We start from the raw sequence: 144179 nt of genomic DNA, 5'->3' as shown, positions 1-144179 counted from the left end.
TCACCATCAAATGATCTATCGCGATGTATCAAGCAAATCTCTTACAGCAGCAGCATGATTCTCAAAATGGTTTTCAATGAAGAAGAAGAGTAGGTTTACTGGCACAACTTTGTCAATCAGCAAATTACCTGTTGCATTTGGAGACATTTTCACAAAGCAGAGCCTCCTCTTTCTCTTTTGCCTCATGGATGGGCGTTCAGTTAAGCAGGGCTGCTAGAACAAGTTCTGTCGACATTGCAAGCAATTTACGATGAGGTGATAGCTCTACGAGTTAATCGTTCCGACGGACAAAATGTTGGTAACATCGCATGTCGTTTCTCTATAGTTAATCCAAATCAATGCCTGAGGCTCTTGCAGACAGTGACTCAGAACCAAATGTTGCAACTAATATTTTTGATGACTAAATATGGATTGACTAAGTGACAGGATGTGAAACAACATGTTTCTTCACATCACGGACTCATCAGATACAGTTAAAAACATTTTCGATAGTGTTACTTAGAACAATGACTTGAGCACATAAAATATATGGATCTCAATTATATCAGAGCAGTATGATCAATGTATTTTTTTGAGGTACCTGTCTCAAATTATTGTCGCAAAGAAGATTTTACAGGTGTCAATTTTACGACGTCATTTCCGGCCAACGCCTATCGAAATTAAAAATGTACTCATTTTGTAGAGCGTACTTTCAAATATCAAAAGCAACTTTCAAAACAAGGTCTACTAAAAGTTGTCACAGTACCACGGATTTCGACCCAACTAATATTGATTCAGTCAATGTGGTGTTTTCCAGGAGCCCAGAACAAAGCAAGAAACAAAATGGATTTTTTAATCGTTTTGACAAAATTCCATTTACAAACACGCAGAAACTCACTTCTAACTTTCTCGTTTTGTTTACATTTTTCATGCAAACGATGTTGCCTCTTTGAAAGAAAGCTTGAATTGATGGTTAACAGAAGGTGTTTTTTCTTTGATCATCTCAACATTAATAATATACGGAGCAATATTTGATAATTTAAAGATTGATAACTCCGGGTCCTCTTGATAACCACACTTCCCAGATGGAAATTCTAGGCTATTGAACATTATACTGTGAAGATAAAAAATCCCATTTTGGTGGTTTGCTTGTTAATGGAAAATTTACATCAAAAGAATAAACACTTTAGAAGAAAGGCAAATAGAAAATATTTGCTTGGAGATGAACATAAAGCAACAAAGATGGCTTATTATTGCTACTTATAACCCACCAAAACTCAAACAATGAATGTTTTTGAAACTCACTTATCCAAAGCAATTCATCGCACCTAAATCTCGCACCACACAACCACATTTGAAACAATTTTTAGAACTTAAGGCCTTTCAAGTCTAATAAAATAATGCACCTGATTGATTTTAATTGTAATCCATCATCAATTGATGCTATCGCCACTAACCACAAATATCGATAAAAAGATCTTAAAGTAATTGAGACCAGCATATGTGGTTGCTAAAAACTGATTCTAACAGTCTAGAGACTACGTTTTCTAAAACGCATGCTAAATAGTATACGTTATAAAATTTAAAGACTTCCAGCACCGATTATTTTCTGCAGAATCTGCAGCAAACACCCTTCCAGCTTTATGCAGCAAACCCCCTTCCATCTCAAATAGTGGTGTAAAATCTTCTAGGGCTTTTGAGAAAATCTTCTGCTTTGTCGTACACATACATATATCTCTGGAAAAAATTAGTCAGGGCAAACAACAAACCTCTAATACTTAAATAAGGGCTCCTTATGTAATTTTGCATGCTCGTCTGTAGTAAAGAAAAGCAAATAACTGGTAATTCATTCATACTTCGTCACTTCAATTACTGCCCTAATTCTTACTTACTTACTTACTTTTTTACTCGAAACTCTGCAGTTATAATCCTGGAGCCCACAATTAAACCTTTCACCCCATGTTCACAGAAAGGTTAACCCCATTTCATTGTTTGAGCATGTGGCGTCTTGCTGCCACAGCCTCTCTCAGAGAACATTAATGTCTAAAAATCTCAAAAGTTTAATGTCTAAATATGTACCACCATGTAACAGAAACACCTACCAAAAATTAACAAAACCTACCAAAAAGTTTGGAGGTAACACGAAGTCAGACCCTTGATAAACCTTACTCACAGATGAGATTCTAGAGGTGTTACTGAACAGATACTTAGTGTATATCCTAATGACATGAACTGGATTTCTTTCCTCTGACTTAGCTAAAAATTTGTAACCCTTTTCACTGAGAACATTCAAGCTTAAGGGAGTATTTTTTAAAACTAATTTATGTAAGAGCCATTCTTTTTCTTAAACTTATGACGAAAGGCTTATTAAAGAGCATTCACTAAATTTGATTTTAACAATGATCCCTTATGGTTCTTGATATAAATAAACAAAATAAGACAACTGTAAAACTATAAATGCAACATATTGCTTACTTAACAACACTGTGTTCAATGATTTTCATGAAGAAATAGAAAGTTGTGTCAAATTCAAAATAATACCCTGCAATGAGTACAAACTAGCAAAGACTTAAATTTCATATCTAGGATTCGAAAAATAGACAAAACTAGATGCTACGGTAAAACTCGTGGTACTTCAATAGCCATTGATTTACCAAAACAGTTAACTGTAAAATCATATCAGCAAATTCTTAGTCTTTTTGTGGTTCATCTTACTGAGAAAAAAAGCAGCCCTATTTCCAAGATTCTATGTCCCAGAATACTAGCTTTCAGACCACACTCTCTCAGAGTTATTCGAAACTCACATCATATACGTTTGACCAACTGACTGAGCCCACCGGGCTGGGAACTCCTTTCAAGTAACCCCGTCAACAAAACCTTGAAGCAAACCAGAAGGGCAGCCAGAATAGTCTATAAGCTACCAAAATTATTGCAAGATCATGAAATGCTAGAAACAGTGAACGGGAAATCTGTTGAAAACACGTACAAGCGAAGAGTTGCGTTGATAGCACACAAACTGTATTACGAGAAAGAAATGTATGTATGCATGTATGTATGTATGTATGTGTGTATGTATGTGTGTATGTATGTATGTATGCATGTAACTACTGGGGAAAATTCCCCAGTAGGTCCAATGCCTTTCCCAGTAATGAGAGCCACAATCACAGAATTTCCCAAGTCGTTTGGGCCCTGGCGATTTCCACTGACCTCTTTTATTTTTTTACAATCGACTTTTAAATGACATTTTCTGTATTTCTCGAATTTGTACTTGTAAATCTGCAAGCTAGCAAAGATTTAACCTACCTAAGTAAAAGTGGTCCCTATTCTGTTTAATGATTAAATGATGTCTTTTTCATTACTCAGAAAAGTCTAGAGCGTTGAGAATGTAGAAAAGGGTAGAAAAAAGGTTCTCAATATATGCCTTTTGTCTTTTCAGGGACATTTTATCAAAAAGGGAGTCCCTCACAAGAATTATTAATCCCACTCTAAGTAGCTGCTCTTGCTTGTTTGTTAAATTCATATCTTGTCATAATCTTAATGTTTGTGCGCCTTTCTGTAACTGGGAGTACATGTTTTATATCCGATTGCCTAGTCCCCCTGTCGGAAGGTCAAGGCCCTCCGTCGGAGAATTTCTAGGGCCATCACTGCCTCCGCGACTGCCTCCGCTCAACAAGAATTGCCAGAAATTCGGGAACTTGTTTATGGGTAGATACTTGGTGTTGGCAATTAGGGTAAAAATTGGACTTGTGCATTATAACGAAGGAATTGACCAGAATAGTGAGAGATTCTGAAAATGACGAATTTGGTGTTTCAAGACACCAAATTCAAGCTCGATTCAGTCTTTTTTATAGATCAGTGCTATAACCACACAAATCTTGAACTTCCTGCCAGGACTTCAAGTGATAATGCGCATGTGTAATGACCCTGAAATGGAGACTTGTGCATGTCTGGAAGACGGGCATGATTCATCTCCCGAACAAGTAGAGAGAAGACAGGTTGCTGCACACTTTCTAAGCTCCGTTGGGGTTTTTGGCGATCGTCAACTATAGAATAACACACCAGAATGCGTCACTCTCCCCAGGCTTTTTTCAAAAAACCTCCTCTGATTCAAACCCCTTAAAAATGAACTTATGCCCCTTAATTGGAAAAAAAATTCGCATGTCAAATCGGTTCAAACTTTGTAGATTTGCTAAAATTAATGTACATTTTTAGACCTTTCTTGTTCCTCAGATTGGTAATTTGCACAGATTGGAAAAAATTGTGAAAAGTGCCTTTTTTGAAAAAAAAATTGCGTGTACTCTTTTCACATCCAAATATATTGCCTTTAGACGCCAAGTAAAACAACTTAAATCAAGACGTTGCTCCTGCGGTTAGACTTTCTCTTTTACGAGAAAAAATTTCCTAAGTTTGTTGCCAGTTGTCTCTCAGCCTGTCACACACCGTATTCTCTCTAATGAGTGTGGGGGCGCTCATTCTATTTTTTGGCTTCAGAACGCTCATTGGAGAAGGGCGCTCACTGGAGAGCGGCGCTCATTGGGGAGAGGACTCATTGAAAATAGACGAAAGTCAACCACTAAAAAACTGAGCTTTGAAATTCAAACGATCATTGTTTATATAAAAATCCATCTTGCATTTGCATGGCACTTGTTAAAGGCAAACAATTTGCAAGATGTCAATTTCTTCCGAGTCAGAACCCTCGTCGATTTACATAAATACTGACATTGCATCTTGAATATCTTAATTTTCCATAACATCGAATGAACTTTTATCTGGTTCTGTCAGTATTTGAAGAAAATCTTTTCCGTTTGAAACAGCATCGGTTTTCTTAAATATATTTAGTTGATGACTGACTGCTGTGACGATTTGCTTTTGTCCATCTGTTTCATAATATTTTGGGAGGGCACTCATTGGAGAGGGGCGGTCATTCGAATTCTTGCTCAAAAATGGAGCGCTCATTAGAGAAAGGGCGCCCATTGGGAAGACCAGTATACTACTACGCAGTGTATGTAATCGCGGAAATTCAATTTGGTCTAAAGATAACAATTTAACTGTTTACTTTGTGTCTTGGTAAATTTTAGAAAGAAAGAGACTGAAAACTTTGAAATAGATAGACTGAAAATTTCCTTTGAAGTAGATAGAGCCTGAAAGTTTGATAACTTCTTTTATTTTTTAACAGTATATTTTAGGTTTGACTAGTTTTTATTACTTTTATATGAATGATTGCATTAATGTGGATTTATTTTTTCTTTGGTATGTTGTAAGTAATCTGAATATTCATAAAAAATAATACACCTGCCACAAATATAGGGTAAGGATGTGAGCCTGCCGCTTTACCAGGGCCACTTCCACGAAAAATTAAAAACAGAAACAAGTAAATCGAATTAGAAAACAATATGAATCATACATTGACGAAAGATTTTCACAAGCGAAGAACTTCAGCGTCCACGAGGAATTATACAAATAAGTATGCCAAAGAGAGCGTAACCCCTGAATGGAGCACATAGCCATTTACGATGTGTTACTTTTTTCCTAAATTGTTTGAATTATAATGAAAGCTGTCCACTTTTGGCAACAACCGATGTTGTTAAAAAAAGGTTGGTTTCTTTATATTACCTCCCCCCCCCACCCTCCTCAAACCTGCGTCCGGCGGCCCTGTGAAAAGGTGCTAAAATTAACGTACGTTATATATCGTTACATCTTCCTTGGTTTTTCTAGTTTTGTGAGAATATCTGGAACGCCCCTCACTAAAGCCTTATAAAAGCGATTGTGAGTTTCCCGTTAACTTACTTCTTGAAGACTTTCGTTCACATCTTTTGAAAAAAAACTGCGATTAGTTTCTGGGAATGTGACTGCACCAGTTTGATGCACCAGCAGAACAATATTAGCTGCCTTGGTCGTCTTTTTCTATGCCCGTTGTCTCCCATCCTTTCGAACAAAAACTGACGAAAACCAATACTTTGGAGCTTGAAATAATTGTGTTAACGAAAAGATATACAGGAAATAATAACAGCATTCGATTCAGCACTGCCAACTCTATAATTAAATGTATAATTCAATTTATGGATCTTATGAAATTTTTTATTTTTAATGTCAGTTGCACTTTAAATGAAACTTTTTGTGGTTGGCCACAATTGACTTGCTTCAAAATTCATCTCAGGTTTTATATTCTAAATCATAAAGGATAAGAAAGCTCAATATGTACAGAGCCGTCATTAATTATCTAAAGAATAAAAGATCGTTATCTAAAGTTTCAACATTGGTCCATTCTCCTTGGAAATCTGTGAAATCCTTGAAAAGCATTTCGCTTTCTATATAACTTTGAATCCAAAATTGAATTGTGGGTAGAAAGAAAGAGCGTTTTTCATCATCATTTGATAAAGGACTTGCTCGAAACATTGCTAATATTATTTGCTCTTTCCTCCGACGCACAATTTTAATTTAAATTTCAATTTAAATTTAAGTTCAAAGTTATATTGTTACCTGATCTCTGGCTTCTCGGCTGTTCGAAAATGTCACAAGCAGTAGTAAGAAACATAAAAGGTTTTTCATAGGCAGCCCGAGCATTCAACAAATGTCATTATAAATTTCAGCCAATATGGTTCTTAGTTTGAAGGTTCTCCTTACGGGAGATTGAGCAAGTTGAAATTAAACAAGAGTCATGTATTCCATAACATTGGCATTTACCAAAAGAGATTGAAACAAAAAAATCATTAAATTCCCAGAATCATTCATATTGTCTGTACTTTGGGTAAAGGATGTAGCCTTATCCGACATTTGATGCCGCTCCTTCAAACGAGCAGGAAGCCTTAAAATATGAATTGTTAGATAAAAACGGGTTCCAGTTCCGGTTTTCCTTGGAGGTTTTTGTTTAGAAGGTTTAAACATCAAGGTAATTTCAAACTCAAGGTTCTTTAAAAAATCTAGGTCCATGAAAAATTGAAGACAGAGGCTGAAACAGAAAAGCAGTGCCTTAAAACAACTCAAGTGATCTTGAAACTTACCAAGTTAATCACTATGATATGCGGTATGCCTTACTGCAAACAAAGGCCTTTACTTTTGACAATACGTAGTTTCTTTATGCAGCTACATTGCTACGCTGTTATTAACTTTATATCAACTTAGAAACGAGAGCTTCTATGGTCTTCAGTCAGAGACTTTCCTCTTTTGCTATCTAAGTGCATCTATTAGAGATTTGCTGATCGAAAATTTGAATATGAACTAACCTAAGGGCCCCGTCTCCTTCACCACAGTAATTTATGAAAAGACGGGCAGTCTTCATGAAATCGGTTAATGGTAGTTTTAATTTTTCTAACAAATGGTTTGCTCTTTCTGGAACGGCCTAATTTCTGAATGAAAACATTTGTTAATGATTTATCAAGAAACGGTATATTGTTATGGATTGTTGAGCAATAAAACATTTTTGGCTATAAGTGTGGGGGCCGGTCAAAAATAACACGTAGCATGGTTCAATAACAAAGTAGGGTAGCAAGTTTCTATTAGCGAGGCGTTGACTCAGTTTAAGAATAAAATTAGTAAAAAAACTAGTAGAAAAACTGAGTGAAACAAATCACTTATTTCACAAATAAATAGATGCACCTCATCTTATGGATAAACAAAAAAATAGTTTCGTTTTGTTAGTTACACAACTGCTAACCAGATAGAATTGTCACAAAAAACGTGACAACCAACCCCGGCAAAGATAAAACTGATCATGCTCTTTTTCTGCAGACGATTCTAGATCTTTTGCAGCGAGCTTGCTTCAATTGTATTACCTGACCAAAATGCCATCATTCAAACAGAACAAGGTATTCGTCATAAAATGAAAGTGCCGAACTTTCATTTTCATCTCGGTGAAACAAACTCAAAAAGCAAACTTGCTTGCAAAAGGGCAGTGGCAAATCCAGCAAACGATACTTATTCAAACACTTGTTTCGTTTCGCGAAGGGATAGGCTTTTCCTGCTGTGGCATCAATGGGACATATACAAGACACTTTTCCACTGGCAAGTCTTCAAATCTAGTCTTACTCTTGACCCTGCGCCTACGATTAGAAGACCTGGTTCTCTTTGTTTTTTCAGTTTTTATACTTGAAGCCTGAATATCACTTTCAATTTTTGTTTCAGTCTCGCTTTGAAGCTTTGATACCGTTTGTTCCTCTTCTGTACGGCTTCCGTTGCTAAGTGGTTTGTTAGAGCTGGCTGCTCCGATCACTTCAGACCTTTGAGGGATAGTAAAAGCGCCAATAGTTGGTAGCGGGTCTCCTTGACCGGTCGCCTGTAAAACATTCGTCTGTGCAGAGGATACAGACGTGAGCACAGAGTTGAGAGAATTTGGTCCAGGAGACTGTAAAGCTTTGAAGCCTGGATCTACATAGGGATAGAAAACTGCCGAGCTTCCGCCATGCCGCACTGGTTTCCAGTTTGGAGCAACAATGCCTCGAAGGGGAAGAATAGCTGGATTATTTGACCTGGAAGCAGGATCTACATTTGAGCTTTGTTCAGATGGAAAGTTTTCGCGCGGTGTCTCCTGCTGTTTGGCAACAGGTCTTGCATCCGAGTGCAGATTACTGGTATCAGAGAACGTTCTTTCAGACACAGTAGTAATGGTGAAGTCCGGGGTATAAGCATTATGCATTGTGCTGTTTACTGGTCTTTCATTGAATTGGGTGACAGTTTCTGGCAATGTTGAAGGTGGATAAGCTGCAAAACCCGTTAAAGGAAGCGGTGGAGCAGAAGGGACTGCAGGGTTTTGTGCGGACTCAGACCCTGACGCGCGCTGCACAGGCTTTGTGTTTTCATAACTTGGCAACGTTAGTTTTCCAATGCCGTGTCGGTTGTGCAACTTTGGGTCACCTGCACTTGGACCAAAAATAGAAGAAGGCCTTGAAGATGGAACATCATGAGTGAAGTGAGACTGTGCTAAAGACAATGCTGAAATGACATCAGAATGGTCGTTATTGCGTTCGGATATCATGGCAGAAACTCCTGATTCATTCCTAACCTGTGAAGATTTAATGGCATCATTGGCTGACTCCAACAAAATCTCGTTTTCAGCTGCAATTGGAACATCTTTCAGTGCCCGCTTGCCGTGAAATAAGGACTTCCAACAAACATGAACGTCTTCCCGGCGTACACAGTGAAAGATGAACATTGAAAGGCCTAAAATCATGTTTGATATGGCAAAACCGTAGCTGAAAAGGTGGTACAGATATCGTGAAGAGCCATCCCTGTTGACAAAAATCATGACAACAAAACCACAGTCAATGCACAAAATTAACATGACAAGGAGGCTGCCTTTAACAAAGTCAAGCAATTCACCTCGATCAGGGAAATGGAAGTCCGACTTTCGCATGTTACTTGCCCTTGAATTACGATCCGACAACAAATTATTATCTGGTTCATCTCTTGATAAATGTTCTGGGTACTTGCGATTTACAAGGGCATGTAGACGCAGGAAGATGATAATGTTTATGATTAGCACAAGGCCTCCAGGTATAATGAAAGCGCCGATCGATGCCTGGGAGGTCAGCCAACAGCTGCGGAAAAAAGAATTAGAAATCCTTCAAAGCGTCAGTGTTAATAAAAAGTTGAATCGATAAAAACTGAGATTTAATTAGAATGCTCGACATTTGTATCTAGAGCCAATTTCTTTAACACAGAGATTTGAAAAATCATTAACATAGTCAATTTATTTTATATCTATTCCTTTTATATCTATTCCTTTTATATCTAGCATCAGGAATGAACAAATCACTTGCAGCAAAATCAAACCAGTCTCAGATGTTGCTAAACTATCTTTTCTGACATTATATTCAGCTACTCACTCATTCAATTTTCTAAGATTTCTGTTCAATATATAGTTTCACATGAATATTGAATTGTTAAACCATAGCTAAACAAGAACTGGCTGAAAATAGACAGACATTGTATGAATCATGGTGTAACACTCGCCTAAAGCAGCAAGTACTTACTAGGTTGTGGCATTATAATTTTTGACATTACCAGCCAATGTGATTCCACAGACTATCATCGGTAACCCTAAAATGCAAATTGTGAGTTTATTATGATGGCAGCCATCGAGTAGAACCTTTTTGCAATTTACAGAAAGCTTAAACTTATGGCCAAAAATAATCAAAAGAAGTATATATTTGACTGCAGTTTCGCTGCCTTTGTTGTAGGCGATGTTGATTATTATGATTTCAATGATAATTTGGAAAGGTAAATTATAACTGATGGCGATAATGATTATGTACATTAATGCCCAAGAGAGATGCAGAGAAATACCTCTTTATAAAGCAAAGCTTTAGCATGTAACATGTTGACATAAATTTACCATTAGTGGAATTGGCATATTAAGCCAGTTATGTAGCCCCTTAACTTGACCAAACTATAACTTCCTCATAATCCCCGAGCTCTTCAATGAATATTCGTAAGACATGCAATATTTTGGTGTCAATGTAGCAAGCTTTGGATTGATTTGACTGATAATACCTTAACAATTATATATAAAAGTTATACCATAACTCACACGGACAAAAAACTTACCCCAAGATATCAAATAGTACTTCAGTACTGGGTTGTATTCTTCCTTATCCGGACCCTTTTTTACAAGGACCGTCATGCACGCACCTCCACAGCCAACCCAAAGCAGGCAACATAAAATGAAGTAATGAAGAAGAACAGCGAAGGCCTTGCAAAGCAACTGGTTTTCTATTCTGTTTATACCGGTGACAAATAGCAAAACAGCGACAATCAAAGCAAGGCACAAATTCATAAGTGTAGCTGCGTCATTTCTGTTGTATCGAAGTTCCCTGAAAGGAAATGAGCATACAAGATATAAATATGCACAGCAATGCAAGAGCGCAGAAAAATAAAGAACGAGGGAACGGCTTGGAAAATCAACAATCTTTCAAGAAAGATGACCTTTCAACTGTCCTAAATTGCAATCCTTCTCTTTCCCATATTATTAATCTTCACCACTGACACAGAACAAGATCCAAATATTCAACTAGCAGAACCATCGAGCTTTTAAAAATATGCTTTTAAAAAGCTAATGGACCTTTGCATATGAATAAAATGTTGCAGGACTGAAGACTGCCTTACCTGAAGGCTGCGTAGGTAAAAAAGGTCAAAAGCAAAAAGAATGCACAAATGCCAGCACCAACGTGAGTGACAAACTCAAGCTCAAATGTGGCAAGCAGTTGGGCCTCTTTCTTGATTTCCTGCAAAAATAACCATTAAAAAGTAACAAAAGTCGTGGCCAAAGAAATAAGGGGACAAGAACTGTTAATCCATTTGTTCTAAAAATAAGGATAAATATTGAGTGGATGAGTGAGGAATGGAGAATTGGCAGCTACGTAGTATTAAGGATTTAACTAATTTTCTTTGAGACAATTCTTAAATCGAGATTTTGAAATTTCGCATTCAAAGTAAAAATTCTTCCATTTGGTTTAGTTAGCATTAGGCCAGTAACAGCGAAATAAACGTAGAAGAACTATAGACTGCATGCTAAGATAAAATTGCTGCTAGCTTCTGATATTTGACAGGATGGTATTAAATAAGATGTTATTAAACAGAAAGGTATTTGATAGGATGATAATTAATAATATGATATTAAATAGGATGATACTGCACTTACCATAATGACTGTGAAATATGTCATATGACTAAGCAACTCCGAGCACATGAACTTTGAAAACGTTTTCGCTTCGGTAACCAATTTGCACTTGTTGTTAATTTTCCATCTTTTCCTAACACCTGAAAACCAAGTAAAAAGCACAAAATAAGAATCACGCCAGCTCCTCTTTTTCCCATACACAAGCATGGCTAGGTTAAAACCATATATTAGCTTATCCTTATTTTATTACTATTATCATTTCTGATTCTAACAAGGCATTTTAAGACCGGCTTACTGTAAACATCGTCAGTCTACAACAAAGCTACATCTAAAAGGCGTCGAAGCCTCTACAGAACACTTCGTGATAGAGACAAGAATCTAACAAACCCAATTATGAAGCGAATATTTGGCGTTCGTGGTCCTCCTGTAATTAGTATGGTTTTCACGGAGAAACTCTGTGCATCAACTTGAAAAAACGATGTGTGTCACCTTGCTATGACCCATCAATGGATAAGAGCAGCAAAACTAGAAATAACTCCACAATTTACTGAGGGAGGGGAGGGGCAACTCTGTACGTAGATAAAAGAAATTAAATGTTTTAGATTCATATTATGTTAGTCATGGTGAAAATTAAGACAAACCCCTAAATTGCATATACTATTAAAGGCATTTTAACTGGCTTTAAAAAATCTATAAAAATATGACGAAGACCGGTGTTTCAGCAAATTAATTAAACACAAAGTATTGGTATAATGGGAATGAGGACGAACCTGCACTTTCACCTGACCAATAAACAAGTCTCGGGTTGTGTCCCATCTAAGATGATAGAAAAAATTATGATTAAAAAGCGTTTGTTTCTGAAACTTTTCATTAAAAAATGTTTATAATTTGAAACGCCAAACATTCTCAAAGAACAATTGATACAATTTCCATGTGGTGTGACAAAGCATTATTGTACTTGATTAAGAAACAATAGAAACAGCATGTGAAAAGGTAGCCTACCTAAACAGTCCTTTCGCATGCAAAATTATGTTTCAAGTGTTCGGGCTTACATATCTTGAAGGCTCGCTTGCAAGTAAAATGCATCAAAACAGCAACAACTACAGGTCAGTGGGGCCACATTCCTGTTAATGAATCACATTTTCCCAGTCTTTGAAATATGAAAATAGGCCACGTGCGGCGTTTTGCACGTCTTGACTACTTTGCGCGTTCGATGGCGTGCGATTGCGTGCGATGTGGACAGCTTCCTTATCGGTCGTTTCTCATTCCTGTTGTCAAGAACTATAGGATGCTACTTTCAAGGAGACCATTTGTGTTACAAACTGAGCAGAAACCAAGGAAATAGACGGAGAAACAATTGTTCTTGTTTAAAGGGCCTCAAAGATTAAATTTAATTAGTTATTAAAGTTAAATTCAACTAGTTATTAAATTTTTTAGGAAGTAATTATAGAATCTCTCAGAGCTTTCCTCAGTTTTCTCCTCTTTCTGTACAATCCCGGACAAAGATGTTCAGAAAAAAATCAATTTTTGTAATTTTCTACTTTACCTTGCCCCTGTAAATACGAATCCCCCTCCCCCTCCCGAAGCAGTGTTGGATTTGTAGTTCTATCATTTTTGCTTCAAAATCATGCATCAATCTTGAATTGGGGGAAGGGGGAAAGCTATTTTTCAAAGGAAAGAGAAAACATAAAGTTTTCTTGAAAAGTCTCAACTATTTTTGTCTGGGATTGTAGCTTAGGTTTCTTCCGATACCATTAAAAAAGCTTTTGCTTTCTGCTCTTCAAAAGATAGAGCACCGTTGCCCTTTTCAAGATATTTCTCCGTCAGTCCACATATTATCATTGATTGCAATACAAAGTCGCATCTCTTGGATCGAAACTTTAAATCGCCGAGTTTTGAAATTAATAAAGCACCAGGTGTTGATTGCAGATTACTTCCTCTTGGCACCCCCTTTGTTAAGTAATCTGTTATGTTAAGCAATCTTGTCGTAGCTAATTTGTAACGCCGTTGTTTAAGCTCGTATGGGAATTTGGCGGCTTTGATTTACCGCTGCTTTAGAAATCTTTGAAACATAAGCAATTTTTAATAAGTTTTATGGCAAATTCTTTGTTTTGCGCGTGCGATGATTTGCACGCCTCATATTACAAAGACTAATTTTCTTATCACCTGGAATACATCTGCTACACTAAACATAGGATAACAGTGATCCATAGTCAGCTTGGGAGGGCACATACCTTGAAATGTTTAAACATCAATAGAAGACTTTCACTTGTCACGATGTCAGCATTGTTCATTCCTGGTACTAAATGAAAATAGCAAAGAATAACCAGTCTGAAGACAGAGGGAAGAAATACAATGGGAATACATTAGATGGAAAAATCGAGGAAAAATTTCATACAAATCCAGACTTTCTAAATCCAGCCTTTTTCTTAACTTACAATAGAGTGAGGTTGACAGACATGTAGCAAAATTGATAATTACGTTTGCACTGGTTTTTAAAAGAAAAAAGAGTTGTTAGAACCTTGTTGATCAAGAACACATTTTACAGTAGCAATTTTACTTTTATTTGCTCTGACTGCTAAAAATTCATAATGGATTGCAAATTGGACAGCTGAACGCTAAGCTTTAATGATTGGTCCACAAATGGAATCCTGTTCTCTAAACTAAAAAAAGACATTTCCTGGTAAGATTTGAACACACGGCCAACTTAAAAAACTGTATTTCTTTCTAGGCATCACAGGTTGATTCAACATTTCATATTGTTTAAGCTGTTTGATTTGCCACAGAAATGGAAAATTGTCAAAATTAAAAAAAGCTGTTGCTTGGGTTTGACTTAGAATATTCCTAGAGACGATAAAACATCAAAATAAACAAAAACAGGTACAAGCGTTTAGTGGACTAGAGCCATGTCTTCTAACTAGCCTGTCTTCTAAACAGTTCGATTTGACGCTCATTAATAATTTCAACCCACCTAGGTGGCAGTCACAACGTATGCTTATGCAAAATACCTTCTCCACAGAAACATTCTACACTGCTATTAGGCTTTAAGTTAGCTATCCAGAAAAAAGAGATTTTCAATCTTTGTAACGGCAGTATAATAAATACTTACCTTGAACACGTACTCCAATGACAGCACTATTTATGGTGGTGTTTACAGTTCTCGATTCGATGCCTTGCAAATTCGAGTCGGCAAAAAGCCTTGCAGTTTTGTAGGCGATAAAGGTAACGTTTGTAAGTTGACTGGAGCTATTGAATTTATGTCCCATCGACAACGAGAAAACGACGCTTGGTATTACTAACTGAACATCGATACCCTGTGAAATTAAAGACACTTTTATTAGAATTCAACGACAAAGGGGATGCATTAAATCATTTTATCAACAGATAAGCAACAAAAAAAACTAGTTTTGAGTCGCAGCGAAATGAGGTTCATTGAATTATACGTGCTGCGAAATAATAGGGTTTATGACTTGAAGATGAACAGCGTCGTACATAAGCATACAGAGTTGACAGAATGGTGCCCCTAGGCATTACTGCGTAAAATATACATGCAACTACTTCAAAATAAGTAGAAACACTATTTAAACAAGAATTTATACCTCAATACGGCTTGTTTTATTTGTATACTCTGAGCACTCTCCAAGAACACCGGTGTCAGGATATGTAGCGTTCTTGAACAGGGCATTGCAGACGAGGCTTTGAGGGTGACCAGGCCTGTAACTACGTGAAAACGCAGCAACACTGCTTGTGACTGGCAGCACAACCGGTGTATCCTCGGCGCTATCACGAATCTCACGATCGAGAGAATCCATCATAAACTTTTCGAGGACAGCCAGCAGCCTGTTACGTGAAAATTTCAAGAAATATGAAGAATACCAGTTCAAAGGATACCAAATAGAGTTTGTTAACCCCCTAGAGGTGCAAAACGATTTATTTACAAGGTGAGGCTGACTCAGACAAAAACAAATACAAAAAATGGAAACAACTTTATTGCTATTCTGAGCTTATTTGGACAGACTACTTTATCTCACTGTTGATTAAATGTTTTGTAGCAACGATTCTGGCAGGAATTACAACTGCAGGTCCAGTTGGGTGAAGAGCTTAAGTACCATTCCGAAAAAAGAGCGAATACATGATTTTTCTGCACTGAAATGATTTCACATAAGGATAACAATTACCGATTTGTCATATCCCCGTCTTCTTGCTCATTCTTTCCCAAAGTTTTGCTGTCTCTGGACATAAAATCGGTAATCATACTTGCAATGCTTGCCCTCACCTGAAATAAATTTGCGATGAAATATCATCTGTGATAGACATTTTAACCTTAGATTCTTTACGGGCGTATGTATGGGCAAAAAGGGGATCTGAATGCTATTAACCATAGTAGCGGATGGGCAGCAACATTGATATGCAACAAAACTCTATTTTACCCTCTCGAGTCTGCTTCTTGATAGCACTTTCATGGTTCCCATTTCTGCAAACAAGTTTGCGATCAGCTCTATCTGTACATTTTCTGTAATATTCCTTTTATACGTTTCAATGATGTTGCCTAGATCCAACAATATTTGATTCAAGGAAGTCTCATTTACATCTCTCTGTAGAAAAAGAAATAAAGAAAACATAAAACATATGCTTTTGCCATCTTAGCTCCTGTTATTGTTATTGTTGCAAATGTGATTCAATTGGAAATCAACACAATACATTCAATATGAAAGAAATTGTCTGCGGGGAAAACGAAAATATCAACAACTGTAAAACTGTAAAAGCATGTTTTCAATACTCAGCACGGATACATTAACTGAATGCGATTTGACCCAACCTATTCAATATGGCAATTCACTATTCACTATTCACCATGGCAATTTCAAGTCAGTTTATACAAAACCATTCCACAAAAATAAATTTCAGCCGAAATATAACGAATAACAAAAAAGAGGGTATTATAAAAGCTACAGTACAAAGAGAGCATGCAATCCAATGTGCCTAGAAATCAATCGCTTTTTACCTTGAATAATGCTTCCAGCTCTCTTGTTAAAACATTTTTGAACAAACAGTTTGAGGTATCGGCAGACTCCCATTCACCATCATTTGCACACCGTCTGTGTGCCAATTTCTTGTCACCAAAAGGACACGAGCTTGTTGCAACAGCACCAGCAACAGTGCTTCGCCAAAAAAATGTTCCTAAAAGGTCGGTCAAAGGTCCAAATTAAAAATGAAAATGCGTAATGTAAATGCTCGCAAACGAAATCAAGTTCCGCAGGAAATCAGTAACTAAAATGGATAGAAAACAAAGAGCGTAGCGACATTGGAATCAAAACAGCAACAGAAGAGCACAATGGCAATGTTGACAAAAGTAAAGTAGACACCTGCAGTAGTGATTTAAAAATTGTACAAGAATCAACGTAAATGCGATAGCAGGGGAATATGATAGGGTAGGGAGGCTTTGTGTGCGAGATGGAAAAATTGACTTTTCTGAACTCAAAATCTGGATATGCCAGGGGTTGGATACTTGGCAGCTGACGAGGCAAATGAGCTTCTTGAAGAATTAGTGTTGTTGAAACGCTAGCTACAGAAGCAAAATCAGTTCTCCCAAATGACGTCCCCATTGGATTTGATTTTATAGAATGTGCATAGAATTACATTTTTCTGCAATTCGCAATCTAAGACTTCTCCCTGTGAGGTCTACATTTATCCATTTATAGGCAATTTTTTTAATAAAACTAAACTTTGTTATAGGGGCGAAAATTTTAGATTTCTTAAAATTCAAAATTTTAGGGTGGCATAGCAAAAGCAGCTTGGCCCACACGCCAATAAAGATATTTCTGCACGCTCAAAATCCACCATAACAGAAAGTAAGAGAGAAGGTCAAAGTTGAAACCTTTATCACTTGATGTTCGTTGAAGTACACAAAATTTGGTTTGCCAGCCAATAACGGTCAGTGATATTGGTTTTGCCATTTCACCAGCATTTGATATGACTGCACGACAGAGGTAATCACCGCTATGATGAAGGTCCGATCTGCAAAATGTAAACACGTGTTAAAGTGGTACCCAGGGAATATAAAATCTTGCATTCCTCCTGTTTTGAACGCAGGAAGACTTCTTGTAAGCCGGCAAACTTGAGATAAAGAAACACCACATGAAGATGTCTACTGGTGATTCTCCTTAAGATAATGCCCCTGGACAACTAGGAGTTGTTCTGTGTCCCTTAAAGGAGCATAATTCTTAAACAATGTTGAAAAAGCTCGCGAGCACATCATCTGTAAAAAGATCGATAAATAACCAAAAGAAGATGCATTTAATTCCATATATACCATACAAAGTACGCTTGTAAGAGAGCTGCATGTAACTGTTACCTTTTAATTAAAAGAACACTTTTATTTTCACGCGTGTTCATGTCACCATAGGCTGTGACAGATGTTTGAAGCAATGAATGGCGTTTGACAACCCATTCCAAGCGTCCTCTGGGTTGCCACATACTCGAACAGGTAAGCTGAATCGAATCGTTCTGGAAAACAACCTGACTATGAACTGGCAAGATATTGAATCCCGGCATCTCAAAATCAACATCCTCTGCAAAAAAGAAATAACAAATATCAACAGCAATATAGCAGGAGTGAAAGTCACGGTTGTGCTTTGTTGAGGACCATCGCTGGTCTCCTTCCTCAGCGAAAATATCTAATAAACTTCCATTCACAAAATTCTCTGCATGCAGCTTGTCGCCTGATCGATATGTAATTGGGCAGAAAAGTTTTTAAAACCTCTTTCCGGAAGTCAGAATAGAGGCTGACGACGCTTGGCCATTTAACAAAATTGTGTTTTAACAAATTATTCGATCTTTTGATCACAATTTCATTTGAAATAACTTTTTCCTAAATAAAATCAAGTTTTGCTTGAAAAACTTATTTTTCAAATCACATCATACTAGGCAGGCATTTACGCTGCGCATTTTTAAAAATTCCGCAAAGAAACTTGACAATAACCGATTTGTGACAAAATCCTAAGGTAAAAATGATAAGCAACGAAATGAGAGGCAGATGGATTAATTTCAAAAATACCCCTTTCTACATTTAACTAGACTCAAATCTATCTTTCCTGGACGCAAAATCCCTGTGGTCATTTTGGATAACAATTAATAAAACGACCTACAGGGTATCATCTTGAACAGCTATGGAGTCTGTTTACACAAAGGACATCACTATTTTGTGTAGATTTCATTTTCCACTTTGACTTACGTCAACAAGAAAGGTAATGGGTTTTGCTTCATATTGTTTTATGTTATTTTAAAGAATTCCAAGAGAACCAACAAGCACGTGTAGCTTAAAAAAGACACGCAGCCGAGAATGGCTAAATGCTTAACTTTACCTGACAACCGTCAGTTATTGACATGACAATGCTGAAAATGACAACCATTAGTAATTGAAAGGTGAAGTTCTTGTTGTAAGCAAAAACCCTAGTTTTCATAAGCAAAATCTTTCACAATTAAGATCTAGAACATGCCTAGAGGGTACCTGGTTTAAGTTTTTGCAAACACTTACTGCAGTTCCATGACCGTCCGCCAAGACTTTTCAGCCTTGTTCCAGCGAGCTGCTTGGGATATTTACATTTACTGCCTAAACTAGGACCTCTTTTTCTATTTCTTGATCTCATCACAAGCCATCTGATATCACAGTCACATATTATATCGTTTCCATCGAGCTCACTGCAGCAAAAAAAGTAAAATTATGATCTGATCTGACAAAGTTCTAAATTGCGAATGAAGTTCATATTGTAAAAGATGCATTTTAAAAGATAAGAGAAAATTATCTTTAAATTGAATGGCTCAGTTGTTAGAGGCGCTGACTATAGACCCAAGGGTCCGTGGTTCGAGTCCCTAGCATGACCAAACTTTCACCCAGAATTAGGAGAGTCGCCAGCTCTCTGTACTTCCAGGCATAGGAATCATGAGGTGTGGTCACATCGAGAGGAAGAACCAGGACACTGCTCGATAAGCATAAGCTTCTCAGTGTCCTAAAAACTACCTTCGGATGCTAGGTAGAAACAAATACAAACAAATACAAATACAAATTTTCGTACCACTACACAACACAGTCCAGACTGTATTGAATATGAAGGCTAAAATCCAAAGCTAACACCGACTCCAGGGTCTCGAACGTAATTGGACACTCAAGCAGGATACGAATAGTTGCTTATTACTCACTATTACTTCATAAAAGCATATCTATCATATATAAAAAAAGTATCTTCTGGTAACCACTATAGGCTGAAAAAACCATCAACATTATCCCGTTAGTTATAACATATAAGTGGGCTTGACGCTTAAGAACACATGATCCATAAAAACCAGTTGCGTTTAAAACGCTTTAATATAATTTGAAAGTTGCAGGTTGAAAATTAGTGAAAAACTTCATGAGTGAAACATCGTATCATTAGGAAGATATGTAACAATAAAAGAATATTTCTCGAAAATCGCTGAGAAACACAGCAGTTTTTTTTATTTGAGTATGCGGAACAATGTGCTGTGTGCTGTAAGGGGAAAACGCACCTTGAGGGTCATGACAACCATACAATTCATCAAAATCATAAAAATCCCTATGTGAAGTTGTCATTTCTCCATCCATAGGCAAGAAAGCACACTTGTATTGGGAGCGCAAAAACGCACTCATAAAAAGGCACAAAAATCTTTAGTTGGAAGAAGCTTTTAAACGTGTTTCAGACATTAATGAGGCAAAAACTTACACTTTTGAACTGTTTGGGAATGTAAACTTTCGAAATGTAGTCAGTTGATTTTGCTTCAGGGATCTACAAAATACGAAACTTATTGTTTAATCATTCTATCATTGAATTAATAAACGTCAAAGAAAAAGAGAGCTAAATAACAGCAGATCGTCTCTTGTGTTACAAAAAACCGTGAACACAATTATGAAGTGTGCGTTACTTCTCGATCCAAATTACAGTGGAACCCCGCCTTACGGCCACTTCGTTTATACCGCCACCTCGTTATTACGGCCACCTTTGTTTGGCCCGGAAAAACGGCCATACATATACCATAAAAATCCCGTTAATACGGCCAGCGGCCACATTTTGCGATCCCAAACAGCCGGATTCTTTATAATTCCACCCCGTTAATAAGGCCATTTTTATCGTGAGGCAACATCTTGCCTTGAAGGTGTATTATGTTTCCTTGAGTCAAAGGGAAACAATGACACAGCAGACGTACTTTCAGGTGTGTTTTCCCACAATCAAAGTGACTGGCTGGAACGCAGAACGAATCAGTCAAAAGTCACAGATTTTTTGCAAAATCATGAACATGACTTGGTGATTAAGGCCCAAGAACCCAGGACTTCCGTTTCATTTTGTTTGCGGACTAGCTATTCAACATATTTTTTTATAACTTTATCTACATTTCCAGATGTCTATTTAAACAGTTCCTTAAGATGTTATTATTAATCTTTACCCCTTAAACTCCAAAATTTGACCCTTTCTCGTTAATACGGCCACCCCGTTAATACGGCCGAATTTTGGTGGCCTGTTGGCGGCCGTATTAACGGGGATCCATTTTAGAGGTGAAATACGGGCACTTAAAGTATTCAAAATTAAATAGGAAATATTCAAAATCTAAAATAAAGCTAGTTTTTTCAAAGTCGCTGAACAAAAAAGCTCTTTAACAATGCAGCCTTAACCATTAATGTCATCTGGCCACTCTTGGTGTTCCAAAGAGACTTTTTTTCTTTTATAAAACCAAAATTTTTGTTAATCTCTCTTTAATTATAGGCTGCAGTGACAACGTGCTAGGGGACTATTTCATTACAATGTCTAAGATGGAAACATCTCAAGGTTTTGATCTTACATTTTCCGGAGATTCCTTGCACCAGAGAATGCGTTTTGGTGAATGTATAGAAGTCTATTTTGTGAAATGTTCCTACGAATGAAAATTATAAATATACCTTTAAAAATATAAAAATTACGTTTAAAGATAAAAAAATTAATTTATAGTAACTGCAAAGACTGTTTCCAATTTTCATTAAACACAAATAGAGTCCTGAGATTATCTAAGCAAAAGCACATATCTGAAATATTTCTGTTCTGGGATGCAACTGCCTCCTTTATCGTTTAATTTCCTCCAAATTCCAAAAAAAATATCATCTAAGACCTAGATGGGAAAAATTTACTTTTCGCTCCTTAAAACTAAAACTACTTTCCAAAGGATATGTTTTCCAAACAAGGGCGGAGCCAAAAAAATTTTTTTTGGGGGGGGGGGGGGTTAAAGAAGTAATTTTTGCCGATAAAAAGGGCGTGTCGACGCCCCTGTTTCCAAATCAATTCAAAAGGAAATAAATTCTTCACAAAAAAGTCCAACGCCAAAAACAGTTTAACTTGAGTTTGCTCCTTTGACAAACACAAATAACAACAACAGACACAAATACTTACAACAGACACAAATAAAAAAAATTAAATGACATAAAATAACTATATGGCCACAAAAAACTGGCTGCCAAGAAACTGACGATTTCATCATAAGACTGTTTGCACCTTTTTCAAATTCACATAAAAAACAATTGTAAATGATAGTTAACTTACAAGTGCTTGATATTTCGCAACCCAGAGAAGGTATCTTTCTGGACTTCTCTCAATTGATTTACTTGTAAGTACCTGCATAAATAACACATCACTGATTAGTAAAATAAAGCACTCCATATATCACAATGCCTTCCTACCATTGCAAAGTTAAAAAAAACAAAAGCAATATTCATTTAGGAGTTTATATAAAAGACATTTTAGGAGACTGTGTACAGAAACTATTCATTCAGAATTCAAGACGCTGAAAAAGGGTTCAGCAAACTTAGAAGTAAAAAGCAAAGATAAATTTAATTTGAAGGCCTATCTTAATCACCCAAAATGCTTCTGCAATCTGAATTACTGAAAAAGTTTTTATATGTCTTGTTTTGATAATGCAAAGTTTTATGTCACCAATCAATGAATTTTAGTCCATGTAATACACACAAGAGTATATCAACAAAAAATAAGGTCTTCTGCATATAAATTATCCTTAAACACATGTTTATTGGTAACAGTTACTTTTGCTTGTGTTAACCAGGCACAAATATAACACAGCAAAACCCACAAAAGAAATTATATGCCAAATGAGGTGCAGTGTAAGTCCCCTGATTGAATGGACCTCAATAAAAATATCATAGGCACATGTGGACTCAGCTTAAAAACAAATTATATTCCTTTTAAATTTGTGGTTTCTATTGAAAATTACACATATTGTTTCTTATGAAAGAGAGGTCTTACTGTTTCAGTATGGCAAAAAAATAAGAACTTCGAATAATTATATTACTTCACTTGCTTACATTCTATTGGAAAATATATAACATAAAAAGTGCCCCAAAAAAAAATTTCCACAAATAAAAAATTCAAAATACATAGATCCTTTTAACAAAGAAACTGAAACTGACAAGACAGTGAAACTAACACTTTGATGTTCATTTACTTACAGTCGAACAAGTGATGGTAGATTAGCAAAAGATCCTGGCTCAATGTATTCTATATGATTTCCTCTAAGGTCCCTGTAAAAATGATGTCAATTAGAACCAAATTGAGAAAATGTCCACACTGATATAAATGTCCTATCTGATATAAATACTTAGAACTGTCATGAGTGAAAACCTTTATCTTAGTCAGTACACTAACAGAAAATTAGAGTGGATTAATGATCACCTTTCAAAAGGTACTTCACAAGTGGAAAATATAGAGGAGAAACATGCACAGAAAAATACTTTTAATCAAGCAGATCAAACAATTTAAAGTTATTCATGAACCTGTAATTATTTAAGACATGGCTTCTTGTAGCATTACTTCTTCAGTATTGATATCAGACTTCAGCATACTTTGCTTTCAATCTACTGGTAATTAGACATTCACAAAAGAAGATTAGGTCAAACCCATACTCATATGGATTTGATCTTATGCCATGGGCAGTCCTGGTAATATGAAATTTGTTGGCGTGCTGGTAATCGCAGGCCTTGAAAAGCTTAGGCATCCGGCAGAGTGCAATCCATAAAAAAGAAACCTTATGATTTTTAAGAAAACCGGATAGCCTTTTAAATGTAATATATGTGATTGAAGGTATGTGTCACTGTTTGAAAAAGTGTATTAAGTTTTTACAAAACCAAATAGTTTTTACGGAATTTGAGAAGAATTTTCTTGAAAAAAACAATAATTTACCAAAAAAGATACAAGTTTTTTAGGCACTGTTGCCATTACCCCATTTTTCATGAGAGAACGGATTTGAAGCAATCAGTTTTAAATTGTTAGCTCAGTTGAGATGCTCACCAATGGAATCATTTGATACCAAATCGGAGTCATTCAAAAATACGGTTCAAAGTTTAAAGTCAAAAATGGAATCATTTGAATGCGCTTCATTGGAAACAGCGAAGACAGTGGTATTTGAAAACGGAGTCAAAAAGAGCTCTCCAGTCTTTTTGTCCCAAGTGGTTTAGGTCTCCAGTCTTTTTGTCCCAAGAAGCTATATATGCTGATGATGCAAAACAGAGCAAAGATAAATTTTCCAAGGAGACAGAAACACAGCCCAATGGAGGATAGTCAAAAGGCTTGGTTCTCTTTTGGGGGACCCAGAAGATATACAAAGAAGAAAACAGGTGTTGACAGCATACATAAATAGATTAAATCACATCTGGATCAGAAAAGAATCACATCTGAATCACATCTAGATCTCGATCACTTGCTTTTGTATCAGCATTAGTGCAAACCCAACCATGTCAGCGTTTGATCGCTCGCGCAAAACAGTAAATTTTGAGGAATAAATGTCTTATCAATTAACACATTTTTAGTCATCTTTTGTGACTCAAGCAAGTGGCAAAGGCAATACAAAGCTGATATATCAAAGACAGGAAATATAAGTAAGCTGACTTAGCCACATTTCAACGAAAAATGCATTTGAAAATCAATTCCACCACAAATGTTTAGGAATACTTAGTTTTTGGACTACATTAGCACTTCAAACAGTTAAAGCATTTTAAAAAGGCTTGGAACAACCATATTTCATCAGCAGAGCCCTCAATATTGAGGTTGCTGATTAACCTATGTAAATGTAACGTCTATATGACCTTTGTGATGTACATAAAGCTTATGAATGAAGCACATTTGAATTGGGTATCTAATCTTTCTTTAGTGCATTGAAGCTCATCATAAAAGTTTGTTTTCATATATTGCCTTAAACAAAACGGTCATACAGTTTTTATAAACATTAAGGATGCTTTTAGCATTGTTCATTATTATCATTTTTAGAGCAATCATTCACGAAAGAGAAATCACGCAAGCGCTGGGCCACTTGCATGGGCTATTTCTTATGAAAAGGCCTGGTAATATATCTTAGATTGGCTTAGAAGTTGACAAAATTATAAAATTCAATGTAGTATTATTTTAATAATTTGTTGTTTAAGGCCCCTTCAGTCTCTCATGTAGATAAATCTCAGCAGAACCTGGAAATGAATGGAACTTCTAGTGGAACAATTTTTATTTAGTTTTTAGTTTAGGAGAGCGATTCAATGCTCCTGGTAGCTTCTGAGGGGGGCCTAGAGGGGAGCAACAGCCATTGCTAACCCCAAATGCCCAGCCCTGGACTGACACAAAAATATACAAAGGTCTAGATGCATTAAACAGACAGTAAATGATACACCTAACAGGGTAAATATCCTCATAGAAATCCAATCAGAACTTGGATAAAAGGTGTGAAGAATGACCAATGTCAATTGACATCCTTAAAGGTAGATGGTGACTGTTTGGTAAAATATTATGTTTATCTGATGAGACAGCAGCAAAGGCCATGAAATTCTACTTTAAAAGCAGTGGCGGCCACTTGGGGGCCCCAATACTTTGGAGGACAATGGTCTTTTGTTCTAAAACAATAGAAAATGTGACGTCATCTTACTGAAACAATAGGCTTGCCCCCTCAATATTTGATCAAGTGTCCGCCCCTGTTTAAAAGATCAGACAAAGATTCAGAGGCAGACCTCAAGAAACTATCCAAAGAACATCAAAGGGACTGGGTCACGTAATTGTAAACAAACATTCTGTGCGGGACAGTCTGTGTGTAAGGAAATTTTGTTAATACGAATCACTAAAGTGCAGTGTCTGAAAAAATGGCAGACTGTGAAAACTTTATGCTTGCAGCAATACTGCCAAGTCTGAAAAATGCTTAAACCGTTGGCTTTCAGTAATGCTTTACTGTTTGTGAGACTGGACTTTGACAGACAGGTGCCTCTGTGCTGTCCCCGTGGCCAAACAGCCAGTTCCCACTGCATTTACTTCTTGTGTTCCTGCTGCAGTACAAATGACTTTGTTTTTGTGGACTGATCACAGGAATGATGTTGAAATACACGTATGGAATAAATCTTTAAGGAACCACATGAAACCTTTTTGTTGCAACTGCAAAACTGCAAGTATTATGGCTTAGTGAAATGGTTGTGTCTTTCAATGCAGGAAACTGGAGTTCAATTGTGACCAGGTGCAATTGGGCAGCACCCTTGTGGAAATAGTTTCTTACTGTAAGCCTTGGCTTACTGAATAAATATACATAAAAACATAGGATGCTGCTTTTAAGGAGACCTTTTGCATTATAAACTGAACAGAAACCAAGGAAATTGACAGAGAAACTTTCCTTGTTGTCCTTGTTCTCATTTGGAATAAATCATAGAAATGTTTTGCACACCTTGGAAAATTTGGGCATGTGTAATTGCATGCCTCATAAGAAGGCTGAATCTTAAATAGGAAATAGATGTTGACCCATCTTTCTATTGAAATAATTTCTAATCAAAGTCTATTTGCCTTGTTGTTCTAAATCAGTTTCCGCAACCAAAACATTTCTAAAAGCTACATTAGGATACCACAAGATAAATTAAAACTGATTCCACTTTATCATCATAATCAATCCATCATATATGAATCAAGCAAGAAACATTATTAATGTTGTCACTGGTTCAAGCTTTCTATGTAGCTGCATAAGAAGGTATACAACAGAATGCAATTGCTGAATGCAAATGCTTGTCATTGCAATTTACTCATTTGTAGCCAATGACTCTCAGAAATTCAATAAAAGAAGTCACCCAGTAGCTTCCCCTAATTTGTTGAATAAAATCTAGTAAAAATGATTACATCAGTGGCAACCGACTAAAACAAGCTATTATCACAGAAAGAGCCTGTTAGAAATTGGATAAAACAGATCCCATGGTCCTTAAAATCCCCTTGGCTAACACATAATTAAAATCCATTTCAATGACTCAGGCACGATTCTATTGGACAATTCCAAAATTGGATAGAAAAGCTTTTGGGTTTATCAACAAAAATTTTCGTTAGTTGTGTTATGTCAGTCCTTAGATGAAATTCAAATCCCAATAAGAAGAATCTTTAATCAATTTTAAATCTTGACTGCCAAGCCAGTTATTATCATACTTCCTTGCAACTTCTGATAATGCGCACACAGAAAAATTTGCGTCCAAAAACAAAACTTTGACTGTGTCTTTCGCGAATCTTTTTTAGACTTGAGTAAATCCTTACAAACTAAACGGAAAGTTACTTTGTCAAAAAGATAATTCTTGAACAATATATATACTTACAATTTCGTTACCATTTTGTTTAGAGGAAATGAGTCTTTCGTGATGGCTTTTATCTGGTTGTCTGAAAGGTTTCTGTCAAGAGATATGTATCGGATAAGAGACAACAAGAACAAACTGAACAACGCTTGATAAAAACTAACGCTTGATAAAAACACCAAATCAAGACTTCGGTGTAAGAAGTATTCCAAAAGCTTTAAAACTTTCATTAAGACCTAAGCATATTAAACACTAGCGGGGAAGGAAAAGAGAATACTGAGCCTGAAACGATTTCATGGAAATAATGGAATTACAGAACCCCAAACAACTAACATAGCGATAAGAAACTGAAATTCACTTTTTCCAAAATAACAGGAAATGGTTCTCAATTTACCGCTAAGTTGTTTGACTGAACCAAGGACAACTTAGGCCATATTAGGGGGAAATCTCATACTCACATTTCAACGGTCCTCTTCGGTAACCTCTTGAAACGCACAACACGTATGCCTTTTGAAGAGCATAATACTGTCTGGCCGTTTGTTTTTGATGGACAACTACAGGTAGATGGACAGTCATCTGAAATTGCAACCATTGTTATGGCAAACACGAAAACCAAGCAGGTTGAACTGTAAGAGAACACTGGAGCCATGCTGGCAATGGTAAATGTACCGTGGAACCCATGCACACCAAGTGTGGTTACTTGTCGTTTTTGATTATATACCAATACAAACTTTACTACTTTGATTCATTATTTGAAAATCAATACGTCGCAGTGAAAAAGCGATACTGCTGATTTGGTACATTGCCTACTTATCGTCCATTCTGTTCTCGATCGCAATCTCTGCAGGCTACCTTCACATAAATCGCTGTTGATCAATAATCCTTTGCCCGCGAGCGACTCGCGTGTTCTCCTAAACTCATTTCCTGTACGCAGGTTTGTGCTTTTCTCTTCGTCAATAACACCCGGAGGCATATTTCTCAAAAAATATTTTGGGACGGGGATGGCTTATTGGAAATAAGCATGGCTGGTATACTATCGTCATAATGCATGCATATTTCTTAATTATAGAATAAGCAATTCTTTAGATTTAAAAATCTTAGGAAGTGAAAAAAGTTTAAATACTAAATTTGATCAAAACGGACATGCTGCACCAAATAGATTTTCACTATTCAAATAATTTGAATAACTTTACAGATAGCAATCAGAATGCAGCCTTTTAACGTCAATAAAAAACTAATTAAATTCGACCTTGGAAGAAGTTCGTTTAGACGAGGGGGTCCAAAAAATTGAAGACCAAGGGAAATCAGTCAAGTATATCTCATCTTGAAGTGAAAACCAGGTAAAGGCCTTTGGTAAAACTCAAGGTAATGTCGGCATTGTTATTATTGATAGCATTGCAGCAAAGATAATTAGGCGATTCGCGTCAATTGGCGAGATATGGGAGGAGTTCAGAATACTTTGATTATACACAAGGTTGAAAGAAGATGGCCTAGCAAAAAAGTGCAAAATTCTGCGCAGCAAAAAAAGGATGAGATATCTCCTAACATCACTGAGGAGTCACTTTTTCTAAAAAGCATCAAACAATACAGCTGTTGAACAAGATTAAGTCTTTGAATTCTCAACGCTTATTTCCCAATGTTTTCATTGCATTAAGGTTGTTTCTGACTTTGCCTGCTAGTGTTGCATCAGCTGAAATATCGTGTTGTAATTTGTGTACGTCACGTGACGTTATTTAATTTTTATGCAGTTTTGTTTTGTAGTTGTTGAACAGAGTTGAGGAGTTATGTTGCGAAAAAGAGTTATGTTACGTTGAAGAGTTATGGAGTTCAAAATATGAACTAAGTTTAATATACGAAAGTTATTATAAAATTTAGTTTGCGTTGTATATATTTTTTTTTTGTAAATAGCCTTTTTGAGTTGAGAAAATTATTGGAGTCAAGTTTGGAATTGGGTTGTATTCAGTTATGTATTATCTGCTAGGATTCCACGAACCAGGGTGAAGAAACACAGGTTTAAATAATAAAAATAACCCAGATTCATTTTCATAACATATCGATAAAATTTCCCAAAGGAACTGAAATTTCTGAAAAAATTTACTATAGCTCCATAATTGACATTTTTACAGATGCAAAAAGACTTGGAAATTGTTTTGTTAACTAGAAAATTACCTAAAGCTATTAGCTCTGTTTGACAAACATAATGGGATTTTAATACTGTTTCTGCTTCTACCTTATTTCCTTTAAAGGTTTTTCCTATTAATTTTTCTATTATTGACAAGTTTTGATAATGGAAACGCTGAATTGCTAGTAGTTAATGATTTATCTTACAAAATTTATGCTGTTATAGAAATATATAGAGATATGTTTGTGCTTACAAAGTTATTATCTATGGGCCCCTAAAGTCATGGGCCCCGGGTCAGTGATCCCCCTAACCCCCCTCTCATCAGCACTGCTCACTATTAAACTACCCTTTAGCCCCTGTTGTCAAACAAAGAAAACATGCTCCTTGAGTGGGTCTTATGCCGGGGGTAATGACAATAAGATCGTCTGCATTGAATATGACCGGCCCATGCAAAGATTTTGTCGTGCACCTTAGAAGTCACTCGAAAACTGTTTAGACGATGTCCCTAAGGGTGACTCTGATAAATATGAAAATTATGATTAATTAATTTTAAGAAACTTTTGAAGCAGTTAACTAAATATTTGAGAACATTACATTTTCATAAAAAATGCATAAGAGCATTTTTATAACAGCTTTTACATTAAATTATCTATAAGCCCCCTCTCTTTCAAGCCCTCCCTTTAGGACTAAAAAATATGTAAGCCACCCATCGGGGTTTAATAGAGGTTTTTCAGGATTTGAGGTTGGTCAGTATGCTTAAAAATGCCGATATATAGCAATAAACAGGGCCCACGCCACAGGAGGGCCGGAGGGGCCATACCCCTCCCCCTACATGTTTGCGAAGCAAGTAGTTTTACAGCTGCAGTGAAAGGGGGAAAAGCTAACTTTTGCTAGCTTCGCCCCTCCTCCCGTTTTTAAATTAATGGCGTTGGCCCTGATAAATCTATTGCTGTCGTGGCAATACCTTAGCCCATGGGGGCTTATTTCACAGAATTTAATCTAGGGTTTGGAGCTTATTCGAGAGAGGGGGCTCACTTGAAGGTAGGGGCTTATTCGAGGACTTACAGTAAGCTACAGATCAGTGGCGTACCCAAGGCTGTAGTAGTGGGGGGTCTGCAGAATTTTTTGGGGACCACGCCCTTCAAACACCCGCAAATGCGGGGAAACGCCCTTTTTCAATATTTTCCTCCATTGTTTGATTCATTTTAGCTACGGTAAATAGCAAGGTATTTTACAATCGTTATTGACACAAGCATACAGTATACTACCCCCCCCCCCCATGAGTTTTACACCGTTTTTGGACAAATCTCGAGAACCATACTTTAGAAAAGTGGGGGGTCCGGACCCCCTATTCCCCCCCCCCCTTGGGTAAGCCACTGCTACAGATTGCAAGTTGCAATGCAAAAACACGTCAAAAATTTCGTCCAACATTGGCTTTCTACATTTTGGGTGAAATATTGGATGCTAAGACCAGTGGCGGTCTGGCTTTTTTCGTCTGGGGCGGGGGGGGGGGGAGAGAACAGCAGCAAAAGGGCGCATTTCATAAATAATATTATTGTCTTTATCCTGACAACATTGGTAGTCGGGTAATGCTCTTATTTATTTCAACCTTGTCTGTCATGTCAAGGACAGACTGACCCCCAAGTGAGCACAGGGTCGCGAATTAAATTATTTTTTTATGGGGGTATCAGGACAAGTTGGACCGACTCACATACGAAATTGCCTGTCTATTCAAAGCAAATACAAGCAGATAAACTAAATAAAAATGTGGCAACAACATGTTTCGGGAAATTCCAAGATACCCTTCAATGCCATAAAATGAGGGTTTTGATCTTTTTGTAACTTTTGTGTTCATGTAACCTTGGAGAGGAATCCAAAGCTCCAGATAATATATTTACCTTTTTTGCTCAATATTTACTGTTAGGCAACTAAACAAGCTCAAAACATAGATATAACACAACTAAAGGAGTGTGGGGGTAGCAAATAATGGAAAGAGTCGGTCCTAGCCAATAAGTGGAGGATTCCAGTCTCATAAGGCTAGAAAATGCGTTTCTAAATTAGGCCCGAGCCAACTTTCATGTCAAAATCAATGTATGGCCCTTGAAAAAGAAACCTAAAATACCTACTCGTTAGAAACAAAAATCAGTGTTTGAGTTAAGTCAATGTTTAGTCATCTGTTTAATTTATACTTTGTGAAAAAAACATAATATGGGTTGGTTTCATTATGTTTCAACTCGCAATGCAGTTTAGCACCATTTCTTGTTATCTTGTGCACCTACGGGTAAGTGACTTGAGATAACAGACGGACTAATTTAGGATGTAGCTATTAAACAACCTAATTGTCTTTTAATTAGGTCTCTGAAGGCCAGCAGAGCCAAAGAGATTCATTGAAATTCAAAATTTTGTCTGGAAGGGGGAGGGGGCATGAGCTTGAACACCCTAAACACAGACTGTCCCCCGACACCCTAAACACAGTCTGTGTGCCCCATCAGTGCTGTGCCCTCCACACAAAAGAATTTAACTGTTAGTTTCCAGACACTCCTCTAAAAAATTAATTAATTTTTGCTCCCCTGCGAACAGTACAAATTTTTAGTCTAGAAAATACAGTACTGTAATAGTGCTAGTTTGGATTTCGTTTGTTTTGCAACTTGTAACCTTAGTTATTTAACACCTTTTGCACATTCGATTGTTATAATTCCTTTTGTTATCTGATTGCATTTTTAGGGTTCATTAATCATTAATTTTTAATTGTCTTTATTCAGTTTATCTAATTAATCTTGGGAGTATTATCATTTGTAATCACCATTATTTTGTAAATACCTAGCTATGTAGTATTTCAATTAGTTCTTGTTTAGGTTATATTTTGGGTGTGTTATTTTACAGCGTTAGTTAGATTCATGGTTAAGAGCGATAGGGTTAAGGTTTGATATCATGTATGTTTAGGTTCTCGGCGATTAATTAGTGTGACTGGCGAGATGCTTGTAAAAGATCTTGTCGACATGAAGTACGAGTTTATGGGGGCGTGCACACCAAAAAAGTTTTGAATTTCAAGACGTCTTTTTTGTCTCTGCTGGCCTCCTAGAGACCTAGTAACCAGACAAGTCGGTCGTATCAAACTTTTTTCGAGTTTTTGGCGCCTTATATAAGATAGATAGATAGATAAATAGATAGATAGATAGATAGATAGATAGATAGATAGATAGATAGATAGATAGATAGATAGATAGATAGATAGATAGATAGATAGATAGATAGATAGATAGATAGATAGATAGATAGATAGATAGATAGATAGATAGATAGATAGATAGATAGATAGATAGATAGATAGATAGATAGATAGATAGATAGATAGATAGATAGATAGATAGATAGATAGATAGATAGATAGATAGATAGATAGATAGATAGATAGATAGATAGATAGATAGATAGATAGATAGATAGATAGATAGATAGATAGATAGATAGATAGATAGATAGATAGATAGATAGATAGATAGATAGATAGATAGATAGATAGATAGATAGATAGATAGATAGATAGATAGATAGATAGATAGATAGATAGATAGATAGATAGATAGATAGATAGATAGATAGATAGATAGATAGATAGATAGATAGATAGATAGATAGATAGATAGATAGACAATTTACACTTTATAACAGCTTTGAAATCGATTTTGGTTGTATCTTCAACTGATGTCTCAATCTTCACCAGGAAATCGTATGGCGCTAAATTCATTAAGCATGCATCCCAAAGAGCAATTTATTTTTCTCCACAAGTTTCATTTTACCCTGATTGCAAAGAATTTTCTACACAAATGCGGGTTTCAAGTCGACCTGAAATTTCAGACCGACCTGAACAACCGAAACGAACTCAGGTCGACCTGAGTTTCATTTCGCCCTCTCCAATGTGAGCACCTCAAGGGCTCAGACCGCAGGCTGAAATGCATTTACTGGAAAACCTAGATTGTGCAACAAACTATAACGGCGACAAGTTTCGGATTATTGGTAAAGCCCGATCGTCGTTCCATCTTGGAATCTATCTACAGAAGCACGGAAAAACCGTTATTGTCTAGAAAATGGAGTTATTTTTCATATTAGGACTCCATTTGTAACATTCTCTATAGACAAGCGGCACTGATTGGGCAACCTCAACAGTCATGTGCTTGCGTTTCTGATTGGCTTTTTTCGATCCACAACTGGGTATATATATTTCCTAGCGTTAAGTTTTCGATCTTTGTTCTGACGTTTTAAACTCTTAAGAGTGTCAGACGAAAAGCTTTAGTTTACTCAAATGTTTGCTTTTTCCAAAGCCATTTTCAAGTTTTGTACCACCAAAAGATTGTCAGCAAAAGCTGCTTTAACTTTCTCCAAGCATTTATCTCTTGGTTTCTGGTTGTGTTTAATGGTTGTATTTTCATTGCAGTTTGGTCTGCTCTATCGTGCATTGTTTTCTAGCTTTGATATGATGATATCTTGCAATTATTATCAATGGCTATGAGAGTTCTCCAATGGTTGTCTTAACAGTTTGGTCTGCTTTATTGTGCATTGTTTTCTAGCTTTGATATGATGATATCTTGCAAATATTATCAATGGCTATGAGAGTTCTCCAATGGTTGTCTTAACAGTTTGGTCTGCTTTATTGTGCATTGTTTTCTAGCTTTGATATGATGATATCTTGCAAATATTATCAATGGCTATGAGAGTTCTCCAATGGTTGTCTTAACAGTTTGGTCTGCTTTTTTGTGTATCGTTTCATTTTCTAGCTTTGATATGATGATATCTTGCAATTATTATCAATGGCTATGAGAGTTCTCCAATGGTTGTCTTAACAGTTTGGTCTGCTTTTTTGTGTATCGTTTCATTTTCTAGCTTTGATATGATGATATCTTGCAATTATTATCAATGGCTATCAGAGTTCTCCAATGGTTGTCTTAACAGTTTGGTCTGCTTTATTGTGTATCGTTTTCTAGCTTTGATATGATGATATCTTGCAATTATTATCAATGGCTATCAGAGTTCTCCAATGGTTGTCTTAACAGTTTGGTCTGCTTTATTGTGCATTGTTTTCTAGCTTTGATATGATGATATCTTGCAAATATTATCAATGGCTATGAGAGTTCTCCAATGGTTGTCTTAACAGTTTGGTCTGCTTTATTGTGCATTATTTTCTAGCTTTGATATGATGATATCTTGCAAACATTATCAATGGTTATCGGTTAGTCTGTTTTATGGTGTATTGTTTTGTTTTATAGTTTTTATATGATGATAACTTGAATATATAGTTTGGTTTGTTTAAGTATTGGCTATCATATTAGGATCCAAGAAAATATGGGCGTGGTCATAAAAAACCACGCATTTCCTTATGCAATTGAGTATTGCAAGATATCATCATATGAGCCCCCTGTTAATTTGGTTAGAAATCACCCTTTGCCTTTTCGAAAGGTTGCAACATTAATTGTTTTGTAGTGTCGCATAAATGACAGTAGACAGAAACATTTCTTTGGACAGTAGGCAGAAACAACGATACTGAACAATTTAATAACTACATCGGGGTGTGTAAGGATCCTTATCTCTTGCCATTGAAGGAGGCCTAGGTACTAGTCGAAGCAGTAGCGGCGCCACGGAGGGACTGGGGGGACACGTCCCCCCAGTTCTCGGCAGGATCAACTTTGTATTTCGTCTGCATTTGATAAGAAAATTTCGGGCGAGGGGTAATATTTTGGCAACATACTGTTTGTGATGAAATCCTATGGTTTTCAAACTGCCTTTCCATAGCCAAAAGTTAGTTATAAGCCTTCCCTTAATGTAAAATTGGCGTTTTTTGTTGGTAAAAGAGCGCTTTCTGGTGCTAAAAAGGGCGTGGCCTGAATTGTTATGTTTTGTCCCCCCTCCAGAGTGTAGTGGCTGGCGCCGCCATTGAGTCGAAGTCAGTCGTCTTGATTCGCAGGATTAATTTAATTTCACGCTGAAGACCAACATGGAGGACGAGATGCTAGTGCTCTTGCATTGATGACGAGGGACTCCTTCTTCTTCACGAGGCCAACCTAGAGGCGTTAGAGGGAGATGAGAGCGAGGTGGAACCTGTCTATTCTGTTGTGACCGAGGCTGCCTACATTCACATGCCGGAGAAGAAAATGGCGACTTCTCGTATTTTGATTTACGGCGGCAAAGGTGCCCTTGGCGCCAACTGTGTCAGTTTTTTCAAAAGCAAGAATTGGGTATGGAGTGAATATGTTAATTTTTTTTCTTGTCCCAGCTTTGGTAATTGTAGAAGGGGGCAATGACCTTTTGATCCAAAAAGCCCATCAACATATCAAATAACCTTATTGATGGTTTCTATTGGTTATTGGGAAGAGGAGGGGGAGGCAAAAGATTTAACTAGTTAACTGGAACAAACGCCTCCCTTCCCATATTCATCAATGGCAGGGTATGCTTTCGTTCAGAAAACCTGGTTTGGTCACGTTGGCACACATTAGCCTATATTTCAGACCTGTCAAGTTTCAGTTTTGAAAATAAGTAAGACTTTTTAAAAGAAAAGGGAAAATGTTTGGTCCAGAACGAATTCCGACTGCCACATAACCAAAAGTAGGGTCAAGGGGCGTAGACCCAGAAACTTTTCTTTTACCACGTCCTCTTGTTCTTGGGAAAGGCCTTTTTTGAGCAGGCACCGCGCAGCAGCAGGTGGGGGATTGAGAGGACTTTGTTTTACGCCATTCTATTAAGTTTTTTTGAAAAAAAAATTTATAACAGTACATAACGATGAAATAATTTAATCTGGTGCATGTTCGCTGCACAAATGATTGCAAAAGTGCACATCATTGTTGACCAGGAATGCAGAGGAAGGAATGCAGGGGTACAAGCAAACGGACCATCATAGTGTAACTGCAACACCAAATATCATTCTCAAAAAAAATTACTCTCCTCTGACAGCCCTGATTGCAATTTGCTAAATTTAAACTCTAACGCTCTAACTTAAAGGGCCTCTCCAGCCAAAAAAAAATTCCAATTAGTATAGATTGTTTTTGCAAAATTCCAATTAGTTTAGAAGTTATAAGGCTTCAAAGTTGCACCTTTCCGAGAAAAAAATGACAAAAATTGAATAAGTTTTTTGACATTCTGACGTCACAATGTGCGGCTCTTGTTTGCCATGAATTTTGTATATCTTCTACCGAATTGTGAAGGAGTCATAGTCACACTTTGATAACGGCATCTAAATCTAGAGCAGGAGCTTTTTAGGATCGAAAAATATTAAATGTTTACAATCATTCTAAGTTTGCGGGTCAGAATGTGTCCATGCTGTGTCACGACTTTATTTTGATCACCTGTGTAGGCCGACAAAGCTACGACTTCCTGTTCCAGCTCTTCCCTCGCGTATAATTAATCAAAGTTGTTCTCCAGAAACGATGAACAACTAAAGGCTTCAAAATTGATATCTGAAATGGTCAAACTAAAAGCGGGTGGAACAGAACTGAGAGTACCATCACTTGCAGCATTCAATTTCAAATCGCTGTCGTTCGATTCAGTTTGAGGCGAGACTAACGAAATACACTGTGACATCAAAATTGCGTCACAGTGTCATTGTCTGTTAATTCAATTCAATTATCAAAATGCAAGAGCTTATATCTCACAAACTGTAAAAAGTATCGAAAAACAAATAACGAATTCTCGATCAGCAGGTTCAACTCCTTAAGATTAGCCAATAAAATGCGAGTGCAAAATTTGGCTGGAGAGGCTATTGAAGGGATATTATGCTCCTCGTTTACATTTCCAGTCAATTCACAATTGTCATAGTTGCGAAAAAGCTAACCTGCTATTTGTGTAGGCTTGCAAAAAAATGTAACATCACTTAACCTGTATGTTGGCAATTGCCCCCCTGCTGATCAAATATCAGAAGCACCAAAACAAACATTCACTTTATAAGAAGGCGCCCTTGCCAAATAGCTAGCAGGGTTCTTTTATATGAATCTTCCTCGCTTGCTACTAGCAATACTAAATGATAAGGCAAAAAGAACAAGAATCACCTTGTAACACACCACCTTTTCTTTCTTACTATTTTTGATGCACTTAACAATGATCATCAAACACCATCTCAAGATCGCATGCTAAATCTAAATGACTTTTGCACAAAGTAGACACCAGGGGCATACAGAGGTAGGAGGTGTTTTTGAGGAACCCACCGATAATGTTGGGCTTGGCAGTAACTGTTCAGATTAGGCTCCATTTCATGAAATTATTGGGAGGATGCAAGACATTTTGATTTACTGAAATAATAAGAAGTGCTAGGAATAAAAAGCTGAGATATTATGTCCCAATCTAAAGAAAATTGCATGCATAAGCTCAAAAATTTAACATTGACAGAAGAAAATAGATTGAAACCATCAAAAAGCTTTCAGCCTGATTGAGAAAGATTTTGAGATTTAAGAGAAAGCTTGCGTTATTAAAAATTGCTTCAAAAAGTGTGTTTTCCAGCAAACTAGAAGCATCTAAATTCAGAGGTTTTCTGTTCCTTCGGCACCAACCATTCTGGCATCTTAGACAGTTTAGTTATATCTTGGGTTTGTTCTGATATATAGATTTCAAGCAGAAGTGTAGAGCCAACAAATGTAGAATGTAGAAAGGGGACCATAGTGCTTTCACTATACAAAATGAATGTTTCAGTTGTTTTTGTGTGCATGGCTCCTCAATATCAACTTCTTCACCTTCCTACTTTTTCTAGGGTCAAATCATTTTCCAATGTCAACCTGTTACTTCTTAAAAAATCTTAAAAATAGCAAGATTTTAAAAAAACTTGAAGTAGTAAAATTTTGCCAATGTTTATTGAGATTTCAGTTATCAAGAGGGCTATTGAGGTCACACATGAATGAAAATGTAAAAAAGTAACATCGGTTCAATCAAAGATTTGATCCTGGCAGACATTAGCCCTGATATTTCACAATTATACAAATTTTTAAGTTTTAAGGTTGTCCTGTAAAAACATCTTTGAACAAAGTTCCTATCAACAATTTCAAGGTGCAGAATTTTTGCTAAAAATGGAGGGAATGGTGGATTTCTACCGCCTTTATGGCCCCCACTTTGGTAGCACTCGCATTCTAAAAAGGGTTCAGCTAAAAGGCCTTGAGGGAAATCCTTGAAAAGGCAGAGAGAAGATGTGAATTTAATAATAGTGACAACAATAGTAGTGACATTTGTTGCTAACTTTTCTCTTGCTCTACCCTTCTCTTTGCAGAGGAATAGCCAGCATCAGTAATTTGACAAAGGGGGATGGTGAGGGCTAGGGTGATCGCCAGCGTGAAACAAAAAGTCTGATGGTGTTGGACCTGCCTATGGTGTTGGGCCTATACAGAAAATTGTGTAACTCTGTGTTTAAATTAAGATGTTGGTGAAGTAATATGCATTTTTAAAATTTCTTTGATGCAGCCTGTCAGGTTAAGCTTTGTAATGTTTCGTGGTAAATCATGAAATTCTGAAATGTACTGCAGAATCTGGTAATCAATAAGAACATATGGTGCTGGATGTACATTTTCAAGTGTCAGACATACATTTTGTGAATTAAAGTACCTGAAATCCTTTACCCTTAAATGAATGAAAATTTGAACTGTCGGGAGTAAATTATAATACTGCTTCAATTTCTATTGCTCCAGTCTTTAATTTATCTGATTTTCCAGTCTTTAATTTGACACAGCTTAGAAAATTATGTGGTGCTCTTATTTTACAAAGAGTTTAAGGTGCACAAAAAATGCCTCTCACCCAAATAATGACATACTCATGTTCTTAGTTAAGAAGCCAGCAAATTAGAATTGAATGCTTGAGTCGGGACAACGATTTGTAGAATGTATAAGTTTTTGGGTATGCTCAGGATAAATGAAAAATTGGAACAAGCAATGTGTTGTTAAACAGCTTTCATTATAATCAAAGCTAATTTCACACAGTGATCTCCAGATGTGTTCTCTAGGTAAGCTTGAAAAAGATTAAATATATTTTTTTCTTTGATTGAGACTGCCCCAAACTATTCCATAAAACTCTGGCTGTCTTCTCAAAACAAAACACAAAACAAAAAAATTTAAGTCTTCATTGATGTAAGCTTGAGTAAATTTTACGTTTCATGACCCACAACTCTGTTGTCTAGAAGGTCCAGGTATGCCATTGATTTCTTGCTTTGATGTATTTATTGTTGCTTGATAAACCTTTCAATATATACTCCTCTGTGTATCATGCACATGTAAGTAACATCTTAATCATTTTCATGCTCTGTTTGTTTTCAGTGGGTTTTGTCAGTGGACCTGGCACCAAATGAGGATGCTGATGCTAATGTTGTAGTAACAGAGCTGGTTGACTGGGTCAAGCAGAGTGAAATGGTACACCAAAGGGTGGATGAGCTGATGGCTGGAAACAAATTAGATGCATTATTCTGTGTTGCTGGAGGATGGGCAGGTGGCAATGCAAAGAGCAAAAGTGAGCCATTAAAGCCATTTAACATTCTCCTCAATAATAGAATATTAATATTATAAACATTTTCCCAATACCAACATTAAATGTTTCCATGTCTAAAATTATGGTATTAAGTCCAGATAGCTTTATTTACAAGCTTGTATTGGTGGAGGATCCTAGAAATAATTTAAATAGGTTTAGCTTCTGCACCTGAATATGGAATTCAGCGAACAATTGAATGAAAAGGAATTTGTATTTTTTTCAGTTCTTAGTCTTGAAAATTGTTATAGTTTGAAAATAGTTTAAAATAACTAAAAAAGAGTATAGTCATCATCACTTTCTTCTTCGTCAGAGCTTTCTTCAGTTTCCTCCTCTTTCTAGAGCTTAGGTTTCTTTGATATACTGATGCCATTATCAAGCTTAAGCTTTCTGTTCTTCGAAAGATAGAGGTCTGTGACCTCGACTTGGACAATTTGTGCATGTGTGGAGGCGTGCGGGTGTGACCACACGCCTAATATTACAAAGACTGATATAACTTCTCTCATTCTTTGTTCTCATGTGCTCTTTTCTCGTGCTCTTTAAATATTCTGTTTAAAGTGAATGACTGACATAACTGCTATCAATGATTGGAAATTTGCAATGTTTGTTATGCTTTTTTAGAATTGTCATGGATGCTAAAATTAATCTGTCGACGAAAGTCATCAATTTCTATCAGCAAAGCAAACATCATAGCAAAAGCTACAAACACAAAAACTAACCAGTGCCTCAAATGACAACAACACAACACATGTTTGCCTCCATAACACGCATCAACACACTCTTTCTGGTACTGTCTAAAAATTTGGCCGGCCAAGATTGAAGAAGGATGCTTCCCTAGATGCATTCCCTAGAATATTTGCACGCCTGTCCAAATATCAAGGGTCAAGTGCCCAATCAAAGCTTTAAAAATTTAAGATAAAGATGCAAGATCACTGAAATTTCTGGGGCTCAAACGTAACCAATAACAACAAACTTTTATTTTTGTAGGTTTTCTTAAAAGTGCTGATTTGATGTGGAAGCAAAGTGTTTGGACCTCATCAATATCAGCAAGCATTGCAGCACATCACCTTAAAGAGTGAGCATAGTATATTTTGTATACACTTTAAAAAGAGCATATGATGTAACTGCCCAAATAAGTTAGCCCCTCCGTAATTATTGCATGTTTTTGGCAAATTTTATTTTAATTGTACAACAAATTCAGATTTTTTTAACAGAATTCAGGACCTGTACACATGAACTGTTTTTACTGATTCAGTTTCATCTTTCTTCTTTTGTCATGATGTAGAGGAGGAGTCTTAACGTTGCCTGGTGCTAAACCTGCTACTGGAGGAACATCAGGTAAGTTTTCCAAAAAATAAATCAATCTTTTGTAGTGACAATATTTTTGCCAAAGGCACAAACTCAACCCAACAACTCCTCTTTTCTCCCTAGATCTTGTAAACTTTGGAATGCTCTACTCCTTCCTGTTTCCCAGACTCTTACAACCTGTCTTTATTATAAACAAAAATAAATAAGCTTTATCTTTCCTGTCTCTTTTCCTAATTGCACCTCCCTTTACCTTGTTAGGGCTTAGCTATAGACAGCTGAGCCTTTCCTTGACATCAACAATAATAAAAAAGGCAATCTATTTTCAGTTAGATATTGTTATGTTTTGTTAAATATTGTACAAGTTAAATATTAAATGTTATATTTGCTTATTGTTTTGAAATTAAAGAAAATTTTCTTCAATCTCTCCCTGACAAAAAAGCATTCTTTTTTCAAGATACAATAACAAGGGTCCTTTTCATTTGTTTTGTAACTTCATTACAGGAATGATTGGATATGGAATGGCAAAAGCTGCTATTCACCAGTTAACAAAGAGCCTTGCAGATGAGAGCTCTGGCCTTCCTGCAGGCACAGTGGTGGCTACAATCTTACCGTAAGTAACACACGATCTGTTTACTAAAGTTAAAGTGCTTTCTTTATATCTGTAGCAGTGATCTTATTTGTTTGCCCTTTATCAATAAAATTACTATTGCTACGTACCTCCTAAAAAGGGCCAATGAGGGTATTTCTGGCATCAGTGACCATGGCTCAACAACCTTTCTATTCAGATCGATATCCAAATAAAAATTATAAAAAAAATACTATATATTTTTCCAACAAAAAGCCTAAAATCAATAATTTCTGGAATGTTGCCTTTCATAATTTCAGGAAAAAGAGTAAAACAATTAAGATCATTCAAAAAAGATTTCCTTTCCTGGAACTGAAATTAAGTGATGAAATTCAGATCAAAACAAAGTGAGAAGCAAGTGTCACATGCCACAGTTTATATGATATTTATTTACTTCTCTATCAAACACCAAATAGCAAGCAGAACAACACTGTAAAAACTGATAGTGCTACTTATCACAGTCCTTTTCGTGAGCAAAATTACGCGTGTGTGGCAAATCGCATATGTAAACAAATTTGCGCGTGCGATCGCACTTGTAAGAAAATTTGAAGTACAAGCCTGAAAAAATTGGTAAAAGGAGCAAGAAGGAAAAAGCCACTCGAATACGTGCAAGAGCAAAACTCGATTAATCAATACATAACAGATGTTGTTGCCCTTAGCAGCCATCTTTTAAAAGTCGTCGTCACTCTCCAAAGTTACAAGAGCAATTAAAAATTGTTTCCAACAGCTACTTGCTTTCAGGGCCTAATTACGTTTTGACAGGAAATCAGTCATTACACTTAACATGCTAATGGCGACTTAGCTGAAAGACGAGACGCTAAGTTGAATGGAGCACTCAGTCAAAAGCCAAGCATCACTTCCGAAAATTGGAAAAATCATATTGTGGTCAAAAGTGCGAATCAAGTAACAAGGGAAAGGATAAACAATCATGAGACCATGGGAAATTGATGTTAAAGGGCCTCTCCAGCAAAAAAAATTTTTTTTTAATGACTTCAAAGTTAGCATCTGGTGCGTGTATTATGACAAAGTCATTGTTTTTGAAAAATTCCAATTAGTTTAGAAGTTGTAAGGCTTTAAAGTTGCACCTTTCCGAGAAAAAAAACGACAAAAGCCGAATCAGTTTGGTGACATTCTGACGTCACAATGTGCGGCTCTCGTTCGCCATGAATTTCGTATATCTTCCACCGAAGCGTGAAGGACTCATGGTCACGCGTTGATAACTGCATCCAGTTCCAGATCCTGTTCCAGCTCTTCCCTCGTGTATAATTAATCGAAATTGTCACTTCAGTTGTTCTCCAGAAACGATTAACAACTAAAGGCTTCAGAATTGGTGTCTGAAATGCTCAAACGAAAAGCTGGTGGAACAGAACTGAGAGTACCATCACTTGCAGTGTTCAATTTGCGAACCGCCGTCGTTCGATTCGGTTTGAGGCGAGACTATCCGAAATACACTGTGACGTCAAAGTTGCGTCACAGTGTCACCAAACCAAAAATTTGTGTCGGTTAATTCAATTAAATTATCGAAATGCAAGAGCTTATATCTCACAAACTGTAAAAAAATATCGAAAACAAATAACGAATTCGTGATCAGCAGGCTGAACTTCTTTATAAAAATTGTAAATAAAATGCAAGTGCAAAATTTGGCTGGAGAGGCCCTTTAACAGAAAACTGCAAAAACACCTGTTTGCGCGTGTGGTCAAAAGCACGCGCAATTTAACTTGCGCGTGTGCAGGCGTGTGCGGGTGCGATCGCACGCGCTAAACGAAAAGGACTGTTATCAATAACACAGAGACAAAATGCGTGATGAATGGCATCAAGTTGAGGGTTTCCCATATCTTGAATAAATAGTAGAGTGGGAATGCATGGAAATCTTTGTTAAAAATCAAGAAGAAAAACATCAAGATAAAGCTCTCAAGAACAATAGCCAAAGCTGCCCTTCTGCATGTTGTAGAAGTGGCAGCAGCAGCAATGGCAGCAGCAATGGCAGCAGCAATGGCAGCAGCAATTGCAGCAACAACGGCAGCAGCAGCCATTTAATTTTACTGCAAAGAACCAACCTCAACTTTACATTGGTGTCTGTCAGCTTTTTAACTGGGCCCAAAATAACCAGTTTTTGACCTTCATTTAAGATCCTGTTTTCAGAGATCAAGTAAACAACTTGCAAAGGCTGAACAAAGGGCTTTTGTTTCATGGAATGTGCAAATTGAGAAAGACATGTTTTCTTTCAAATGGAATATGCTTGATTTTCTCGCTATTTATAATATGTGATTTATAATGGATACAGTAATTTAAAATATTATTTTGGTAGAGCTTTTGCCTAACTTTATCAGAATATCCATGTGAAGGAAACATTTTCTTGGTGACTGAAACTTTAGCTATGTTGAATTATTGTGATTTGCTTGTTATTACAGAATAACACTTGATACACCCATGAATAGAAAGGGCATGCCAAATGCAGACTTTTCCTCCTGGACACCACTGGAATACATATCAAAGTAAGCAACAGGCAATATTTTTGACATATCCACCTTGAAAGATTACTCTTGTATAATTGCAGAAAAATTCTTAGATTTTATTCCTAAATTGAAAATCAGTGCAAATTAGGCTGAAAAAGGACTCCACCTGGCAAACTAGTCCATTTGGATGGTATTGTCAAAAATATTTTAATTACTAAGTGCAAAGTAGAACTTTTCGAAGATTTTGCTCAATAGGCTCTCCATTTAAAACATGCTGCATTGATCTATAAATATTTGAATTTATTTAATTTATTTATGTCTAACCACTAAATAGTCAACTGGATTCAATAGCTATGGCGTTTTTGCTTCAGTGTTATGCTCAGTAAGTAGGTCCTGTAAATGTGCACTGAAGTTGCCATCAGAAAGTTTTGGATTTCAACATTAGATTGTCTATTCATGTAGGTGCTTTGAAATGTTGATGCACTCAGATACGATGTACAAAATGATTTCCCAAGAAAAAAGATTGTTTCTCACTTTTTCACTTCAATCACTTTAAAGGTTAGATCAGGACAGTGAGTTGTTGCAAAAACAAAATCAAGTGCTTCATTTTATCTATTGGTTTGTCTCAATATTCATCAGGGTAAAACTTAGCAACTTGTTGGCTATTCTGAAACAAGGGAAACCTGCCTCATTTTTCTTCATTAAAACAACCTGTCTGGCTGCACACTTGTATATTGTGAATATTTTCTTCTTTGTAGTTTGTTTTATAATTGGACTCAAGGAGTTGAAGTGCCAAAAAGTGGAAGTCTGGTTACCTTGGTTACCAAGGATGGAAATACAACCACATCATGCAGCTTGTAACTGGAAAATTGAATTATTTCATACCCTAGAACCCACCAGTAAAAATCAGATAGAAATAGTACTTTGAATGAATTTTCATTTTTCACATGAGAAGTTTTTAAAGAAGGCAGTCTTTTGCTTTACTTGATCTTTATGTGATATTGGCAAGCAGTTAAACTTAGAACAACATTAACAATTAAAATCCAGAATACTTATAAAACCTTAATGAAATTTTTAGCACTAATCTAATGTATGCTATCTAAAATGTTTATATTTTATTTAGATTAGATTTGTTCAGTTGTTTGTATATCTAATAAACAAAGAAACAGGACAAAGCAGCTATTTGAAATCAACCTAAGTACAGCAATGCTTTACAAAGAAATCAGAAAGCGCTGCTTTTTAAACTTTAGTCCTCACAAACCTTCTTAGGTAATGTAATGCTCGCCCTAAAAGGATCTCTTTATAAAATAACATATGATTCGTATTTGAAAATACTTAAACATCATAACATTGGTACTGTTATAAAATAATTCTTTCTAAAAACTCACAACTTTTTGAAGGTTGAGCCGTTAGTTAAGTTTTGTAGCCTTGCAGATGCACTTAATGTTCTTGTCCTATTGGGAGGATTTCTTTGTACAACAGGCTTCACGTCTGTAGGTATTGTGTGACCTGTGTTTCGACTTGAAGGGCACCATGCTCTGAAGAAGAAAGTTTGTAGCATGCTTTTAAACAAAGTAAAGACTGAGATTTTATAAAGCAAGAAAAGCAATAATTGTGCACAAGATGTTTCAGGGGTTGAAATGGACACCAATCAATTTAACAACAGAAAGCACAAAGCTCCAATTTTTTAAGATAGCTTTCAACCAATTAAGCAGGCACTTTCCATTGAGATTTTCATCAAACTGCCAACTTTTTGTATTACTTTCATGTAAGACAAAATCATCTCAGTTGACACAATGCAATATCACTTGCTTACCTTTATAATCCGCTGAGTTGACTAACAAATAGGTGTGAATGCCAAGTACAGTTTTTCATGATTGGTCAATACTAGCTGTTTCGTGAAAACTTCCAGAACAAGATCCATTGTGTAATCAGGTGCTAAACTATATTACACCTTTTGATAGCAAGACCAAGCATATACACTAGCTAAACAAGTTTTAAGACTTTTGATAAAACTCAGCAAAGTTGTTAATTTAATCACTCTCGAACTTGCTACACTACCACGACACCAGAATGAATAAAATCTTTGTGTGGGGCCTTTTATGTCATTGATGCAGGCATTTTATGCCATTGATGCAGGCCTTGTAGTTCATACAATTAAAAAATCGTTCATATGATTGGTTTCTCTCGCATTGCATTAGGCAACATCCTGCCTATTATAGAAAAGATTTGTTGAAACGTTTATGCAATGCACTTGGTACAATTTCTCTCATTACTCAAGATGTATCTTTGTATGTCTCTTAAATCTAAACGACAAAGGATAATTAAAAACTGTCATACCTTTGTATAAGTTTTGTTTCTTCCCTGGGGCTTTCGACTTTCTTTTCCTTCCATGTCTCAAACATTTTTTCCGCAGCTCTTTTCTTTTCTCTTTTCTCAATTGCTTTTAGTTTTTCTTCCTTCTCTTTTTCTTTCATCTCTTTTGCTTTTTCTTTTAGTGCTTCATCTTTTTTTGCTTTCCTTCGTAAACAAAATGGTAAAACAAATGTTAAAACATAAAAAAGTGGTAATTTTACCCAAAAGACATTACGCGCCAGAGAAATTCAGACAAAAACTCGTTTCTTCCTCAGTACGAATGCAACGGATATGCATGTAATATAATCGTGAAATGTAGCAACTGCACACTTCAGGAAATGAAATAATCGAATTAGGGACACATGGAACAAACTCTTCATGATTTAGCAAATGGGAGGTGGTTTTTTTACATGTGCCCCCTCCAACCCAACTGAAGACTGATCATTACCAGTTTTCGTAAACTTTTTTCGAGCTATCCCTTTTTTCATATTTTTCTTCTACTTCTTTCTTTCTTTTTTCTCTTACTTCTTCTTTTTTCTTTCGATGTTTTTCAATCAGTTCCTCATCCTTTTGCTTTTTCCAAGATTCAAAGTATTTTTTCGCGTCTAATTTCTTCTGCTGAGTTTCATCCGTCTTTTCCTTCTCTTTGATTTTCTGTTCTTTCAAAGACGACTGTTTCGTTTTTATTGTTTCTTCTTTGTTACTTTTCCAAGCTTCGAAAGCTTTTTGTGACTAAGAAAGAAAAGAAAAGAATTGCAATGCTGTCAAATGTTTTGAGTTCTAATTTGCGTTTCACAGCTATTAAAATGCAATAAATAAGTAAAAACCCTAGCAAAAATGTTTTGAAAGAAGGAGAGAACACAGACATCTTCTTTTATCTCTCCATAAAACTAAAGGATTTTTGATACAGGAAATTTTTTGAAATTGCATTTTCCACAAAAAGCAGCCACAAAGCTGAACATGTTCGGAAACAGAATTTTAAGGGGCTGGCAAAAATATTATAAGGTGAGACCATGGACATAAAATATTGTACCATTATTATTTCAAGACCTGGATAGCCATGCTGAGTCTTCAATATTTTGAATTAAGGTGGAGTGTGGTAAAAGGGGCTGTATCACAGTTTTGCAAATAAACCAAAATCACGAGATATTGTGCGTTTTCAACCTAATTTGCACACTGGGCTAATAGCGGGAGGTGTTCTGCTGCTTAGATAAACCTGATAAACTCAACAAGTTGTGTATTAACTGCAAAACTGAAAATCGAATGGATAATAACTATGATTTTGTTATGGTACTGAGATTCGATACGAAATGTGTACAGCAATTGGCCTAAGCCAGGAAATGAAACTGGAAATGAAGGGAAACAGTTTCCGTTTATCTTGGTTAGTTTCAATTGAATGGGGAATCTTGCATCATAATGATAACTCCAAACTGTCTTGCAAACGTGAGGGAATGCTTCTGCTCATAACAAAGATAGACGTTTTTTGACGTGACTTTTGCTAGACTTGTCCTGCAATTCGTGGTACCTTCATAAGTGGTCTGATAAATCATGATGATTCAATGGAATTTTAACAGAGTTTTTTCTAATTTCGAGGGTGTGTTTAGTTAATTCACTTGAGCTGTTATTGTTTGCTAAATACAATTGCCTTTTAGACGTGCTTAATCATATTTTGATGTTGTCGTTTCATATGCAATGCTGAGAGGTATTTTGGTCTCATTAGGGTTTGGTGATGAAGTATAGGGTTAGGTGTGTGGTTTCATAGCACTTGAGTTTCCTTGGTTGAACTTGGGGGAATTTTCGGATTCAGCATAACGTGGGTCTCACTTTTCTTGCGAAGTCTCATTACAAGTCTCTGTTCTACGGAAATCTACCATCACCCTCATTCTGTTTCTACCCTAACCCTACCCCTGAAATTGCGAGTTTCCTACATCGTGAAAGCTTCTTATAACTTTGGACATCTTTTAATCTTTTGAGGTTTGATGCATTTAATTTGGAAAAGTACATCGGCATATAGTGGACAATGGGATCTTTTTTCTTGTCCATTCCCGGCACAAAATTACAATTAAAGATGGGTTTTTGCGTTGCATCTTCCTAGAGGAGATGGATGTTAGCTTGAACGATTCGTGCCAATGCACCAACTGCCCAACACGCTCTCATGACTGACTCACTAAGGCCTGTGGCATGTTATTTTTATGGAGCAATTCTTGCTCTGCCATTTGTAACATATTTTGTTTTCTTCGGCCTCGCTATCCTTTATTCAAAAAATTGTAGCGATACAACTCTAAGAAATAGCCTTTATTATTTGTTTGCGTTTATAAAAGATACATCAATTGAAAAAAATTTGAGTTGACAACAATAACTTAAAATATTGTTTGTCTACAAAGTGATTTCCTTGTTAAACGCCTCTTCATATATCAAAAGAACTTCCATTCAGGCGTGTTTCCAGACGGAATGTCCCGTTTGATAGAAACCCTTTAACAAGGTCTTCTTGATAGAAATTTTTGCTAAGGTAAAATTATCTAATGACAAATGCTCAAAACGTTTTAGGCCCTGAAAACACTGCCGCGTTTCAAATAAATCTGCATTCTCTAAACCTGTCATCAACACAAACACCATTTCAGATCTGGTATGAATAATCATTATTGACCTGATTCTTTACACTGAAACAAGCGATGATACGACAATTAACGCATTCTCTTTGATAACCGTTTCGTAGAACGACGTCGATTGGAAAATCTGTACGTGTTATTGAAATTGAAAAAATTCTAGTGAGGTCGCACGACCAGGACGATAGAGAAGCTATTTTAAAACTTTGAAAGTAAAACTGATTTAAAGTAATTCATGGGAAAAATCATACCATAATCTCCTTGTCTTTCTTCTCTCGCCCGGCCTCTTCTTCTTTTTCTTTCTCTCTCTTTTTCAGTTCTGCTATCTCAGCCTTTGTCTTTGATGATTTCTGCTTGAGCCAATCATAATAAATCTGTTCCCTTAAACTGCTAGAGTCTACATACTGGACTTTTCGTGTAGCTTCGCCATCTTCAGTATCTCTGAAGGGTGACTTAGGGTTGATATTGCTTATGTTTGTAAAGGATAGCGATCTTTTTGACATGTTTCTATTGCCAGGGCTCTTCTTTGTTTCCCGTGGAGACAACGCGTTTCCTGCCTTCCGGCTCTTGTTAGGCGCAGAAGAAGCTCCTTCTACAGTTACAGTTGCTCTCATAGGGCTGGGCTTCACTCCATGGCCGTCTGACCGACCTACGACGAATTGCGGTTCAAATCAATGATGACTCATACAAAACCTAAATGCTTGCTTGGCCTTATTAATATTGCTTATAAATTCATTTTCTTAAAATTTAGCTCAATGTGCCCATAGATCATTTTGATGATGTACATAAGTTGGCGATCAGACGGCAAACGTTTGTTCAAGATAGTGTAGAAGCTGGGTACACTAATATGGTTAGGTTCTACCTCCAAAAAACCTTGTACAAGCTTTGTGGAATCCTACTTTTAACATTAATGAACACCATGGATCACAAAAGCCAATCTCAATTACAAGGGAACCCAGACAGATAAACTGTGAGCTTATTTGTTTAGATACTAAAAAAACACAACAAAAATGAGAAATTTCATTGCAGAAAAAAATAATAAGCCTAAAAACCATTTCTGTCGACAACAGATAAGAAAATTTTTTACCGAAATCCACATTATCCTTAGAGCTTTTACGACCTTGCTCAAAAAAATTTCATGCATTCCTCTGTGAATATTTGAAGGCATGTAGGTACTTTTCCTTTCCTCACTTCCACATTCAATGAAAAACACAATGTGCAATGTTACGGTAAAAGGTCAACAAACTAAAAACTAGGCGAGGCGAACTACGGGTTAGACGCAGTGCTTCCTTTCCATATCTTTCTTTCGCACTTTTGGTTATTTTTCATCTAAATACTTTATAAACTTCAGTTGCAAATCCATAAGGAGTAAAAGAAAAATTTATTTACAAAAAAGATATCGAGGAACAGAACATACCTTTGATCTTCAATTTAAAGGATTCTTTGTCGCTACTTGAAAACTGTTTTGATGACATCTTCACGCCGTTGGTTAACGCATTTCTATCCTCTCTGCTTCCTTCCACTCTCGACTCACGCTCTCGTTTTTCAGACAACGGTGTCTTTTTGGAAGCATCAGGAACAAGCGAGTGTCTAATGCCAGGAGTACTGGTCAGACCACCACTTGACTGCTCACTTTGATGATTTCTTTTTGCGCTGCCAGACCTTTTAATGCCAATAGAATCATCCTCTTCATCAGAGTCTATTAAAAGCTGCTTTTTATCAGGTAAAGACCGTAAAGATCCAATCCTTTTCAATCTGGATTCATCTCCATGAGCACCATAGCTAGAGTTTCTCGCTTCCGACTTTGAGCGGGGCCTGCCTTCGTTTGACAAACCATTATCGAAAGAGCTCGTTCTCTTATGACGTCTTATGTCTGTATCTATTCGGTCTTTACTTTGCTTTTCTGTTTGCTCTGAAGGACCTTGTTGATCAAACATGTGATTTTCTATCTTTTTTTCCTTGAATTCGCTCTTTCGAGATTTCGGATTCCTAGTTGCATTAATATTTTGTTTCCCCGCTGATTTTGGTCTTTCTTTACCACCATTTTGTATTATTTCTGAGTTTGAAATGGTCTCATTAGTCGGTGATGATTTCCCTGAACTGGTACGAGATCTAGAACTTTCAATGTCATAGGCTGTAGCAGTTTCTTGGTCTTCTTTCAAGGTCCTTCTGCTAGGACTTGAGAAAAGAGCATCAAGTGGCGATGCTCTACCGGATCGAGACTTTTCAAAACCCTGCTCCATCCTGCGCGGTACAGGCTTTTTTGTAGACTCTAATTCACTTGATGGTGTGGTTCTACCTGAACCACTGCGAGACCTTTGTTTCTCGGAACTTAGATGTGCAGTTTCTTGCCCCCTTTTAGATCCTGAACGAGATCTAAGCCCGCTTGTCTCCGTCTCAGAACAAACTTTTTCAACAGAAAAATCGTCTATTTTAGCGACAGTTTTCTTCTGGTAGTTCATTCGAGTGTTGCCTTCACTTTCCTGTGAAGAATCTGGTTTTCTAGTTGCTCCCCGGCCAAATATATCATCTATTTCATTCTTAGTTCTGGGGGAAGGCTCTACGTGACTATTAGTGCTTCTAAGATGCTGCGATTTACTTTCGAAGTTTGTTCCTTCTTCCAAAGCTCGTCTTTCATCACGGTTGGTACTTACTTCCCTTTCTTCAATGGAACCTCCTCCTTGCATCTTTGTGGACTTGCGTCTTTGAGATAGAGACTCTTCCTCTGTTAAATGAGCTTTCAGCAACCCTGCAAAAAAGATGTCACTATAATAAAAATATTCCGTCCTTTGCGCAATATCAACATACTTTGCAAAAAAATAGTTTTTGAATGAGATTGTATGACAAAAAGTTATTTGGCGAACTGGTGGACTATGTTAAACACGAAGAGTTTGAGGTAGCAATAGCCAATTTTCTGTGTTAGCAAAAACATTGAAACAAGAAATGTACATTATGATTTGCGAACTAAAAATAATCTTTGCATTCCAAAAGCCAGGACAACTTCTTATGGTATAGAAACTGTGAGATATCTAGGTCAAAAACTGTGGCAAACACTACCTCACAGTATAAGAGAGTCCCAATCATTGGCAACATTTAAAAAAGAATTAAGAGCACACCCTATAGAATGCGACTGTAGATTGTGTAAAAAATTTATTGCTGGGTTAGGTTTTATTTAGAACATTATACCTTAAACCTTTTTAATATTGTATCATATATTTTTATTTCATACTAACTCTTTATAGATAGTTGGCCTTAATTAGCTTCTTTATAGCTATCAGCCGTTCATTTAATACGCCAACTTTAAACAAATTATTTATTATTATTATTATTATTATTATTGACCTAAAAGATAAATATTTAAAAATGACTGTTATTCTATCGATTTTCCTGAAGCGTTTGATGGAAATTTTTAGTCAAACGGGATCGTTTACTGAAAGAAAGAATTTGTTTCAAGGAGTCTAAAACCATATGCACATCGAGTGAATCTCTAACCATAATACAAGGGGTTTTCTTGAGTCTTCAAAAAATCACCTTCTGAAGATTCTAATGTATCATATTGATGAATAGATAAATAAGTTTAATAACATTATGACTAAAGATAGGGAAGGTACTATTATCTGACTCATGGACAAATGCAAGCAGCTTTGACTCAAACAAACCATACAATTTGAGAATATCAAAATCTTAGAAAATGATGAAGAGATGTAAGAATCTGGAAAGCAATATTTCGAGAAAATTTGGTTTTGGTATATTTTTATAAACAAGACCCTATACAACGATTCTGTATTGAAAAGAAAAGGAGCAAACATTTTTGCAGTCGCTTACAAAGGGCAAAGGGAGACACTGAACAGTGATGCCGCCAATCAATCATGCAATACTTTGTTCACAATCCAGTCAATCACGAAAAACACGTTAGTCATCGACTGTGGTGGGATGAACTGGAAGCTTGATTCGCTAACTTTTTTATGCAAAATGTATGTAGTTATGTGAGTAAACTTCAAATAATGTCAGTGTTACAAAGAAATGATCCAATATTTTAAGTAATCATATCTAAAAAATGGCACTTATGCTGCATGCTGGTTTTTAATAATTGATCTTCATGACCTACAAAATAGGAGGGAATTGGCTGGTCCACCTAGAAATTTTGCATATTTTCATAATTAACTGCACGGCGTCAAAAAAACAATATCTCATTTAAATTGCCTTAAAGCAAAATATCTTCCAGTTTTGTTAAATTTTCAAAATAAGACATTGAGAATACAACTAAAGTTAGTTGCAAAATATGGCTTAATAACCCAGCAACAAAAAACATCCATGGTAATGGACAGAGCAGTATGGAGAAGATTTGCAGTTACAGGAACAAGATCAGGAGATGACATAATAAGAGCCCACAAGAATAGTCCTGCAAATGTCAGAAGTTTCATTGCTAAAGTGCATATTTTCTGGATAGGTATGGGCTTTAAATACTATAAACAGAAATGACTTGCTTCAAGGAATGCAAATCTTCCTTAAATGATGATGCAGAATTTCAAGCTTAATGCTCAGCCACAAAAGTTTCCAGAGAAGACATAAAAACAGGCCTTTTTGTGAAGAAATTTTCCCAAGGGCCGCAAACTGCTTTTGTGGATCAGCTTACAAAGGTGATTACCTGTCCAACCCTATCTGTTGAACAGAGTCCTTAAGGACCTGAGAGAGAATTAGGGTATCAACTACTCCTTATCTTGAAAAAATCGAATGTGGAATGTTCAAAGGTTGGAATGCAGGAATGTGTTTTCTAAAATCTTTATAACTACATGCTAACAAGTAAATTTGAGTTTGGGTTTTTCTTGGATAATTTTATCAAAAAGTTTGACCAGCTAAGTAAAAACATAGGACAAAACTTGAAATCAATAAAAAACACTGTCTAGAATTCTACACATTTGCTGAATGCATATTTTCTTGAAAATGACGCAAGGAATACAGAATTTTAACAAAGTTTAAGGATTTGTGGAATCCTTCACCTGCTATCTTGCAAAAACATCTTTGAATAAAGCTTTTTTCAACAATTCTAAGGTGAGAATTTTGGCTAAAAATGAACAGAGCGGTGGTTTTCTACCCCCATCAATGGCCCCAACTTTGATAGCACTGGTGTTTCAAGAATACAATCAGCTAAAAGGCCTCAATGGAAATCCTTGATGCCGCCGCAAGAAGCTGTTGCTAACTTTTCCCTAAGTGCTTGACTTTTCTCTTGCAGGCAATACATGTTTTTGCAAGGACGTTTAATAGCCTACATCAATAATTTGGGGACAGTGACGGCAATGGGGATCACCCACAAGAAATAAAAAAGCCTGCATAAAAATAATTTTGGGTCTCTCAGGTAATTTGATCAGCAGAACATACTTCAATATTTTTATGACCACTACATTTCTAACATCTTCATTAGACAAAGGGACAGAATAGAAATTATATGTACATAAGAAATTATTTTTGCCCATGAAGACTTTCCAACTGAAGATAACATAGTCAGATTTCATGAACAAATTTTGATGATTAAAAGAAAAGGTTAAAATCCAGAAAAAACTAAGGCTATACAAATGTGCAAAGGGAAACAAATCAGCCAACAAATGGAAATCTCTAGAAGCTAACAAATGGAGATTGTTGAGTAAGATGCCATGGAAAGACAAGAGTAGGGAGTAGAAAGAATTGCAATCATCCTTAAATCAAGAACAAAAGACACACTCCAGAAAGAACAAGAATGACCTTTGAAAACCAGCATAGGGAAAAAATGGTATAGTTTTATAGTACTGCTTACTTCTGTTAAGACAAATAAAAACATCAATATTATGAATTCCAAAGGAGGTAGAAGAAAAGTAGAAGTTAGTAACAAGTTTCCTGATGATCATGTTGAGCATGAAACTTGTTGTAGCAGCTTTCCTGTTCTACACACCAAAACACTAAAACACACAAACACTCTCCAAAGCTCTGCTGTCTATTGGGAACTGAGCACCTAACTATAGTGAGAAAGATAATGTAAATTGATAAATGTAGAATTACCAAGTTCATTCTCCTTTCCACTTGCTCTTCTGGTTTTTAGGCCAAGACTTTCTTTACTAGCATCGGTATTTTCAGGGGGTTGTGATGCACTAAGGCCCTGTGTATATTGTTTTATTGGTGAATTCCTGATATTCCCTATAACAACTCCATCATCGTCTTCGTCACTTTCGTTGTCGAGGTCATCTTCTTCATGCTCTTCATTATCAACAGAAATGGACGGACTCCATTTTGAATTATCTAAATGTGTTGTGCGTTTATTGTTTACGGTACTGGTGCCAAGAGACATTGTTCTAGAGACCTCTCCATCAAAAGGTGATTCCTCGATTTGATTGTGTTTTCTGTATGGTGATTGTCTATTTCCTAAATATTTCGACATTCTAATGTCAAGTTCTTTCGAGTGTCTTTGAGTGTTAGCCTCTCCATCTGCAAACCCTGTCTCCTTCTTCTGCCTGCGTTTTACTGCATCAAGTAGCTCAAGCTGAAACGGATCCCGGGTTTGTTGTTGAAGGTATTCTATGTTATCTAGTTCTTCTGTGGTGTCAAAGTGACTCATAACAATAAAATATATATTTTGCTTTGAAGTTAGTGCAATGTAATTTTAGGCCATTTCTTTGTTGACAATTCAACGGATTTAAAGTAGATAATATCTTGACAGTAATACAGAGGAATCCTGGTGCTAAGAATAACACATGTGGATTTCAGTCAAAAACAAAGGCCAGTCTCATCTCTCCTGAATTTTTAATGTTCTCATTACGACCACTGTGCTGGTTTGTTTTCCCGCTTGTTCAAAACTGTTGTCTGTTGCCAACGTTCTCTGGTTGAAAAAGAGATCTAGCCAGAGACGCCTCCGCAGAATACGAACATTTCTGTACTCACAGTGAGCACAATTTTTCGAAAATTTTCGCACCCTCTTGAGCTTATTTCAATAGTCAGGGCTGTTAGTCAAATAACTGTGCAAATTGTGATACCAGAATGAAATTTCATAAAAGGGGCAATTCGATACCCTAAAAAGATAGGATATGGACCCCAACCGAAAAATGCCCGCTTTGCCCGAAGCCCCTAACGGCGTTATTACAATATATCTTCTGTAAGTCGGTACAATAGCACGAAACTTTGCAGCAGGGGGCAGTTTGATACGGTACAAAAGATGGGATTTAGAGCTTAGCTGAAATTGCCCTCCTTTTCTATTTTTAGACTGGGTACTTTGTTCCAGACCTGTTTAGACGTTATCATCGTATCTCAGTCGTATTTTGGTACAACAGTATGAAACTTTGTAACAAAGGGCAGTTTGATGCGCTCGAGAGGATAGGATATGAATCTCAACTTGAAATTGCCCCCTTCGGCTTCGGCAATTTTATACTGGGTTTCTTTGCCCAAAGACTCCTGAAGCGACGTTGTTTCGATATCTCTGTTGCTAGTAAATACAATACCAGGAAACTTTGCAGTTGGATACGCTAAAAAATATAGGATAAAGACCTTAACTTTAGAAAGGCCCCTTGTTCTATTTTTAGACTGGGATACTTTGGGACCTTAATATACAGTAATATCGTATTTCAGTCGTACTTTGGTACAACAGTGTGAAACTTAGAGGCAAGAGACAGTTTTGTATGGAATCCAGCTAAAAGCTATCTGGTTGCACAATATTTAGAGACAAATTTTATAAAGCTACAAAGTAAACAGAATGAATGTTTTTTGGTAATAACACACATATATCACCATACCAAAACTAGACATCAAAACACTGGCATGAGCATTGGCAAATTTCAGTACACTGCAGAATAAACTGCTTGCATTTGAACCTTCTCTTGTGATTGTTCCTACAGTTGCGATTAACTAACTTCCGAAAAGCTTTCAGTGGTTCAGACAAGGTTATCCACGATGGCTACACAGCTCTGTTATCTTGAACCCGTTCGAGTTCATTTATACCGAGTATATTCTGCCATGCTACTAGCATCTGTCCCCGTCTCATTTTACAGAGCAGAGCGTAAAAATTCAACAGATCACAAAGAAAACTAACCTTACCCTATAAGATGCAAGCTGGAAGGCATGTCCTGTCGTTTGACTGTGACGTTGACATTAGCAGGCCGCTTTGACGCATTCCCATGAACAGGAATCCACCGTTAATTGTTTCTTGCTCCAAGCTCTATCAACAACTTTTGAACACTTAACCTTTGAAATAAAGATACAGCAAGAGCTACCATATGGGCATCTACAGTTCGAATCGTGATATCGCGATGTCCTGCACCTGTTGCATTGTTACGTGAAGAAACATGTCATTTCTGTATCTGCTTCTTCATGCTTCTTCATTCTCTTCATCGGCTAAACAACTAGCTGCGACTGCTTCCCCCGTCGTGGCAAATAAAGATTTTCCGGTCATATAATGCGCAAAAAGTCTTTTGGCAAGAAGTAGAAACAGATCGATTTATTTTCGCTTGCTTGTAGGATCGGTCAAAGGCTTTTGTTGAAGAAAGAAGGGTTGTAACAAGGGTTTTCAAAATCCAAAAGAAGGTAAATAAACTGTTTTAGGCTCTAGAAAAAAACAGTTTTATAGGATATCTTTTGTCGTGAAAAGCCTTTTTGGCAACCAGAGAGAGGTCTGGGTTAGGTCTTCCAGTCTTAAAATATAATAAGGGCGCATTTTCCATTTTGGGTCAATGTGCTATCTTCTTCAGCGCATAAAACTGCCCTTGATTGGAAAGTTTCATGCTGTTGTACCAAAATACGACTGAGATACGATAATACCGTCCATAAAGGTTTGGCGAAAGTACCTCAGTCTAAAAATAGAACAAGGAGGGAATTTTCAGATGGGGTCTATATCCTATCGTTTTCCGCGTATCAGATTGCCACTTAGCCATTGTGCCTACTTTCAGCAGAGATATCGAAATAACGTCATTAGCGTAGTCACGTGGTTAAGTACCCTGGTCTAAAAAGAGCCCAATGGGGCAATTTTCAGTTGGGATCTATATCCTATCATTTTTAGCGGATCAAATTGCCCCTTGCTGCAATGTTTCATGTTACTGTACTTACTTACAGCAGAGATATTGTAATATCGCCGCTAGAGTCTTGTGGCAAAGTACCCCAGTCTAAAAATAGCCGAAGGGGGCAATTTACTTTAGAGAGAAGCACCAGAAGACTAAGTTCGGTATGAAGCTCGTCTGTTCAATATCTTCTGTCTATTTATATGCTCCCTAGAAAAATTCCCTCGTTTAATTTTGCAATTGATAGAAAGTTGAAAGATGTGAAAACATACACAAGCAGTTGCGGTATTACATTCGTAAAATTAATTGTAAGATATGGGCCATCAAAAATAGTCTATAAAACCTTTTTCATTTTGTCAAAATATACCATCCACAACCCTTTTATCTTTGTCTTTCCAATTGACAAAAAAGACAGCCAAGAACCTCTGACCACAATTGTGGTTGTCCGGCACACGACCTCTTGCATTTTTCTGTTTAATTTTCAATATTTGATTAAAAACATAGATAAAAGACAAGCACAATTTGTCAAAAAACTAAGAAAATGTGCCAACCTCAGCCTAAGATCATTGGGTGTTGTCGCACAATATTTTACCATTGGGAGACCTGTGACCAAGTTTCGTGTATGAGTTGTGTACCCATTGGAAAGGGGCGGGTACCAATATAGGTATACTAATGTTTCATATCCATGCATGCATTTATACATATATCTATGCTGTGTTTGGAATTGAAGTCATTGCTAGCTCAACAACCAAAACTTTGCATCTCAGGGTCCGTAATCAGTAGGCTCTTCTACTCTGTATTTATCTTTAAAAAGTAATTGCTAAAAGCTAAATGACAAATCGTTATTGGCTATTCACAGTGCTCTTTCATGAATGTTTATTATTACTGCAATGAATCTACATGAAGAGATAGTAATTTGGAAAAATGGCATAGCAAAATTATTCATGAACAGTGTCCGTTTATCTGCATTAAAATAAGGTGCTTTTAAAGCTTAAGCAATATATTAACTTGCTAAATCTCTTTACCTACCATTTGCATATATCTAATGTTGTCGTCAAATTTTAATTTGTTGTCTATTGTTACTTACTACAATTTCACTTTTCTTCTTCTTTTATTATCTGTTTGTTTACAATCACACAAAAAATTTCAGCAATGTTTGGACTTGCTTCTATCACCGTTAGGTTGCATTTGCCTACACTGAAGTTGTCTTGAAACCACTGATATTTTTTACATTTATTTCCTGTTAAAGTTTAGCGGCCATGTTTTCCTTATCATGGCCTTCTATCAAATTGTATTAGTATCGTTACACGGCATCGTAACACAGTTGAATTTGATCAATGTTAACGATTTCATTTATGAAAATGTTTTATAAGGGGACTGACAGTTTCGTTTACCTCGTTAAAATTTACTTGCACATTTAAGTATCAGTCGATATCTTATTATATAGTTTCAACTAAGTTTCTTTCTTTTTACATGCAAAACAAAAACAATCATATTCTTATCAAGGCTGAGATAAACTGATCCTACGTATGCATTGCTACTTGTCATATTGTATGTCAGCAATAATGTGTAAAGTAGGTTCAACTCTTTACAAAATCGAGCGCAACTAATTTTCATTGAATACTAATAAACTGTATTCAATGATTGTATTTACAGAGCAGGTAACAATGGAACAACTGTGCTTAATTGTACACTGTCACTCAAGCTTATTGCCAGCCAAAGCGTGAACTACAGGATTGTCTTGCTGTTCGTCAACACGTTTCATCGCCAGTGTTGATTCATCATTATCAATCATCTCATTCTAGAAAACAGGTAACATCGAAAGACAAATCAAAGTGCGATAATCAGAAAGAGGCTAGAAAAGAATTTTTTCAACGCAGCCAAATTCTAAAATCAAATTTCCTACGAATCAAGAAAAAATGTCCGCCAGTGAAACAAAAGATGCTCTATTTCTTAGAAAAAATCTAAATGAAAGAAACTGCTAATCTGGAAATGTTGTCAGCAACAAAATTATAATATGGTCGGTAATAAATCACAAACCTCTCGAATAATGTCATGGGCAGTTGATAAAAATTCTTCCGATGTCATAAGATATACTGTTCTTTCGATAGCTGAACCTACTTTGCTGGCCCTACAAAAAATTCATTGAGAGCAAGCATAGTGAACAGTATTCATTACACAGATTCATTTACAGAATGTCAGGTAATCTTGCTTATCTTTGCTTTTGCCTTTCTTCTGTGTAAAAACTTTACAATAAACATCATATAACGTAGTAACTGTTGGAGCCAACCTTCTTAGCCAGCATTTGTCTGCGTTCCATACTTTCGAAAAGATTATTACTGAACAGGGCCGCCGTAGCCAGGGGGGGCACGGGGGCACAGGCCCCCCTGTTTGCAAAAAGTATAAATAAGTGCCCCTTTTTGAAATATATTGCGTGTATTTTTTCAATGCCAGATATTCTGCCTTTATAAACTAAGTAAAATAACATAACTCTGGACGTTATTGGAGGACCATTCATTGAAAATTCCTTAATTTTTTACTTGGTCTTGATGCAAAAAGCGCAAGCTCCTGTGATGAACAATATCAACTGCGAAGGAGACTACCAGATTCGCGAGAAAATTTCGTTAGTATGTCTTCAGCAACAAACGCATTAGTGAAAGGTCCGGTCAAGTCCCCGGCGGGCACAGTCAGTTGGTCCAATGTATATCGTGTGTGTTCTTGAAAGTAGAAACTGGAGCCCTATCTCTGATTCTGGGATGCGTAAAATGTACCCTATTCAGTGACTTTGCCAAAATTGTGTAACTCTTTTCACTGATAATATTCAAGCTTGAGCAGGAATTTCTGATACCAATTCATGCTAGAACCATTATTTTTCTTAAACTAATGAATAGGCAACTTAAAAAGCAGAGTTCACTAAATTTGATTTCAACAATAATCCCTTGTGGTTCTTGACATATATATTAACAAAATCATAACTATAACTGCAACATATTCCTTTCTTTACAACATTGTGTTCAATGTTTTTTATGAAGAAATGAAAAAGTTGTGTCCTTGCAATGAATACATGCTAACAAAGACTTAAATTTCTTATCTAGGATTAGAACAACATACAAGACTAGACGTATTGCAAAATTTGTTGTACTTCAATCTGCCATTGATTTATCTAAAAAATTATCTGTAACATCATATCTGTAAATCTCTTTTGTGTTTCCTCTGACTGATTAAAAAAGCAACCCTATTTTCAAGATTCTATGTCCCAGAATTCTAGTTTTTTTCGAGTTTCTCGCAACTCACGTGTAATACGTTTTACCAACAGACTGAGTCCCCCCTCCGCCCGGGATCAAGTCTAAGGAGAGTTTAAAACCTGTTTCATTCATAAGACTGACGAGATAAACCTTATCAATGTTGCAAATTAAATTTGCTATGAGAGTGAAGAATGTGCCCGTACCTTCAGCCGATTGTGTGAAGATGACTTAACCATGGAGGCGAACAAATTTGTGTTTAAGTGGGGATGGTGCGAATTCCAAGGTGGACGAAATTGTTTAAATATGAAAGTAAGAAAATTAATATCATTATTATGTCTAACGTGTGTCATAATTTTTATAATTGTCTAAATTACCGTGAAATCTGTACCATTTTTGGCACTTACTAATTTTTCGGAATAAAATATTTGTGCCCTTTTTATTCGTTTTGCCCCCCCCCCCCCTGTTCAAACCTGCGTCCGGCGGCCCTGCTGAAGTCGAATGACGCTTATCTCTATTTCCTGTATCCAAGAAATGCAGTTTTTTCGAACTGTCCAGAACGTGACAAATAATATCCACAACATTTGGCTACCTTCCTTTGAAATTGCTTCTTTCAGGATAATTGCCATTCTTTGACTTCACATTGGATGGAGAAGCATCAGCCTAGCGGAAGCAACATAAGTTGATTGTCAAAGAAAAGCAGCAATTTTGAAATATTTAAATTTGTCTACAACAACAGGTTACACGTTGCTAAGACAATCTAACTAACGTTGCTAAGGAGTATTTGATCACATTGATCGACTCTCTGAAAACAAGGGAGCACTTCACAGATAAATGTAGATGTACTTTAGTATTACCTAATTTCAATTTGCTGCACGAGTACATTTATGAATCTACAAATAATTGGGTTTATATAACAAATAAAACCTTTTAGAGAAAAATACACTGAGCTAGTTTTATAAAGTTTCACGAGTTTGTTCATTGATCTACGGTGCAGCCCTCTAGATACACACAGCTATACAAACCTACCACATTACCGTTGTTTCTACTGCACAGCATACCAGTGTTAGAGGAAAAAATGACTGTAGTGAGCAATCTCATTTGGCACCCAAGAAAATAATCTGTAAGTTTGTCAGCAGGTGAGGATCATTCATCAACTATTTTTCAGTCAATCTTAGCATTAAAAAATTTCCTAGATCTTTCGCACATCCACTCCTCAAAATATTCGTAAAAGAACTAGGAGAGCTCTAGATTTCAGCAAAAAAATGAACTGATCAGAATAAGTGTCACCTCACGCATCCACGAAGGAAGGGTCCGCTTTTTATTGCTTGCTTCCTGTTCCATATCGTTAGCGATGGATTCCTAAAGGCAAAAAAGCTTCTTCGATAACAACAAAAACGGTATTTGCAAAGGTGAATGATTTAAAGTGCCTATGAAACGAAATTCCACATATAGTTTTTTTTAAGAAACTGAAACTTCTACATGTCGTTGCAATATAAAACGAAAATTAACTCCAAAATTTGCACGGGAAAATTTGTTTTTGGGGTTTCAAAAACAATTAGTGCGAGTGATAAAGCATAAGAATCAGTGACGTCACAAGGTTTGCAGTTGATTCCGACTTCGCAGTAAACACACCATACCTCTTAGTCAGGGCTGTTAGTCAAACAATTGTGCAAATTGTGATACCAGCATGAAAATTTGCAAAAAGGGGTAGTTTGATACGCTGAAAAAGTTTAGATAAGTAACCCAACTGAAAATTTCCCCCTTTAGCTATTTTTAGACATGGGGCTCTTTGCCCCAAGTCCCTAACGCATTATGACAACATCTCTCCTGAAAGTAGCTATAGTAGAACGAAATTTTATTACATGGGGCAGTTTAATGCGGTACAAAAGATAGGATATAGAACATAACTGAAAATTGCCCTCTTTCTATTTTTAGACTGGGGTTCTTTGCTCCAGACTTATAAAAACGGTTTGATTGCATCTCGATCGTACTTTAATACTACAGCGCTAGCCTTTGCGAAAGAGGACAGTTTCATACGCTGAAAAAGATAGGATATAGACCCCGACAGAAAATTGCCCCCTTGGGCTATTTTTAGACAGGGGGATTTTTTCGCATGACTCCACAAACGACGTTATTTTGATATCTATGCCGAAAGTAGGTACAATAGCAGGAAACATTGAATAGACGGCAATCTGATACGCAGGAAATGATAGGATAAAGACTCCATCTGAAAACTGCTCCCTTGTTCTATTTTTAGACTGGGGTACACCGCCCAAGATCTTAATAAACGGTATTATCGTATTTCAGTCGTACTTTGGTACAAAAGTATGAAACTTTGCAAAAAAAGACAGTTTGATGCACTAAAAAAGATTGGGTATGTATCCTGACTTAAAATTGGCCACCTACGGCTATTTTTACTGTAGTTCAATTAACGACCTCTGTGTACTAAACGTCAACTGCTTCCGTGTTTGCAAACTTTGTGACGTCACAGATAACGGCGCTTTGTCACAGTCGAAAACCTGAAAATGGGATATTCAACCTAAATTTTTAGACGGTTCCGCAATATAAAAATCACCTCAACATATATCATTGAAATCAGCAAATTTTGCTTATGAAAAGTGTGCCTTTATCTAAACTTGTCAAATTTCATTTCATAAGCATTTTGAGTAAGTTACCAGCTAAGATAGCAAAAAGGTTTGCATATTTGAGGTTATTGCTTTCGTGAGTCATTCTTTAAAAATAGCGATTACCTTCACCTTATCGCGACTTTAAGGCTAGGGATTTCGCGAAAGTTATCATAATTGAATCCTATCGCTGTTACTTTTTTGTCAAAATTCTATTGTTTCAAACTTATTTCAGAAGTTTCAATTTCAGATTTAGGGCCTTGCGACAAAAGGGCAAAACGCTCCCCAAATCATTCCAAAGAATCCCAAAGGTTCTTATGGTGATTCTCTTCGGGCGTCAAATAAGAATATAAGCGGGGATTCAACTCTAAATACCTCCTGTTTAAATCTAAACTTTTGTACATATGTTGAAATATCGAATACATAGTAGCGACAATATTTACTTTAAACAAAGGAATCAAGAACAATAACGTACAGAATACTAAAGCGAATTTTTTCGGTGGATGTTGGTGAGAAATGATGGAGGCAAAGTTTACGTGGGAACAAATAAAGAGAGCAGTTGGACATTTTTAAAACAATATTTGGAAATATTACATAGAATACAAATAGAAAATAGGCAAAGGGCTCTCAAAGACTGTCAAACTATCAACTGAGTATAACAAAGCCAGTGATTTTCATTTTAAGACCATCCAAATTCCTTTTATTGTAAGGAATGTGGGAATTCACAATGCAGCCAATGTTGGCTGACCAACAAAAGAAAATAATAGAGGTAAAGAGCAGTATTGTTACTATATCATTTAACAAAATAATCTAAGATGAGCTCGAAGTCAGGTCAGGTTCCAAGTCTGCTATGAGTAAAATGTAACCTCGTACTACCTGCCTCATAGTCCTACACCCCTGAGAAATCTAGGGTGCAGGCAACTCACTAATCCGCACTGAACCAGCGTGGTGAGTCATGGTTCACACCCACAACATGAATACACCCAACACACAACGGCCCTCAGTCCCCGGCAGCCGAAAGGCAGAGGGTGCTAAGAATCCCCGGGTTTCAAGAGTACAATTAAATATTTGCACCTACAACGTGAGAACATTGAAAGATCCAGAGAAAGAGAAGGAGCTAGAGCAAGAGCTGATAGATTTCAAGTGGGACATCATTGGACTGTCAGAAACACGAAAGAAAGGAGAGCAACTGAAACAGTTGAAAGTGGGCATGTGCTGTACACAATAGGAGGGAATGAATCTGTTGGAGGAGGTGGTATTCTGGTCAACAAGAACATCAAGGACCGAGTTATAGAGTACGTAGGAGAGAGCAGCAGAGTGACGTCGCTTACACTGAAAGTGGACAGCAAATACCAACTACAAGTAATACAAGTGTATGCGCCAACATCGAGTCACAATGATGAAGAAGTTGAAGAGCTATATGAGGAGATTGGAAAATCAATGGAGAAGAATAAAAGTCAATACAAGATCGTAATGGGTGACTTTAATGCAAAGGTTGGACAACATCATCAAAGCGACGGAGCAATGGCAAAGAAAGATCTGAATGACCAAGAGAGAAGAGAGTACAACAAATTATGTCAAACCATCAGGAAGAGATTGAGAGAAGATCTAGAGAGCACAACACCATGCAAGTGAAGGAGGCAATTGAGAGTGGGAAAGGATTGAAAAGAGCAAAAGAAAAAGAAGGCTGCAGGGTTCTTATACCAGCATTGAAAGAGCAAGATGGAACCGCCATCACCAACAGAGAGAGAATTCTTGAGAGGTGCGCAGAATTCTATGAAACGCTATACAAAGATGCAGCCCAGAACATCAGAAAAGAAGAAGCAGAGGATGTACCACCAATCCTTGATAGTGAAATCGAGCATGCCATAAAAGGTATGAAGAATAACAAAGCACCTGGAGAAGATCAGATTGTGATTGAAATGCTCAAAGCCGGAGGTGAACACTCTTCAATAGAGTGATGACTGAAGAAAAGATACCCAACGAGTGGAAAAATGCCATTATAACACTCATATTTAAGAAGGGAGACAAGAAAGACCTTGCTAATTATAGACCAATCAGTTTACTCTCCCAAGTCTACAAACTCTTCATGAAGATCTTGAAGAACAGGTTGAATAACAATCTGAGTGACCACTAGCCGCCAGAACAAGCTGCCTACAAAAGAGGTCATTCAACCATCGACCATCTGCAGTCAGTCGTGCAAATACTCGAGAAAACCAATGAGTATAAAATACCCATTCATATGGCGTTTGTAGACTACGAAAAAGCCTTTGATTCTGTACTGCACAAGGCTGTTTTTGAAAGAGACATATGAAAGAGGCAAGTACATCAACATCCTGAAAGAGACATATGATGGAAGCACTGCTCAGGTTCGGAACGAATCACTTAGCCGAAAGATTAAGATCATGAAGGGAGTGCGGCAAGGAGACACCTTGTCACCAGTGATGTTCACAGCAGCGTTGGAAGAAATATTCAGGAGAATGGAAGTTGAAGTGGGAATTAACATCAACGGAGAGAGAATGAACAACCTGAGATTTGCAGATGATATCATCTTATTTGCAGAAAAGGAAGAGGATCTCAGCAAGCTGCTCAACGATCTGAACAAGGAAGGGAGAAAAGATGACATGAAAATGAACAGAAAGAAAACCAAAATCATGTGCAATGAAATAGCAAGGAAAAGGAGAAGGAAAGGAATAATTTTGGATGGAGAACAACTGGAGGAGGTGGATGAGTACAAGTACTTGGGAAGACTGCTAACACCAGGAAATGAGATGGCGAAAGAAATAGACGAGAGAGTAACAGCTGCTTGGAAGAGATTCGGACAGTACAGCACGTTTCTGAGAGATCAAAGAATGCCCATGTGTCTCAAAAGGAAGATCATGAACACTGTCATACTGCCATCAATGACGTATGGAGCTGAGACATGGTCACTTACCAACCGCCAAAGAGAGAAACTGGCAGTCACCCAGAGGAGCATGGAACGATCAATGCTGGGTATTACGAGGAGAGATAAGATCAAGAACGAAGACTTAAGATCAAGAACAGGGGTGAAGGATGTCATCGAGAAAGTGATTGAAGCCAAAGGCAAGTGGGCAGGACATGTATCACGAATGAAGAACCACGAATGGGCTAAGAAAACGACAGAATGGACTCCGTGGGACAGGAAGAGAGGAAAGGGAAGACCAAAGAAAAGATGGAGAGATGAGATCGAGCAGAAGGCAGGCAGCACGTGTACCCAGAGTGCCCAAAACCGTGATGAGTGGAGAAAGATGTGGAGGCCATCCGCCAGCAGTGGTGTGACAGGCTAATGATGATGATGATGAGCTGGAAAATTAAAAATTATTTTGACAAAGAAAGTAGAAGAAAATAATCAACAACTGATTTTGATAGTTTCTTCCTTAGAACTTAAAAACATTTTTCCAATATGAAAATTTCTAGATAAGCCTTTGATACTGCAAAATTTTAAAATTGCATTTTAAAATGATACTGCTCCTACTAACTACTTTTCCGTTCTTTTTTCCAGGGTCATAAATCTGTCATGTGAATTGGGGGGTCAGCACAGCAAATGAATATAATGTGTGCAGTGGGTCATGGCACCACAAGCAATTTATGGTATGTGTGCATGGAAAGAGTTGAGGGGCATATGACTTAAAAATCAAAAGTCAAAGTTTTTGGATTTCTTAAGACTTTCTGCTCTTTTAAGTAACATTTTAGTTACAATATACTCAAACTAATCAAAATGATAAATAAGTTGCCCATGACACTGGGAGAACCAGAAAGGTTTTCGAGCCCAGTGCCTTGATACTTAGATCAACTTAGGTTTTTGGTGCAGAGTACTTCTTGTGCCATTCAACAGGAATTTTGTTTGCTTTGAGGTGAAATTGATCTATAGATTCGGAAAATATTTAAGCATTTCTTTCCAAATGAGACTTAATATATACTTTAGGGACAATCCAGATGAAAGCCTCATGCGCATGTTAATAAGGAAGTAATTTGAATTTGCAACATCTACAGAACCAAACAGAATGGCAACAGCAAGCATAAATTTGTAAAATTGAAAAGTAAAGAACAGAGAAAGAAGAAAATAAAAAGGAACAATAGGGTCATATATATAGATTGTAAATTTTATTATCAGTTTTAGTGCTAGAATTTTATTGATTATATATTAAGTAATAGCCAATTTTTGAAATGTTTCCAAAACAGGATTTTGTTGGGTAGTTCTTTTATGTGAATCGGTATATCGGTATATTTTTAGGGATCAAATGATGTATTGCTTTCAGGTGATGGGTAGATTTTGAAAGCTGGACTAAAGCACAAAGCCCATTTTTCAGTTAGCGAGACACTATCTTCCAATATTTTACAAAGAAAACAACTTCTGCAGCCAAGGAGAAATAGAATAGCTTGTCACAGGACGCTTCGAAAGTATTGTCCTCTATCATATCTAGAGTAGTTTTTATTATTAAAAGATAGTTGTTGGTCCAAAAAGAACAGGACTATTGTTCAAGCTAGACAACACAGGGAATATGCATATATTATGCAATCAAAATGTATGCAAATTTTCAAAGATCCCCTTCCTGCTAAATTATCATTTAACGAATTTTTACAATTGGCCATAATGACAGTAAACATTTGTATAAATCCCCCTCCCCCATCTTTGTTTACGTAATATGTGCATGTTTGCATACCCAATAGCCACATATCGATAATTTTATCCAGTTACAAACAAAAAGAGTACAGGGTAGTGCTCAGTATAACTTTTCAAAAGTGCAAGCCCTCTCAGTTATTGGATATCAGGCACTAGAAATATTTTGCATTAGTGGTAAGTCAAAAAACAAACATGGTTTGTCATAAATCTTGGGTTTTACACAAGATTATTAGTCATTAATCAGTTGGCAAAACAGTCTACTTGTTAGCTAGTAAAGACCCCTATTACACCCTCAACAGATATGGAATTAATTAAAGTATTGCACACTTGCTTGAATAATATAGGTTTGTAGCGGAAGTAGGCCTTCTGGCTGCTACATAGTTACTGCTGTCAATATAACATTCTGCATAGAAAAAAATAAAAAGCTTTTAGTAAGTTGTAAAATGTTTGCCTTTTCAATGCCATTTTAAAACAAATATGTTCTTTTCAAGTTTTTTAATTTCAAGAATTTTCTGATCAAACTTTAGTCTTCAATGAATTTTAGAAATTGGAAAACTTTGCAAATAATTTTAATATTGCTCAACTTGAAGGTGAAGCTAAACTTTTTTATGCAAACATATTTTTGATAAAATGTAAGTTTTAGTTGAGTGCCAAGATTATCTGTCTTTCTAAAGTTTTCAAGTTTTTTGAAAAAAAACTTGAGGCAAAGGGCGCACTGGGAAATTTCCCCAGTGTCTCGGTGGGCCAGTCTGCTTCTGAGTACCAGTGAACTGGCATAGCAATTGCAGTGTTTTGAGAAATCATACCAAATACCGCAATCACTTTCAATTTTCAAATTTTCATTTTCCTATTTCGAAGTTTCAATATAAAGGACTTCAAAAGCCTGCAATATTATCAACAAATGCATACTAGTATAGCAAAGGATTAAAACTTACAAATTATGAACTGAAATTGTACCTTACTGTTTTACTTTTAGCCATCAAGTTTTTGGGGGTGCCAAAGATTTTAACTGGGAGGTGCATCAAGTCATTTCTTTAAAAACGTTTATTCACGTGGATCAATTTACGCCAGGCAAACTATATTTTTCATACAGGTATCAGTGGCGTAGCTAGCCAAATAGCAGTGGTCATGCCCTCCCCTCAAATTTGAAAAAATATGGGTGTGGCCAAATTTTACCACGCCCAATTTTTTAGTTGACGAGTTCCTTTTGGAAATTTTAATTTTAAGGCTTGTGACTTATAAAAAAAATTTTGATTAACTTTTGGAATGAGCTTTTCTTATTTCATGGCAATCATCTTGTTACACCATGAAATGACCTTTATGTTATAGCTGTGACACTGTTTTGGTTTGTTGGTAATTTATACAGACAGAGTTCTGACAATTTCCAAACAGAACTGTACAAAAGACATTAAAAACGTTAGTTTAGTATAGTATATAAACTTAGTTTAAATCAAAAATTGTGTTGTTCTCCTAATTTTCTTTCAATTTGCAGGCTGAAATACATTTGTAAATTTTAGAGATAAGCTAATATTTGTAAATGAAACAATAAATCACATGAAACTGAATGAGAGCTTTTTGGTCATCTTTTCCACAAATAGTTTTATTATCAATCTATTGAAGGTATTTTAAAGCCATCGCAATTAACTAACAACCCCAATAGAACTGATAGATGAATAAAACAAATTGGCAAATGAATATGCAATGTAAATATTGATATGAAATATAGAAAGCTAAAATAATGGATAGGCCTAGTTGCAAAATGTTTTCTGCAAAGTTAGACTTAATAGAAAAATACCTTGCAAAATAAGTTTAGCTTAACAAAAACATTGATGTTTCCACATATAATAGTGGTAAATATCCACATGATTGGATTGTCCTTACCAAATCTAGCAAACAAGAGTTTCAAATGGAATAATTTGATCTTGTAAATTATCAAATAAATGAAAAGTTATAATAAAGAAATAAAACTGTTTAACTAAAAAGATCATCAACATGCTTGACTTGTCTCTGGTCATTTTATTTCAACAGCTATAAGTAGTAAAAAGGTACTTTCAACTACAAGTGAAGTCAGTAGGGCTTTGAGTTTGACTTTAATTGTGTGTAAAAACAGTGTTATTGCATATGATAATAAACAAAAAATTGAAGAATAACTTTAAGCAAGTTTTGGCATTTCCTATCCATTAACTACAATCTTATTGGCCTAATCATAATATGGTAACGATGCTTTTAAAGGGCTTAACAGTTTCTGAATATGCTGCTAAATGTCTGGAAAGTTTAAGCTCTCAAATCTGTTGGTTTGGAAAATAACACTGCTTTCTCCTCCATCCATCTCCAGTGAACAGCACCAAGATTTGGCATTCATTAAATCAAGAAGATTCACTGCAAATGTTCAACTAGTAACAATTGATTACTGAAAAGGCTGAGAGTTTGGTTTGGTTGCATATAATGATCCTGCTCGCTGATTTTATGTCCAAAAATGGCCTTTCGTGCCTGTCACTTCTCCACATAGTGCAACACCATTAAGGCTGAAAAACCCTGTCATTGCCATAAAATGTTTTGGAGATTAACACGAGTTGTGGCTGCTTGGCAATAAGCTATTCCTTGCATTTTACTCACAGAGAATCACCTCCCAGCTCGTGGATCTAGGCATAGCAGCGCCGCCATCGATGCCTCGCATTCGCGTTCACGAAATAACACCGGACGGTTCTGATGATTAAAATGATGGTCATGCCCTCTCGAAATGGCATGACTAGCCTTTGTTCTCTCCTGCGTCACTCCTATTGTTAGCACTGATCTAAAAAAAAGACTGGATAGAGCAACCTATTGTTCTCGCCAAGTCTTTGTTGAAGCCAATTAATTCAGATCGGCGCCATGACAGTGTGACCCAAAACGCGGGAAAATCAATTGTAGTAAGTACGTTGCAATGGCGAGTAGAGGTACACAGTGCTGCGCTTTTGGCTGTAACAAACGGAGAAAAAGAAAAGCCGACGGAGATTTAGTCAATCGAAGTGACAGCGAAGGGAGTAATGACGAAGAAAGTACACTTAAGAGGCAATTTCCGCGAACATTTCATTCGTAAGTTTGTATTTTACTGCTTCTCTATAAATTAATCCTTATATTGGCGGTTCTGCATAGTGACTTGGCACTATCTGGTAAAGGCCTTGCCCCCCCCCCCCCCTAAAAAAAACTTAAGTAGCATAAGTAAATTACTTTTATTTTGTAACATGGCTGTTATGACACTTATTTATCAGGGCTGGCTCTTCCCCAAACAAAAAGTTGTATCATGGCCTTTGCGTTGGTTGTTTAAAAAACTTTTTTTAACTAAGTCTTAAAAACATGAATGAAGAACAGTTGGTTATCAGGTTTGGACAAAATATCTCACATCAAGTGGAGGGGCAGGGCCTTCTGCACTTTTAAAAACACTTTTCCCCACTTTTCTTGAAAATATTCTATTTTATATTTTTAAAACAGATTTCCAATTGATGATGAAAGGAAAAGGCAGTGGCTTGTTAGCATGCATCGAGACGACTGGAAGCCCTCCAAATATTCAAGAATCTGCTCTGATCATTTCAGTGAAGAATACATGGACAGGAATGAGCAGAACACAAAGTTGAAACCAAATGCTGTGCCAACACGATTCAAAAAGTTTCCAAAACATCTTAAGAAGGCAATTGTATTTCATTTAATTTAGTTTTCTACAATAAGATGTAAGACTCATCTTGGTTCTTCAAAAATTTTGATCTAATATATCATCAAACAGTGAAAATTTCAGCTAAATGCAAATATTTGTGTGCTAATATATTATCAAACAGTGGCAGTAATGAATAAATTTTGCGAATCCAAGTTTATTTTTAAGATCAATGAAGATTATCAATACCAGGTTTTACCATGAAACTAAATATACCATAATGATATTTGCTAGATACAAATAATTAACATTTAGCAATACTCTCTATCCTATAGGTTACAAAGGCAAGAAAACCACCAAATCGTTCTCTTCAAACACCTGAGCCAGAATGCAGTCAACTGCAAGAGCCACAAAATGGGAATGACATTTGTTTGCCAACAATACAGCAATTTTTTAAAAATGATCATGGCAATTATTGTGTCAAGTCACCAAGGAAGCTGAACCATGAACTTCATAAAAAGCAAAAAGAAATTGAAAAGCTTCGCAAAAGGTTGAAAGTAGCCAAACAAAAGTCTAGACGTCTGGCAGCAAAAACAAAGTCTTTGAAGGCTGTTGTCAAGGAGCTCAGGAAGAGGAATTTCATCTCTGAAAACTGTGAAGAGCAACTGAAACAGTCTCTTTCTGGTGTCCAGCTTGCATTGATGAAGAGGATTCTTTCTGGCAAAAACAGGAGAGGGTGCAAGTATCCAGCCCAATTGCAATCATTTGCTTTGACTTTGCAATTTTATTCTGCCAAGGCTTACGAGTTTGTAAGGAAAGCATTTAACCTTGCCCTCCCACACCAAGCTCAAATTCGAAGATGGTATGGCAAAATTCCAGCACAGCCAGGATTTACTAAGCCTGCGTTTGATGCTATAAAAGCAAAGGTTGAAACAGCAGCAGTTAAGGGCAATAGGGTAGTAATTGCTTTAATGCTGGATGAGATGTCAATTAGGAAACAGGTTACATGGAATGGTACCAATTACTCAGGATATGTTGACTTGGGTAATGGTGCTGAGCTAGATGACACTGCTCCTTTGGCGAAAGATGCATTGGTTTTGATGGCTGTTTGTGTCAATGGGCACTGGAAAGTTCCTTGTGGCTATTTTTTTGTTGATGGGCTAAGTGGCAGTGAACGTGCTAATCTTGTTAATGTATGTCTCCAGAGGTTGTGGGATACTGGTGCTCGTGTTGTCTCTGTAACATTTGATGGTCCATCCTGTCATTTCAAAATGGCAGCAGAGCTTGGTGCCAGTTTTGTTCCTGCATCTTTGCGACCAAGTTTCCCCCACCCCATAGATTCTCAACATGAGGTCACCATATTCTTAGATGTTTGCCATATGCTTAAGCTTGTTCGTAACACCCTTGCTGAGGGTGGCATTCTTGTTGATCACAACAACAACAAAATCTCATGGCAATATGTAGAGGCTCTTCACAAGCTACAGGAGTCAGAGGGTTTAAGACTTGGTAACAAACTCAAGGCATCACATATCCATTGGAGACAACAAAAAATGAAAGTAAATCTTGCGGCACAGACGTTTAGCTCTAGTGTTGCTGATGCTATTGAATATTGTGCCAATGTTCTCAAGCTGCAACAATTTCAGGGTTCCTCAGCCACTGTCAAGTTTATTCGAGTTTTTGATAGGCTTTTTGATGTGCTCAACTCCAGGAGTCCTCTTGCCAAGGGTTTCAAATCAGCTCTTAGATTCAACAACAAGGATTATTGGAACCAATTTCTTGAAGAAGCCTTTGATTACATTTGTGGTCTAAAAAATACAACAGGTAAGCATATGTATGAGACACAAAGGAAAACTGGCTTTATAGGATTTCTAGTTGCAATCAGGAGCACACAAATGTTATTCAAGACACTGGTTGAAGATGCAGCTGCACCATTAAAATACCTTCTGATGTACAAGTTCAGCCAAGATCATTTAGAGTTATTTTTTGGAGCTATTCGTTCTGCTGGAGGTTGTAACAACAATCCAACTACAGAGCAATTCACTGCAGCATATAAAAGGCTGCTAATGAGAAGTGCCATACAAGGAGGTCGTGGGAACTGTGATGAGCAGGACAAAACAAGCATACTGTATGTAGTTGGTGACACATGCACAGTATCAGGACAACAGCTTTCACTAACAAATGTGGCACTTATAAAGAAATATGATCTTACTGAAAGACCTACATTGCAAGAAGACCATGACTACAGTGACACACCAAATATGGCATTGTTGTCAGAATACAAAGAGGCTGCAATTTCATACATAGCTGGTTATGTTGTCAAGATGGTTAAGAAATTGAATGCTTGCATGACATGTTGTGATGCACTTGGTTCCATCTCTGGCAACCCACCAACTAATTTCATGAAAATGAAAGACAGGGGTGGTCTCTTTAAAGCTTCAGCCAGCACAATTTTAATATGCAATGAAACAGAGCGCCGATTCCAAAGAATGCTTGCAACAACAAAAGGGAACCTACCAGTTCAGAAAGGAATTCCAGATGCCATTGCTTTGTCTGTTCTGCAAGACCTTGATATTTCAAAAGTTTTCAGAGAACTAGACGATCACATGCTTGAATGCTCAGTTGGAGATAGCCATGTCTTTGCTTTAATTTCAGGAATCATCAAGTGTTATTGCAAGATACGGTTCCACCATCTGGGAAAGTCAAAAAATCAAGAAGCATCTGGGCCAAAAATTCGAAAGAAACTGAGCAAGCTTGTCTTGTTCAAGCACCAGTAGACATTTGTCTTTAACTGGTGCCCAAATTAAACGGTTTTTTTAAAAACCACCAAATCTACTAGGTTGGTTATCTGCCTATGCACACACACGGTAAGATTTGCAACAATTAAATCCCCATATTTTCCAAAGGTGAATAAGCATGTTTTGGTTTTTAGCACCCAAGTTAAAATCGCTTTAGGCCGCCTCAATCTAGTTAACATATCTAAAAGTAAACGAATAAAATCAAATTTCTCTGTTTCGCTGATTGAGTCGCCAAAGGGTTATTCACTAGAAATATCTCTAGTTTATCAGTTTGGTTAGAAAATAAACAAAACAAAACTGCTTTCTTGATAGAAACTTACCTTCGTTCGTGTAAAGCGGAAGATTTCGTTGCGAAATTTATAGTAATATTTTACTAAGCCCCAAGTCATTCCACAGCTCGTTTGGGTCACACTGTCATGGCGCCGGCTGTTTTCAATGGTGCTTCACAACAAAGCGCTGGTTGCTCGATCCAGTCTTTTTTTTAGATCAGTGATTGTTAGGCATGACCAAACATAGGGAACCAGCGTTATGGGCATGACTAAAACACAGGGTTTGGTCATGCTCATAGTTATGGGCATGACTAAATTGGAAACCCTCTGTTTTAGTCATGCCCGACAATAGAAGAGCGCCTTCGGAGGGCTCCATATTCTTGCGTGGAACCATAGGGCTCCAAAGGCGAATGGCCTGAGCTATTTCATCATGAGAATAGGACTTTATTCTTATGAAAATATAATTTTTTGAAAAACGTTATCTCTGGAAATAGATGGTCATGCCCGGCATGACAAGCATGACCGCTAGCTACGCCACTGACAGGTATTTCTATATATGGGGGAAAAGGCTAACATTTTTTGTATGCCATCAGTGCCGAATTCCTGATTAGCAGCATAAATTGATTTCAACAAGGACTTACCCTCGTTCTGTAGTCCAGAGCTACATTGCCCAAGGCTTTTTGGACTTATGCATTAGCTGGAAATATCTTTAACAGATAATTCATTCCTCCCTTCTCGATGCATTAAAAGTTTTATGGTATACCAGGTAACGTGAAACTAAGAGCAAAAAATGGCGCCAATTATTTGTTTGCCTTGGTGAATGCAAAAGGAGGCTGTCGCCTCGCTCTGGCTTGAATCCATGGAACTCAATGATATAGAAGCGCCGAAGGCGCTAGATTTCTAACTCGGGTCATGCTGCGTACTGCCGAGTGAGGCAAATTTGTTTACTTCCGCCATTTCAAATAGTGGCAAAAAGCGAGCTGCAATAGGGCTCATTATGGTTAATTGCTTGTTTTAATGTATGATTTTCTCGTGGCCCGCAACTATTTCAGTGCCTTTTCTGATGCAGGTAGATAGAGGAGTTATAAATCAACAACACGTAACAATTTTTTGGGGTTTTTCAACAGAATTTTAAAAAATATGGCTCTTAGTTTAAGCAGTTTCGGGGGGAATATAGCAGTGACCTGTCGTGTTTTATGAGTTGAAAAAGTATGTGCTTGCAATTTTTATCTTCATATAAATTAAAAAGAACTTTTTGAGTCTATTATCTGCATAGAAAATTTTAAATATAAAATTCTTGAATTTTTCTGTCTGTCGTTTAGAACCTAATATGGCATGAGTAGGAAAGGTGAATGTTTTATGTTTAGTTTGTCAAATTGAATTTGTAGAAAAGAAATTTGATATGAATCAAATTTCTTTTTCCTCTTGGTAAGACTAAATTAGTAATCTTTGTCGTGAAAATGTACCCCGGAGGTATTTTATGCGCAGGGGTGGCGCTAGAGACAACCCTTCGAGGTGCCGAAGTTTATATTCTCCGTAACTGCCGACGCTGGATGTGTCAAATTGCCGACAGAAAAAAAATTCGATTTGCCCCATTTAGTAGGCAGGGCCGTCGCGAGGCAAGCCTCGTTGGGGGGGGGGGGGGACTGTGTAATGCAAATTTACCTGATTAAAAAATTATTGCCTGAAACTTTTTAGCTGGTGTCACAAACCTCTGCAATACATTTTGTCAATCTAACTCTGTATGATAATGACCGACTTTTCTAATAGTCTTGTCAAATCTCTATATCGGGACGGGCAAAATATATAGTTACTACCTGAGGCGGCAGCATGGTTGCCGCCGAAGGGGCAGGAAATTTTCGAATTGTGATGCTTCTAGTTCCCTGGAAAATGCACTCTTTTAGGCAGATTTCACTAAAGCAATCCTCCAAATCCTATTGAAAATTACTGTCTTTTTGCAAAACTTTTTACAGCAGATAAAATCAACAATTTCGCCGTGGTCTCGAAAAATACCAGGTTGTCAGTTACTTTTAAATTTAGATCCCTCTCTCCATCTTAGCATGCCTTATGAATGTTAAGAAAAATCTGGAGCTCATAGTGAATTGCAGTTGATGCTTCTACTGAGAAACTTTAGGAGAAATGGACACGAGGCACAATTTTAATTTTAAAAATTTTAACAATTTTAAAAATAGAGCATTTTTCCAAAATCGTTTGTTGTGGGTGCAAAATTCTCCCTTGCCCCCTCCCCGTCCCCACTTTCCAACCTGTGTCGGAGTCCACGAGATTTTCTCGGCAATTTGTGCCTTGTAAGAAACTTAATGCGCAAATATTGCCTATTGTTGAATATTTCTTCCTATCTATGTTGGAAGAAATTAATCGATGGTTTTCTCTAAACCATTTGTTTGTCGCAAGCTATGCGGTGAACAATGCTATTGAAAAATAGTTGATGAAATAGGACAAGAAGTGCTTTTTGAAAAATTTATTACGCAAAATGTGCTCATGACCGAAATGTTTTCATTGGCAATAATAATGTCTTGAAACGAAAAGAGAATCCCTTAAGAAGAAAATTCATTAAAGACTTTATTTATAACCGAGAGGAGCACGATGGTATTGTGGGTCATGCGAAGGAGCACCATGAAATTAAGTCACAGCTTTCACGGAAGCGACAGGATATAATGACACTATGATAGTAAAACTGCCGAAGAAAAGCCATTAAGAAAACCATAAACCAGCCAGTGCAGTTTTCTCCTCGATTATTTATGTCATTCAAACAACATGTAAACCGGGTGACATCCATCAAGTGCCGACGGTATAGAGAAAGCAAAAATTGATTGCCTGCCGACGGGGGGGCTAACAAAAATTTAGGGGGGGCTAAAGCCTCCCCTTGCCCCCCCCCATGCCGCCACTCCTGTTTATGCGGGGAGGGACGCATTGTGCTGAAGAATAATTACAAGCAACGAGCGTGGTTTTGAAATAGTCTAAAAATATCAATGATTATATAAAATCAAAAATTGGTTACTATATTTATATTCTGTTATTATTATCCAAGCATTGAATTATGACCTATTCTCGGTTTTTCTAGAGTTAGGCCTAGATAAAGAAAAAGTAACTAAATCACATCTTTGTACAAATGTGTTGAGAAGATTATGCATTGAGTGGCTAAACAAAGTCACTGGATCCGTTTTAAAACAGATCACTCATTATTTTCTGAAATTTCGACGAGACCTAAAACACCGCAGTAAGTACCGCTACTGTAAATGCTTGGAATTTGCGAATGACGGCTTATTTTTCCAATATTAACATTAATTCATAAATTTAAGTGCAATATAAGGCCACCCACCAAATTTCACATCGATATTCGAAAGAGAAGTGAACGAAATCAAACCTTACTTTTACCAAATTTATAAGGGCTCAGTATGGAGCAAGTTCCTTTTTGCCACTATTAAAAATGGCGAAGTAAACAAATTTGCCTCACAGCGTACAAATTGAGTTCGACATCTAGCGCCTTCGGCGCTTCTATATATCATTGATGGAACGTTTTTTGCTGAGATACAGTTAAAACCCGCGTATAAGAACCTGGATTTTGAGAGCCTGTTAGGCTAAAATTTCAAATTTAGGCCTCCTCCACATTAGAACCTTTTAAGGCTAAAATTTCGAATTAGGTTCTTACCAGTGGAGCTGCTGTAAAGGTTTCTAGATGGAGACTGTTGAATGAAGTATGATTATCTGCTTATATCTATACCAATTAACTTGGCAAACCATTTTTCTTTGAAGCCAAAGTAAAATACTGTGTCTAATGTTTCCATATTTTCAGTAAATTCTCTTAATATTCAGCATTTGCAAAGTACAAAATTTCAATTTTCATTCATTCCAAGATTTCTACATATAAACTTTGTCTTTTAATTGACATTTCGGAGGTATAGTAATTGATCCTCTGTTCCTTGTCCTGCACTTGTTTCTTTCCTGGATTTATACCCGCTGATATCGTTGCCTGACATCTAATGTGAGACAAAAAGTTGGCAATTTGGCATTCCTTTGTAGTTTCATTTTATTCAATATATCGTCAAATTCTGAATTGTAAGTGCCTTTCATGGTGGGAACTTCGATTACCTAGGCCCCATTCACACGGGAACGCTATCGTTCCGTTCCATTTTTGTTCCAGTTTCTGGAACGGAAAGGTATACTGTTCACACGGTAACGGAACGATTGCGTATCGATTTTTGTTTATGTTCAGACGGGAACGCAATCGTTCCGTTCTGCAATTTGCGCGCCAAAACAAGCAAATGATTTTTAATGCGCATGTCTATAATGGAGATGGATTTCATCATTTCGATTTATCTCTGAGCTATCTCTGAATTTTTTAAACAATTTGAATAAATGGAGAATACAAAAGCGCCCCAAAATAAGCAAGCTCGTGGGAAAATGGAAGCCAACCCTAAATGTGTTTGAAATCCTCCATTTTCTTCGAGTTTATTATTGTCACTTCTTGCTTCCCACAACAACAACACAGACGCATGCGCCAAGGGCAAAACTCTTATCGTTCCATTTTCTGGGCCAGTTCTGCGCGTTCACACGGGAACGGAACGGAACGATTGCGTACCGTTCCACTTTTCGTATCACTTATTTTGTCGTTTCACTTTTTGGAACGGAACGATGTCATTTGAAGCGTTCCCGTGTGAACACAACCCCTGAGCGTTACGCTTTTCGGAACGGAGAAGAACGGAACGGAACGATTGCGTTCCCGTGTGAACGGGGCCCTAGAGTCGAAGATTTTGCCATGAGTTTGTTTGAGTATATATTTGCTTGTTTAAACTGCACAGTACTCCATGAAATTTATGATTTTGTCACCTAAATACAAGAACCTATTTTAAGAACCTTGGTAGCCTAAATTCACTTTAAGTCCATTCATATTAGAACCTGTTTAGGCTAATTGCAAAAAAGGTTATTATACGCGGGTTTTTTGCTGCGATCTGTATGCATACTGAGCTTTTTGTTGCACTGATTTTGAAGCATAGACAATGTCAACATAGCGTATGTTTAAAGATATTGTTTTTCCCAAATATGATGGACAGGAACGTTCCTGGGTTTGCCTTCGATATATTTGCAGAAAAAAATCGTCAAATGTTACTCAAATGTCAGAAAAAAATCGTCTTCCTTTTTCATTGAGAGCTTTTCTTCGATCTCGTCAGCTCTGCAACTGAAGAACATCTGTCAGGCATGAGCATACTTACGTAGGTCCGAACTCCTAGATGGAATTTCCTTAAGTATGACTGGAATCTTGTTTATGTGGAGGTAGAATAATGCATGTCCCAGAAATGATTCCTGTGATACAAACTATATGGACCAACCTAAGGGTGGCTCTAGACAGTGGACCAACCTAAGGACAAGAACGTACCGTAAGGGGAATCAGCAAACTTTCCAAATAGCCCATCAGGGACGGTGCTAAGGAGAGACAGGGTATGGGGTTATAGGGTGAGATACCCCCCAAGAGTTATGAATCGGTTCTTTACTCGTCAGATTCGGCATTTTTGGTGCTTACTAGGCAAACCTGGTGGTGACATCAATTAAGAAATCAATGATAGTGGATAGTGTATTTGATTGTTTTCATTTTCAATTTGGTTTGAGCCACTTCGCTCGTCGGCACGTTAACATTTCAACTGTTAAATGACAAACTGAAATAAGCGATAACCATAACTCCATAATACAATGTTTCAGGGTTGGGTTCGCGAATGACGATAATGATTATCAGAAAATCGATTAAAAAGTGGATACTAATTTTAATAGTAAGTTCGTATTGCAAGGCAGTAAAAAAAGCTTCCATGGGTGCATTATCCAGTGAACTGGAAGCATCAAAATTTGAAAATTCTTCCACCTTCTGTGACAACAATGGTGGCGTCTCAGGTAGTAACTATTAAAATGGCTTTGAAAATGCAAACATTTGAGCAAACTAATGCTTTTCGTCTGACACTCTTCAGAGTTTAAAATGTCAGAACATAGCTGACGTTTAAACTCTGAAGAGTGTCAGACGAAAAGCGTTAGTTTACTCAAATGTTTGCATTTTCAAATTCATGTTCAAGTACCACCAAAAATGGGAGTAACTATTACATTTAGTAATTGTGTGTTTTTTTATAATTATTGAATGAAGAAAGGTTCGTGATATCAAGTATTTTAAAGCCTATCCAAATACCCGTTTAACGACTGGTCCTGCACGCTTTTGTCTATTTACTATCTAATCGCTGAGATCATTATGTTGTCAAACGAAAGTATATAAGCCAATGCTTAATTTTTTTTATTTTAGGTTGCTTTAGACTGCTATTTTTAAGACAGTATTCAGAAGGGAACTTTAAGGTTGGGGTTTACAGAGGGTTTTGAAAAAATAATTCTTCCATTTCGCTTGTGTCGTGTTCTATACGAGGCTGTTCCGATTGGGCATGTGTTTGTTCTCGTTGTGATTCTCTCAAATACCAAACCACAAAATAGGAATTAGGCAGAAGGGTAACTACTGCCTATCAGGTGAAGCCTGAAAAAACTAGCGCATGCGTTAAATTATACGAGGCTTAGCAAGTATCTGTCGGGGAACGTTAAAAAAAGAATGAAAGTAGACAACTTTATTTGAGATGAAATGCCCCATGATAGTGAATAAATTCAATTATGTATCATAATTCGTTTATATCTGATTAATGAATGATAATTTGTCATGACTAAGTTCGTCTAAAGAAATTGAGGTTAAAGGGGAATTAAGGAATTCTATTGTTGACTCAGGTTTCAAAAACAACCAAGTAACCGACGAGAGTTACCCTTCTGCCTACTTTCTATTCTGTGACCAAACCAATACTTCAGATTTAACGAATGCATATTCATGTCACCTATTTTTATGTTTCCAGCATATAATCTAAATGTAGTTTGAAGAAGTTTAACTTTTTTTTGCTAAAGTCCCATCTCCCCTGGAGTGTGCTTGTCATTTTCAGGTAATCTGTTTGGCCTGTTGATTATCGTCAGCGTATTCATGTTCAGTATTGTTATACAATGCGGGCAGTTTCAAAAAATGTTAGTTGTGTGTATTCTCATTGCCTTCTTGGACAGGACCTAGGAATCTTCGATTTATATTCGTGCCGGCGGTTTGGGGATGCTGTTCCTTTGTTCAATATGACAAATAACTGCTGTCACCGGCACCAGCACAGTCTGTGTCCCTTTCGGTTTGCTTACCAGTAATAACTATAGCAAAGCCAGGAATTCCAAACAAGTCAGGTAAATTGATTCATCCATGCCCCTGCAAGATTATGTTCCTGGAGTTCGACTCAAAAATGTACAGAACAACAAAAGACCTTCGAATGAGAAAATCAACGGATGAATCCCTCAAGACCATTCTAGCTTCATACTGATCCGAACCTAGGAAAGGCAACTTTTTACTAAGCACTAGCAGTGTGGTTTCGCCAACCATTATCATGAATTTCTAGGATTATATTAAAAAACTTTGTAATGGAAACATTTCGGAAATATTTTCAAGAATTTTAGACAAATTTATTTCAGACAATAACATTGTAAAGAGACCGACGTGTAGCATATTCAGCATTCATACGTCGTAGCATATTCAGCATTCATGGTCCATGCACCGTGTGGAAATAAGAAGTACACCTTAGGAGGAAATCGTAGTGGCTACAAAACCTTTCATAACTTAGTCTTGGAAAGACGGCCACCAGGGTTGGGGGAAAAATGTCATGAAAAACTTTAAAAACTTTTAAGAAACTTTAAGTGCCAGAGACATATGCACTTCAAAGAAAATTCATACATTGGTTCGAATCTTCATTTCTGTCAAAAGATTAGACCTTCGAAACAACTTTCGGATAAAACCAGATGTCGGACGATTAATGCATCGGACAAACTTTATTTCAATTCATTTAAATTTGCACGAGCTTTCTAGAATCAAGGTATTAAATTGTTTATGTTTATGAACTACTACAAAATCTTCAATTTGAAGCATCATGTTTGAAAAAAGAAGACAAGATTGCTAGGGCGGAATGAGAATACACCGATATCATAGCAGATATCATGGCAGAAAACATATCATAGCAGAAATGAAGATTTTATTTGCCATTTTCAATCTATTTTTAAAGAAAGATTCAGCAATATTCACAGACATAGAAATTCTTCAAGAATCATAAGGATTGACAAGGAATCGATAATAAACGAAGTGATTATACGAATCGGTGATATCATTTCAACATCTTTTTTGGCCAGACTAGCGTTGGTTTTGCGATACAAATAGAAATATTTTCATTTGCTAGGATATAACTTATCAAAATCACTGAATTTGACGATCCATATTTGGCATAAGTTTGGATGCAAATCACTGGCAAATACAGCAATTGAAAAATTGCATTAATTGTACAATCTATTTAAACAATGTTCCGTGCTCTAAAACAAAGTTTATTAACATTAGTTAACTTACAATCAAATGTATTACCGACGAAAAATTTAAGAAGTCACTGTAACCTTATTTCTTCTTATTTCTTGCAGTTACCGACCACTTACCTTGTTCCCGAATGGCAAAGAAGATTTTTCCCCCGCATTGGACTTCTTTATATCTCTGTGGATTCGGATCTAGAGAGCCCTCCAGGAGTGAGCCTTATAGCCTTGTATTCCTTGGGATCGAAAGGCGCATACCGCGGTTCAAAAGCGGTACTTTCACAGTCGATGGAATTTTTCAACGGCATATCAACAGCGCAACAACCATTCCCTTGCTCATCTTGGTACCGATCTCGCTCCAGAAACGACATGTGTATTGTGGAACAGCGATCTGCTGTGCTTCGAGTACAGTGGCTAATAGGTCTACTTTGCGTCCTCACTCTTCCCACAATTGTTCGGTGCTTTCTAAAGAATATCTTCTTTAGCACCATCTTAAATGCGTCTTTGTAATAAGCATTGAAAATGCAGTACAGGAACGGGTTGCAACACGAGTTGAGATAATGAAGCCATATTACAAAAGAGCGTATCCATTGCCTTTTCAACACGTAGACATTGCACGATTTGCAATGTATGGAAGTTATGGAAACGATAAAAAATGGCAACCAGCAAATAACGAAGGCAGTAACCAGAATACAAAGAGTTCGCGTCACCGTGTGGTTCTCTTGTCTTGATATAACGTTGGTGGGAATTTTGCGCAATATTAGGATCACGTTTAAGTAAGAAAAAAGGATCAACGACAAAGGCAAAAGAAAGCCAATGATTGTTACGAGGAGAACCTTCCACTTCAACTGCCAAAGACCGATATACAAAGAAGCAACAGAGAAAGAGAACGTCCAAACAGCAAACACATTGACAACAATGTATGTATTTGTCATGCAGATTCGATGAGAGAGCGGTGACTTGATCGACCAGTACCTCTCAAAACTGATTGCAACGAGATTTGAAATAGACCCAACACCGCTCAGAATGTCGATAAAAGTCCAGCCTTTGATCAGCGATTCAGGTGCAATGCTGAGAGGAAGGTCTTCGAACTTTGTAAGTTCAAATGTCATCCAAATAGGCATTGATATAAGGCCAACAAGCATGTCAGATATCGCTAAAGACACAACGAAATAATTGACATTTGATTGAAGATTTTTGATTTGGTACACAGCTAGACAGACCAAGCCATTCCCCAATAAGGAAACAAGAATTAGGAACGTAATGCCAAACGATGAAATGATCCGATGCTCAGAGCTGTGTGCCTGATAATCAATTTTATCCAATTCTGTGTCGTCTGTATAAAAGTGTTTTGGAACTGAAACATTTTCCATATACGAAAGGTTCCAGAACGAATCCATCCCTGCTTGAAAATGTTGCTAAAATGTTCTTTACCTGTTATAAAGAGAAAAGAGAGATTAGTATATTGAGAGTACAAAGCTGCTTACTATAAACTATAGACGGTACTCCGCTTAAACAGGGATACCGGCTTCATGACAAGGGCATTTGAAAAATGACTCGAAACTTTTAATAATTCTTTCATAATTAACAGACATATTTCGAATTGATGTGGCCATCTCGAGAACGGGTTGTAAGATGCACTATTGAACAATTAGTCGATAAAATAAACAGCATGTCCCTGCGAGCATCGAGAGAATGCTCAAATAAAATGTAATCCAGGGCACGATTAATCGGGCAAGCAAGGTCGCCTTTTCGAAAAGGTGTTTTAGAATCTGCCTACGTCAAAACAAAGCAGTTCGACTTGAGTAGACAGAAAGGGTCCGTTTTCTCTCTTAGACTCTTCAAATTGGTTAAAGCTAAGGTTCGCTGATTGGTCAAAAACAAGTCACCAATCAAATTTTTCATTTTTCCACTCACGCTACTGCTTTTCTCACGCTATTCACGTCATTATTGGATAGTTTGATACCAAAAGAAATTAAGTATGTTACATTTCCACTTTTCCGTGCTTATTGGAAAACTGTTATGCACTACAGTCAGAAAGTGGCAAAAATATCTTGGTAAGTATGAATGCCGATATTTAGGGCACATTCATGAACCGGGTATTTAGTTTTATCCAAGAGCTTCTCTTGGAGAGCAAGAGGGGCAGCATGCATCCCATACCCCTATCACTGGCATCATCATGCTCAACAGCCACAGATCTAAAGAAAAAGCGGTAAAAGGTAGTAAAAGTATAAAATTCCCTTTGCAGAGTTTTTTTTAATCGTGTTGTTCTAAGAACACGAAAAAACAATTTTTAGAATGCACTGGTTTAAAGAAAAAACCTTAAGATTACCTTTAACTACACTTTATTTCTATTCTGAGAATTAAGGGCCTAGGTCTTTTAACTGGATAGAAGGAAGAAGATCGAAAATATTTAAGTATCAGTTATCCATTAACGTACATTCTGCAAATGTACACTTTACTACAAGTATCATGGGCTCCGACAAAGGTTGAAAAGTGGGAGGGGCCAAGGGAAAATTTAACACCCGTAACAAAAGATTTTGAAAAAAAACTCTATTGTTTTTTTTCCGGCCCCCCCCCCTTCTTCGGAGGTCCTGAGTATGAAGATGATGGCCAAACTGGAAGCATAATTTTTCATTTTGTGCCTGGCATATTTTGTGCCATTTTATTGTATTTCTACAAATTTAAGGTAAAAATATGCTAGTTAGTTAATTTTAAGTAAGCTAATAATGATCATTAAGAGAAAGTGCTGTATTATAACTAGTGTGAGGTGGCTTCATTCCACTTGATATAAATTAAGGTGTATTAAAAGAAGTAGCACGTTATACGTTGTTATATAAAGACAAGTAAAAAAGTTTTTGACTGATTTCTATTATCTGATCTGGGTTTTCTACGTTGCAAAGAATACCACCAGTTGGTAATAAAGCCAAGTTATTTTCTCGAGTGGTTACAGCAGCGAAAATTACGAGTGTATTACTCGAGGAGTAATACAGCAGCGAAAAAACTAACTTCAACCCACTTTTTTAAACATGAAAAAGTGTGCTACGAAAGTCGAGAAATGTTAGAATTTCTTGCAATATCTGTTTGTTAAAAGCTGGTTTGTCTAATTGCTTTAATCGTCGTGTTATCAAACCTTGTTATTAATCAGTGCTCATGTTCGACTTTGTTCCTATCAACGCAAAAATACGTGAGTGGCACTCGCAGGCATACCCTACAATCGGATAGAATTAACATAAACCTTCAAAAATAACGCTTTCGAAGCTATTCACAACATAGCAATTCCCAAAACTTGGCCTATATTGTTTTATAACGTGTTTCGAGGGTACCGAAATGGATGTAAAAATGAGATGACAGTAATCCTTATGCAATATCAAATTTTGTTCTATTCTACATCTCTAAGCGATGGGAGTGATACAAAAAAATGAACCCAAACCCATTGCCATATAACTACTGTTATTTGGAAGGAAACAAACTATATACAACTTTGGTTAACCGTTGTTAAATAGACTTAATCCAAAAGTATTATAACCAAAGTATTACAGCTCAGGCATAAGATGTATTTTTTTAAAGGCATATTGCATAAGTCCTTTTGAACCATGTTTTTATGTTCTTCATATCCCTCGCCTTTTTAAGAAATGTCTCGTTTCATACAGGAACAGTTTTAGAGTCTAAAGAAAACACAACATTGCAATTCTGCAGGCAAATTCTGCGAATAACTTGTGCTTACAGGCACAAATAAATTTTAGTAAGGGCTTTACAAGAATTCTGGAAAAAATTAATATATTTCACATTATATTATCGATATGACAAAACTAACAAGAAACGTTCGACAGCAAAATCGTAACTAAACATAAGATAACATCCACATCAAAGTTTCTTGAAAGATTGATTCGATTTGGGCATAATGCCAAAGAACATATATTTCTCTTAAAATCTAAAGTTGTAAGCTGAGACAAGCAATATAGGCAAACCTGTAAACGGAAATTAAGCAAACTTAACAACTCAGGCCAATTAAATATCGTGACGGTGATTATTAACTGCAAAAAGATAAAAATATGAATTCTATTTGAACTAAAAACTAAATTATGTTTTACCTTCTGGAAATCGAAACAACCAAATAAATGAGGGATGCATCTAGGAAAATTTCTTGTTTGTTGTTTAACTTCGAGAAAACATGAAGCAAACAAACATTAAATGCACAAAGCGAGATGTGCAAATATCTATTCAAAGAGTCCCGAAAATTTTTTTACTTTAAAAGCAAATATTTGTTCAAAGTTAACTTCACCCCACAGCACGATATTACGTACGAAACGATTGTGTATGGCAATCAAATCATCAGTATGGGGGTAAAGTCGAATGGATGGGACTGTAATTTTTTACGTCCTTACAATGGGAACTGCCCTATGCAGCTTGCGCAGTGGTGTAGAGTAAAGCCTGGTTCATAGTTCTGAACTTATTAGCTTACGCTAAATTCTGCACATGGGTAAGCTTTGAAGCATATGCCTTTTCATCTTGCATATCCAAAAAGCGTAAACACGTACGTTTTCCGCATGTCCATGCGGGAAACTTGAAACGTTACGCCATAAGCTTTTTCGGTTCATAGTTTCCAGACATGCGGTCGAGGAATTTTCCTCTTGCCCTTCTACTTGTATGGAGAAAAAATAAAAAGAACAGCAAACATGCTGGTATATTCTACCTACAAATACTTTACGAACCGTTTGCGGGGATTGTGCCGTTATTGTCAACGATTCGCGTTTGATGTCAATGATTCCGGTATAAATAGCCATTTTTCTTGCTCCTGTCCAATAATTTAATATTTGTCCCGATTTCTTACTCTGGGTTCCAGACCGACGGTCCTCTAGCAAGGAATCATACATGTGGGGGTATTTGTGTATCTCTTCACAAAGTTTTCCTTCAAAATCGGCCATTGCTAAGAAATTTTCCGTACGGAAGGCAAAAAAAGTTGAAGATTTCTCAACTCGATAAGTTCAAGGCATACGGGTTTGCGGAAAACAGAATAAACTTCCGTACGCAAGACCTATGCCTCTGATATGGGGCGAAATTTAGCGTACGCTAGCTCTTTGGCAAGCCGACACCAGACAAGCTGGCGCCTCCCGCAGAGAAATAAGGCGTACGGGTAAAAGTTTTGATGTAATGCATCGACTATGAACTGGGCTTAAGGGGGCGACCGCCCCCCCAACCAAGCTTCAAAACGTTGCTGTCGGAAATTTCATGAAGTCCAACAACTCCTTGTCGGAATCTTCTGTGAAAAAATAGAGGGTCGTGTCATGATATGTTGTCAAAGGTCACGGTCAAATTACGCCAGGAAACAAAGTTCAAGTTGTACAACTTGCATAGATGTAAGGTTATACTGAAATACCCAATAACCTGGGTACAAGTACCAAAGTCCTAAAATTGCCTTTAGTGATATTTTAAAGTTGGAGTTGCATCTAATTCAATTCAACATGTCAAATTACGCCAGGAAACAAAGTTTAAGTTGTATAACTTGCATAGTTGTAAGGTTATACTGAAATACCCAACAGTAACCTGGGTACAAGTACCAAAGTCCTAAAATTGCCTTTAGTGATATTTTAAAGTTGGAGTTGCATCTTATTCAATTCAACACGTCAAATCACGCCAGGAAACAATGATGTTTTAGTATTTTTTTATTCAGTTAGCAAGCTATTTCTGATAAAATCATCAAAGTCAAAGGTAAGAAGTTTGCTGACCGTGCATTTTTCACACTTTCTGAAATATTTATTCCGGTCATTTTCCGGATTGTAACCAAGACTTAAAATGATCAGTGGCCTCTATTTTCATGATTTAAAAATTTTGGTTAGGCAGTTTGCTAGATGGCTATGCAAAATTCCCTGTCTATTATGTAGGGTTATCAACAAAATTATGCTCTTGGATTGGCAGCGTAGCCATGCTCGTCCATAAAACCCTTAAATTAAACCCTGGTTTACCTTAAATTAAATTAAACCTTAAATTAAACCTTAAATTAAACCCATGTGATCATGAAGATCTACTTTCAACAGATTCATTAAAGCATAGTTTAACAGATTCATTTGAGAGCATTGTCACGCTGCTGCAGATATCTTCAACACTGCCTGTTTCTTCTGTTAAAGACGAGAGAGCCTTCAGCTGCTTAAAACATATCTAGACATATCTGTGAAGCACAATGGCAACAGTCACAATAAATAGAGAGGTTGTAGTTGATCTCACCGTAAGAGAGCTTCAAAAGCCGTTCTTGGATACGAAAACTAGGAAATTATTTTGATACTGAGCCAAGTACAGTGTTGTTTGCTTTATGCCTTTTTATTATTTAAATTGAAAGAGATATGTCTTTACATATTTTGTTGGTGAGGGCCTTGTATTATTTGCAGTGTTGTAATGATATATAAGTAGCTTATATATTTCCATTGGTATTTGACTTTGATGTTTCTCATGCTCTAGATGTAAACGGTTGCAAAGTATCAGTCAAAAAGCAATGACATTTTCTTAATGAAGAAATTTGTCGGGATTCAGCAGATATTCGCCCCGCCACGAGAAATCCCTAGCTATGCCACTGAGCTTGCAGCCTGTAAAAACTATAAAGGCACCCTAGAAACCCCGTTTCTCCAATTTACCACCAAATCAAAGGTGTTTAGGGCGGTGATAAGCACCGCGGAGCGTTGGTAAAAGTGGGGGGGGGGGCTAAAACCGTATAAAAAGAGGCTTTACTGTTAGTTTATTACTTAGTATTTGTCATTTTTTTGCAAAAAGTGGGGAGGGGGGGGGGGCTTTCTGTGATAAGTATTATGACAAAACTTTTGACGACCGAGAGGCGGCATTTTTGTGACAAAGTGACTTACAGCTCAAGCTATATCTGATACATAAGTTTTCTTCGAGGAAAAGTTTCCTCTTGCAAATGGCGCACGAGATTCCCAAGAAAACAACAGGATTTCCAGAGATTTTCAGATAAAACGATAGGATTTCCAACAAGGTGTATGAGATTTTTATTGAGTTATCTGCCATTCCCTTTTCCCCTAGCATCAAAACTATTCTTCTTACGATACTGTTAACGATTCCAAAACGCATTTAAATCTACACAAGCTTCAACTACACAAAATGTCTTCTGCTTACAATATTACCTTGCTCTGTATGTTCACGTCCGTTATTACACTGGGTACCAGCGAGCCAAAATCTGACTACCGCCGAAATGAGATAGAGGGTCGACCACACCCTTTAGACCACACCCATTTCCTGGCCACACCCGATTTTCTAAAATGATTATTGCTTTCTATAATTTCTTATGTAGACCATTTTCTAGAGACAAGCAGTGCTTTACTGAAATTTCATGTATCCTTACAACAAGTTTGAGAAGAAATAAATAATAATCTTATTCAATATTCTGAGGATGGCTATTCTGAAAAAATTACGGCATTTAGCCATAGAATTAGAAAAAAAGATACATTTGGCAGAATTTTGAAGTGTCGCCTAAACTCGCATTTAGTCGCACAATTACTTATGAAAATCAGACCTGTTGAAAATTATAAGTTTAAAAAGCCAGATAAAATTTGCAATTATTGAAAGCAGCTTTTGTTAAAGGGCCTCTCCAGCCTAAAAAAATGTTTTTTATTGACTAAAAAGTTAGCATCTGGTGCGTGTATTATGGCAAAGTCGTTATTTTTGCGAAAATCCAACTACTACTCAACTGAGTGGTAGTCAACTCGGTTGTTCATTGGTTGTCAACAAAATTTCTATGCATCCCCCCCAGGTTAGCTGTGATTTCTAATGATTTGATTGATTTAGGCAGACTACTGATCAGTGCAGCTCGAATCCACTACACACCGACTCAACCCCCCTAGGTAGCAAGCCATGATTTCATCATTCCCCCATTCATCAAGCCTAAGGAATAAAAAATGTTTCTGTGGAAATTTCAGGCATGTTTCTAGGAAAGAATGCTTGGTTTGCAGCGCGATCAAATCTTTTCAATTTCTAACTATGGTTTAATTAAAGTAGTAGGATAAACTTGAAAATGATCCTTGTTTCTATAATTTTTGAATAAAATCTGAATACCGCTTGAGCGGTAATGGCGGTAGTCTGGATCCGCCACTGACCAGAGCCACACAATTGCAAGCGCGTAAATAGAAAAAAAGCGAAGAAGCAGAGAAAATCTAGCTGAGAAGAAGGAAAAATTTTTCTAATTAGTTTCTCAACCTATTATATCTTCATGTTGCAGCGCCCAAAAACTGCTTTGCAATTCATTAACAGCTGCCGTAAAGTTTTATAAACTGGCAAGTAAAGGCAATTTTTGTGTCAATCTTTCAGCTGGGAGCCTCCGCAACAACTCCCTTTACAATCGGCATACTGGGCATGCGTAAGTTACAGTATTTATAACACGTAAGCAGAGATTAAATCCTATTATAAGAGGAGGGAGAGGGGGGGGGGGGGGTTATATTCCTAAAGGTTGGAGTCTTGGTATTTCGTGCCTAATCACCATTTGCAATGGCTAAGACAATCTTTATCAATGGTCATCGTTTTAACGCGCAGGTTTGCCGTGGATTCGATGACGATCTGAAAGACATAGTCACGAAATAGGTCTTTTAGGGGAGCCGTCCCCAGCACTCCCTACTTCAACCCAGTGAACATTTCAAAAGACTACTGCTGGATGAGGGGGTTAATAGTGTAATAAGCTTAAACGGAACCCCCAACCTCTTTCGGTAATAAACTGCCAAAATTGATGTCGCGGCATGCTTCTTGCCAACATTCAGGAACTCTGGTCTCCACCTGTGATATTTCGCGGAAGGAATGGCAATTGCTGCAGTGAATGCGACTCACTCCAAAATCCCAAAATATACCCCTTATCCCAGTCTGTTGTTTGACGAACAACAAAGAATTCACCGTAAAACTCAAATTAACTTTAAATGTTTGCATCTATTCTGGCGTCAAACTGTCTGTACTAATGCTATTTTCATATAGCTTCCTTTTTCAAAATTCTATCCTTCATGCTAATCGGAACAAAATAAGATCGGATAATCACGTTTACACGACATCGCGTACGTTTTTATCCGTTTAAGTTCACTATATGTATGCTTTCATGACAGGTTTTGCTTAAAACTGGGAAAATATGAAGAAACGCAAGGGGCTGTTTGGAGAGTTGAAAACAGATTGTCAGGAAGAGACCGGGTGGTTGCTATTTTGGCTGGAAAAAACATGAAGTGGATTTAGATTTTTCCAAAGTACTTCCCTTTGGTTTTTACAGCTCCGCAAAGAGACTGACTTTATCATTATGCTTTTTGCATAGCTAATGGTGTAAACAACAGCTTCCATTCATATTAAAGGTAACATAAAAGGGCCACGTGAGGAGGAGCCTCTCATCTGAACCTTTACTCTGCAAAGTAGTGGGCGGGGTTTTTCGGGTTCCAGGAATGTCGCCGGACGGTCTGCCTTGCAGAAGGAGGACAGATGTAAAGATATCACATTTATCTGTTGTGTCTGAGCGCATTTGCTCATCAGTTATAATTCTCAAAGGCTACTTAAGCTAAAAAAATATCTGCAAGCGACACTTCACCATCGGCCGGCTGATAAGCTTCATCGTCACAGACAATAAATGTATGTTTTAGGCTAAAAGGATCGACTTTACAGACAAAAACGAAAATATATAAAACATAATAGATCCTGGATACCTTCAACTTTCACTTGCACAGTAGCGTTGCAAAAATGGACTTGCGAACGTTTGAATTTTCTCGCAAGGTGTGTGTCAACCATGTTTTGGTCCAAATGTAAAAGACGTGGAAATTCCCAAAATGCTGGAGGTATAAATCTAATGCAATTTGCACAAGAAGGCATGAAATAAGCGGTGCTCTTTTAGGTAAAAGGATCAGAGCCCCTTGAAACAAAGCACACGACTCTGCTATTGGAGAATAGCTGATGACAAAAAAGATCAAGAAAAGCGAAGATGCCAGGACTGCAGTAGTATTTGCAACGGTTTATTGTCTTTACTTGCAGGTGGGATCAGAAATACAGTGAAAATCTAATGAGGGCATTTTAATGTTCCACCGCAAAGACTTATTGCTAGACGTCGTGCAGCTTATCCGTTGTGCTAAATTAATTAAACTTGTCTCTGTTGGCAATGCAGAGGCTCATTAGAATTTTCATATTCGATTTAAATGATAAAAAGTAATGTATGAATTTGGTTAGGCACAAAGTAAGATGGACACATAGCCTCACGCCCAGGCAGAGCCGCACAGGAGTGCAAAGGAAGGGGTGTGGGGAGTGTCACAACCCCCACAATTCTAGCCATTTGGTCCTGTACGAATTATGGTGAAAATTCTCATACTCATAAATAACAAAGTCAGTCCTCGCTACAGCTCTGGGATCGAATGAACATCAAAAAGTGCCTGTCCAGTCCCAACCAATGTGTTAAGCTTCCCGAGTTCGGCGAGTCAATGCGAAACGAGTCTTGGGCGCCTGTGTATACGAGGCGAGTTTCTAAGCGCCTGTACGGTTTTACTCAAGAGTATCATGATATCAACCTAACAAGGCCAGAAAAATTTAAATATTCTTGAATTCTATGGCATAAAATAAACCATGCTGGAAATTATAGTAAATTATGCGATTTGATACAAAACGAAACAAACATTTCATAAAAGTATAAGGAACATTACAAAAAGCTAAGGATGAGGTTCTAGAAAAAAGGATGATACCCACGCACAGAAAATCGTTACAGTTGGCAATGTGTTGGTGAAACATCTCTTGATTAACTTCGAAAGTTACAAAACCATGCTCTTGGATGGCCCACGGTCAGGGAACTACTTATCTTGAAACCCTTAAGATGGCGCCGTCCTATATGAGTGACGTGTTCACGAGGGTTAGCGAAACAACCTCTCGCATACTCTGGATTTTGATATTAACCTAAGAGCAATATTGAGGGCATCAGCCGGTCAGAAAAGTTTCTCATTCAGAGGGGCAAGTCTCTGTAATGGGTTGAAAGATCTCTTAAAAAGTCAACCAACTCTAAAGAAATTTAAGGAAGGGCTGATAAAATCGCATTAGTATTTAAATATAATATTTATTAATCTTATTTCTTCTAATCTTATTTTATTATATTTATTACATTTATTTGTGTCGTGAAAATTTTCTAATTACCAAAGGGTGAGCAGGGCTCGCACATCGATTCTAAAGTGGGAGGGAGGGCAAAAAAGGGGGTTACCTATTTAATACCTAAAAGGGGGATTTAATGCATACAGTTAGCAAGAAAAATAGAGGCCGTGGCCTCCGCCCCCCTGTGGCGCGGGCCCTGGTAAGGGTGCTAAAAATCACGGTGGCAAAAAGTTCGGAGAGATGTAAATCAAGCAATTAATTCAACACATGGACCAAATGTAATTACTCGTGATGTTCAAAGGTTGTCTTGGCCTGAAATAATTTCTTCTACCTCTATAAAAGGATCAAAATTGAAAATCTTGATGGCCATGTTATTGAAACTGACGCTTAACAGCCTTCCATTTCCCATTGGTCATAAAGTCATAAAGTTTTCCTTACATTTACACTTCTTTACGGCATGTCCACTATAAAAATACACACCGTTTTATAAGAAAAACAAAATTATTGCTGGGCCTTAATAATCTTAAAAATTGGTAATTGTATGCTCCTGCTTGAAATCATTCTTATGTCATTCTTAAGAGAAAATTGGAAACGATACCATTGTCATGAAACCATTGCGAGAAACGAATATTCCTCCGACTTTGGCGTGAAAGCTACCCTTGTCTTGTTTGGTCAAAAAGCTCAATTTGATAAAAAGGCAAATTTCAAAATTTCACCAATTTCAAGCCTCAATGATACATCTACACCTACCAATATACCGAGCAGGGGCGTAGCTACCGGGGGTGTAATTTTTCATGAGCTTGTCGGTAAATCTTTAGTTAATGCATGAAATAACTGATTTGTCGGTAAAATCATCTATCGGTAGGTGAAATAGTACCTTAATTTCTCCCCATTTATGTCTTCGTCGGTAAAATACTACTCATGACTCTCCGACCCCCCTAGTTTGGAAGATCAAGCTACGCCACTGATACTGAGTGATTCTTATAAACCTTATTACCATTAAAATTTGCAATCCCTGGAATCAACGAAATACTGAAGGTTGACAAATTTTCATAGAGAAAACTAATGTTATGCCAGAAACTTGAGAAAATATTTACCTGACAATTTAAAAGCGTCAACAATTTCCATCAAGTTTCAGAGGAATGAATCTACCTGTCTAAATGGCGCCTGGGGGACTTCCTGGCGCACCTAAAAATGGATAAGCAAGCGATCGTTTCTTGTAATCTGAAACACAAAATCACCAGCAAATATACGGAACAAATTCGACATACGGACCAAATACAAATAGGCGATTAGAGTGAAAGAGCTTTATCGAGTGAAAAGTAGCTTTATCGAGTGCCTGGGGCAGTTCCGTTTACATGACTTGGAGTAAACAACTGTACTAATTGAAATTTAACAAACATAGACGTTTCAACCAGTTCAAACCATTACCGCACCAAAAATAAACTTCATCTGAAATTTGAAAAATCACTTCGAAACTACGAAACTATTAGGCCTACCTATCCGAAGATTTTCGCTGAAATTGAAGGATGTTACAAAGACAGGATTGCAAGTTATCGTGTAGGCATATCCTGTTTAGCTTGACTCTCTGATCACATGTGGGTTGAAAGAGCAGAAATGGCCTTCCAATAGCAAATGTGTTAGAGTCGGCCGCGAGTACCAGAAATAAGAAGTTCTCTCTCGAACGAAATAAGAGCTGAGCCTGCTAGTAATTTGTTCTCTAGATAATCAGAAAAGACTGTTCTTAGGCATAGTCAAATCTGAAAGTTGTCAACGGCAGTGTCATAAAGAGCACAACAAGGCCCGACGATCTACTCTATTACTCTTACTGACATATAAAGAATCGACATCAACTTACCTTCAAACGCACATACCCCTCAATCAATAACATTACATTGCCTGTTTGTTAAGTCTGTTTCCAGATTCTTTACGATTACAGTAATATTTCGCTGGGGTTGGATTACGTTGTCACGATTGTATTTGTGTGTGAAAGCAACAAGGACGATATCTAAGTGTCATGTGGAGACAATGACAAGTCAACGCAGCTGGCTTCTTGATATCCCGCCTTCAGATTTAACCCAGGTTAAGGTGGTAACTTTGATTCAGCTATTGGTTTTTTATGAAGATTGATAGCTGGATTTTCAGAGTAGGGGCGTCGCCTAAAGGGGGTAGGGCGGTCATGCTGGTTATAGGGAGACGCTGTATCTTTTTTCATCGGCACATAAAGGATTTTGGTTGGGGAAAAGAAACAAATTGTTCTTCTTGCCCCGGCGAAACGACTGGACATTTTCACTGAACATGCACTGGGCAAATGTCCAGCGTAAATGTTGCGTCGTTTTGCCACATGTTGAGCTTTGTTCAGTCGATTTTGAAGGCAGTCAAAAATGTTCAGTGGACAGGATTGAATTTCTTTTGTTCATAGATGTTGTAGAGAAATGTTCAGTCGTTTTGCCATTCCACTGATCATTGTCCAGTCCGTGCACGTGCAACTGATATAATGGATTGGATTTGGCGCGAATTTTTAACGACGAGTCTTCTGAAGAGCTTAGCTTTAGTTCCAATGAGAAATACGAAGGCAGAGGGCGCGAGTACGGTGATTGTGACGCAGTTTTCCCGCGCGCATTCTACCACAGTGCAAAAGTCCACTGGACAATGTTCAGTCGTTTTGCCAGAGTTTTACCCTGTAACATAACTGTAACACTTTTAATGAATTAACATTTCTGTAGCAGCTGAACTTTCAAAGCCTAGCGCTAAAATACCTGAAATTGAATTTTTTAACTACTGAATATTGAATTAGAAACGCATGAAAACAGCATACGAAACCACGAGACACGCCCTTTTGTCCGCAGAAATGATTTATGTACCTCTCGAAAAAACATGGCGACCATCGAGTTAAACGTTTGGGGGTACATGTGTTAATTTCTCTATGGAAGAGACCCTTTTAGTATGCATTCAAAATGCATGAAAGCTGATATTTAATTCTTCAGCTTTGTTGACCATGCTGAGAAAACAAGAGCTTGTTTTCTTTCTCTGATGATATTGTCATTCTTGATATGACCCGCAGCGAAGAAGGGGAAATCGCTAAAAATCCTATTGTTTAATCTGAAAATCCCGAGAAATTATATTGCTTCGTGGAAATCTTGAACACTATTTGCAAGAGTGAATTGCCTCATCGATCAAAGGAGACTTGTAGTGGTAAATGCGTTTTCTTTTGCACGTGGTGACTGTAGAATTTATATTAGTTTGTAATAGGGTTATGTTCACGATTTTGAACCACAACAAAAAACTCCTTTTTAGAATCATTTTTAGGATCTGCCTTGAAATAATATGTTCTATCAGTTTTGAGACAAAGCTTGTTACATGACTGGTATCATCAGTGCTTTTAAAAGTCATTCAGGCTTCGTATATCGTGCCATAGACAATAAGATAGTATAAGAAGGTTGATTACTATTGATATCTAATGGTACTAAAAGAAAGGCCTGTTCTCAATTTAGATCTGACTTGCTGTCATAAAATGTAAGATTAAAATATTACATATGGTTGTTATTGGCGAATGAAGAAACATTACTGCTTCACTGCTTCGCGACGTTTCTGGAAGGTCAAAACTTTTCAGTTGAAGCAATGGCTTTATCATTATGGTCCTACAATGATCCCCAATGCTGCCTTGAAAGATAACCTCAATGAAAACAGCGTTGTCAAACGTTCTTTAGACTGTAGACCCAAATAATTTATCTTGGAACAGGCCAATGAACCCCTGATTTTGTCTGTTATCCACTAAGGAACAGGCAGGGGACTTGAATAAAAGGCAGGGGGAGGGCAGGCTTGAATAAAAGAGCACATGAAAAATAAATCCAAGCTACTAACAATTCTTTTGTAACTGTCATTTTGTTTCGATCTTCTGTAGGTATCTTGAAAATCGGCTAACTTTTGACCTAAGAAATTTCTTTAAAAGTTTGAGACGTCGTCATGAATAGGCTTTGACAAGTGTCCTAGTACAGTCAGAATTTCATATGAATCTTTTGATATAAACGGCCGATGTCAAGGGCACTTCTATGAAAAGGGCACTTTAGCCCTCTTGCCCCTCCCATCAAAAGGCAACAAGGGGGTTGACCCCACGCCATCTCCGGCGTCCCTGCATCCGATGCGTGACACTAAGTATGTACAATCACGTCCAGTTAAGGTCGAGAAGGCAGCAGATGTCCGCTGCCATGAGACCTGGAGACTCGTCAAGGTACATAAATAGGCAAAATCTGGACCTAATGCAAAATTAACAGGGCTTTCCTGACAGCAGTCTCGCTAGTATCAATTTCTTACCAGTCTTAATGAATTGAAGTGAGTGAGGTGTACTTGCTAAAAATCAACAAATGCAGAACGAAAAGCCTAGTGGAAATTTGGGCATTTCAATTTACTTCATTTGATTGTTATAGACAGAATCTTTTTGTTCAAACCATCAACGTTGCATATGCTTTAGACACAAGGTCATTTACACAAAGCAAAATCTTTTTGAAGCATTCACTGTAAACTGCCATATACTAGAGTGAAACATTTTACAGTCACCATAAACAGGCTGAGTGAGTTATCCGGTTACACTAATCACTGAGTTTTCAAAAACATCTTACAGCAAAAAGGCACAGGAAACAAAAATGTAACTTGGTAGAGCCATCACTTACCTTGATACCCTTGATTGATAATCTTAGTATACTTTAGCATCCCTGTATGATCTTCCTGATTTTATCAGCATCGTTTCTCACACTTTCATTGTTTGGCTCGATTTTCAAAGCAGCTTCGTAGTCACTTAAAGCTGTAAGATATGCAGAATATCGCGTAAAACACAACAGTTTCGAAAGCTTTTAGCTTTAGTGCGTGCTTTGGCAATTTATAACACTCTCTAATTTTACAAAGTATCAAAGAAAAATTCTAACAAATCTGTAGGGTCAGGAGTGTGGTTGTTTAGGGTTACTTTCAAGGGACATATCTTTGACAGGAATAGGACCGATATACTTGAGATTTCCCTTGCAATTGTTTCTAGCAACAAAGTACATAAAATAGTTCACAAATATAAGATTATATAATTTCTAGTATGCTGGACATTAATCCAGAAAAAGTAAAGCACTTGAAAACAATTTCTAGCAAAGAATACGCTCGAAATGGTGGCCACCAGGCGTACCACTTAGCAATGTAACGCAATCCCGAAATATTTTTTTTTAAATAAGATTATGCTATTTCAATAACAAGGAAATTGAAAAAGTTTAAAAAGGAACGCAAACAAAAGTAATTTGGAGCAAGATCCAGCGAAAAGAAGAATCAAAGAATTTTCCATCCCAGGGCAGGTCCCTCCTGCGGGGTTCGAATCTTCTGCATGCCCCCCAGCATCCTCGTGAATTTATTTCTGTACTGAAATTGTTGGGCCTCCTAAATGTATGCGATTTCAATTTTTTCTCGAAAGATTTAATTTTTTCTACAGAAAATCTTCATAGCTTTCAGAAATCTACTTTGATGACTTTCTAACATCATTTCTATAAAAACAATATTTTACAAACTTAAGGATGATGAATTGCAAATCAGTCGTCTCTCTGAGTTTGCAAATCAGCCATAAAAACCTATTTTGTTTTACAGTAGATATGAAAATAGCATGAAGCGTATTATTAATTGAAGTTTTTTCTCTTCACAAGAATTCGATTTTAACTGTGTCTACCTGCTTCCTTAAAGACATCACGTGCTTTTTTAGTGTTATCGACTGCGACATTGCAAATTTCGTATGACACAATGGTGGAAAGTCGCTAATAAAAAAAATGAAAAGTAAAGGACCTAATAATGAGGCTCAAGGTCTAATAATAAGGACCCCAAGAGTGAAATCCAACAGTCGCTACAGTGAAGCTCACTTTAACCCGCTGTTTCCTCCTAGATGAAGTCTAAAATAAACCGTAAACCATTTATAAGAAGTTCGTAGGCTTGTGTGCAATTTAATAAATCGCGAGGAAGCTAATCAGACAATTTAACTACCTTTCAGACTAGCAAGGAATTTCTCGAACAAAGTTGCAGTTTTAATTTATTTTGACTAGAAGACCTACTTAAGTATGTGTTGCTTGTTGTTCTCTCAAAAACAGAATTTTCAAAAGTTGCATAATTACTTAGGTCTTAATTTAAGTTAGATTACCTAAAAATTGAAACGTCTTTACCATTTTCCATTGGAAAGCAATGTTACATTGCATACGAAATTTCCTGTAAAAAGTTTTCGTAGCTTCTTTATTGGTTTTTTTGTGGTAACTTTATGAAGGTTATTTTTAGAATCGTGTAAATCGTTTAATAATGGTGACTGGATCATGTTTCCAATGTTGTGGTGGAAAAAAGCTACAATACTTGTCAAAAGTCTTTGGAACACCTTGCGGTCAATAAAAGATTTTGATGAAATAAAGGTTTCCGGCCGTAAGATACAAAAATATCCCCCTCCTTCTCAAAAAAATATTAGTTTTAAAGCCAATTTCTTACCCTAGCTGACAGAGCTACATTGGGTGAATTTAAGCTTTAGAACTGTTGTTATTCAATATTGTTTCGAAGGGGAGAGGGGGATGCATTGTGTTTGTTTTTTGAAGGTATTATACTGTCACAGAGACCCTTAGTGATTTTAAAACATACAAATTGCAACATACTATACAGGTAACAGGCCACTGCAACACACTATGCTAAATGTAGTTTGGTTTTCGTATCGCAGCCTACGGAAATGATGATATTGGCCTATTTCTTGGAATGAAAATCAACAACAAGTGTCATATGGTGAATGAAATATTTTTCATTTTGGCGTGGCAGTTTCGGCGACAGCATCAAGAGCTCGTTTGCTTTGCTCAGGTTTGATTATTTTTATGAATAGTATGCAGTGATGTACCTAGACAATTTTGTTTGGGGGAGTTCAGAAAAAAAGTGACCAACTTTACTTGTTTGACCGATTTTTTCTCCATAGAAAATTCATTAACAATGAAATAGATGACCATATACACACTTAATGATAACAAGTAAGAGCAAATGATTGCATGAAAATATAAGGAGATTATGTTTGCGGAAACAAATATTCCTGGAGTTCGCGTTTTTTGGTGAATCCATGAGCATCTTTTTGCGAAAAGCCAATTTTAAGGAAATCTGCAAAAATGAAATGCAGCTTCTTTTGAGCTCCTCATAAAAATAATTTCAGCTTATAATATGTCCGCTAATCTATAAAATTTTATAAGAGTTAAAGGGGCAAATGTGGCTGGAAGGCCGCCGAGAGGTTTTAGAGGCTCAGGGGCAAAATAAAAAGACGACACCCTTCAGATTAGCTTAAAATGCATCTCAGAAAATTTCTTGCAGTTGTTCCTTGCAGTCATTTCTTAAAGTCGATAGCTTGCTCCTTATAGCAAGTTATTTGCGATACACTCTTTTTTTGTACGAACCAGTGACTTCGAGTTCAGGCTGACTGTCTTTCTTGAAAATCTGAAGGTTGATTGTTCTTAATTTGTTCTTAAATTAATTGATAGTGCGATTGCTAGCGTTTTGTTCAGGCCTTATTTGCCAACAAAGTAAGTGAGACAGCCTTCATATGCCCGCAGGTTTGAATATTTACCGAAAAAGAACCCACATATGGCTAAAAGTCCTCGTTTTTTAGATAAAACGTTGTTCAAAATTGCATTTTACAGTAGCTGGTTCTTAATTTGTTTTCAACTTTTGACCAATTTGAGGCTCGTGTTCTTATAAATATGTTCTTATAAAAAAGAGTGTATCACAAAAACGAAAGTTGACTATGACCAACCATGACCAATAAAATGAATGAATTATAGGTTGAAATTTGGTCAAACTTTCTAATTGATGCTAAGGTTCCCGCTGCATGACCAACTTTATTGAAGTCTGTAGACATTGTTGGGCTTGACGTCCCCCACGCCCCCCCCCTTAATCGGCACATTCCTGATTTTATGGTGCTTCGTATAATGCACATATGTCAATATCGACGTTCTTATGGAAATTGCTTCTTCTTTTTACTAAAAAAAGGGTCCTGCTCATCTTTAGAAGATAAAAAGTTTTACTCACCAGGAACAAAATCTTCTGCTTTAAAATGCGCGGTGCCCCTCCTGATAAGAGCAATGGACCTGGATTTGGCATTGGCTGGAACAGGTGGATCCAGAAGATTCAAAGCCTAAAAACGTTTAAAAAGAATTCTCCAAAAATCGTTGTATGAGACTTTACACGAACATCTAGGCCTGGAATCGACTTTATCAGACTTAAAGAGCTAGATTCATTTCCTTGAAACAATATGTAATATTGCCATAAATATAAAAAAATAAACAAAACTGCAGAAACATCAGCTACTTAGTTGCTTTTCTTTAAACTGCCACTGCACTTGAAAATGCAAGCGAAATATCAATATCTTCCAAAAGTTTTGGTAATTCTGTCTACCTCTTGTGACAAAACAATTATGGCCTCCATCTAATACCCATATGCCTATTCAATTAGCCTTCCAATCTAAGGTATAGTTTTAAATACGCTTCACACATTGCTTTTGCAAGTTATACACAGTAAGAAAAATGAGACGGTGCTAACCATTGTTGTGTCTTGAATACATTCATTGTATTGCTTCATGTGCAAATGACAGGCAGCTCGGTTGTTGTATAAACTTGGCCAGGTAAAGGAAAACAGGTCGACGTACGATTATATAGATAACCTGCGAAAGCCTTAAAGATTGATAATCTTAAGGCTCATTATTTGAAGTTACTCCGCAATTCAGGTGAGAATATCAAAATTAGTGATAAAAATCCTAGTAAAAAACACAAGATTAAATTTATATATCAAGCTTTATCGTGATTTAAACAACATAATTCTACCAAGCACATTTATCATTTGTTTCTTGCTACACAAAAAGCTTAAAGCATAGCAAGCAGACGCAAATGTGAAAATGAATGTACGAAAAGATACGAAGGATCTGAACTATTCAAGACTATTGCAGCCGTAAATGCGTTTATGGCTGCAATAAAATTCTCTTGCTTGTAAAAATTTCTGCAATATGAAAATAAATATTGAATGACTATAGCGTCACGGGTTAATTGTATCGAGTTAATCCAATTGTACTAAAACTATTTTGCTTCTTTCTTTTGCGAGAAAAGCAGGAATATCAACTATTATGAAAGCGTAACCAATTCGAACGTGTTTCCAGTGAAGATTGAAATATGTGAACCAGTGGAAGTAAACACGTTTATCGTATCACATCAACCTCAAAAAGGGAATAAACCACATTCCCAGCAAGCATATAAAACTATAAATCCTGGCATCAAATATTCTCCAATCAATTAAGTGTGTACCTCCCTTTGTCCTTCAACCATGTCGGGTTCATCTCTTCCATATCCATTTTGGTCTGTGTATCTGCTTTGATTTTCTTCATTTCAGCTACTTTCTCTAGCCACTAAAATGCAAAATAGTCAGGTGAATTTGTTATGATTTTGGAAAGGATATACGAGCACAGTATCAGCAATAGCTAATATCTAATAAATGGCTTATCTCTAATGGCGTATTGAAAAAACGCACCGCTTCTTCTTCGGGGGCCTTAGATTCACGTGATGGAGTCACGAAAGCACGTGGTGTAAACTTGAGTTGTATTGTACCGGCAGCTCTTGGTGGTGGAATGCTCCGACTCTCTTTTGCTTTTTTTTCTTAAAGAAAAATTAGAAGAATTAAAATTCGAGTGCAAAATTAGCTATACAAACTATTAAGGAAATACAGGCATGAGCAGTATCTAACATAACGGTTAGTGACTTTGGATTTTCTTCTCGCGTTCTTATGAATGAAGGCAAACAGCTTATCTTTTCCTGACATTCTTATAATCATCAACTATGGAAAAAACCATTGTAAACAAGGTCTATAAATGAGTATTAAGAAGGCACCAACCAATACCCTAAACTGCTAACAGATATTTAACTGTATGAAAACCAGGCTAGGTTAATCTGGCAAATGTAGGTGACCATGTGCGGGTTTTTATCTGTACACCGTTGCATAACTCTATGTATTACAATAGGGAGAAAATCATATAATCAAATAGAGAATAGGACATAAACAACAGTTTCCTTTTACATAACACTCAAATGAAGCAATCGTAACTAAGCCAATACTCCGTTAGATATCTTGAACGACAGCTTTATATTTTAATGAATATCTTCAAATAGAATTGAAATCAATTGAAGTCTCTGTTCAAGGCAGATTATTAAAAGTGCAAACGCACAGATAGAAACTAACAAACCTTGTTTCTGTCTTGAGTCGTTTTTTCCGCCATTCTGTGAAAAAAGCTCTTCACCAGTAGGTGTTCCACTTGATGCCATGCTAATATCGTCTTGATTTTCATTTCCTGCAGCTGTTTTCCAATCCTCAAGCTCGTTGTTTGTTCTTTTAATTTCTTTATCTTTTACGGCCTTGATCTTTGATCTTTCTTCCTCCTCAACCTAAAAATGTCAGACGACCTCACTTTCGATTTACTAGTTTCAGTCCACGTTGATTTGATCATCAATGCCCTTTTGGTTATTAACAAAGGAATGTAGAATAAAGGTGGATTTCCACTTCACAGTATGGAAGGAAAGCGGAAAGCAGAAAACGGTTCGGAAAGTTTCTGCTCATCAATTTCCACGTGGCTTCCTTTCCATTCCCATTTCGTGCAATGAAACATGCCCAAGGAAGAGGAAAGGAGGCCTGTTTATACTAAACAGCTTTATGATGCTTTTTCTTTTCCAAAAGGGAAAAAGTTAAAAGTTTAAAAAGTTAAAAGTTTAAAAAGTTAAAAGAGGAAGAAATATGAGAAGAGCATATGTGTGAAACATGTCTCAAGAAAAAAGCAAAAGGGAAAGTTTCACCCAGGGAAATATGAAATTACAAGTGTTGCAATGAAAAAAACAGAGAGGCCTTCTCGAAAAATTTCTCAAAAAGGATAGCAAAAAGTCGAAAAGGATTCACTATTGGCATTTACAAGGGGGGCTCTACAACTCTGCCTGCTTCCACCGATGATAATATTTCAGAATGACCGTGACACAGTTCGAAGCACAGCTTGTTGCTAAAGCTATGACGCAATGTCTCGAACATGATTGGTTGAGAGGTCAAACGGTATGAATTCGGTGGAAAGAAGTTGCCTTGATTTCAACTTTCAAAAACGGAAAGCGGTACGGTCGGCGTTTCGTATACATGTTTGTAATTCGCTAAAAAATGCGAAGTAAAAACTATACAAAAGTTTTGCGTTTGCTATCTTTTTGGGCAATTCTTTTACGTCAAACAGATATTCCTTTCAAGAGTTCGATAGATTTGACATTTCGTACTTACGGTTGTCTCCAGCGAAAGCAAAAGGTTTTTTTCAACGAGAAAGAATGAGAAAGAACGGGAAAGATAGGGAAAGAACGGGAAAGAACGGGAAAGAACGGGAAAGAACGGGAAAAAACGGGAAATAACGCGAAAGAACGGGAAAGAACGCGAAAGAACGGGAAAGAACGCGAAAGAACGGGAAAGAACGGGAAAGAGCGGGAAAGAACGGGAAGAGAATGGGAAGAGAATGGGAAAGCCCGACATCATTACCAATCTGCGATACGTAAAATTGAGTTCTAAATTATGTCTCTGAAATTCGGACAAACAGTGAATATTACAAAAGTACAAACTACATCCATCTGTTTGCAAATACGCAATGGGGACAAAACCATTATCTACAACTGATGCCGTTTGCGCCAAGCTGAGTTGAAATGCCTAGTTTTGCGTCGGACATATCAACATCCTAAATATTTTCATATCCCTAAGAAGGTTTAATTATGACAGGCATATATTGAGAAAGGTCTAAACGTGCTTATTACTAATGCTGATTCCAGTCACTCTAACTTTGCAATCATACATGAGACTAATCTAATGGGAATATTTTCTAAAGGGAAACAGTACTGGCTGGGACACCTTAGCCAGATAAAACCTTATGTTCTATAAGAAATTTGCTACAAGAACAAGTACTAGACATCCCAGAAAAAAATTCTTAACATCCAGCTTCAAAAGGGTTATACCTTCAGCAAAAGTGTATAATATTATATCAAAACTTTTTCACAATATAAAGAATGATATGTAGGTTCCTAAATTTTAATGACACAAGTAATGACATGAAACCAGACACTCTTGAAAAACAATGAGTACTGAAAACTGCTGCAGGATTAGGTAACTGGGGTATGTCAATTCCAGTTTCTTTTGGTAAATATAATGGATGTTTTCTATACAAAGCAGTTTTGCTTAAATGTAAAATAAAACTCCTCGATCTGAAAAACTCTCCTAATCTTTTCAATCAAATGGTTCGCTTTAGGTTGAAGATAAATTTGATTTCCTGCTCACCATGTCTACTATATAAAAAGTATTGAGACATCACCATAGAATTTGTTGTGTGAAATATCCAACAGTAAGAGTGTGATATATGCAAAACCTTTCCATTTGGCCAGTGATTCAAGAGTACATGTTTGAAAATAATTCAAGGATGGCAGGTTTGAAAATAATTCAAGGATAACAAAAGGATGCCTACAAAAAACAAAAAGGACCAGAGGAGACACGATGTTACAATGTTGAATACATTACTGTATTTTACAAAGGTTTGCTAAGTTTTCTAGTATTTGAAAGCTGGACTAGTGAAGTAAAAATTATCAAAAGCCAAACGGTGGTGCTGGTGGTGGGAGGGTGTGTGGCACATTTTGTTATAAAATACAAAGTTAGCAATATTGTGTATGAAGCAGTTTTACCCTCATTTGCTGTTTCACAGCAAATTTCTGCTGTTGGTCCCTCTCAGTGGCTCTTCTTTCCTGCTGCCTCAAAGCTCTTTCTTGGGAGAAAGCCACAGCTTCATCTCGCTTCATTTTTGAAAATCCTTTCTCCTTGAATTTTTCATGCTGAATATGTTCCCAAATGACATCTGGTTCTTTCTTCTCAAGTTGAAATGTAATCTGACCACTACTTATTGTTGCTTTGGATTTTGAGTCTTCCACTGGCGCAGCAAGGAATACTTCAAATATGTAAGGTGGAAAGCTTACCTGTAATACAAGTTCAGCAAATAGACTATGATAGTTAAACAAGGATGGACTGAAATAAAAGACCAACCAGCTGAAGTGTATCAGTGATGAGAACCAAGAACCAGTATCTGACCAGATGCTATGGTGGCATAGAAAGTGAGGCAATGGTAGTAGCAGAGGCACCACACAGAAAGATTTTGTTTAATCCTGATAAAATTCAATATGGGTTTGATAAAAGTAATAAACCCATGGTATGCAAATGTGCTTGGAGTTTTTAATGATAACATTCAGCATAAGGTCCTGTCATGTCAATTTGATGACAGCAAGTGTGGATAATGTTTCAGCCAGTCAGCATAACTTTCCAACCAACCTTTGCCAACAACATTCTTTGCAATTTTCATTCAGAGTTTCGACATCAAATCAAAGGAGAACATGTTGAAAAATTAATCCCATCTCCCTGACAATCCTGCCTTTTTAATTATTCAGCATTAAATTAGAAAGTTTAATCAATAAGCCTCAGCAGGAATAAAAGAGAGAATATGGTAATGGTCATTTTGTCAAAGAGATATATGCAAGAAAGCTTCATTTTTTTGCATTGTCATGTATTCAAGTCTCTTTTTGAGTGTGAATCATGTTTGCATCTGACAGTTGTGTCGATTTGAAGTATCATTAGTTGTCAAATTTTAACAAAAATTTAATGTTAATTAGAGTGTAGTTCAGGTTTTTATAATATTAGAAATAGAATAGCAATTTTGCAACAAGTATGCAAGAAATACTTTTAAAGCAACATAGCATTCCAGTCATGATACAATGTAAGAGAGATGCTTACCTTTATGTACTCATTTGTGCTAAATATATCTGCCTTGTGCCCTGGGACACCCTTGAGTGGAACTTTGATCTGGATGATTGTTGATGTCTGTGACCACTCAAAATCTTGCACTTGAATAGGCATCTTTGCAAGGGCAATGCAGTCAAGATGCGTTCTGTTTAAAGAAACAAAATTTTAGAAATGCTCTATTAGAATCAGTAAAGCATCTTGAATACACAACTAGCCATCTGGAGAAGACTAGATAAGTAAAAAATTTAACCATGATCTTTATTGCATCATCTTGTAACTTTATGCAATGTAAATTTAAGCATCATCTTGCAACAAAGAATTTGTTTTTCTTGAGCAGCATTTCCATTTTTCATAGATAAAAGTTGCCATTAGATTGGACTTGTCCTTATAATTGTGATTGCAAATTATTTTATTTAACTACTACTAATTTTTATTCATTGCAGATGAAATCTTTTTGCTTTCATCGGTTCTCTGAATGGCTAATTTGGTACTTGAGGGTCTTAAATCAGAGAAACTTGGTATTTCAAGCAATTTGTCGAAGTTCTTTGTTCACTTTTTTAAATTTACCTCTCATTCAACTCTTCTTACTCCCTTTTTATATTTAATCCTGTTGGTCAGGACTTGAGAAAATTTTGATGAGATGATGATTTATCATACACCAAAGCAAATGTATTTCTGTTCCATGTTTCTTTCAAAAAATGGTGAGCAGATACAAACAACCTTCTAACATTTTCGAGTAGTTGATAAAAGTAAAAAAAAAACATTTTAAGGCCATTTCAATCTGTTTACTATTTTTTTAGCACTCATTCCTAAAATTTTTATCACTGTTTGTTAAAATTTCTTGCTCAACATCATGTTGCTCAACATCAACATCAAAGCTTTTATCTTCTCCCATATTAAAGGAAAATGGGGGGGGGGGGGTCTCTACTTGCTAGTTGAACAAAACACCAAGGATGCTGTTGAAGTAAGTTTATTTGGAAAGCATTACCACAAAATAATAAAATTTTCAAATTTTTCGAAAAAATATTTTTGCTTAAGAGAGGTTGTAGCCTTCTAATCCCCTAATGTTTTGTCCCTTTCTCTTACATTTTACCTCAAGCTACTGCAGCCCTGAATAAAACTTTACTCATCTGAAATGTCAATTGTATGCAGGCCTTTTGGTAAGAAATAGCCCGTACGCAAGTGGCCCATCGCTAGCATGATTTCTCCTGTGCGAGCGATAGCTCTGACAGTGAAAAAATTGTTCCTGTTATAAAGGTATCTTTGTTTGAGGTAATATCAAATGAAAATGAATGACTACGATGATTTGTAATGCACTCCAAGAAAGACTAAATCCTCTTTATAAGTGTGCTTCGTTTATGAACTTTATGTACATCATAGAGATGTTATTGCCGGCTGATCGCAAAATGTTGTTTCAGACCTTTTATAAATGCTTTAACTGCCCAGAAATTGTTTCAAGTGCTAATGTAGTTCAAATACTAAGTACCTAAAGTATTCATAAACATTTGCGGTGGAAAAGGCCTGAGCAGAAGGATGCTGGATACAAGATAAATTAGTTCTACTTAGGACACTGTTGGATACAGCTTGATCTGGAATCACCAGAGAGAATAACTACACTACCAGGACAACATTATTGCAACACCTTAACCAAAATGGCATTCAAAAAAATTTGAAGTTTTGCAAATTTATATCTAACTTTACGCGGAAACATTCCCCTAAAAAATAAACAAAATCGTGCTAAATCAGGAAACAAATTCTTTGAAATTTATTGAGAATTTCGAAATGCTTAAAATTACAATATTAACGTAAGAAATTAAACAGCTTTAAGAAAAAATATCTGCCGTGGTAAAATCATATCTGCCGTAGTGTATATACACAACGTAGATCATTAAAGATAAAAAACCAACTTGAGAATATTGACCAACTTGAGAACTTTTACGTTTATGACGAAGATAAATTGATACAAATTTAAAGAAGTGTAACTTCAGTTAAAACACTAGCCAACACACTCATCGACAATCATTGCAACTCAAGACATTCAACTCAATCATTGCAGTTGCAGTCATCCATCAATCAGTTGTTAAGCTTTTTGACTTTTTTTAAAACTTTCGTCTCATTTGTTTGATTAGCAAGAGTAAGCAGGACGACATAAAACATAAAAAAATCAAAATATGGTTTTAGAAAACATATTTCGATGAATTTAAGTTATAGAAATTCTTCTTTTACCTTTACATTATTTTGTACTTGTACAGCCTATAAAGCGCCATAATCGCCATTAGGAGATCCCGTTTCCAAAAGCAACGAAGCCTCTCATTCGTGTCGACAGAACCACTGACAAGAAACTCCGAAGGCGCCAACCGTCGGCGGGTGCACAGTGAGACGAATTTGAGCAAAGCAAAACGATGATAAGGCTCCAAAATATTGCAAAATGCAATTTTTAGATAAATTATATGCCAAATAATTTTGCTATGGCGGCTATTTCAAACTCGCTTACTTCTACTTGGATGTTAAACTTTGTATCAACTATCCAGTGCAAAGAGGCCTTTACTCTCTTTTTTAATAGTTTAACCCATCTATAGGACCTCCAACGAAGGGGGGCGGGGAACTCTTTTGCTAGACGATAGAGCTTTTTTCAAAATTTTATGCTATAATTGTTAAATTTTTCCTTGGTCTTCCAACTTTCCAACATGCATCAGAGCCCATGACCTCCTTATACAGATGAAATCAAATTTAAAATTCAAAATATCAAATTGAAATCTAAAAAACGTTTTTAACTCTTTCAAATAAGGGGCTGGATCACCGGCTAGGTTTACTAGAATTGCAGAAAATCTTTGCTTCGTTCACTCAGTTTTTAGTTTTTCAGGTCAACATATCTGGAGGTCTGGCAATAAGTGTTTTATTAAAAGAAAAACTTTTTAACTTTGCCTGTCTGTTGTAATCTATCAACATATTTGATTTAAAAGATAGATTTAGAAAAAGCAAAAGACAAGGCAACTAAATCACTCTACACAAAAGTATTAAATGGGTTAACCGATTTCTGTTTTCACCCGAGTTGCCACTACTGGTAATCCAGTGCATATCAGATCCGGTATCATTCAGATTTGAATGGTAGACCACTACAAAATTTATGCCATAAGCAAGATAAGCAACTTGATCACATCGAGAAAATCACCGAATCGCGTAATTTGCGAGATTACAATAAGGAACTTTTTCGTACAGACCTTTTAGATTGGAGTCTTTCAGAAGAAGATACCTTTAATGCTTTAGCCAGGCAAATTTTGAGTTAATCTATAAAGGATGCTGCACAGGAATTAGTCAAACCTTTAATACGTCTATAAATTTAATATATTTAATACAACAATATTTTATACGTCTTTGGATGGAAGAAGAGCCTTTACCTGCAGGTTGTAAAATTGCTCGTGGAATACCTTTGTTGAAGACTGGTGATACTACCAATGCTATTGATATTCGACAAATCTCAGTCTTTCCACTATTTCTAAATTGTTGGAAATGTTTCTTCATAGCCAATATTTTGAATTCTTGGCAAAATGAGCTATTTAGTACTTAACAGTTTGGCTTCCGAAAACTGCACTCGACCATCACTTCCTTGTTAAATGTAACGGAACCTTGGCACAAAATTATTAATAACAGTAAGCTCACATTAAGTCGCTTCTTGGATTTTAAAAAATCGTTTCCTACAGTGTATCATCGTATTCTTCTTGCAAAAATTGAGCCATACAATGTTAAGAAGTGTGAGTTGAACTGGTTTCAATCTTACATTGAAGATCATCAGCAATCTGGTTTTCAAAATGGTTTAACTTCATACAATTCGACAGCACTGTTTGGAACACCACAGGGACCCAGTTCAGGCCCACTGGTGCTTATTTTGCATTTAAATTATTTTGGGAACTGGCAGGGGAGTTAAGCCTTAAAATGTATGTTGATGACACGAGCGTTTCGATTTCCTACATAAAAAGTTAATCAGATTAATGTAAAAAGGGTTAAGAAAACGAAATACCTATAGGTATGACTATAGATGAAAATCTAATTCTAAGCGAAGTTTGATACAGTTTATAGAGCACTAATCGAAAGCCGCATTAGATACAATAAAATAATTTTGGGAGCCTATCAGAAGCAAAATTGAACAAATCACAAAATTTGCAAAATAGAGCAAAAGTACTATTAAGAATATAATGTATAAGCAGAAGGAAGATTAGATTTGTAAGTGGCTTTCTACCAAATATTAATTGGCATACAAAATATTTCATCGTTCCTGTCCCAAAAACATCTTTGACAAATTTAGAACCAGGTCCCAGGTATCAAACTCAGATTTACCAAGGGTGAGACTTGAGTGTGCCAAAAGAAGTTGAGTATACTAAAGCTTTTCGTCTGACAGCTTCTCTTCAGAGTCAGAACATAAACCTTTAGTATACTCAAATTATTGGCTGCGTGGATATTGAGTTGAAGGATTAGGAAATTGAAAATAAAAAGTTCAAAATAAACAATAAAATATCGATTCACCTTTTTCAGAAAATTTTATGCTTAAAAAACAACAATCGACTAAAGTCTCCTTTGCGGAGAAGTGAACTGAAGAAATACTACTGCTCTTTTTACAAAAATTGTAAACACTAGACCAAAGCAAAAAGGAGTTTGTTCCTAAGCATAGTCAATTGTACTATTTAACTCGAAAATTGCTCAAATGTCCCTCCCATGCGTTATTTGAACTCTCAAAGAGGAGAATGAAAGCTCAACACTACGATTTAGATCATCAACTTCCGCGCACTAAATTTGAATAAAGAGAATGGGGCGAGAAATTGGATAAAAAAGTTGTCGGGGGCCTCTGTTTACTTATGGATACTGCGTTTACTGGCGACTAATCACTGCTTGAATTGGCATCCAAAGGATTCAAAATTTGTGGATTTTTGTTCTTTATCATCTTTCGTAGTCTGTTATCTCAAGAGCAGCTTTTTTGAAAGCTTCTGTCAAGTATTGTGCTCTAACAGACTATGTAGGATTAGGCCAGTTCGAATATAGTCAAAGGAAATAGAGCTGTCATTTCGTGCAGAAATAGCAACTACAGGCTAAAACTTTGGAGAAAACAGTTTTGTTACATCCATATAGGATTGAAAAAAACGCTTGCCAATGCATACCTCCGGTTCACCTCTTCACTTTCCTTGTGACAAGTTGAATTCTGATTAGAGATATGAATGGATCAGACGTATGACCAGGGTTTCTAAAAAGGGCACCGCATGGAATCCAGTCAGCCAGAGTGATACAGTCTGCTCTGAAAACTTTGTTAATGGAGCGCCTACACTAGAGAATCCATATCCTACGTTATATCTACGTTACAAATGCTAGCAAAAAAGCCAAGAAGAGTTCTACATCGAGCTACGCAACATCAAATTCAAGAAAGTCTTAGCAAAAAACGGTACAAACAATGAAGCTTCAAAGCGGACAAGAGTGGATGGAGCATCCATGGTAGTTATAGTCCTTTGATCTCTTATATTCGCACAGGTCTGACTGGGTAGTTCAAGTGGGTGAAACGACAAAAGAGTAAAAAGTCTGGATAGAGTGTGATTGGCCGTAGTTTTACATCAACACGTTTTTCAATCCATCCAGTGTTCAATTTAAAAGCTTCTGATATGACGGTCTGGTTTCATGTTGTACTCCGCGGCGATATTGGCCTCCGTTTTCTCTGGTGTTTGTACAATTTGGGCGTTGTTTTTATAAGCAACGAATGCCCTTGCAACTAGCTCCTGTTCTCTCCCCGCAATTGTTGGTCCTCTCAGGTACAAGAAACTTTTGAACTCTTCCATTTTCATTTTTGAAAATTGAAACATGCGAAAATCTGTCGAGATCAATCGTGCGCCGCTTCTTTCGATCAGCGACTTGCGTAGCCTGTTAGAGCACGGACTTTAAAATAGCTGTTCTCTAGATAACAGGCTAAAGAATGAGAATTCACAAATTTGAACACGATGAACACCATGTTAAATGATGTGTGCGTTACGCGTGTACACAAACATTCACTATTAATGAATGAACAATCGAAATCTCGTACGGTTGGCTTGATTTCCTTACACTAGTTTTAGCATTTGTACATCCATACTTGCCAGTAGCAGCAGTTCCCGGTAAGAAAAACTAGGTGCACTTTAAACTCTAGTGAGTGTCGCCATCGCAAGGTATTCCACTCGTATACCGATAATTACCCCTTGGTATATTGTCATAGTCAGTCGTGTAATTTGTTGAAATATGCATCGTGTATTTGTATCGCAGTGCTGATCTGTATCGCAGAAAGTACATAAAATTAGAGAAAGAATAATGTAGAAAGAAAGGTTGCAATATCGACTGAAAGCGTAAATCAGACAATCAATCAGACCTTCTGCATAATTTCGCGCCTTCGCAGTTATATTCGTCGTCATAAAGAAAGAATAGAAAGATAGCTCGAAAGAAAGAATCAATGGAAGCCTAAAAAGTGTTGTCATTGCCTTCTATACCTGAGGCCAACACGCCTGTATAGGTGGCAAGATGCAACAAAAAAGTGTTCCATAGCGTTCATTGGTACAAAACAAATACACCTCACGACGCGTGAGACAACAGACTGACCGTAATGGTTTGAAAATATAAGAAATGATGAAATGATTGAATGGTAGAGTTCAAGAATAGAAAAGCAAAGATACTCGATATTAAGTTAGTCCAAAGTATCTCATTAGTTAATGAATATAGTACATGGCAGTTCTAATCACAGCATTACATTTTACGTTTCAAAATCTTTTTTAAGGCATAAAGACTGACGGCAACGAAGAGGAGCAGGCCAAGAGAGAACGACGGCAAATTCAAAAAGGATAAGAGAAGTAAGAATAAAAGTTGCAAAATCTTTTAAATACCCACTACTAGGGATGATAGAGACAGGTCATAAAAAGACTCGAGACAAAGATAACGGAAGATGCGACATCCAAACCGTTCGGTACTGGCATGAAAATGCTTAAACGGAATATGCAAAAGGATCAAACTGGCGAACGCATCTTAACTACTTGGAGTCTCGGCTGCATATACGATGCATATTTATCAGCTGCGCCTTTGAATCTCACACAAAACCCAGTCCTACTTACAAAGTATGTTGTACATGTACAATAATAAACTGATTCCTTACAGTAAACGCACGCTCGTTTCGGGTAGCTACGTTATTCTCTTAATTTACGGTCTATAATTATCTAACTATTGATGCTAAGATATGACATCTAAACGCTTTATCTACGATAAGCTGCTACAACGCAGCAAAGGCAGATAAATTGAACAAAATACAAACGAGGCACAAATGCGACAGTAAACTGTTTTTAAATCCATTCTTAGACGGCAGTGGCGCTCTTTCACATTTGAAACGGTCTTGTAGAAGGATCAGGAGGATCATTTAATAAATACCATATTGTATAGTGGCAGTGTGGGGGACTTTGAATAGCAGATATATCTGGGGTATTTTGCCATGTATCTCACCGGTGAACTTTCTTGGTCACTTTTTGTCAGCGGAATAAAGGAAATCAGTAAGTACATGGGAACATCAGCCCAAGAAAAACCTTAAACCTCATTTGTCTGATGAAAGCAAGTTAGACAGTTCACACATACGATAGCAATTGCTTTAAAGACTCATTGCTAACAACGGGCCTTTGCGAGCGTGGTGACGATCCAAACAATGGCAGTAAGCTTCTACGGATTAACCAAAGTTGGTTTCAGACTGTCTGAAAATGCATTATGGGATGCTTGCGTAGGGCAATGGCTCATTGTTAGCAATGAGTCTTCAAGGCAAAATTGCCGATATTTGTGTTGCCCAATCACAAGAGAGTATGCATAGGCAAATTTCGCATGAGTTTCTCTAGTTAGTCACCAGTTGAGTTAAAGTGGCTCCGTAAATACATTTGGTCAAACAGATGGATATATGATCTTATATGTGGGTAGATATGCACAATTGTTCAAAGTAAACTAAACAATCCTGGCATCATACTTGGATTTCTTCGGAACTGTTAATCTTGCTACATCTTTAAGCGTACACTTTTAAGCTCTCTGATTTGGTTAGTGTTAAATCTTCTGTTAAAATGCTAAAACCAAAATCTTCTAGTTAGTGATATCCCTATTTAATAGGTTCTTGCTAAATAGTCAGTGTCGTAGTGTTTTCCATTTCCTATTCTAATCGGCAATCTTTTCCTCTTTGAGCCCTTTTCTGCCCTCTGGCCAGTTGCCCGCAGAAGACACAGCTCCATCATGATATTCCGCTTCCTCCTCCTTGACGCCATTCGAGGCCACATATTGTGTATTCTCCAATCTACAAAAAAGTTAGCGGGTAAGAAAAGGCACGTTCATTTGTTCATTTTCCATTTTCAATTCATTTAAGGAAAGTTGCCCTTCAGCCGGAGCTGATTGCTTATAAAAAGCCTGGAAATACCTAGATATGGGTTGGGTGGATAGGGTTGCAACAAACTTTGCTTCGTTTAAACAGTCCAACTTCAGGTTGTCTTGTAACGTAGGAGAAAGAAAACTGTACCAACATAAAGTTTATATACCCGAGGCAAATGCACACTTGCACGCTTGTTGCTTTGGTCGCATAAAAGACACAATGTTATGCTTATTCGAGCACTGCTACAATGATTACAAACTCCACAGTCGTGCTATCTGTGTTGAAAAACAAAAGCCCATAGGAGCACCAAAGACGTACCCTGTCACATATTAAATGTGATTAAATTTCATTTAATCAAGCATTATTACCTGGTTATGATTCTTTCATCTTCTGCGCCAAACTCCTCGCCCATCAGAGTCGGTTCTCCAACAAGCATCACATCTGTGGTCGTTCCTGCTCCTCTAGCACCAGCAATAGGCGATGGCTTCCTTTTGCTCGCTCTTTCCGCTGATGCAGAATTGCCAAGTTTACTATTGTTCTCGTTGGTAGCAGTGGATGCCCTTCTCTTGCGGCGCTTCGGAGCTTGTTTTTGACCACCTTCAGCTATTAAAAAAAGCGATTATCAGCAATAACCAAGTTTTCTTTGCGAAGTCCAGAAAAGTTTCAGAGTTACGTAGCTTTCATTAATACAAGTGAGTGAAGGATACAACTACATGCATTTACAGTGGAACTATGAAGCTTGGGTAAGCCACAAAGACGACCCAAATCAAATGGGATGAGAACATCTTTAATCAGGAGCTATAAGAATGGCCGAGGTTACTGATGGTTGCAGAAAAAGCTGCCATAGGGAGGTTCAGAAAGTTAACCAATGTTACTTTCCTTCGGTCAGAATCAGTTCGACTCCTTTAACACTATGCAATCTTCTTCTACGCTGAAGTATGTTTATAGCAAATAACTCCGAGTCTTGATTTGAACAAAATAGTAACCCCGGCATTATTGATAGTATTGAAAAATGTAAAAAAACTTACGACCACTACTCTTCCACGTGCGTTCCATTAAAGGACCAGGAAAATCTAAAATCGAAAAGAATTGGTTTAAAATCAAGACTGAACATGAAGCAATTGTTATTAAAGTACACCAAATTTGTTTGGGATTCTTTGTGGCCATTTAACAAAAAGCTTGGGTACCACGATTAGAGAATTCTTAGAAAGTAAAGGCTACATTAATGGTCTATGAGTATAGTATCAATTTTGAAATTAATTCTATTGGCTGCATGATTGAGCATGTAACTTCTTGAAAATTAAGCTTCTCAACAAAAAATGTAAAATGAAAAATTTCTTCGCGTAGACAAATTGGCAAATACAGTAGATAATTTTCCTCCCTCGACTAGTAATTGCGTGCAATTTTTTGGTACCTATGATTTTCGCATCGATGAAAGAAATCGATATTTAAGACTTTTAGTTTTCCAACCAAGTTGCCTGCTAATCATTTGGTCTGTCCGCAATGATGGCTTGCGTATCGATAAACCCATTTCCTTACCGTTCAGATTTTTATAACTTATTTGCATTTGAAACAAATAGCTAAAAGTCTTTTGCTCCTTGACGGAGTCATTTCCCTTAAACCTCTGCTGGAAGGTAAATAGCAGACTCTGCAACGTCAAGATGAATGATGAACGTAAAAAATGGTCAAAAAACTGGTTGCAATCGAAATGTACAAGGACATTTGTCAAGGAAACTTGGTAAGCAAAAAGTGTTCGTGTGGATGAGGTCACAGCAAAATTCATTAATGCGATTTTCGTATGACTTTGCTCGAAGAAAATAAAGTATTAATGAACGACTTTCTCCAAAAACAAAGACAAACCAATGGTCTTCAGGAGATCTTTAGGTAGTTGAACAACAGAGTATACTTAACTCGTTTCTATTCCTTTCAATGAGAGATTCTCATCATGGATTCGCAAGGTTGGAAACCTGTACTCACTCACAGATCCACACAAAGTTACAGAGCCAGCATCGCTGCCTCAAATATCTTCACTTTTTGTAGACAAAAACAAAAGTCTTATGTTGCATGTTTTCGATCCCATTCACAGCTGGCAACTTGAAAACTAAAACAGCTGGCAGCAGTGCGTTGCTAGAATCTTACGTGTGAGTTGCCAATTAAAAGTATTCGTTTCCCTTTTCACTTGCTAGCGGTGTCTTTGATATGCTTTTAAAAAATTAGAAACTTCGGAACGAAAAACAACTTCTGAGGCTGATAGCTCACGTTTCACTGGATGGCTCAATCTTTTCAGCTAATAATCCAGGACACTTTTCATTCTTTTCGTTTGAAAGCGGTTCATATTCATTTTATTCATAAACAAAAGTCGGAAAGTCAATATAAGAATAACAAAAATATAAACAGGCCGTGCAAAACATGTAACCAGTTGAAAAACAAGTTGCAGCGAGTGTTAAAGAAAGGTAGATCAACTGAAAGGAAAAATCACGAGACATGAAACGTCGCAAGAAACGTAAACGAAACATCAGACGAAACGTCAGTGAAACGTCCAAAGAAACATAAGTGAAATGTCAGTGAAACGCTAGAAGAAACATCCGAGAACGTGCATGGAACACATGAAAGTACTTCAATGAGCGAAGGTCTATGCTCATCAAGGACTAAATCATCTGGCAATATGTATTATACTTAAGCGAGCAGTATCAAAAAGTATATACATGATGATCAAAATTCATCTTGAAGAAAATTCCAACAAAAAGAAAAAAATCGCTATCAATAACAAAAAGGGTTGCTTCCGACAGTGAACTACAGAAAACATAGATTTTTTTCTAATTCTTTGATAAACATTAAAATCTAATTGTGGCATTTAATGCTGGGATAGTTGTCATACCATTCTAAAAGCAACAGTTTCAGAAACGATTTGCTGTCTTCATCAATATTACTGTAGTGGTCAAAAATATAATTAGCTTTTAATTAACTGTTATCCCACAAGTGTCAACCTAAGTCAACCTAATGATCGTCATGTTGTTTTGGATCAACGTGAAAGTCGTACCTGATATTTAGCAATATCTTTTTTTGGAAAAATAAACCAATTAGCTCAAATCAACTACTAGATACAAAATTGAAAAAAGCAAGTAAAGGTATATATTAGATTCAATGCTGTCATCACTGGGCATTCTTGTTGCCGTTGTGCTTTCTATTCAGCAACACTAATCTGAGCTCGTTGAGGTTTTGAATGGAGAGACAATTCTTGCTTTGTAAGTAATTCCTTCTTTAAATATTGCTGATTGCATGGATCCGGCAGCCCCGTAGATTCCTTAAAGACATTGCTTTTCATGCGTCCTGGTGAAAACTGCCTCTGCTTCTAGGTTATCGAGATAGTAACTTTTCATTGATAATTATCTTGATTATCAGAGCCTTATCCTGAACGATTAGTCACCTATTGAATGGCAAAGGCATTGCAATTTAAGGCAGTCGTGAACAGTTTTTACCCTGCAATAGTGTAATATTGCGAAAAAAGGAAGTTTTGAAAAAGCAAAAATTTTAGAACATACTGAAGCTTTTCGTCTGACATTCTTCAGAGTAGAATTTTGTACCAGCCTTACTTTGAGGCAAGCAGTAGCATAGCAAATAATGTTTTGATGTGAATATCATCACAACTGCTTTTAATGGCAAAATTTGACAAATCTTTGCCTGCAAACTGAAGAGTTTCGGCTGTGCCAATGCTTTAAGGAAACTTTCGTATGAAGAATGACGAGGACTAAAAGGTCGAGTTAAACTTTGGCTAAAAACAAAAGTCATTGTAAACTGTCATTACGAAGAAGAACATTTTCCTCAGAAGCAATCACTCCTCTACAGTGGGGCACCAGCTCAAGAAGGACGCTTTTGTTCCATGGCTGCTAAGGTGGTAACTGAGGCAATGGTTCGTTCACCCTGATGTATGCAAGACCAAGTATCCATTCCTAAAAACTTCTTATAAGTTCATGAAAAATTGAAGAAAAGAGGACTCAAGTATACAGTAGATCAACATAGATAATTACGTCTGACTTCTCTTGACTAAATAAAGTTAACCTTCTTGCAAAAATACTAAGAGAAATTCTAGAGGGAACTGATAGAGTGATTTCTGAAGTCCAATTGCTTGCACCGTCGTCAGATAATCCATTTCTCCACACAACGTCTAACGAAATCATAAACAACGTCTTCTATCATTTTCACGGAAATGAATTTACCGGTATATGATCAAAAATAAATAAAAAATACTGATTGATTCCAGAAAAAAATTCAAATTCAGGGCAGATAGCTGAGATCAACGATTGCTGGACAGATAGTACAACTTTAACTTAACACAAAAACAAAAAGATGATATGCACGGGTAAAGAAAATTAACCCAGAAAAAAGCATTACTAATAATCATAAGAAAATTCTAAAAACAGTAATAACTAGACCGCTTTCGGACATCATAAATGTATTAAAAAGCTGATGATAATCATGGGTACGACTCCCCACCAGGATTATTGCTGATCCACCAAGGTATCTCATCTCAAAGTAGTTACGGAGATTTGCTTGCGCCGCATCGTACCGGGATCTCCATCAAACTGTAATCGCCAGCTTCGAATTGGAATCAGTGAACACAAGTCTAATTTTTCAAGATCTTATCAACCTGTATTAGCTATTTTTTAAAAGTAGTCAGAATCTGTTTGCTTTTACATTATACTTTAGAAGATCTGTCTCTTTTTCAAGTTGATAACAACCGAGGTTGCTTAGTTTGTGACGGCTTCTTTTGTAAATATGTTGTTATTTTATGACCGTTTGAAGGGCCGTCACCGATTATTGCATTATAAACGAGAACAACAAAGCGGCAAAAACATTGAATTCAACCTCTTATCAAGCAATAAACCTCTTATCAAGCAATACAGACTCACTTAATAGGTTATTTTTCTTTTCTGTTTATCAAAATAATCAGTTGATTTACCAACTCGCAAAGATTGTGCTATCATGTCTGGGCAGCGATAACAGCAAAGAAAACTCGCTAACTTCACCTTGCCTAAGGGGTAGACTTGAAACCAGGTATTTGCATTTGTTGAATATTGGCCAACCTAGATGAGATGTTGGCTACCTGGAGAAGGTGACGGTGGAAAATCTCTCAAAACCATTTGAAAATCTTAGAGAAAATTGTCTGGATTCATAACTACCAACTATTTTCATTGGGCTCTTTTGATTCAAATTTTTTATTTCATTTCCAATCTTTAAAGGAAGGCAAAGTTTCAACAATAAGATTGATTTGCAAGAGTTTCTCCACCAAAAAAATTTATATCGACCGCGATCAGCGTGAAATATATGGAATCGTGGGATATAACACAAGATCATGTCACAGTGTGTTTAGCTGAGCACTTTCGCAGTTTTACAAGCATGAATACTTGGTTGCTTCAAATCTCTTTGACCCATAAACAAGCCAACAAGCTCTACAGAACAAAGTGCCACCCTCTTTTACTTTTTGATTAACCTCATAACTACTGATACTTCCCAATCCCAAGAATAGCGATACCGTTGCGGAGCAGCCCCTGGAATATTGATGGAGTGTAATGTATCAGTGTAGTGTATCATGATAACTGGAATGCCTTGTAAGGGTCAAATAGGCCACAGGCGCCAAACATTGACCAACGCTATCACCATTTTACTTTTCAGTGGTTCTAAAACTGCTAGTAAGTAAAATAGAGAAAGAAAATTCTGGCATAAAAATCAAGTAAAGGGCAACGTAGTAGGGTACCACAATAACGGCTCCCACGCCATCGTTTTTCTTAAAAACTAGGCCAATGCCTGCATGCTTGAAAAAGGAAATGAACTAATTATAAAGGGGGTTGGAGAATAAAAAGACTTGAAAGGATGGTTGATGCCCTAGGAAGATTGAAATAAGGACAAAAAACAGGAAGGTGTATAGGAGACGATAAAAACTGCAGCTTTGAAGATATGGCTCGGTGTTTGCTACTATAATAAAGTCGATCTGAATTTTTCAACGTGAAAGCTTAGCTTTCACAGAAGCAAAGATTGTTTGCATTTGAAATACCCGTTGTACACGATTCAGATAAGTTCCACTGTACGAACAAAAAGAAAAAGGTAGCTCTTAGGAAGAGAATGACAAGACAGAGCATGAAATGATGAGTGTTAATGCACTGTAGAAGGATCAAGAAGCTCTACTCTTGATCCATGTCGTAGGCTGCTGTTCTCATTTACGCAGTGGCGTACCCAAGGGGAGAATGGAGGGGTCCGGACCCCCCCACTTTTCTAAAATATGGTCCTCGAGATTTGTCCAAAAACGATGTAAAACTCATTGGGGGAAAAATTTGCAAAAGGGCGTTTCCCCGCATTTGCGAGTGTTTGAAGGGCGTGGTCCAAAAATTTTATGGGAGCTGCGCCCCAGACCCCCCCCCCCCCCACTGCTACAGCCCTGGGTACGCCACTGCATTTACGGTAACTAAAGCGCTATAAGTCTATGAATCGTTGATATAACAGAGATTTGGAATGTATTTCACAAAGCATTTCAAACGATTTGTAGACAGAATAACTAGCTTCTTGGCTTTGACAGCATTAAATGTCGGTCAGTTAAGATTGATGATCAATCAGAGGAGTTTTTGATAGTCACAGAGGCAAGATCCACATATTTCTACAATTGTAACTGCATCTTTGCAAAGTTTCAATATTGTAACTGAAAGTCTCTTGTGCTGGACCAGGCAAATGGGGCGTGTAATTCTGTGTACACCATTCTAAATGCATCTGAATAGGACTTGAATAATGGGCACTTTACACGCAAGGCACCCATGTGACAGCACCAAATGTTTCCGCTGGCATTAATCACAAACAATAACTAGTAATGAATAGTTGTACCAAAGAGCTAGAATTTGTAAGCAAGATGGCTGCATAGAGGCTGCACAAAGGCGCACCAAAAGAGTCCGACGAGCAAATGGATGAAAGGCTTCGGAAGAAAGATGCTTATCTTCATAATTGAGAGAGGAACTGCAGATAATCCGAACAACCTAAATATTGACGGGAAATGGTACCAACCAAACAACATATTATTAAAAATATCAATATATCAATACCAATCATTAAATGTTAAGTTAACAAAATTCGAGTTACTACACCCACTAATTGTAATGGGCAACGCCTGACTGTTTTCTATTTATTACACCAATTCACCACTCTTTGTCGTGTACTTTTAGATTACCGAAAGTGCCTCCCTCGACCAAGGCAAGCCTCTGGATAAATATGTGAAATAATATCGAAAATTAACTTTATACATGGAGTATACAAGCAAAGAGCATTGCTACCGACATTGCCTAATAAGATGGGTGTAGAAGCTTTTTGCTGAATTTATATATTCTAAGCAATTGAAAAGCTAAAGTCCTGTTTACACGAGACCAGGTCCAAACGGGTTCTGATCCAGTTGCAACCGACCCGCATTTTATTTTTACGACAAATAGTTCGGCTACATTTATTATTCCCAAGAAATCTAATTAAACGTAAAAACACCGTAAACATGTTGAGAGAATCGACTTATGACCCGAAGGTTACTATGGCAGAGCAGGTTGCTTCATTTTTAATGTCATTAAACTACTTTTGAATCTAGTACTTCTCATAAATACACAATCAGCTTCCAACCTTATTCTAAGCTTTTGAATACTATGAAATGAAATATGCTCAAAAACATCCTGCTTCTAGTGCTTTTTCAAGGTTTCAGGAAAGCACAGTATTGGAAATTAAATGTCCTAGATTGGCAAACTGACACTTTTATATATACAGGGATTCACTGAGCTTGTTGTCTATAGTATCATGACAACGAAGGCAACTTGTCTGTGCAAAAACATTATCAGGCCTAAACAAAGATTTTCGTTCTAGAGTGCATTTAATGCCTATTTCCGTTCTGCATATAGAAAAGGAAAACTACACAATCTAGTGGATCTAAAACCACTTTCATACAGGAATCTTTGAATATTCATTAGGTTGCCAGGTGCAATAAAGATATTGCACAAAAGAAGCGTGGCTGCTATACTAGTACCAATGCATTGAGCTAACAGAAAACCATTCCACTATTGATTACGAGATTTCCTGCAGCGAAGCAAAAGCTAGATGCTTAAATGATTAGTTAGCCACCATTCAAATAATAGAATTAAGAATAACATTGAAAATTGCAAAAATAAATTATTTTGCTTCTCATAGAAACGCTATAAAATGTTATCAATAAAGGTAAATTAATTTTAAGGAAAAAAAGTAACTTCAGATCTCTCTTAGGTTAATCCCAGGCCTCTCTTAGAAATTACAAATAAAAACTGTTCCATTACCTTGTCGTCCCATGATTCGTGACTGCCACTTCTGGTAAAGCACAGACTTCAGACACTCTGAAATATGAAAAACATGATGCATCATCTTTTGTTGCCAGGGCGGCTTTTCGCAGTTAGTTACAGCATACAGTTATAGCCAGCAAATAATTTTATACGAGCATCAAAATATAATCTTTATTCAAAGTATGCATACCTCTGATATTAGACTATAGTGCATTATAAAGCCTTCCACGACGTATTAAAAACCTTTTCAGAACTTGACCTTGAATCAAATCTTGAAATTGGCAGTAGGTATAAATGAAGTTAGTAATCCTCAGTTATATTGGATAGTAACTAATATAAGAAAAACAATTTCTGTTGAAAAGACGTCGCATTCTTTGTTCCTGAATATCGTGTCTGATGGAAGCTGACTGAAAAAATTCCAAGAATCACTCCTCCACGTGCATTTTGAAGACATTTGAAAAGGGGTTAAATGCTACGTTCATGGGGTGTCGTTCTTTTCGTTTATTGATTTTCACACAAAGATAAGCTAGTGAATAAAAGTCAAAAAAATGTTTTTAGACCAGAGGGTGGAAGGGGACCACCACCACCCGAACGGAGAATTTATGAGACCAATCTATTCTGGTTCAGTTTTTTGCGTAGATTTCGAATTTGGGTGTTGATCAACGGTTTAAGGGGGCTTTCCCGAGATATGGGGGGTCTAAAGACAAATTTTGGGGTTAATTGCTACAAATTTGGTCTCCTCAATAAATTTCAATAAGATAATGATAGACATGTTATTTGACTATATCTATGATTGTTGGCTGATATTTGAAAGTGTTTTTCTATATTTAGAATTTAAGGGAGGTGTAAAAAATTAAATTTTTTCCAAAAGAAAACATTACTGTTACAATATATTTGAATACTATCAAGTCTACCAAAAAAATTATTCATCTTCATCCTTATCCTCAGACATATCAATGCCTCTTCTTAAGTCTTCCACTTCTACAAGATCGTCAGCCTCCACTAGTAGTTTCGAACATCCTCTGGATTTTGCGAAAGAAATTCATTAAACAGAATTAGAAAAGTCACCTTTCCACACGTGGGGTATTTGAGCCTTCTTGCTCTATCATTGGTTAAGAGGCTTGTCTGCACATATGTGCAATGTAATTTGCAACGCTTGATGTATCTTAAGAGGCTGTTTTTGCATGGTGGCTGCAAAGAGAAGTCTGTGATTTTTGACCCCTTGAAAAATTTTGCCAAAAATTTTTCCGTTGAATATCATGAACAGACGATAATCTCTTTTCTCCAAACAACGCACACGTAAACCTTATTACGCACACGTTCCCCAATTACATAATTTATAGGATTACTTGATGCCCCTAGCTTTGCGAAAGTTGTGACGAATGCTTTTGTGCCTTGCATAAGCTTCCAACTTTTTCTGAAAAATACCTACCTACCTACCTCCCTTTCTACCTTCCTCCCTATCTACTTACCTACCTACCTCCCTATCTCCCTTTCTACCTACCTACTTACCTAGCCACATACCCACCTATCTATCCATCTACCTACATGCGTTCCCGGACATCGAGCAGCCCCACTTCATGTACACACTCTTCGTACATGAAAATAACGAAATATAGTCATTTCCACTAAATGCATGCAAGCCAAGCGGGGCTTCTTTTTGATAGGCCGATAATTCACAAGCAGCTAGAGCGAAGATTTTTCTATTTTTACCTGTCCCACTATCAATAAATATTTAGAAATGAGGTTCCTGCCTAGCAAGCAAGATAACAAGGATGTTAATATATTATATATCTCCAAAACAAGAACGCAAATCGTTTCTCGACCTTCGTTTTGTTGGAGAGCATGATGTAGAAGGAAGCAAATTTAAGCTAGTGATATTTATGCAGCGATATCTATATATATTTTTCTCTTTGCGAGAAAAATTGATCACTCTGTTCCCTAAATGACAGCCTTGACGAACCCATACTTCTTTAACCAACTCAAACAACCGCTCTTTATTCTGTCTTTTCCTCAGAAACGCAACGAAGTTAGGAGGAATCTTTATGTTTGGCGATTTGATGAAGAAATGGTTGTCTGCATTCTTGATGAACCAATCGGCATGTTCGAATGCAATATATACACAGTTGTATTGTGTCCGTAATTCATTCAGCAACTTCGTTGCAAGCCTCCTGAAAGTGTCCGGTATTCTAACTGTAGATCGAATGGTGGCACCCAAATCAACAACAAAGCAAATTGCCTATCTCCTCTTTCCTGTTCTTCATAAGGCTGGTAACTGTGGTTTTTATATGTGCCTTATACTTCTAAGTACCTGAGCTTCACGAGACAGCGAGGAAGGGGATACTATCACCGAACTCGGCTTCTAACCCCTTTTTAACTTAGTCTGCTGTTCTCGTTAATGAAACAATACATTCCAGTTAAAGTCTTCATTGTGCAACGGATCGGTTCATGATTTGTTATATATGAACACACAGGAAAGAGTCAGCTTACACTGTTCTTCGCTTGTTTCAAGTACTTCGTTAGTGGGATCGTGGACAGCTGTAGAAGTAAGGGTAGTCGACTTCTTACTACAAAATACTGTGTACTTATTATACCAGGAAAGCTTTACCCTCTCTTAATGCTGGAGCTTTTTGCAGAGTTCGGCATGATGAAAGTTTATATAAGTTTCAATAGTTGCTTCTTCCCCATTATTAACATTGATAGGCCCTTGTTATTAGGCGCTTGCTTTCGTCACTGTTTTCTTTTTTAAGGAGATGCCTTTTTGCTTACTTTCTTCCCCTTTTGCGTTTTGTTTGCAAAGACAGATACGGCCTTCGTAAAGTTCAGGTAAAGCTGGCGATATCGTTGAAGGGCAAAGGATCTGATCTTCAATGACTAAATGAGTGCAATGAACAGCTCATCTTCTTTTTCTGTTTGCCATATATTCTAACTACTTTCATAGTTTACTCTTGCTTTAATCACAGAACATTGAAAATGTTAATGAATTTGTAAGTAATGAAATTGCAGTTTTTAGGTCATTTGAAAGAAAATCCAAACCTATACACTTTTACACTCTCAATGGTCTTCAATGTTAACAGGTAATTATCGTTTAAGGCTGTGAAGTACATACAAGTTACATTCCTAGGTTATGACACAAAACCATGTGTTAAAGTACTTCTCATAAAGATTTGCTTTTGGGCCTCGTTTCCTTTCTGATCCATAGCAATAAAGCTGTAGTTATATGAAAATCTCCATATCAGTCATTACACATGTCTGAGAAAGCCACATTCCTGGTGAGTACAAACAGCCATTTCCCTATGTGATCATGCTACAGTACTCCATTCAGTTGCGAAAAATCAGTTTTTCGTGGAATTTACAGTATTTTGTACTCCTGTTTCGTTTTCTATGGCCCCCTCACTTCCAAAGGGGAGTCAACAAGCATAGATATCATCAAAAAACTGACCTGTCTATATTTTATTGACATTTATATTAGCCCTAAAATCGGACTTTAGACCCCCTATATCTCTGAAAAGCCCCCTAAAACGGGGGATCAACACCCAAATTCGGAATCTACACGAAAAACTGATCCAGAATAGATTGGTCTCATAAATTCTCCGCTCGGGTGGTGGTGGTCCCCTTCCACCCTCTGGTCTATTTGTTGCTGAAAGTGATCGATTTGCCTCTATACAACCATCATACATGCTCTGGGTACAAATAGAACAACTCATGTAAAGGCAGCAATTCTCAAAAACGCGACTGTTCACCAAAATGCACCAAAATTTGCAGCTTTTACAACATGTTTTGTTTACATTATACATTATATCTTACGTTACATTTTTACATTATATTATATTTGTAATAGTGATTACGCTTACTTAGAATATAAAATAAATTTTACCATAACTCTGCTTTTTAAAATATTGCAAAATAATAACACCTTTACTGATTAATCTCATATACTAGCATCATCTTTCAATTACTTTCTATATTCAATCCAGAATCCGGAAGTATAATTGACAATAAAAGAAGCGTAGTGTAGAGATTCTGAAAACAATTACAGAAAAGGGGCCTGAATAGAATGGACATGGTAGGAAAGCGAGTTTGTCCTGCCTATAGAACAAGAAAAAGCATGATTTGCCGACAAGAGCACACCAGGCCACGCTTTAATGGGCAATTACATCTTCCGCACAGTAGCAAGTGTATCATTTCCGCAAACACACACTGGGTAAGCGTAAAAGCGGTCTGCAAGCACGAGACTCATTCCGCCTTGCCAAGGCGGCAGAACAGTGCTCAAGTGAACAAGTGCATAACTGAAAGAGGTAGCTAAGACCATTTCTAAACAGGCACTGGCTGAATATGGAGCACAAGAAAATTAATTCAATCTTAATCATTCGACATGTGTTTGGTGATCACTGCTACTCCCTTCTTAATGGCTTAATTAATTGAAATTTAATCACACGTTTAATATGTGACAGGGTATGCTTTTTCGGTGCCCCCTGGGCTTTTGCTTTTGGCACAAATTGCACGATTGTGGGGTTGTGTTCATTGTAGCGGTGCTCTAGTAAGCATTACAGTCTTTTATATGCTATTTCACATTGAAATAAAGATTTTTTCTTAGAATGCTTTTTCCAAATAATTGAAAAAATACTCGAATATTACTTTTTATTGCTGTAGTACTATAAACCCTTCCTGACACTGCTCTAAAGCCTGCTTGACAAACAGCACGTGCCAAATTATATCGTGTAAAGTAAAGCGATGCAAAGCAATATGTCACAACTGAATGAAGAAACTGTGTTTGCAATGACTCAACTCTAGGAAACTGAAATTCAATGCTACTTCCTTAGTTCAAAACGATCGATATACATAACGAGATGGTCAGGGACGCACTGTTTTCAACGGAAAAAGCAGTTTATAAGATGACTCGTGACACTAGTGAACTATGATCTAATACTCATGGAAAGACAACCATTGCGTTCAGTAAAGATGTTTAAACAGAAGCCAATGAAGCTGCAAAACTGCGACAAGATTACTGGGTCGACTGCGTCCATCATTATTCGAAGCATAAAGGAGACGAAAGAAGAGTGCAGAATAATCATTTCCCATACAGTCCCTATGATAAAAACAGGTCGAGGGTATATTTAAAATCAATGATCAATATCTAAATTTTATTATTTTTGTAAACATTCAAGATCAACTTTCAAGATCAACTCGGCAAGATCAATTTTCTACTTCTCGAATGCACAAAAGCTGCAGGAGCAGAAATTGGCACAAGTGAACTGAAAAAGTATGCAATCGGGTGTATGCAGTCCAACGATATCATACGACGTTATAAAAAATCTTGCAAATTAATATATGCAAGAATACAAGACAAGAAAGGAAAGTATGAACTTACGGATCTGCTGACGTTAATTCCTTCAGGAGCAAAAGCGACCTGCTTTGTAGACGTTAGAAATGAAAGAGAATTGGACGGCACATAATTGCTATTATTAACTGCAAAGTGATTACCAACAAAAAAATCGCCTATCCAGAGTACCGAAAACGCAGCTGTTTCTGTCAAGGTAGGAACCAGAAACAGCGATCTGCTTTAATTTCTTAAAAGTAACAGGGCAGCCCCGTCGTAAGAGGGCATAATGAAGAAAAGCGCTACGTCAACAATTAGTTCAAAGCACTCATTAGAAAGAAATGGTAGGGGAACAGCTGAGCCATACACGTGTTAATTGCCCTGATTAATAATTAAGAAGCAGATTAACACCAGAAGAAGCACCACCGTAAAAACGCAAACTGCTTTTCTTAACTCTTTTCTTCATATTCGCCAGTAGGTCATCGTCTTGCACCTGTCAGAAGGCCTCTACAACTGGGCTTTAACTCGAGCAGAGCAAGGTCAACAGTGCTCGTTTATTCCATTTTCAGTTACAACTACTAATTATTAACCTCGCAAACACTCATTTTCTATGCTAACATCAAAAGCACTAAAGATCGTCGAGTATAGCATTTGAAAAGCGCATTTAGGTAACCTTACGGTTTTTAAACTTTAGAGCTACCTAAAGATTGTAAACTTTAGAGACTGACAGAAAGTAAAACAGCTCAGCAGTGACATTACTTTTTTACTTGAACTCTCTCGAAATCCAACAGAGCTGGCTGTTTCAAAGATGCACAAACTAAATAATCTTCAATTTACTTTGTAATACTAATGCCTGTTTTTTCGAAACGTGCTTGCTACCAATCTATTTGTGAATCTTACGCTGCAGAGAATGCTTGGATGATCGAGAATTCCTTCCTTCTCTAGTGAATCGAAAAGTATAGAAAATAAGTCCGTTATCAGAGGCAAAGCAGGTATCAAAGAGTAAGAATATCGTGCTGCACATCCATGGCGATTTTTGGAGGATCAGGAGCATTCGATACTTCGATGTTAATTTGATGTAAAACTGCAAATTTCACACGAAAAAGAGTTAATCATTTTGACAAATACTGAATGCTCCTCTCAGAAAAGTCATCAGCCTACACGGATTAGAATGACAGATAATGGACACTTTATGCGTAATAGGGTATAAAGTTTGATTAAGGAAAAAGAATGCATCTGATCGTTAAGTGGGGCAGGTGAAAATCACCAACGAAGTATTTGCACGGACCACAAAACAGGGCTGTAACAAAGCAGCGGACGGCTCCTATTGCACATCTCATTGTCGACATATCAAGAGGGGCGCCTATTTATCGTCGAACTTTGCAGCAAAGAAGCATTCTTCTGATTCTGGCCGAATACATTGGCCAGAGAAAAGGGCTTTGGGATCAATATCTAATTAGCTAGCTAGAAAGAGATTAGAGAAGAACTGAAGACGTACCTCTAGGTGGCATATTGTAAGTCTTGTATCTTGACATCATTTCTTGTAAAGGTTCGAGGATAACACAGAGCTACGAAAACAAAATTAAATGGTTTCAAGACAGTTCGTCTGGTTTAGATAGTCCAGAACTGATAAAAGCTATGCATCTATGCACATATGTTAAATCCCTTTCTTCTAGTTCCTAGAGATCAGGGAAAAGATATCATTATCTCTCTACACAGGTAAAATTGAATATGAAAAAACGACTATTGGTGCAAGCCGCTCAAGAATTAATTGCTGATTATCGCTTGCAGTTCATTTTTCCTTACTATCCAGACATTCTGCATATCAGTCATTACATTCGAATAACAACTGGATGTGAGATCTTATCTTAATGCCAATAACATAACATAAGTATATGCATTTGCTCAAAAGAAAAAATGCAGTTCCGGAAGCTCAGTTCTACATTCAGCTATTTGACCGATTGTAAACACTGTTTGCCTTGATTAATTACTGACTTTCGGAAAAGTTGTTATATTTCAAAACAATTGTTTTAATCATAAAAATACTTTTTCCAGAAGAATATCTCTCCAATAGCAACGGTATTAAATCAAGGGGAACTGCTTTCTCAGTAGCAAGAATGTTTTTGCCTTTTAATTTTTGATTTTCAGTTTCCATCAATGGTAACATGCTACCATTAATAATGTACACTCCAAGAATGAAAAAATGGAAAGAAGTATGGAGGATTGAGAAGAATTGTCTCTATATGTCTATCTCTGACATACTTTTCTGCCTCCATTTAATATTAAGAATCAGTGACAGATGGATTAGTTTTTTAAATGAGGACGGTGATAACGCCATAAGTAATTTGAGTTCCAAGGTAGAATGGTGCAATATCAAGTAGCAGAAGTTCAGAGACCTGTTCATTCTTCTCTGCAATGAGATCGGCAACTTGCATGCGACACCTTTTGCTACAGTTGGATCAGGGTTGATTTACTTATTCAGCTTTCTGTTAGTAAATGCCTTGCTCAACAGTCTTTTCAAGAACTTTGTATGCCATCTCTTTTGCCTGTTTATTTATTTACAAAACTCCAATTAACATGAGTTTCGGTTTGCAGCTGTTTGTCCATTGATGATAATCAGATGAAAAAATGAAGGGAAAAAACCCACAGGAAAGGCTAACGAACTTCCTGGCTAGAAAGGCAAGGCAGTTTTGGGTGTGTCATTGTCTGTCTATCTCTTACCATGCTAACCGAACTCTAGCCTTAACTTGTGTCTCAGCAGTATAAGGGAAAATTCAATGGGTCTCCAATTTCTAAACATGCCACAAGAAACCAAAGTGCTATTTATATTGGTAAAATAGTTCTTTCTGTTGATAATTTTCTGACAATATCTGTCTCTACTGATACAAAATTTTCGAATTCAACTTTATGCTACACTAACATTCACACTGAAGCTCGATCTCCAGGAGAAATGGCATTTCTTATATCATTTGATTATCAGAATTTGGTAGACTTTTTGGTAGCATTTTAACAAAGTACTTTGTAAAATGGTGGATTCTTGGATCAATATTATGAAATGACATGTCCGTATTTCTTAACTTAGCTGGGCCTCTTTTTGAAACTGAGACAACACCTACCCGTAAGTAGTTCATCGTGAAATTCGTAAGGCCTTGTCGCGTTATATTTTTCGTTATCTTCTCAAGGGCATCATCATCCGAGTTCAGGACACTGCGCGGCACCATTTCTTGGTGTTGCTTGATATCAAAGATCCAATGCCGAATTCTTAGAAGATTGTCAAAGTTGAACTCTACTGCAAAGTGACCTTCTGTGAAGACCTGAAAAGAATTAAAACATACAATTAGCGCAAAAAGTAAAAAAAGTACTAATCTGCCATCAGTTTTTTTAGATAAAAGTAAGATGTAGCTCTCCATGCAACTCTCACTCTTTAAGCTACATTTACATAGGTTTGAGTAGTTTACTACCACTTTAGAGCTACTTTTTCTGTTTTGGTGACTGAAACCTGTTCTAATACGTACAAATACATGAATTGATCTGAAAGAGGAGTTGAGATACATTACTAGCCTTCAAACAGGTGACAATATTTACAATGAGAAAATTAACGTTAACCAAATGCATGTGGATAAGTAGGAATGCTGGGTAGCTGTTGTCTTTGGGTGATTGGTGCAGGCATAAATTGCAGTGTCAGAGTTTCTAGCGTCTCCCGTTTGACCACCCAAGCTCGTAACACCCATTCTTGTGATGCCACGCAAAAATTGGAAATTTAGTCAATATAGTAATAAGACACATCAATCGGAAGCCTTTCCTTTGGGTTTTAAACCATTTAACAACTATTCGCAGAAAATGTCCAATTTAATTAAAAATTGCTGCTTTTTTGATTATGTCATATATACTTGGGGAGAAAGTCAAAGGTCAAGTCTGGAAATGTGAATATCCATTTTTCATTGAACAAGATGCACTATGTCGTCCTGGTTCTGTAGGAAATCACATGTTTGTAGCTATTACCCAGTCTAATGGGGCCAGCCCAGTCAGTAAATAAACGATATTGCCTTCTATTTCCAAAATGAACTGACCCTGCCCTACTTGATTACAGGATCGGTCAAATCGAAATTATGAAATTCAAGCGAAGATTCAAGCACCCGTTTCTACTGATGATTAGCATCTCCCGAAGGGGGTGAAATTTGGATAAACTTCAATCAGCTTTTATCTGCTTTGCAATACGGGCACGTTTAAATGTCTTACCGTCGCTTCAAGTTAGTGGCTGAGCTGCCTTTTAAGTCTTTGCTGCCGGGATTTTCATCATACTACACAATCGTTATAGAGTTCTCAATTGTGACGTCACAAAAGACTATTTTTAGAAATTTTGAATTTTGACCACATAACATGAAAGAACGCCACAGAATAGTCCAATGTATGCAAAATCAGTTAAATGTGTCAAAAATCGGGTGAGCTATGGCCAATAGAAGATTTGAAGTTTTGAAACTGTTACTGTTATTTCGGCTCAGTTCATAAAGGTATGAACTGGGACCAAATTACAGGCAGAGCCTGTGCTCGTCTGGTCATATCTCAGTCAATTCGTGATACCTTTAACTGATTTTGCAGATTTAGAGGTAATTCATGATGCTCTTTCAGGTTATGGGAAAAATTTCAAAATTTTAAAAATAGATTTTTGTGACGTCATCACTGGACAACTCTATTGAACTGGCGAGCTTAGAAGAAGGCAGCAACTCTGTTCAGCAAGTGCGAGACTAAATTTGAAGAGACCGAATGAACAAAACACATTATTGAGCAGAGCTTTTAAATCATATTCATTCCTCGAGGTTGACTATTTGTACACGGCTTCTATTGTTGAGATAACTAAAACAATTTTAATCACATTTGCTGTGAAGATTAAGTAGCCTCCGTTCCCGCAAACGAAAATCAATTACAAGAACAGTTATACTCCACATGTACAAAATTAAAAATTTTCTATTTGCATTTACACGTGGCTGGCATGTTTACTGCAGAATAAGATCGCAGATTTCCTTGTCTCGTCAAGATTAAAGTTAAATTTAGAGCGGCGAATGTCTTCTCCAAAGGATCACCTGACTTGTGATCGTATTCCTATCAAGCAGTATACTGTTTGAATTCAATACGGATCCTTCAAATGCATTTAGAAGATTTGCTGTAAATGAAATCAAGCAGTATGACAATCACATTCAAAATTAAAAAATATGAAACTAAAAATTATTTAATTTAACCTTAATCTACGTATAATCTATCAACTTTTTAAAAAAGTGAATGCTATGTTGCTGCACGGACCCTGCAAAATTTTGCAACGGTTTTTTATCCATAACCTCTGTAAATTTTACGGTTGCCGAGCTCATTGACTAATAAGAAAAATGGTGAACACAACGTTTCCTTTTGCCTAAATTTTTGCTTCTAAAAATTTACAAATGGACAACAATATACAAAGATGAAACTGTCTTTCATTGTGTACTGAGATAAAGCTTCTTAGCAGCTCAGTTAAAGTAAGAAAAGGATGATACGTGAGAAGACAAATTTGACGAGAAGCTTTGAAAACGAAATACTTCTCTTCTCTGCAAAATATAACTTCCGTCGAGGGCTAAATTTCATGATTTCATAGGGCTAGCAATTCTTGAGAACGATTGCCTTATCACTTCTTTTTCAAATGGTGCAGATCATACATAGATAAAATCGAATTTTCTTTCAATAATTCATTAGTTTTAATAATTTAAATTCATTGCGGAAATTATTATTTTTACACACAGTGCAACCTTACGTAATCATTAAGAGGGAGAGGACTCAGAGGAGCTGACAGCATATTCTTTGCTGGGCTTACTTGTGCAAATTCTTTGTCAAAGTGAGGTGGTACATTGAAAAATCTCGTGTTTTCACATTCTAAGTGCTAGAGTAACGATCTCTTGATCTCCGGAACCTCCGCCAATAACGTACAGAACACAAGTTCTACATTACGAAACTAGAAGAGGTCCTGAAGTTAAAGAAGATACCTAATTTGAAATCATAAGTATCAAGCCTAGGAGCGGCAGAAAACTAAAGAATTATACTTCTTTAACGATTAGAAATGTTTGAAATGACGATGTCGATGACGAAACAGACCTGTAAGAAGCCTTTGGAAGATATTTCTTAACTTTTTGACAATCAAAAATGCAGCATTGTAATATATTGGTAACATAATCAATTGATTTGATATATCATAGAAGTATACAAAGCCGTCATAATTCTTTCACGGAAGTTGAAGCTCGAATTCCGAACGGCGATAATTACAGCCCTGTGCTGGCGTTTAAACAAAAAGAATTCACGAGAAGCTCTGGAAAATCCCGAGTGGCTTTTCAGTCTTAGCTATCAAAATAAGCAGACATATGTCCAAAGGTCTCTTCAAGTTAACCATGGCTCAAATTTTCGATGCCACCTGGCACAAGAGAATGATAGATAGCAATAAGACAATTGCCTTACTTTCGTCATAACGGGACTTGAAAAATGCGTCACTGTCGTCATCTTTTCGCATTCCAAATTAACCGCTGACTCAGAAAATGACTCCTTGCATTGATCCAGTAGGTAATACACGCTTGAAACACCTCCTTCAAAGAGGCTTCTGAAGTACCTTGGTATCAATATGCGACCAATTGCTAAATAGAGCAAAATAGAAAATTACAAGGAAAATGTGGAGGTTATAGAAGAGAAAAGTTACTTTTATAAGCTGAAATGCATTCTTGGGGATCAAAAAGGTACTTTAAACTGGTTGAAAAAGTTTTGAAAATGTTTCCATGCACTACTTCTAGAAACCTTGGTAAAGGTTTCCTTGAGAATTGATTGGTACTTTTTAGCGACAGTTGATCTACTTCAACCCAAAGAGACAGGGAATAGTAGTGGGATTCTACTTTTTTCAAGTGTTCAATGAATGGGCCACCTTTTCACATGACCATGATCACTTGCTACGCTTACCTGCTTTGACCACACTCCAGAAAAATGAGCAGGTCACCTGAATATGTATACATATTGTGAAAGCAGAAAATCAAAACACTACACGAGCAAGATGACAGCTGAAGGCTTTCCTATCATATTCCAGAAATATTAACTAATAAAAGAAATATTAAGTAAAATGAGACACTCACAATACTTTTTTGGTACATCATCCAGCGAAAATTGAATTGTTAAAACGGCATTATCTTCAAAAAACTCGCTGATCAGATTGTCCCACCAAATGTTGTCACATTCCTATTCATAACAAAAGAATACATAATTAAAAAACCGAAGGATTGACATGATAATTTTTGAGCAAATAAAATAATGATATCCATGCTTGCTTGGATTGGAACTTTCAATAATGGATTTGTAATTTACTTTTGTTGCTTCCATATAACATTTGAAAGAAGCTGACTGTATTAATAATGATTGGCATCAACTAACCAACAAATGCTGTATGATGAAAAAACCTCAAGTAGAGAAATTATTATTATCATTTTTACTTTTATAAGGTTGAATCATGAATGAATATCACTAGGAGACAAGAGACTCTCATTCTTTTTGACTTTATGTTCTGATGTCCAGGGGATTCAGCGATGATGTCCACAAACTTGAGTTTTCTAAGGGACTTGTGATAAATGGGTATACAATAGCAGGAGTGCATGGTATTCAGGAATAGAACTAAGGGTTTCCAAAATCCTAATCTGAGGCCTTTTTGAGCTCCATTTGACTCGTGCAGAAAAATTAGTCTACAGAATTACCAGGACGTAAGTATTTCAAAACCCAATTCAATATGGCATCAACAAAACTGGTAGCTTTGCAAACTTATAACTTTACGAAGCATTCCCTTCATGTGAGAACATAACCATATTAAACCAGGAGACAAATTCTTTAAAATTCAATAAGGATTTCAAAATTGTTAAATTATAATATTAATGTAAAAAAGTTTGCAGTTTTAACAGGATGAGGAGCGAGTAGTTGTGATAAGACTTGCAAAAGTCTTCTTTCAAGTCAAACGATTTCAAAATTTTATAGATAGTGATGGACAATAGTGACAGCTTAGGAAACAACAAAAATGCAGTCCTTAGTCCCAAAATTTTTAGCCATGATATCCTCCAACTTAACTTGGGTGATTTTTTGGGTACAGTTAAGCCCAGATGACTTGGTAAGTGGCAACTAGCAATGTGCGAGTTAATGCAGTTAGGTATGTCAAAATAATGCAAAAAGATATTTTTAGTGAAATCAAATCAATGCTAGGGAAATGTGGATGGCATCTTTTTTCATCTAAAGTGATACAATCTCCTTACAAGACCATTTTTACTCATAAGTTACCTGAAGATTCCCACAAAATGTTTGATTAATTAAAAGTTATTTCGATTGTTGATTCAAAATTTTGAAAATGGAAGTGGAATATCCAAATTCACTGTCTTCAATAAAGTTGCTGTCTTACTTGTATGCTATTATACAATAGCTTAATCAAACAGCAACAACTGTTTTTGTATGATCCGCCATTAATCCTTTGCAAGTGTTGCAATACTTTTGTTTTTATAGTGTACCCAGAGGAAGCTTCCACCTAAACTCAATATACTCCAATGATTGAGCAAGTAATGCATTTAAATCTCAGGCCAGGTACCCTAGCTCTGAAATTTTGTATGTTCAGGCATCGCTTTAAAACTTAGAGAATCCTCGCTTGTGAAATAAATAATCAAACAACACGAAATGATGTTCAATAAACTAACCTCTGTCCTTTGTAGAAGTTTCTTATTAAACTCATAAATTTTATAATCTGGATGTGTATAATAGGGCATCTGTCTCCTATGAAGGCAAAAGAAAGGCATCACACCAGTTAAAAAAATACAGCTAGCTTAGTATAAACAAATGATTGAAAAACCAAGAAATTAAAAACATGGACTGGGAACACTAATTAATCTTTTGATATTTTGATAATTTGATTGATGATCAGACATAGCAAGTCATCGTGATCCATGATAATATTCTCCAGTGCATTTCCTGATAACCTGACATACCAGAATGACCAGGGAACTCCAAAGGGTACATGCCATGATTCATGGTCATGATTGATGGTACTATCGAGTAGGAAAAGCCAATAAGAACTGACAGAAAAAAATTTAGTCTGTTTACTTGACCTGATGCAATTTAACATCATTTGACTCTGATGCAATTTAATTTGAATCAAAATAAGAAGGGGAGAATACATAAACTTTTGTTTTTATTATCCTAAATTTGGAAAAAAAATTGAGAGCTTTTCATATTGTCTTCATCTTTCTACAAATGGGGTAAATGCTCTACCAAGAATCAAACATTTAAACATCTGGCCTTAAGATGCTTTGAAAACTGTGAGTCCAAAAGGTCTTCATTTAAATGTCTCAGTCCCACCATCCCTAAACTTTTTGCAAGATTCTGGATTTGAAAAGTGAGTTGTAAAAACCTGACCTAGCTATTCAAAGTACTGTAATAATAAGAATGTAGCTGCTTTCTCTCAACCATTTGCTACAGGTTTCTTCCAAAAGTAGTAGTTGCAAATGAACAGGACATTCCTGAAAGATACCTGCTTGTCTCCACTTTTTTACTTGTTAGTGGATATTTAAGTTTTTTGTACCAAAATAAGGTCAATTCAGGTCTTGAATCAGATAACAACTGTACCATTCTTCCAATGTGAACTAGAATGGTTAAAATTTGTGCACAAAAGGAAGTAGGGAATGGACTTAAATGAGCTTACAAGGAATTGAATGACAACAAAAAGGTGAGAAAATCTGTATTGAGAAAAATGTGGTAAAAAAATGGGATGAAGATAAACCAGAAAATTTAATAACCAAAACTCTGATACTACAAATTCAATTGCATAGCATACCAAAAAGTACTTCTCTTTGGCATTCAACAGAGTAGAAAACATCAGATGATGAAAAATAGTATGTATACAAAAACCAATATTTATTTTTATCTCGATAGGGTGTGAGAGGAAGAATGGCATGCCAAAATTGATGAAAATTTTTCTTTCTGAAATATAGAAAGGTCTAAATCCAGACTGAAATATACCGTGGAATACCAAATTCCATTATATTAATAAATGGCATTGCTAGCTAACAGGGAGCGACATGGGTTAGCAAGGTAGCAAAGAAAAAAAAACTCTCATACCCCTGAGTAGACACAGCAGTTGGCATTGCTCCACCTTGCATACTACAAATTTCAAGCCCTTTAGTATCACTTTTTAACAGGATCCCATTCCCTAGAAGAAAGACAAATGGGGATTGAAGAAAAATTTCGATTACATAGCCAAAATTTTGTCAAAAAAGTTATTCTAAACACAGTTAAATTCACACTTTATGGTTGTGTTGACTTAATAATATTGAGAATGAGTATAAAATCTAAAAATCAAATACTTTGGAAACCTTAACTTGTGGAACATGTTGAATTTTTTCCTTGTTAGATTTCATACAGCAAATGAAAAAAGGATCCAAATTCATCATAGGATTTAGTGCTAAAACTGAGCTACATGTTACATACCCAAGCAACTACAATTTCAAAAAAATGATTTGAGAAAATTACAGAGCTAAATACAGTTCATTCCTGATTACCAAAACAGCTGCTAACAGGGACCACAATAAACCAAATGTTTGGTAATATGAATTTCAGGAAAAATTTTCTTATCAAAAAACTTTTGAGTAACCTTGATATTTTGCACCTTAATTCAGCTATTCTTTTTCCAATGCCACGAGTTAAACCATTCAAAATGAAATTTAAAGCAATCTGGTCTTTGTTTAAATTAATTGAGGGTTCACTATAGTACCTTTACAAGATTCTGTCTAGATCAAAATACATGTTTTGCTTTAATGCTGACCTCTGTATCATTGAATAGTACATAGTTATTTAGAATAGTACATAGAAATAATTTCTTGTGGCAAAAATTTAAAAATTTTTTGATATTTTACAAAAATGTACATGGGAACTTTCATAATTTTAGTAGAAAGAAATAACACTTAAAAATTGTATTGAACATGGTCGTAAATCTAAAAGAAATGAATATCAACAATATCATTTCAATGAATTGAACAGAATGGTGTAACAACAAATGTTAAGAGTCCCAATACTCAAAAGTTATGATGCAACTGTCCTAAAATAATTTCACTATCTATAACCCATGAAGTGCAACTAACTCAAAATTGTCTTCAACTTCAAATGTTTCCATTGATTGTGAGTCAAAAAACTGAGTCCTCCAACTTAAGTAACATTTGAAAAAATAGATAAAAAAATTATGAAAAGCCAATATATGGATCAGTGTAGCCCACAGAGAACTTCAATTACTTTGGTATAGAGAGTAATTGAGACGAGCTGGGGGTTTTATTTTTTTATAGTGAAAGAGAGCCAGAAATAAAAACAAATATTGGTTTATAAAAAAACAATGTTCATATTAAAAAGTACATTTAGGAAAAACCTCTTGATACACTTCAGTCTCTTGTTTTTTAAGATCTGAGGTTTGGAGTGAAATCCCTCTTTTAAGAAGGAAATTTTTTATCATTTTCAAAGCATTTAGACAACCTAGCAATTCTCTATTATGTTTGAAAAGTTTATTGATAAAAATCTTTCATTTTAAAATTTTTTCGGCAGGATAAATGTCTTCTTGCTCTATTTCATCAAAAGTTTATCTCATCAGAAATTTTGGCAACTGATCTAAACACATAAAACACAACTGATAGGCCACAGGTTCCTTGCAGCTTTAAAGAAAAATAAAGTATCATACTTCTTTCTAAGTAATGAAAAAAAGGAAAATGGCAAAAATTACTGGAACCCACAAAATTTGTCTTGAAAACAAAGTTGATCAACTTAGCTACAAAGGTAGTGGTATCCAAACAAATTAAAAAGCAGGTAATGCTTGATGATACCACATAAGAAAAAGACTAGATTGCTATTAAGGAAAATTATGAATCTTTCTTACAGGTGTTGATGACAAATTTCTTCTCACTAAAGGAATAAGTGATGGCTTAGCTCTACGGAGACCAGTTGCTTGTCAAACAATTTTCTAATCAAATTTTTGCTATTTCTAATGTTTACAATACAAAACTAATTTCTAGCTCATATTTACTGGGTATATTTACACATCCAGTTAACTTAGAATCCGCCTAGACAAAACATTTGAAAATCAGGCTCTCAACTTAATTCAAATGGCTGGTAAGATATTCCTTCCTCCTCTCCAATTTTAGTTCATTGGGACAATTTTAACAAACCTTAATTCCGTAAGACAAAATGGAAATAAAGTAGGTAAAAGGATTTCTGGGCAAGGGTTATTAAGTGGAGAGATCGACTGGAAACATTTCGCAAAAATGTGGTATAAACTATTAGCGTACTTTTGAAAAATCGATCGATTCCAAAGCTTGAAATACATAGATACAGATTGTGAAATAAAGCCTGATTTTGGAAGCTTGGCTTGAAAAAAAAACATAAATATATGATAACTGTTTGCTATACTTTTCCTTTACAGCACACATGCTGTTGAAATTCTGAATATTAATCGCTAAAGTTATGTTTAGCCTTTCATCGTTACCTGTTGGAACATATCTATAAAGGGGCATCAACCAGGCTGACATTAAAAAACCATCTCTGCTGTTAAGTGACAGAAGCACGATAGCAAACAAACCACAGAGACACCACAACATGAAGTGGTTACAACTATACTGGGACCGGTGTACTCGAAGGAAGTTGGAAAACCAAACTTGCAGTTTGATAATTAAAGTGAGTACGAAAAACTTTCCTTACCTTTTTTCTGGTAATGACTTTGAAAATTGACAGTCCGCCTCTAAAAAGTCGTCTTTTCAGTGTTATCAGAAGGTGAAAAGCAGATAAACAAAGGGTTGGAATGGAATCAATTAGTCCTCGATTTCATGTCGCCTCCTTTCAAGTTTGTCGAAAGACGTTTTCTTCTTCTCGTCTCGCGAACGACTTCGACAAAACAACTTTGAAAAAGAGTAAAATTGGGTGACCACTGATTTTCTTGTACAGGCTTCTTTGCTGAATGAAAAGTTAGCATATTTTTCTACTTACACCAAGATTTTTCTGAAGGCATGAAAGGAAATCAGTGAACTTTCGTCGACTCGGTGAACCTAGACTTCAAATTTTGGGAGGGGGGCTATATGTATCTCCTTTTATCAACAATTTTCTATGCGGTTTCAAGTCTTTTATGAATGAAAGCGGTTACATTACACAGGGACAAGGGGTGCCGTCCTAAAAAGTTAGAAAGGGGGCTGTGTTGTAGGCAAATTCAAGCGACCACACCCATGACAACACCGTTAAAGACTTTCCGTTGGGTATAGAAATCATTCAGTGTGCAGTGGGTCATGGCACCACCAAGCAATTTATGGTATGTGTTATGGAAACGGTTTGAAGGGCAAATGACTTAAAAACAATAATCAAGAGTTTTGGAT

General features: G+C 36.7%; 6 protein-coding genes across 9 annotated transcripts; 1 reads left to right on the top strand and 5 right to left on the bottom strand.

Moving 5' to 3' along the window:
• Positions 1–6949: 6949 nt before the first annotated feature.
• LOC135696312 (adhesion G protein-coupled receptor A3) lies at positions 6950–28082 on the bottom strand. Its single transcript, XM_065215675.2, has 21 exons — positions 27668–28082; positions 27234–27305; positions 23094–23165; positions 22174–22245; positions 21443–21514; positions 20332–20394; positions 19131–19294; positions 17949–18165; positions 17472–17611; positions 16599–16774; positions 16024–16188; positions 15772–15869; positions 15193–15433; positions 14703–14907; positions 13828–13895; positions 12364–12409; positions 11615–11733; positions 11080–11198; positions 10522–10787; positions 9948–10014; positions 6950–9512 (listed from the first exon to the last, which is right to left on the bottom strand). Exons 1-21 carry the CDS (start codon positions 27856–27858, stop codon positions 7898–7900), a joined length of 4248 nt encoding a protein of 1415 aa, XP_065071747.2. The 5' UTR covers positions 27859–28082; the 3' UTR covers positions 6950–7897.
• A 7328-nt stretch (positions 28083–35410) lies between these two features.
• On the top strand, positions 35411–45165 carry LOC135696315 (dihydropteridine reductase). The gene is made up of 7 exons (XM_065215683.2): positions 35411–35561; positions 39606–39795; positions 40798–40885; positions 41096–41148; positions 41620–41728; positions 44155–44238; positions 44958–45165. Exons 1-7 carry the CDS (start codon positions 35463–35465, stop codon positions 45058–45060), a joined length of 726 nt encoding a protein of 241 aa, XP_065071755.1. The 5' UTR covers positions 35411–35462; the 3' UTR covers positions 45061–45165.
• On the bottom strand, positions 39605–56004 carry LOC135696313 (uncharacterized). Its single transcript, XM_065215676.2, has 6 exons — positions 55194–56004; positions 50578–51909; positions 49412–49809; positions 47003–47286; positions 46540–46719; positions 39605–45737 (listed from the first exon to the last, which is right to left on the bottom strand). The coding sequence occupies exons 1-6, from the start codon at positions 55744–55746 to the stop codon at positions 45584–45586; spliced, it is 2901 nt and encodes a 966-aa protein (XP_065071748.2). The 5' UTR covers positions 55747–56004; the 3' UTR covers positions 39605–45583.
• Positions 56005–59013: 3009 nt separating this feature from the next.
• On the bottom strand, positions 59014–76219 carry LOC135696316 (uncharacterized). Its single transcript, XM_065215684.2, has 5 exons — positions 76019–76219; positions 62704–62775; positions 62006–62076; positions 60212–60302; positions 59014–59972 (listed from the first exon to the last, which is right to left on the bottom strand). Exons 2-5 carry the CDS (start codon positions 62755–62757, stop codon positions 59868–59870), a joined length of 321 nt encoding a protein of 106 aa, XP_065071756.1. The 5' UTR covers positions 62758–62775; positions 76019–76219; the 3' UTR covers positions 59014–59867.
• A 5191-nt stretch (positions 76220–81410) lies between these two features.
• On the bottom strand, positions 81411–111107 carry LOC135696314 (dynein axonemal assembly factor 4). 4 transcript variants are annotated; one of them, XM_065215680.2, is made up of 11 exons: positions 110952–111107; positions 108717–108870; positions 107621–107908; positions 105124–105322; positions 104415–104539; positions 104192–104292; positions 103809–103889; positions 103437–103509; positions 102927–103032; positions 99542–99672; positions 85078–85217 (listed from the first exon to the last, which is right to left on the bottom strand). In XM_065215680.2, exons 2-10 carry the CDS (start codon positions 108837–108839, stop codon positions 99575–99577), a joined length of 1194 nt encoding a protein of 397 aa, XP_065071752.1. In that variant the 5' UTR covers positions 108840–108870; positions 110952–111107; the 3' UTR covers positions 85078–85217; positions 99542–99574. The 4 variants fall into 4 exon arrangements, with proteins under 4 accessions (XP_065071751.1, XP_065071750.1, XP_065071752.1 ...); XM_065215681.2 differs by lacking the exon at positions 85078–85217 and adding an exon at positions 86767–89046; XM_065215679.2 differs by lacking the exons at positions 99542–99672; positions 102927–103032; positions 103437–103509; ... (5 more) ...; positions 108717–108870; positions 110952–111107 and adding an exon at positions 96730–99523 and having other exon boundaries at positions 81411–85217.
• Positions 111108–115408: 4301 nt separating this feature from the next.
• Positions 115409–143644, bottom strand: LOC135696489 (LIM domain-binding protein 1). Its single transcript, XM_065215887.2, has 11 exons — positions 143515–143644; positions 140899–140989; positions 139482–139557; positions 137892–137994; positions 137233–137405; positions 133875–134072; positions 132257–132326; positions 125436–125492; positions 118140–118184; positions 117480–117714; positions 115409–117039 (listed from the first exon to the last, which is right to left on the bottom strand). The coding sequence occupies exons 2-11, from the start codon at positions 140937–140939 to the stop codon at positions 116904–116906; spliced, it is 1134 nt and encodes a 377-aa protein (XP_065071959.1). The 5' UTR covers positions 140940–140989; positions 143515–143644; the 3' UTR covers positions 115409–116903.
• Positions 143645–144179: the final 535 nt, after the last annotated feature.

The sequence above is a fragment of the Rhopilema esculentum genome, chromosome 14 (assembly GCF_057945365.1).
Source record: "Rhopilema esculentum isolate cy_ngs chromosome 14, ASM5794536v1, whole genome shotgun sequence".
Taxonomy (NCBI): domain Eukaryota; kingdom Metazoa; phylum Cnidaria; class Scyphozoa; order Rhizostomeae; family Rhizostomatidae; genus Rhopilema; species Rhopilema esculentum.
This window is presented reverse-complemented; position numbering and strand designations above follow the sequence as displayed.

Excerpts from the sequence above, each read along its gene's own strand:
- LOC135696312 (XM_065215675.2), bottom strand. The coding sequence starts at position 27,858 with ATGGCTCCAGTGTTCTCTTACAGTTCAACCTGCTTGGTTTTCGTGTTT. Across the intron at positions 20,395-21,442 it reads GCAAGGAATCTCCGGAAAAT|ATCCCTGAAGCAAAATCAAC; the intron begins GTAAGATCAAAA and ends CGTATTTTGTAG. Across the intron at positions 9,513-9,947 it reads AATTATAATGCCACAACCTA|CTGTTGGCTGACCTCCCAGG; the intron begins GTAAGTACTTGC and ends TTTTTTCCGCAG.
- LOC135696315 (XM_065215683.2), top strand. The coding sequence starts at position 35,463 with ATGCCGGAGAAGAAAATGGCGACTTCTCGTATTTTGATTTACGGCGGC. Across the intron at positions 40,886-41,095 it reads GCAGCACATCACCTTAAAGA|AGGAGGAGTCTTAACGTTGC; the intron begins GTGAGCATAGTA and ends GTCATGATGTAG. Across the intron at positions 44,239-44,957 it reads CCACTGGAATACATATCAAA|TTTGTTTTATAATTGGACTC; the intron begins GTAAGCAACAGG and ends TCTTCTTTGTAG.
- LOC135696313 (XM_065215676.2), bottom strand. The coding sequence starts at position 55,746 with ATGAGTCACTTTGACACCACAGAAGAACTAGATAACATAGAATACCTT. Across the intron at positions 47,287-49,411 it reads AGAAAGACAAGGAGATTATG|TCACAAAAAGCTTTCGAAGC; the intron begins GTATGATTTTTC and ends TTTCTTTCTTAG. Across the intron at positions 46,720-47,002 it reads AAAAAAGTTTACGAAAACTG|GAAAGCAAAAAAAGATGAAG; the intron begins GTAATGATCAGT and ends TTGTTTACGAAG.
- LOC135696316 (XM_065215684.2), bottom strand. The coding sequence starts at position 62,757 with ATGGAACAGGAAGCAAGCAATAAAAAGCGGACCCTTCCTTCGTGGATG. Across the intron at positions 62,077-62,703 it reads TTCCTTCGTGGATGCGTGAG|GCTGATGCTTCTCCATCCAA; the intron begins GTGACACTTATT and ends TGCTTCCGCTAG. Across the intron at positions 59,973-60,211 it reads CCCATGACATTATTCGAGAG|AATGAGATGATTGATAATGA; the intron begins GTTTGTGATTTA and ends CCTGTTTTCTAG.
- LOC135696314 (XM_065215678.2), bottom strand. The coding sequence starts at position 85,183 with ATGGATTCGTTCTGGAACCTTTCGTATATGGAAAATGTTTCAGTTCCA.
- LOC135696489 (XM_065215887.2), bottom strand. The coding sequence starts at position 140,939 with ATGCAAGGTGGAGCAATGCCAACTGCTGTGTCTACTCAGGG. Across the intron at positions 139,558-140,898 it reads ACTGCTGTGTCTACTCAGGG|GAGACAGATGCCCTATTATA; the intron begins GTATGAGAGTTT and ends TTGCCTTCATAG. Across the intron at positions 134,073-137,232 it reads CAAGTCCCGTTATGACGAAA|GTCTTCACAGAAGGTCACTT; the intron begins GTAAGGCAATTG and ends AATTCTTTTCAG.